At 43.5% G+C, this 144,179-nt stretch overlaps 2 protein-coding genes across 4 annotated transcripts; one reads left to right on the forward strand and one right to left on the reverse strand.

The window, feature by feature from the left end:
• Positions 1-11,946: 11,946 nt before the first annotated feature.
• On the reverse strand, positions 11,947-64,260 carry BRD8 (bromodomain containing 8). 3 transcript variants are annotated; one of them, XM_082255189.1, is made up of 22 exons: positions 64,201-64,260; positions 63,950-64,046; positions 57,432-57,501; positions 55,950-55,999; positions 48,574-48,696; positions 47,523-47,603; positions 47,366-47,430; positions 43,526-43,662; positions 43,225-43,443; positions 42,965-43,106; positions 42,497-42,673; positions 41,981-42,246; positions 38,872-39,264; positions 37,410-37,497; positions 37,293-37,333; positions 36,983-37,203; positions 36,070-36,162; positions 34,235-34,303; positions 27,244-27,421; positions 20,664-20,768; positions 12,939-12,983; positions 11,947-12,421 (listed from the first exon to the last, which is right to left on the reverse strand). In XM_082255189.1, the coding sequence occupies exons 1-22, from the start codon at positions 64,217-64,219 to the stop codon at positions 12,362-12,364; spliced, it is 2,739 nt and encodes a 912-aa protein (XP_082111315.1). In that variant the 5' UTR covers positions 64,220-64,260; the 3' UTR covers positions 11,947-12,361. The 3 variants fall into 3 exon arrangements, with proteins under 3 accessions (XP_082111315.1, XP_082111317.1, XP_082111316.1); XM_082255191.1 differs by lacking the exon at positions 43,225-43,443; XM_082255190.1 differs by lacking the exon at positions 42,497-42,673.
• A 3,169-nt stretch (positions 64,261-67,429) lies between these two features.
• On the forward strand, positions 67,430-93,016 carry NHP2 (NHP2 ribonucleoprotein). The gene is made up of 4 exons (XM_082252772.1): positions 67,430-67,677; positions 88,587-88,656; positions 90,598-90,703; positions 92,674-93,016. The coding sequence occupies exons 1-4, from the start codon at positions 67,503-67,505 to the stop codon at positions 92,797-92,799; spliced, it is 477 nt and encodes a 158-aa protein (XP_082108898.1). The 5' UTR covers positions 67,430-67,502; the 3' UTR covers positions 92,800-93,016.
• Positions 93,017-144,179: the final 51,163 nt, after the last annotated feature.

Consider the following 144,179-nt stretch of genomic DNA (forward strand, 5'->3'; position numbering starts at 1 on the left):
TGATGGTAGCATTACTCCCAGACACCATCAGCACTCATGCAGGCACCATGCATTTTTCTTTGTAGTCCTCCCCTTTGCGATGCCAAAGAGCTTTGAAGCCATCAGTCTCAGTAGTCTTCTTTTTCAGCATGGGTCCTGGCAAATTCTAGGTAGGCTTTTTGTGCATGGGCTTTGGGAGAGGCTTCCTTCGTGGATGACATACATACTCTGCAGTGTACGCCATAGTGTGTCATTGGAAACCATCGCCCCAGTTTGGCTTTTTAATTCTTTAGCTAACTGCAGTGAGTTTGTATGCCGAATTTCTTCAACCCTGTTAATTTCTGTGGACGTCTCTGTGAGATGTTTGCAGTTCCATCGTTGTTACATTTTTGTATCACTTTTGCTACAGTATTCTGACTGAGAAGTAAAACTTTACTGATCTTCTTGAAGCCGTCACCTTTTTTGTGTAAAGAAATGATTTTCTTTCTCAGTCCTTGTGACATTGACATTTCTCTTCCATGTGGTGCCATTGCTGACAGCATGAAATGGGAAGGGGTTTTCTTAGTTAAAGCATTTTTTTTTTTTTTAGGGAAACAAAGAATGCTGTATATACCGGATTTCAGTGTGCTGCTCGGTGATCACATGCCCAGCTGGCTCTCTCTTTCCTCCCAAGTGACGTTAGCGGGGAAATCTCGGCCCCGCCCCCTGCAGCTGTCAGACGGGGAGAGGAGGGAGTCAGCCAGTAATAGGATCGCCGAGCATCACACTAAAATCCGGTATATACAGCATTTTTTTTTTTTTATAAAAACACAGAGATAGAGGCACACAGGCTTAGGAGACAAACAGAATTATACAAAGTCCTGCAAGTGGCTTAACAACCACTTTAAGTAATGCCCTTTTATAATCAACTGTTTGCTGGACACCTGTTTAATAGATAATTCGACTCACCTGTAGTTGAATTCTTGTTAATTGGGATTTTGTGCTCTAAAATTTAGCTTTGCTCCTAAGACTTTCATTGGGGTGCAAAATTGCAAATTACCAAATCTTGGTTGCAATCAATGGTCCGCATTTGTGGGAGTATTTTGTAATATAGTGTCCCATAGAAACTGTTGATTCTGAAAGGAAAGTAAATGTTTTCTGACAAAGCTGTTGGGGTGTACTCGTATATGCTGAGCACTGTATAATTTTTTTTAAGCAGAGACCCTGAAGAATGAAATTGTGGGTGTTGCAATTTACTTTTTTTTTTTTGTCACACTATATTTGTGCAGTGGATTTTCAAATTTTGAATACACTTTATTATATTTTAGTGAGCACCAAACACAACATAATACCCATTTTTTTTTGGTAAAATGTAAACGAAGATGTAAAAGATTCCAAACGGTACAATAAATGATCCAGAGATTTATGATTTAAAAGCTCTTACAAGTTACCAGTTTAGAGTTACACGGGCAGTCTGGCCCTAGAATTATTGCTCTCACTCTGACACCTTACATGTGTAGTGCAATCACCGTTTGCATTTTCGTGCAGGACCTACTGTACATGTGCATGGAGGAAGAGGGGGAGGGGGGGTTGGTTTAGGGAATGCTTTAATATTTTATTTTATAATTTTTTCTGATCAACTTTATTACTATCACAAGGGATAAACAACATCCCTCGTGATAGCATGGGCCATGACAGGTCCTCTTTATGGAGAGATATTGGGGGGAATACAGAATTCTCCTCTGGTCTCCAAAGTAACTGATTAAACCAAGATGTTTGACTAGCTGCTGTGCAAACTGATAATGGCTAGTAAATATATAAAAAAATAAATAAAAAAAAAAACGTAACAAGAAGTAATAAAATCCTTAAAGGGTAACTCCACTTTCGTGGGGAAAAAAATAGCAAATAAAGAAAAGTTAACGCATACAATTAAGACACTAGACATTAAGTCATTGTAATTGAATGTTATTAAGTTACCTTTCCTTTTCAATCTGCAGACACTGTAATTTTCTGAAAATTCAATATGGCTACCTTGGGATGTTCTGTACATAGAATGTGTACTGAACTCCCCCCAGAAACTTAATTTCCTGCTTGTAAGATTGGCTCACCAATTTTTCCCTGCAACAAAAATGTCAATTTTGGTGCATTGTTCCCAATAGGAACACGTCTAAAGGGATGCAGGCCCAGCAGATTTCCTCATTAGTGAGTGCTCTGCAGCTGCATAGCTGGTTCCTAATTATGAAATTACTCCCATTAAACCCACCCAGCACAGAGGAAGAAACAGGGATTACTTCAAAATAACAAAAGGTAGGAATCTGCAACAAAGGTTGTTATAATTCTTGCAATGCACATTGATCACCTTGGGGGAATTTTTTTTTTCCTCGACAAAAGGAACAATATCAGTTCCACTCACATTGTGTAGGGAAGCAGATGTCGCATCGGTACTGGGCTCCCAGATAGGATAAGAGAGCCCGATAAAGGCGGCAGCAGAGCTGAAGGGTGGCTGTATACAGGCAGTCCCCGTGTTACAAACAAGATAGGTTCTGTTGGTTTGTTCTTAAGTTGAATTTGTATGCAAGTTGGAACAGGTACATTTTGTTAAAAATAATTTTTTGGCTGGAGTTGCATTTAAGTTTTTTGGATAGCATAGGGAAACATTAACACTCCTGTAACGTTTGATTTGCGGTCTGCACCTCTGTTCAGAAGATTTTACCTCACTTTCTGTCCCTGTGACAATTGGATTTTGAAAATATTGGGTTGTTGTGGAAACAAGAATTGGTGAGAAAGCTTCTGTGGAGACCCATTTTTCCCATGATAACTCTAAGGCCTGGTTCACTCTGGTGCAACATGCGCACCGACTTTGAGAGCACAAGTTGCGCCCCATAAAGTGCAATAGAACCATTCAAATAGGATGGACTTGAGTCGCTCCGACTTATAAAAAGGCTCTTGCTTTACTTTTGATGTGACTTCTGTTAAAGAAGTTGTAAGCAAGACATGCCGAAGTCACTCTGGGATGCCAGCTTCCAAGTCACAGCAGTGTGAACTGGGCCTTACAAGAGTGAATTTCCCTTCCAAGGGGTAATTTCTTCTCACATCCTGTTTTCTCCCCGTTTGTAAGTATGAAATGTATGCAATTCGGATGTATGCAACTTCGGGACTGCCTGTAGCTGCTCGGATCACTTTTAAATAAATAAAATAGAATCGCCGACAGACAACAAAATAAAAAAAAAAAAACTCTGGGTATAACCACCTCAGGTCTTGATTAACTAGTACATATGTTTACAGCCTGTCATTAAGTAGATATACCACGATTATGGCTGCGGCTGCAGCTTTGATCTTCACTTTTACAGTGCTGAAAAGGGGAGCTCTATCCTCGCTGCTGCCCACAGTGATTGCTAGATTCTGCGATTCCTCAGGGAGCCTGGACCCGCAGGAAAACAGCCAGGATGGTTTCACACATGTGAGGTATCACCGTGAACGTCAGAGCAAAAGCAATAATTGTTGGGCCATACTTCAGGATTGACTCTATGCTAATAACCTGTAAAAGGATTGTAAAACATTACTTATGAAGGTACCATAGTTTGTCCCCATTTCTCAGGTTAACGCACCTTTGAGTATTAGCATATTTGGTATCTATTTACTCAATGCAACATTATCTTTTATATTTTACCAAAACCACGGTCGCACCACACATGTCAGAGTGAGAACAATAATTCTAGCAAGAGAGCTCCTAGTTAACTCTAAACTGATAAGCTGTAACGGCTTTTAAAGCGTAACCTATGGAGATATTTGAGCACCATCGTTTTTGACTATAACGAGGGCGCGGGCAATTTTAAGACATGGAATGTTTGGGATCTATTTACTCAATGCAACTTTTTTTTTATATTTTAACCAAAAAATGGGTATTGTGTGTTTTTGCACTAAAATTCATTTTAGTATATTTTTTTTCTGAAAATTTGTGTTTAATAAACAAATACCCAAATATCATGTGAGATAAAAATGTGCAACTATCGCCTTTTTCTTCTAGAAGGCCTCTGCTTTAAGAAAATATATAATGTTCTGGGGGTTTAAGTAATTTTATTGCCAAAAATTAGGATTTTTACATGTATGCGAAAAATGAAGAAAATTGCTCTGGAGCCAAACTGGATAGGCCTCTATGAGATACCAGACCAGTAACGCTGCTATAATATATAACAATGACATGCTAGTTAGGAAAAAATAAAAGTCTTTAAATACAACATATGAAAAAGAAAAACTGCATATATGGTAACGAAAATTTCCAATTATCAATCTGTGCTACCACTGTTAATTCCAAAAAAAGAAATGAATGAATAATCCAAGAATAGATTGCTGGCTGAATACTATATAGTGATCTCCCAACACCTTATAACAGATTCATAAATAAATTAGTGCAGTGCAACCTTATAATTAGTGCACAAACAGTGTAATTATTGTGAAAGTCCATTACTCCATAATTCAATCTGAATTGTGATATTTCCAGTCTTTATATTCAAACAAATCAAAATCAAAACAAAATTAGATAAAAGTCGAGTGCTCCACTCAAAAAACCAGTGATCTTCCATTTCTTTTTGCTCTTGTTATTTGCTTAAAGTGGTTAAATCAACACAACAAAAACACCCCATCCCCTCGAAAACATTACGCTATGTACCCGTGTGGGTGCTATATAAAAAATATGCTAACCTGTACCTATATAGAAGCGTCTCCCGCCGCTCATGTGACTCCTCGGCTCTCTCCTTTGCCTGGCGGTCCGCTGTAGTGGGCGGGGCTGAGTACTCCCGCTGACGTCAGCCAGGAAGGAGGGGAGGAGAGAGTGCCGAGGAGTCACGTGAGCGCCAGGAGGCGCTCTGATATAGGTAAAGCTCGGCATATTTTTTATATGACACGGACACATAACACAGGGTTCATTCACATTTTTACCAATAAAATTCCATGACTATTGCATGACTTCAAGTAAATATTCATGGCCTAATGTTTCATGAAATGACTATGTATACATGTTAAATAAGAAGAAAATCCATGTTACACCCATTTTCCTGGTATTGCTACACACTGTTAGCTGAAACTGCGTTACCCCCATAAGACTGTAAAAAAGGTTACCCCACGCAGAGAACATCACGTGACATATTGCGCGAAAGTTAACTATTGTAATTTAACCAATATTATCAACTATATTCAAATATACTGGATAAAGAAAAAGATTTGATGGACGCTCCTGCTTGGGGATAAGGCTTCAGCTCAGACAGTCATGATGGATAAGGTGCAGCCGGACTGGTATGGATGGAACAGATGCACAAATGCGGCGGTTACATTGAGGGGAGCTCTTTGTTAGGCCAAAGCAACAGTCCCACGAACAGGCAGAAAAGAGAGAAAGGCGCCACTCAGTGTAGCAGATGTAAATAATTTTATTGACACATATTAAAAACTTACATGGGAGGTAAGAGTCTATCTTCATAGTTCGGTGTCCTTCCGGGTCCGCCGTGTTTCCGTCCCTGAGGCTGGCCAGCAGCCAGGAGATGACACTAGGGAATAACCAATCAGGGGACTCAGGCAGATCGAGGCAGCTGTGAAGCGCATACCTCACTGGAGGGCAGCATGAACGTGATGACGTGGGGGGGCAGTAACCGGTTTCGGAGCATGCGTGAACTGCTCCTTGAAGGAGAGGTTCACGCATGCTCCGAAAACCGGTTACCCCCCCCCCCCCCCCGCGTCATCAGGTTCGTGTGGCCCTCCAGTGAGGTATGCGCTTCACCGCTGCCTCGATCTGACTGAGTCTCCTGATTGGTTTCCCCCTAGTGTCAATCTCCCGGCTGCTGGCCAGCCTCGGGGATGGAAACACAGCGGACCCGGAAGGACACAGAGCTATGAAGATAGCATTTACACCTCCATGTAATTTCTTAATATGTGTCAATAAAATGATTTACATCTGCTACAGTGAGTGGCGCCTTTCTCTCAAATTTCCATGACTTTTCCAAAACTTTGTGGGTTAAATTTTCCACAAATTATCCAGGCCTGGAAATTGCCATTTTAAAATTCCATAACCTTTCCAGGTTTTTCATGACCATACAAACCCTGATAACATTATGTTACAGAAGGGATGGGATGTTTTTATTGTAGTTATAATAGCAGCAGGAGGGGAGGGACGGGCACCGACACAGAGCAGACAGGCAAGGAAAGGAGAGAGGAGAGGACAGAGCAGGGCTGTGGATGACGGAGGCACGTAAACTGACCAACGGTGTCAGGGCTAAGCAGCAATAATAAACCGGGGTCAGTTTACAGGGGGGGGGTGTATACCCAGGATCAGCCAGGTTTCTAGGTGATAGAAGGGGCCAAATTACAAAGCACAAGCACTGTGCTGTTATTCGTTATTCATGCTTTAAGGTAACAGGATCTGTTTTTTTTTTTTTTTTAGGGTAACAAACACTTTAGGTGAGCAGGTTTTTTCACCTGGTGTATGGTGGTGCACTGATCACTGGATGAAAAGGAGAGAAAAAAGAAATGGAAGATCACTGGTCTTCTAAAGGGAGCGCTGGACTTTTATTTTATTTGATTTGTTTGTTTGACCATAAAGACTGGAAATATCACAATTCCGATTCAATTATGGAGTAATGGACTTTAACAATAATTACACGGTTATATGTTTGTGCACTAATTATAGGGTTGCACTGCACTAATTTGTGATGTTTGGTAATGAAACTCTTACATAAATGCAAATACAAATGACGGCAGTAAGACTCTTCCACATCATAAGAAATTTCTCCACCACAATGTTCAAAAGAAATCCCCAGGTGTAAAGGTGTCACTTCCTTTCAAACTAATTTCAATAGCAGGACAGACTTCTGTGACTATCAAGATGAACTGAGGTTGGTGGTAGTTCATCTTGTTAAGCAGGTGGTTCATCTTGAGAAGCTGAAGTCTGATAGAGCACAGCCAAGGCAGAAATCTGACCTTTATAGTCCTCAGGGCTCAGGATGACTTGTCAAGTCCTAATTGATAAAAGGATTAAACCCATGATACAAAGATTTTCCACCAATTATGCTTTTCACGTGCGATAGTACACACTACAAGCAGAGGGCAATAGTGAAGCAGGCTAGGACAGACTATCTTGAGAGAGAAGGTCCAGCTGCCTGTCCTACGGAGAGTCAATTTGGAGTTTGACTATGCCAGAGTGCAATGCCTCAGTGGGCACATCTGGTGCAATTAGAATCACCAGACTACCTTCCCTCTCTATCCTCCTAGGTAGGTGGGGCAAGGGTTCGAAGAGGGAGAGGGAATGCATGAATTTGGTTGAACAAATTCCACAGTGGCAATAGCAGACCTTGTGGTAAGCAGACTATCTTTGAGCATCACAAGGATAGCCAGCTCTGAGATGGCCCTATCTTTCAAAACTTTGGCTTCAACAGCTGTTAAAAGCAGCAATGCTACAGCAACTGAAGAGCCCATGGAGCATTAGCCAGGATTCTGATCAGGTTGAAGTACCCCATTCGTCTGCGCCAGTCCAGGGCTATGTATGAGTATCACTGAATGCCCTCCATCTTAATCCTGTGATGCAGATGAGGAGTAGTTTGAGAGGAGTAAAAGGCATACCGATTCCACATGGCGACAAGAGCATTGAATCTTCTAGGGGATCCCTGAACCTAGAAACAAACCTGTCCAGTTTGCTGTAGAACCTTGAAACCAAGAGGTCTACATTTTGCTTCCCCCACCTGTGAAACAGGTTCTAGAACATACCTGGGACCCTTTCCCCCAGGTCCAGGCACTGCCGGGTGAAAATTCTGCCTGACAATTGTTCACATCTGGAATGTAAACAGTGGACAAGGCTGAAAAACAAAGTTCTACCCAGGACAGGACTGGACCCGTTCTACGTCTCTTGCCATGTCAAAACTTGGATTGATGTATGCCACTAATGTTTAATGATATATGCCACTAACTTTTATTAGGATGTTCAGCATTGAATGAACAATCAAATCACCCCAAGATATACAATGTTGATTAGGTGAGGAGAGTCCACCCTATCTAAATCCTTTACAAAGGCAGTGTTTTCCACACTACTCAGCCAGACAGGCTGGCATCCCTAATGAGTAACCTTCAAAGAGATCGAATGAAAGGACTTTCCCAGAGCAGGATTCTTGAGCCACCAAGCCAGGTACAACCTAGTCTTCGGCACAAGGTGAAGTGGTCTGTCCAAAAACTGGATTGACTAATCTAACGAAGACAGGATGTTCAGCTGTAGGGGTCTGGAGAAGGTAGATGAACGACTCCAGGAGTAAAGGGTCTGGAAGCAAAAAATTTGAAGTTTCTCCCAGGGAAGATAAACTATCTTGAGCTGTATCTTGAAGAAGATCCACATTTTCTAAGCACAGAGTTGGTTCGGCTTACTTCTGGAGGGTTCAGGAGCCAAACTGTTTAAAAGCCATGTTGTCTACAGATCCTGCCCAGACTTTTCCCTAAACAGAAAGTCGTCCAGGTATCCCACAATGGGAAATGCCCTGGGAGCTCAGCAATGCTAGCAAAAAGCTAGCACTTTGGTAAACACCTGAGGTTCAGAAGATAGGGCCACAAACTGTAAGGGCTAGGAAGAAATCATGCAGTCACACCCTTTGATGTCTACAAAGTCCAGAATGTCTCCTAGATAGAGATATTTTTTTGGGCCTGAATAAATGTGTCTTTAGTTTCAAGATGAGGAAAATGTTTTTTATTTTTAAAAACAGTGGAACTGTTCCACAAAAGGTACTGGGGGTGATAACTCCTTGCTCAAAAAGACCATCAAAGGCTGCATATATAGATCTGCTAATCTGTATGCAGACACAGACCGGTTTTTAAGACATGAACCAAGGAGGGGCTGAGGGATGAAGTCTAGCTTGGAGGTCCAGGAAACCTCATCCATCCGAGATGATAGTTGCTCAAATGCCTGCAAAGACTAACAGATGTTCCGCTTCTTTGGAAATGGAGTGCACCAGCTCATGCTGAAGATTTATCTTGGGGGAATTGGAAGCCCAGGGTTTGTGGGTGGAATGGGAGCCAGGCTTGGACTTGACTTTGCAATTTCAGGTCTAGGAATAACAAAAGATTATTCTCAGAGAACAGAGGAGTCTTCTGGCACTGAATCCTAGGCATTTTCTGCTGGGATAAATGGGTACTTTTACCCCAATGACATCCTTAAAAGGGTAACTAGCACAGCCCCAAGAAAACTCTTTTTGCATGCCGATTCCAAAGCCAAAAAACTAAAAAACTCTTCATGTTCACTGACAGGGGATTCTTGGGGGGTAATGAGAGGGGAGATCCCTGAAAACCCATCAATGCAGTAGTTTAAGGCTACTGACATGAGCTTCAATTGCTCTATAAATAAGAAATAAGCTTGACTTTCAACTGTATTTTTTTTTTGATGGCCTTAACCCATTAAGCTAGAATTTAGCAGACTAAAGACAGGTCCAGGGCAAGTTGCAAGGCAGGGTTTGTAAAAAAACAAGATTTTAGAATGAGCCTCCAATCCCTACTGGTAGATGTATAGCGGGGGAAGCCACCTTTTAACAAAAGTCCAAGCAAACATGAACAGGGCTTCTAGGAATTTGTGAAGAATGAATAGCTTGTAAAGGACAAATGCGAACAGCAGATGCACCGGAAAGGTCTCAGCAGCCTTGGGGACTCTAAAAGAGCCTAAACAAGGGGACAGACCTTGTAGAAGCTGCAGGATGATTCCTTGAGTTTTAATGAACCGCATCAATAAGAGCCAAGACGGTCTCTCGAGAATTCTGGAAGTAATGGAAGGCCCGAGACTCCTCAGGTATAGTGCTGCTTGCTATAGATTGAAGAGAGCCAGCATCGGACAGAGTCTCAGCAGTTGAAAGCCAACAGGCCCACTAACTCTGCAGGCAGATTAGATTCTGCAGGGGATTGACCTGGCATGTCTATAATCTCTGCCTTCAGAGAGCATAAAGCAAGCCTGAGAATGCACCCAGTAGTTGACAGCCCTTAGCCCCACAGTGCTAACCCCTTCTGTAGTCAACCAACAGAAAGCGAGAAGTAGCTCCAAATTCTCAGCCCACACAGCTGACTCACTATGTAAATCTTCAGTGGCATGGTGCCAACTGGGGCTATTCCATTGCTCTTAACTTGAAAAGACCTTTGGTGGCCAATTCATTATACACAGATCTGGAAAGCAATACAATGCAGAACTTAGTGCCCTGAAGGACACATTCTGTGGCTACCCTTCAATCATCCAGTCCTGGGTACAGCTTCCAGAACTAGCGCTGAAGAAACATCAAACCATAAAGGTACACATAGAGATCAGCTTAAGCAGCTTGCAGAGGAAACTTAATTAAAGAAAAGATATCTCAGTAGAAGAAAAAAGTGGCTAGCAAAAAAGTTTGACTTTTCTCAGCAGATAAAAAAGATGTCTATCCTGTACACTAACCAAAATAGATATCTTGGAGTAGAAAGGGTTATACCGAGCTGGCTTAATTTTTTTTTTTTTGCTTGCTAGTGTCTAAATCCACCTGTAGGTTTAACTGCCCATAATGTCTCCGAATTTCTTTGTCCCTCAATGAACAAGAGACAGGTTTTAAAACGAACCATCCCTAATCTCTCTAGCTGCTTATACTGAAAGTTAATTTATTCTAAAACAATACAATGTAAAAACACATGCCGTTACCTTACATTAAAACGTTTGCATGCTACCAAGATTCCGGTAAAAAAAAAAAAAAGCCGTTGTGATTTCTATGATTCTGTAGGGAAATGAAAAGACACATTTCTACAAAATGCCTATGGCATCAGAGGTTAATGAGGGTTTGTTTAAAAGTGATTTTACAGCTTGTGCAGAATATGTAAATACTGAAAGCATAACTAAACCTATTAATTTCCCCATCGGTTTCCCAAAACAGTTACATTCACGGCATGCTATGAATGAAAACTGTCACAGATGCTTGTGTTCCAAACCAAACTGTCAAGCCATGAAATGGCTGGTGTCATAACTGATCCAATGTGCAGCACTTTGGCAACTGCAGAACAAACAAAAGGCTAAAATTGTAGCTTCCTTGGCTGTAACGGATAGGATGGTTTAGTTCTGCTTTAAGTGTGCATAGTCTGAGCACAGGTTCACTTAAACAAACATGTATAGTAGAAAAATGAACACAGATCTCACTAAGATTTCTTTGGCATAAAGCCAACATAGTGCTTTTTATTTTCAACTTAAATCAACATATACATCAAGTATAAAAAAAAAAATGACTATATTACACAAAGGTTTACAGAACTCCTAAAAATGCTGACAGCTATTCAATGTGTTATTTTTGGTAAGAATGTCGAAATCAAAGCCCAACCTAAAGGGTCAGTCCACTCCACCCCAAAACAATTTAAGTTATAGGTGGAGTCTGGTTAGCCGAGTTAGCTGATGGCTTCCTAAATCTCTCTCAGGGACCCAAGTTGTGGGTATCCCTGCTATAGTTTTGGATTCTTTCCGTCATCCCTTGCATTCTCCATAACAAACTGAAAACCACACAAGAAAAGTAAGACACCGCAAGCATGCAGATCAGAAAACCCAGAGGGATTTCCATCACCACAGTCATAAGAAGTTTAGGAAACCATTCGATTTAATTCAGCATTATCCAACAAAAACTGGGTTATTCGTTTTGGGTGGATTGACCCTTCAAGCTCAAGCCCCTTTCATCTTCAGGGAGTACAATCAGCAATGTCTAGGACATGACAGTCTGGGTAATCAGAACTTACCTAAGTCATGGCCAGATACTGACAGAGGTCTAGCTATAGCTGGTTCCTCAAACTTAAGCAAAAGACAATAGAGTGTGTATCTTGTTAACTTAAAAAGATTGGCTACTTTGTGGCTGTGTTATGTTGTACAAAACATAGCAAAATAAATACCATGAATGCTGTATATGTAAAGAAACTTAAATAGTAAAGACAACACACTATCAATAGTTATCATATTTGTGGAGAACTAATCATCATGGAATGTATTTATATTTCCCAATTCTGATTCAGTCATCCTACATTCATACTATCAGCATATATCCAAAGTCTATACAGAACAAGGAGATTTTAGTAGATGTCCTATTCTACGTTTTTATTGTTCTAAATAAATATGAACTGTAATCTCATTTCAAGTGAGACCTGCATAACATCCACTTACATTATTATGATTGACTAACCATAAGAAGTCGCTGTTGTTGGCATCTGTACATATCTACACGTTATAATCAATACTGCCTGTAAAGTGCCACTTCATGGGAGGACACACAAACATGACTGTGCTCACTATAAGACCCAGATACTGGGGTTTTACACATTAACTTAAATAGACATCACATGATCCAGTCTTCATTGGTTACAACTACTACATGATATTCCATATGATTTATAGGCCGCGGTCACTTCATTTCTTCATTTTCATATCTGCTTCGATTGCACAGCGACGACCTCTAGTACCACCATCCTGTTCAGTGAAGAAGGCAAAAAGAAACAGTGCTGTGAAATGCAATGCAAGCATTCATGCATGGGAATAAAGCTTTGTAGCCGCTTCTCTTTGAAAGGCTTTGCTGTGACTCAGAAAAATCTTCTCACATACCTGAGATAATTCTAAGCTGGAACTTCTGCCTTCTCATCTTAGTGCTGCTGTATTAACCCTGTCTGTATTCATATTTCACTGTTCTGAAACGTTGCTTTAACTGAACTGCTACACTGCGAAATTAGTAGATCTTCTTTATCATGCACTGCACAGGAAGTTAACTGACTCTGCTACCTTGAGATTATTAGATTGAAGAAAATTCTACATGCATGTAAGCTTATTACAAATAAACAAAACAACAGCTTGAAGTACAGATAGAGGCACTAAGGAAGCAATGCTAGACAGAAGCAAAGCATAGTAAAGAAAGTCAAACAGCTCTAACTGAAGACTACCAAATCTTGGTACACTCATTCCATCCATCACATTGCAGCTATTCAATACTTACAAAGAGAGAGAGAAGGAAGGCAGGAGAGCCCATGGGGACACTGTCCTGTTAAAGGACAAACAGAAAAACAGGTCAGATTCCACGGAGCATCTCCAACACAAAACACGGACAAGCTGACAACACAAAAGCAGAAGAGGAGCCAGGACTTTAACATGAAGCTTAGGAGGAAAAGCAAAACTCAAATAAGGCTTAAGAAGGCTTTTAGCCGGCACTGGCTTCTCTTGCTGCTCACATAAAAATAAGATGCCACGAGAAAAAGAATTTAATTCCAATTCAGGAATAAAATTTAAAAAAAAAATTATATAAACACTGCTCAAAAACATTAAAGGAACACTTTTTAATCAGAGCATAGCATCAAGTCTCCTGGGATATTGATCAGATTGGTTAAGTAGCAGAGGGGGTTGGTAATCAGTTTCAGCTGCTTTGGTGTTAATGAAATTACCGGTGCACTAGATGGGCAACAATAAGAAAGCCCTCAAAAACAGGAATGGTTTTACAGGTGGAGGTCATTGGCATTTTTTTCCCCTACTCATCTTTTCTGACTGTTTTTCACTTGTTTTTTAGGCTAGGGTCAGTGTCACTACTCTTAGCATGAGGCAATACCTGGACCCTAAAGAGGTTGCACAGGCAGCCAAACTCCTCCAGGATGGCACATTAATACGTGCCATTGCCAGAAGTTGGAGGAGATTCCAGGACACAGACAGTTACTCTAGGAGAGCTGGACAGGGCAGTAGAAGGTCCTTAGCCCTTTAGAAGGACCGGTATCTGCTCCTTTGTGCAAGAAGAAACAGGATGAGCACTGCCAGAGCCCTACAAAATTACCTCCAGCAGGTCACTGGTGTCAATATCTCTGACCAAACAATCAGAAACAGATTTCTTATGGGTGACCTGAGGGCTTGACGTCCTCTAGTGGGCCATGTGCTCATTGCTCGGCACTGTGGAGCTTGATTGGATTTGCCATTAAAACACCAGAATTGGCAGGTCCGCCACTGAAGCACAGACGAGAGCAAGTCCACCCTGAGCACGTGGCAGAAATGAAAGGGTCTGGAAAAGCTGTGGAGAAAATCATGCTGCCTGTAACATTGTTCTGCATGACCGGTTTGGTGGTGGGTCAGTAATGGTCTGGTGAGGCATATCCATGGAGGGATGCATAGACCTCTACAGGCTAGACAATGGCACCCTGGCTGCCATTAAGTATTGGGATGAAATCCTTGGACCCAATGTCAGACCCTACGCTGGTGCAGTAGGTCCTGGGTTCCCTCTGGTGCATGACAATGCCCGGCCTCATGTGGAAAGAGTATGTAGCCAGTTCCTGGAAGATGAAGGATTGATACCATTGAATGGCCCCCACACTCGCCTGACCTAAACCCAATATAACACTTCTGGGATATTATGTTTTGGTCCATCCAACGCCGCCAGGTTGCACCTCAGTCTGTTCAGGAACACAGTGATGCCGGGTCCAGATCTGGGAGAATATTCCTCAGAACATCATCTGTCGTCTCATCAGGAGCATGCCCCGACGTTGTCAGGCTTGCATACAAGCACGTAGCCTATTGAGAACCATTTTGAGTTACTGCAATGAAATTTCAGCAAAATGGACTAGCCTGCTGCATCATTTTTTCACTTTGATTTTAGGGTGTCCTTGAATTCAGCCCTCTCTAGGTTGATCATTTTCATTTCCATCAAATTATGTGGCATCCTTTTATTCCTAACAGATTACCCAGTCCATATCAGTATTGATATCCAGCATGAGATTTTTTCCCCATTGAGATCTGATGTGTTTTCAAAGTGTTTCTTTAATTTTTTTGAGCAGTGTTTTTTGCTTCTGTATATCAAAACCTGAAGACACTTAACATGTACTTTGTAAGATTGGGTACACTGATATCTGCCACATGACAGACAGAGCAAGTCTTGTGAGAGTTTCTGTCTGCTTTAATGATGTTGGGATAACCAAATAATTTAATGATGTTGGGATAATAATAATTTAAGCAAATAGTCATTTTAGTTTCTAGAATCACACTTAGCGACACCCCCTTTGTCTACTTCACTGTTGCTCACGCTGATGGACCAATAGTACAGTACATGATTAAGGAGGGTACCAAAGTAATAATTTTGATTTCAGAGGTCTGCAGACCCAGGTTTCCATGGAGCCTTAAAAATTACACTGCTCAAACAAATTAAAGGAACACTTTGAAAACACATCAGATCACAATGGGGAATAATATCATTCTGGATATCTATACTGATATGGACTGGGTAATGTGTTCGGAATGAAAGGATGCCACATCATTTGATGGAAATGAAAATGATCAACCTACAAAGGGCTGAATTCAAAGACTTGTATGCATGCCTGACAACGTTGGGGCATGCTCCTAATGAGACGATGGATGGTGACCGGGATATTGTCTCCTAGATCTTGACCATGGCATCACTGAGCTCCTGAACAGACTGAGTTGCAAATTGGCGGTGTCGAGGTGTTCTATTGGATTTAGGTCAGGTGAGCATGGGGGCCATTCAATGGTATCAATTCCTTCATTCTCCAGGAACTGGCTGCATACTCTTACCACATGGGGCCATACGTTGTCGTGCACCAGGAGGAACCCAGGACCCACTGCACCAGCGTAGGGTCTGACAATGGGTCCAAGGATTTCATCCCGATATCTAATGGCAGTCAGGGTGCCATTGTCCAGCCTGTAGAGGTCTGTGCGTCCCTCCATGGATATGCCTCCCCAGACTATCACTGACCCATCACCAAACCAGTCATGCTGTACGATGTTACCAGGCAGCATAAATGTTTTCCACGGGTTCTCCAGACCCTTTCACGTCTGTCACATATGCTCAGGGTGAACCTGCTGTCACCTGTGAAAAGCACAGGGCGCCAGTGGTAGACCTCCCAATTTTGGTGTGCTATGGCAAATGCCAATCGAGCTCCACAGTGCCGGGCAATGAGCACAGGCCACCCTTATGAATTCTGCTTCTGATTGTTTGGTCAGGGACATTCACACCAGTGGCCTGCTGGAAGTCGAAGTAATTTTGTAGGGCAGTGCTCATCCTGTTTCTTCTTGTACAAAAGGAGCAGCTACCGGTCCTTCTAAAGGGTTAAGGACCTTCTACGGCCCTGTCCAGCTCTCCTAGAGTAACTGCCTGTGTCCTGGAATCTCATCAATGCTCTTGACTGTGCTGGGAGACACAGAAAAACTTCTGGCAATGGCACGTACTGATGTGCCATCCTGGAGGAGTTTGGCTGCCTGTGCAACCTCTTTATGGTCCAGGTATCGCCTCATGCTACCAGTAGTGACATTGACCCTAGCCAAATGCAAAACCAGAGGAAACAGTCAGAAAAGAGTAGGGAAAAAATGTCAGTGGCCTCCACCTGTAAAACCATTCCTGTTTTTGAGGTTGTCTCATTGTTGCCCATCTTGTACACCTGTTGTTAATTTCATTAACACCAAAGTAGCTGAAACTGCTTAACTACCCCCTCTGCTACCTAACTGACCAGATCAATATCCCAGGGACTTAATGGATTTGATCCTACACTATGATTACAAATTGTTCCTTTAATTTTTTTTGAGCAGTGTATTCAAACATACAAGCAGGCACCCCTAGGTACCTCCAGCTTTGGAACTTGAAAGCGAAAACAGCAATACGTAAAAAATATGCCACCATTACTTCCAAATACATTTATGGAAAAATCTATATCATTCAATATGATCAATATTCATTAAATTGGACCCTTGTAAAAGCATGTGCTTTTACATGCCACAGCTTCATCTAATTTCCCTGTTGCATCAATATTATTCTGAAAGGGTCAAGAAAACATATTTCACGATCTTTGAACATATCAACAATAAGTTGCTTCCCAGATATATGACAGTATGTGGGAGTAAATGCTCTAGACGATCAGTTTGTTTTAACAGTATTGTTTTACTCTCCTGTAAAAGGTTTGATATCTGTACAATTTGCCTATTTCCTGTATGTAAGAAACTACATAAGCTGTGCTAAACCAGTTTCTAAACTACAATAAAAAAAGTTTATTATTATTATTTTGAAGTGGCCCTAAACTTCATTTTAGATTCACTTTAATCCCTGAGGGTAAAACAAATGTTAATGCCTCAACACAATTTTGCAACTTTGACATGCGTTAGTAAAACTATATATCATAGCAACTACTTTGTCTATCCAGGTAAATTGTACCCTATTCCTTTATGGACGAACTGGGCTTTCTTTTGGTGGTAAATGGTAACGAATAGCTCAAGTTTTTTTTTTTTTTTTTTTTTTTTTAAAGGAAAACTGGCCCAAAATAGTAAAAAATATATAAACCTAAAAAAAAAAAAACCTGAGAGACAAAAAGGCATAATGAGCTAGTATGCATCGCATATTAGCTCATTATGAAATACTTACCTTAGAACGAAGCCCCTGCATCGCTGTCCGCTCACTGGTGACACGGCCGACATGTTCAGCCGTCTTACTTCTGGGTTCGTGTCATCCAGCCATCTGATTGGCCGAAGCCGCGATGAGGTCATTCCCGCGCCTGCACGGAGCCGCCGTTCACAGCACAGGGCTCTGAAGGAAAGTCATGGGCGGCCCTTACTTGAGGGCGCATGCACCAGTGATGTCACTGACTGCATGCAAAGTAAATATCTCCTAAACGGTGCATGTTTAGGAGATATTTACAGTACCTATAGGTAAGCCTTAATATAGGCTTCCCTATAGGTAAAAGTTACAGAGGAAACATTACTTCTTCATTAAAATTTGGCTGAATTGCCAATTACCATGACTTACTATCTAAAGAAGACCCCAAATTAAATTCTCCTGCTCTGACGATCACAGTGATATTACCTATGTGTATGGTATTTGTTGTTTGTACTTGTAATAGGGCCCAGGAAACAATAGTGCCCATTTTGCTTTTTTTTTCCTGCCCAAAAACAAACATATTGACACTGATACTAAGTTAAAAAAATGCTTTACAAAAAAAAAAAAAAAGAAAAGAAAATCCTACCCAAAATAGATAGACCCCTGACCTTTGACCTTGACTAACATTGACCTAGATTAAACCTTGATGTAGCTATTATATATGTATATTTTACATCTTTCTCCCCTGTATGTATCTATCTTTCTCTCCATTCAGAAGAGAAAGAAAACACAGTGGGGGGGACTGCACAGGACTTGATCACTGTGATAGCCTCGGATTGGCTATCACAGCCATTAGGTGACTGGGCGTTCCGGGTCCCAAACGTTGTTACGAGACCTAGGGCTCTCCACAAAAAACGGGTCTCTATCCTGGGAATGCGATGTGCGCCTCACTCACTCGCACAAAGACAGGAAGGAATATATTTGGCCTCACGGATAGCGACGAGCTTTGGCTGTACTTCTCCTTTAAACCAGTTCCTGTCCGCTCACCGCATATATACTGCGGGCGGCCCAGCTGCACAAAATCAAGTATATGATTGGCTGCCTGTGCAACCTCTGTCTCTGTGAAAACACAGATCTCACTTTTCCTTCAGTGCTTTCACTCCCCAGACAGTTAGAAAGCACTCCCTGAGGGCACACTTAACCCCTTTATCGCCCTGGTGTTAGCCCCTTCCTTGCCATTGTCATTTATACAGTAACAGTGCATTTTTTTTTTTTAGCACTGATCACTGTAATGGTATCATTGGTCCCCAAAAAGTGTCACTTCGTGTCAGATTTGTCCGCCGCAATGTCGCAGTCCTGCTTAAAATCGCCAATTGTCGCCATTACTAGTAAAAACAATAAAAATAAATAAAGAGTCCATAAATGTATCCTATAGTTTGTAAAGCGTTATAACTTTTGCGCAAACCAATCAATATACACTTATTAGTATTTTTTTTTTACCAAAAATATGTAACAGAATACATATCGGCCTAAAACTGATGAAAAAAAATTTGACTTTTGTTTAACTTTTTTTTATCGGATACGTTTTATAGCAGAAAGTAAGACATTTTTTTATTTTTTTTCAAAATTATGGCTCGTTTTTTGTTTATAGTGCAAAAAAATCAAAACCGCAGAAGTGATCAAATACCACCAAAAGAAAGCTCTATTTGTGGGGAAAAAAAGGCATCAATTTTTTTTTGGGTACAGCGTCGCAGGACCGTGCAATTGTCAGTTAAAGCAACTCCGTGCTTTAATACAAAAAAATGGCCTGGTCAGGAAGGGGGGGTAAAACCTTCCGGAGCTGATGCGGAAAGGCTCCTACTAGCCCAGGATCAAGTGCCGATTTGCCCCGGGCCAGTTCTTTGCCAGTCTTTGGGTCCCCGTTCAACCATGCGGACTGTGGGGAATCTGGCTGTGACTTCCTGTGGGCTCACAGCTGGCTCCCGACTGTGCTTCCTGAATTGTCCCACAGCCTCCCAGGACCTGTGGAGGTGTCCCAGGAGGTTGTGGGCTTGGACAGGAGGGGGGTGAGGAAGTGGCAACAGGTACATGTCAAAACTAGGTACCCGCTTCCTGGAAAAAAAAAAATAAAACTATTGTATGTACGTATGTATGTATATATTAGTGATCGACCGATTTCGTTTTTTTTTCTTGCCGATACCGCTATTTTGGCCATTGCATATCGGTATCGGCCGATATTTTCACACATTTAAAAACATTTTTTATTTTTATCATTAGACAGTTACTCATGTGGACGGGACAGGATATTCCCTCCTGCTCCTTGTAATGACAGCCGAGCGGCTTCTCAGCCGCATCGGTTGTCATTACAAGACAGCCGACTGTCGGCTATGGACGGCGGTACCGGGGTGATGCCTCCAGCTGCAGGCATCACTCCGGTACAAGTACTTTCCTGAAATATCGGCAACATCAGTCACCTTGGTGGCCGATTCCGATACACCGGGGAAAGTGCAGATCAGCCCTCGATATATAGGTCGATCACTAATATATATATATATATATATATATATATATATATATATATATATACACAGTATATATATTTACAATGAGGAGAAAAAAAGAGGGGAAAGGAGGATAAGCGGAGCTTCTCTTTTCAGGTGAAGTCCTGTTTAAAGCCTGAGCCTTCCTTTCCAAGTCCTCTTGTAGCTTGACCCAGGTCTTTCACTCTCTCACCTGTCTGCTCCCTATGTAGACGATTATAGGCAATAAATACCTCTCAGTCTACAAATACTGCCTTAATGAAAGAAGGGGAGAACAAGTGCTACCAATATCTAATATAGTGGTGATCAACCAAAGCCATTTATTGCAAATTTGGTAAATCCATTGATGGACGAATAAGTCCTTTATAATACTCCCCTTCACCCACAGATTTCTGAGAAGGAACCAAACTTAAAAAAAAAAAAAAAACACACTGCTCATATTTGGCATGTTACGCAAATCTGATGCTGTGGTGGCTCGGCGGCATCTAGTGCTTGCTGATAATATTTTAATATAACAATATCAGAGCCTTAAAGGAGATCCCAAACCAACTGCAAAATCATCATAGGATTTAAATAACTTATTTTCTTTATCAAGAAGCAGGTTGTGGGATAATTTGTGCATCTTTAAAGTTGAGTGGGAGGTCACATCTGATTCCACAAAATCTGATGGCTCATTACTCTAGTACAGTACCTTGTAAAGATAGCAAAAATATGGATACTTTGACAACTAATCTATCTTTAAGCTCTAACCAGTAAACATATACTATAAAAGTCCTCCAGAGAGTTAAAAGTACATATTAGAGCTGGCTCCTGCACATGTGGCAAATAGTACCTTTTCAGAGGCATCCTGCTTCCGTGTAGAATCTCGGCCCCTCAGGCTCTTTGCGCTTATCCCAGATTCGGATGTTTGCATAATCAGCTGCGTGGCCAAAAATTGCTATGAAATAAAACAAGCCAATATAATGTACAGGAAGGATCACAAATGTACAAGGCTAAAAAGGCAAAAAAAAGTTACCATAGGCTTCAAATGCATTCAACGCCAAACCCAACCTTATGCACCACTAATGAAACAATTGGATTTTTGTCTTACAGTAAAATCCTTTTCTCTTATGTTCATTGTCGGACACAGAATCTTCTTGACCATTGGGTTATGCTGCCCCTACAGGAGTAGGACACCAGACAGGAAAAAGCTTTACCATGCCTATGAGGCAGTCCCAGGGGATATACTACCATTTCCTGCTATAGGCACTCAGTTTTGTTGCAAGCAGTGTGAGAAGAAATATAACCCAACTCAATAGAGGGGTGGGTCCTGTGTCCGTCAATGAACACCAGAGAAAAGGATTTTACGGTAAGACAAAAATCCAATTTTCTTTTTCGTTCATTGACGGACAAAGTTCCACAATTATCTTGACCATTGGGATGTCCCAAAGCAGTGTCATAACATGAGGGGTGGGAAAAAACAGCAGAAATAAATTCCCAAAGGCTAAACCTAGCCAACCAGGTAACACGGAGCTCAGCCAGTAACAAATGGAGCTCACCTGAAACATACACCCTCAAAGAGGACTAGTCCTCTCAAACAGCAGCCAGCAAAACCTTGCAGCCAAAGCAGCATCCGCAGATGCCAGCACATCCACTTTGTAAAATTTTTGTGAAAGTGCCCCACGTGGCAAGAATCTCTTTGCAGAGGTCTTGTGAGGAACTGTGCAAAGGGAACCGCCTCAAAAGGTAGACACCATCAGACCCAGCACCCGTATGCTAGCCCTGAAAGATGACTGACTGCTGGACAACAGGAGTCAAATTCATCTTGCAGATTTTGGAGCTTGTCCCATGGGAGGAATACCCTGGCTGAGGCCGAGTCCAGAGCAGACCCAGATAGTCCCACTAGGTGGACGGAACCAGAGCAAATACCTGGAAATTTAATTTCCAACCGAACTACTGCAGAGTAATCTCCTGGTTGTCCAGCGCAGTTAGAGACTCTGCTTGCAGAAGATCATCCAGGTACTCCAGTACCGCAATCCTCCACTGGTGCAACAATGCCAACACCGGGCCTACAAATTGTGAAGACCCGAGGAGCAAGACCTCTCGATAATGCTCCTCACCCACCGCAAGCGGAGGAAGCGCAGATGACCGACATACAGTATTTCACAAAAGTGAGTACACCCCTCACATTTTTGGAGATATTTGATTATATCTTTTCATGTGACAAAACTGAAGAAATTACACTCTGCTGCAATGTAAAGTAGTGAGTGTACAGCTTGTATAACGGTGTAAAATTTGCTGTCCCCTCAAAATAACTCAATACACAGCCATTGATATTTAAACCACTGGCAACAAAAGTGAGTACACCCCTAAGTGGAAATGTCGAAACTGGGCTCAAAGTGTCAATATTTTGTGTGGTCACCATTATTTTCCAGCACTGCCTTAACCCTCTTGGGCATCGAGCTCACCAGAGCTTCACAGGTTGCCACTTGCGTCTTCTTCCACTCCTCCATGACTGGTGGATGTTAGAGACTCTGCGCACCTCCACCTTCCGTTTGAGGATGCCCCACAGATGCTCAATAGGGTTTAGGTCTGGAGACATTCCTGGCCAGTCCACCACCTTTACCCTCAGCTTCTTTAGCAAGGCAGTGGTCATCTTGGAGGTGTGTTTGGGGACGTTATAATGTTGGAATATTGCCCTGCGGCCCAGTCTTCGTAGGGAGGGTGATCATGCTCGGCTTCAGTATGTCACAGTACATGTTGGCATTCATGGTTCCCTCAATGAACTGTAGCTCCCCAGTGCCGGCAGCACTCATGCAGCCCCAGACCATGACACTCCCACCACCATGCTTGACTGTAGGCAAGACACACTTGTCTGTACTCCTCACCTGGTTGCCGCCACACGCTTGACACCATCTGAACCAAATAAGTTTCTCTTGGTCGGTCTCATCAGACCACAGGACATGGTTCAAAGTAATTCATGTCCTTAGTCTGCTTCATTTCAGCAAACTGTTTGTGGGCTTTCTTGTGCCTCATCTTTCTGGGATACAGCCATGCAGACCAATTTGATGCAGTGTGCGTCATATGGTCTGAGCACTGACAGGCTGACCCCCCCCACCCCTTCAACCTCTGCAGCAATTCTGGCAGCACTCATACGTCTATTTCCCAAAGACAACCTCTGGATATGACGCTGAGCACGTGCCCTCAACTTCCTTGGTCGACCATGGCAAGGCCTGTTCTGAGTGGAATTTGTCCTGTTAAACCACTGTATGGTCTTGGCCACCATGCTGCAGCTCAGTTTCAGGGTCTTGGCCATCTTTATGTAGAGCAACAATTCTTTTTTTCAGATCCTTAGAGAGTTCTTTGCCGTGAGGGGCCATATTTAACTTACAGCGACCAGTATGAGAGAGAGTGATAACATCAAATTTAACACACCTGCTTCCCATTCACACCGGAGACCTTGTAACACTAATGATTCACATGACACCAGGGAGGGAAAATTGCTAATTGGGTCCAATTTGGACATTTTCACTTAGGGGTGTACTCACTTTTGTTGCCAGTGGTTAAGATATTAATGGCTGTGTGTTGAGTTATTTTGAGGGGACAGGAAATTTACACTGCAAAGTAGGTGTTCAAAGGATCATTGACATAAGACGTAAATAAACCAAAAACACTAACAGCGCTATAAAACCAGGGACATCTGTGCACGCGCACAAATCCGTAAAACAGTCTATTCAAAGGTCCACATGGAGACTTCTGTATCTCCCCGAGTTTGTTGTTCAAGGGAAAGGTGTGAGGGACCTGGATTGAAAGCACCACACTTCCACCACCGCCAAGTGCTCCCCCCCTGTAATGGGAACTCACCAGATGACCGGTGTAAGTAAGCCCTTCACAATATCCACCTCTCTCAGGATACACGTCTCCAGAACCGAATCTCTTAGCCTTCTTATCCTAATGGTACTCCGTCCACCCAAGTAAATAAACAGAGTAGGGGCAAACAATAGTGTAATTCCGCAAAGAAAAGTTTTATTAAAACACACATAAAGAGCCCCTCAACATGTCTACTCACAGGAAGCCAAACTTAGTGAAGGCATGTAGTACGCTTAATGACCACCAATTCCAGAACTACCCCTTGCGGTGCTGAGGAAGGTGTCCGGCGTATGAAGTAAGATGTAATGGCGACCGCGCACACACGCTCTGACGCGTTTTGTCGTAAAGACTTTATCAAAGAGCATGTGTGCGTGGCGCGGTCGGCATATATTTATATAAACGCTGGCGCATGCGCCTCCGCGCTGCGCCGGACCGATTATCCAAAGCACATCCTCTGCTGACACTTCCGGTCAGACAATTGAGATCTGACTCCGCCCCTTCCGGCGCGCCAGTCATCGCACTGACGTCCGTCCGGAAGTGCATCATCATCGAGTTCCGGGTCGGCGAGCGCGATGTGTCTCTAGACACATCCGCTCCGGCGTCACGAGGAGGCGACTGTGAATACACAACATCACCTACCCTCGCCGCACTACTTCCGGATCTGGACCAACTCACAGGAAATGACATTTGTTTATGTCCACCGCACTATGCAATCTACGGCCATAGAGACAAAGTACACTGTATACATATGCAAACTACTACATTTTCATGCGGTGTCATTATGTTGCACTAGATGCCTTTACTGTACATTAATCTCATACATTAAAGGGACATATAATATAGTATAAAAACATTGCAATGCAAACTTAATGAGCATCTATATAAAATATATAGTACATAATATATATGTGTAAAGATATAAAATTATAAAACAGGCATCAACAATCTAATAGCTCCCATTGGATATCAAATTATATAAGATATATATACCCCACAGTTTTAAAATATATAGGTGCAGGAATGTAGGCACAAACCCACGGCTCTTAGATATATAATTTAAAGGCCCAAACCGGCCAATATGCCAAGAGACATACCAACATTCTACAACTGCTGACCTATTAGCTTAACATTAACAAAAGGAAATAAAGTGATAGAAGACAACTCAATCCAAAAAAGGGTACTAAAGGGACATCATGATCACACTAGGTCAATAATTTCTAATATAACACTTAATGTCCAAATTTTTGTACAGAGCGCAGGGTGAGTGAATATATGTTCGTTGAAGACCTTGGTTAGATACATATTTGTCACTCTCATTGTATATTAGGAAATTTACACTGTTATACAAGCTGTACACTCACTATTTTACATTGTAGCAAAGTGTCATTTCTTCAGTGTTGTCACATGAAAAGATAAAATATTTATAAAAATGTGAGGGGTGTACTCACTTTTGTGAGATACTGTATATCGGAATATGAAGGTAAGCGTCCTTGATATCGGTGGAGGCCAGAAGATCCCACTGATGTAGGGATGCCCCTATCGTATGAATGGACTCCATTCAGAACATCTGTACCCGCACAAGCGGTTCAGAGCTTTGAGGTTCAATATTGGACCTCGCTTTCCTTCCTGGGACCTGTAAGCATGTTTGAATGAGACCGGAATAATTACCCCTTGTAGTAGCAAGTATTGCATTGCCCCGAAGAAACCTCGCAGGCGGTCTGGGGATAAACCCAGGTAGGAAGGAAAGAACCTTTCTGGAGGATAATCCCGAAACTTGATCTTGTAGCCTGACCGAATCAGCTCGTGGACCCACTTGTCTTGAATCAGGGAGGTCCACAGGTCCAGAAGAACTCGCTCTCGGCTTACCAGACCATGTCCTATTGGAACCTCCTCCCTTCTTGAAATCGTGCTTAACGATATCATCCAGGGAGGATCCTAACAGGTGACTCCCCACAATTGAAAGATCAAATAAGGCCTTCTTGGAAGTCTGGTCCGCAGACCAGCATTTCAGCCATATCCTGTGCCGAAGGACCACTGCTGTCACGGACAGCCTCGAGACTAAGGGAGCCGCATCCAGAGAGACATCACAGACAAACTGCAACCCCTGGACCAACTGTTTTGCCAGCTCCGCAAAGGCAGGGAGAAGGTTTTCCCACCACCAGATCCTGGCGCAAAAGCTTTGCCTACTCCATTAAAGTCTGGGACACCAATGCTACGGTGAACACCGCCCTGAGGACCGAACCGGCCACAGTAAACATGTGGCAGACCAAAGTCTCTGAGACTCCTCCGGGGAAAACCGGAGACTCCTCCACTGGAATTAGGGTGGATTTATACAGCCAGGACACCTGAGAGTCCACCACAGGTGTAACTGCCAAAATAATCAAGAGACTCCTCAAGGGATACTGTCAATCGAAACACTTGGGCACCGCCATATAGCGTTTAGGACAACTCCACTGACTCGCGACAATTTTGTCACAGTAGGTGGGAAGCAGCAGCTGCATCCCCCATGTTTAAAATTTCCTGCACCAATACAATCAGTGCATGCACCAGCGCCTTTTCATGCACATATGCAGTAATAGGAGGAGTCATCCTCACTATCAGGGCACTCTAAGTGCAAAGACGCAGACACAGTGGGGTCGCTATATACTAAGCTCACCCTGAAAACATAACAAGCAGGGGAGGACGCAGACCTCAGTCCCGCAAGGCGACGCCGGCCAAAGGTCCACAAAAGAACCACCTATTAGACCCAACAAAAAAGCAAGAGGGTCGCTCTCCATAGAGGACATATTCAGACATAGCCACCTTGGGGGGGGGGGGTTTGCGGTCGCCGTGACGCAGACTTGCAGGCAGAGTACCCTCGCCCACACAATAATGGCTGCTACACTGTCACTAGAAATTTAGAGCCATCCGATTCAAGGGACGCGCCAGGCTGACCATACCATATTTCAGTGGAGGCCCAGCCGCATTTGCCTGGATTTACAGTCTGGCAGATGTCCAGGGAGAGAGTTGGGGGCTTCAGCTAAACTTACTGTGGCCCCCAACAGTGGCGCCCAAAGCGGATGCCCGTTAGCCAAAAGGACTCCGGGTCTACCTAGCACGGAGCGGAGATCGGGTCATGCTCGCTGGCCGGATTGGGGAGATAAGGATCTAGAATATCCAGTGCATTGCCCAGTCCGGCAGTTGATTTTAGTTCTCACAGGAACAGAAAGTAATAAAAGAGGAAAATTTTTTTTGTTTAAATAAGAAAAAAATTCTAGGACCGGAGATACCAGCAATGAAATAGGTCCTTACTCCTGACTAGGAGGAAAAAACTGATTGCCTATAGCAGGAAGTGGGAGTATATCCCTGGAGACTGCCCCATAGGCATGGTAAAGCTGTTTCCTGCCTAGTGTCCTACTTCTGTAGGGGGCGCATAACCCAATGGTCAAGAAGATTCTGGAGCGGTGTCCATCAATGAACGAAAAGGGAAAAAAGTAATTTTCCACAACTTGACAAGTACATTAGAATTAAACTATGCAAAGAACGAAGATTTAAAAGGCATTTTTTAATAACCATAGCCATACCTGAATCTGTTCCAAGACATCCCTCTGCATCTCCACAGCCATATGATAGACGTCATGATCAGAGCTATTATACATCACAGCATTCTGGAACATAAGCATGATGTCTCTCTGAAACTCAGCTGTGGTTCGAATTATACCAGTCTCAATATTTTTCTTTATCGTAGAAAGGTCCATAGGCCTTATAGGATACAGAAAATAAAATTATTATTTTGCATTTATCAGGTCTACTGTAGAGAACGTACAATATGGAGCAAAAAAAAAAAAAAAAACACAGACAATAAGCATTTCCTGTGCAGGGGGGTACAAGTCTACAAGGAAAGAAGAAATACTATTCTGATTTTCCTTTGTGTCGATCCCTTTAGGAGCATTTCCTCTACTCAGAGTTCTCCTATAACCTTAGTGAATGCCAAATATCATGTTTCATTTATAGTCTTTTCATACATCTAAGCCAAAATGTTACTGAAGTAGGAAGGCTTCAATGATTAAGCCCTGTGACAAAGCATCAGAATGAAGGGAGTCTGGTGGGAAATACCAGATGCTCGCCACAATAAAGTTTTAATTAACGATTATATAAGCAGTAGTGTGGCCTGTGTTTGTATTGTTTGAGCAAATTATGCAGGGGCTTATATATAATCCTGTATAATAATAATAACCATAATAATATTAGGATCAAAAGATAATTTATAAATGCAGGAAGCCTTCTTCTGTATATCCTTTGTGCCCCAGCTATGTAGTAATTGGATTTTTGTCTTATTGTAAAATCCTTTTCTCTGAAGTTCATAGACGGACGCAGTCTCTGTCCTTCATAACAGTAGGTTACACTGACCCCTACAGGAGTAGGACACTAGGCAGAAAAAAAGTTCTGACTACGCCTATGGGCATCCCCAGGAGGTATACTCCTTATCTCTGCTATAGGATGTCAGTTTTGTAACAAAGCAATGTCAGAGAAAACAATATCAACCCAACCTAAAATAGAGGGGCGGGTACTGCGTCTGTTAAAAAACTTCAGAGAAAAGGATTTTACAGTAAGACAAAAATCCAAATTTTCTCTATCGTTCATTGACGAACGCAGTCTCTGTTCTTCTTAACAGTAGGGATGTCCCAAAGCAGTTCCATAAAACATGAGGGGTGGGAACAGCAGAAAATAATTCCCCAAGGCTGAACCATAGCCAACCAGGCAACATAGGACTCATCAGAACAACAAGATGTGAAACACCTGAAAAAAACATTAAACACTCTCAAGGGAGACTAAAACACCCTCAAAACGGCAGCCTCCAAACCTTTGCGGCCAAAAGGAGGCATCTGCAGATGCCAGCACATCCACCTTATAAAACTTTGTGAAGGTATGAACAGACGACCAGGTAGCCGCCTTGCAAACCTGAGCCACAGATGCCTGATGGCAAAAGGCCCAGGAAGCGCTAAGCGCCCGAATAGAATGCGCCTTAACAGGGAAAGGAAGAACCTAACCCTTAATTGAATAAGCCTGCACAACCATCTGTCTGATCCATCTGGAAATAGTCACAGCAGACGCAGGCAGCACTTTCTTTGGTCCATCCGTGAGTACAAAGAGTGAATCTGACTTTCGAAAACACCCTGATTGCCCGAACCACATCCAAAGTATGCAGTGCAAATTCCTTAGGATGTTTAGGCTTAGGACACAAGGAGGGTAGCACAATGTCCTCATTTAAGTGGAAACTGCCTTCGGAAGGAAGGACAGATTCGGACGAAGCACCACTTTATCCCTGTGAACCACCAGATAGGGAGAATGACAGGACAACACCGCCAGTTCCGACACCCTGCGCGCAGAAGTAATAGCCACCCAGAAGGCCACCTTCTGGGTGGCTATTACTTCTGCCCGCATAAGGTAAGCAGGGGAATCTCCCAAATATTTTCAAAGGGAGGTTTCTGGAGAACCGACAGCACCAAATTAAGGTCCCAAGGTGGTAACGGAGGTCGCACCGGCGATGCCAAGTGTCGTACCCCCTGGATAAAGTTACGCACCAGGGAATGGGTGGCTAATGGCCTTTGGAAGAAAATTGGCAAGGCCAAAACCTGACCCTTGATAGTACTCAAGGCCAACTTTTGATCAACTCCCCGTTGAAGGAAAGCCAAGATCCAAGCCACTGAGTAAGAGTGGGGGGGAACCCCAAGAGACTCACACCACGCAATATACGACTTTTACGAACTATGGTGGATCTTTCTAGAAGTCGCTTTCCTTGCTTTAAGCAGAGTGGGAATCGCTGAAGCAGACAATCACCAGTCCTTCAGCACCTGGCTTTCAACAGCCAAGTCGTCAAAGCCAGCAACTGTAAAGCAGGATGGAAGATTGGCCCCTGAGACAGTAGATCCTCCCTGAGAGGAAGTCTCCAAGGAAAGTCTGTGACTAGCCTGACCAGGTCAGCGTACCAAGCTCGGCGCGGCCAGTCCGGAGCCACAAGGATGACCAGAATCCCTTCCGCCTGCAGAAGAAGTTTTGGCAGCAACTTGAGAGGGGGAAAGGCATACATCAGCTGATACGGACCCCACGGAGCCACCAGCGCGTCCGTGGCATCTGCCAGAGGGTCCCGAGTGCGGGCCACAAACCTGTGCACTTTCCTGTTGATCTGAGAAGCCAACAGATCTGCTTCTGGAGTGCCCCAAAGGAGGCACAACTGCTGGAAAACCTCTAGATGGAGAGAACATTCCCCTTGATCCAAGGTTTGCCGACTGAGGTAATCCACCTGCTAATTTTCCACTCCTGGAATGTGAATGGCGGAGAGAGCTGGAAGAAAGCATTCCGCCCACCAAAGGATGCCTGCCACCTCCAAGGACGCAAGGACACTTCTGGTGCTCCCTTGGTGATTGATATAAGCCACGGCCATGGCATTGTCCGATTGAACGCGCACTGGACAGCCCTGAAGGTACTCTGTGCAGTGGACTAGGCAAAGCCTGATCGCTCTCAGCTCCAGAACATTGATCGGTAACCTGGATTTTTCCAGGGACCAGACCCCTTGAGCAGAAAGCTTGCCGAGAACACCTCCCCACCCAAGCAGACTGGAATCCATGGTGACAACTGTCCAAAATAGGGAAAGGAAGGATTTTTCTTGTTTGAGTGTCGGGGGCCAGAAGCCACCATATCAGGGACCCCCTGGTCACCTGGCTCAACTGGATCTGGTTATCCAGAGAATTTGGATCTTTGTTCCATTTGAGAAGGATTTCCTTCTGGAGGATTCTCGTGTGGAATTGAGCGAAAGAGACCGCCTCCAAGGAAGACACCATCAGTCCCAGAACTCTCATACAAGTCCAAGGGGACAACCATTTGCTGGACAGCAATAGCTGAATTGCAGCCTGGAGTTTTTGATGTCTGTCCGGAGGAAGAAACACCCTGGCTGAGGACGAGTCCAAAGTCATACCCAGATAATCCAGTCTCATGGAAGGACCAGGGACGAATTCTGAAGGTTCAGAATCCACCCGAACTCCTCCAGAGTTCTTACGGTGACCTCGAAGTATGTTACCAGCGTCATGGGAGATTCTGCACAGAGAAGCAGATCGTCCTGGTAACCCAGGACCAATATCCCCCACTGGCGTAACAACACCAGGACTGGTGCCAACACCTTTTTGAAGACCCGAGGGGCAGAGACGAGACCAAAAGGTAACGCCAAAAAATTGATAGTGATCCTCTCCCACAGCAAAACGCAGAAACCGTTGATGTCCTGCACATATTGGGACGTGAAGGTAGGCATCTTTGAGGTCTATGGAGGCCAGGAAGTCCCCCTGATGTAGGGAAGCCACCACCATGCAAATGGATTCCATCTTGAATTTTTGAACTCGCACAAAGCAATTCAATGCCTTTAGGCCTTCCTTCCTGGGGACCGTAAACAGGTTTGAGTTAAAAACGTTCCGAAGACTGAACCATTACTCCTTGTTGTAACAGGTCCTGGAGCGCCCCAAGAGAGCCTGTAAGCAATCTGGGGACAGTCTCACGCACAGATACAACACCAGTGCGTCCACCAGCGCCTTTTCTTGCGCGGTGGCGGAGGGAGAAGTGTCATCCTCGCTGTCAGAGAAGACAGGGAGGAGGTAGTAGACCAGGCAGGGAGACCCACATCTGCAGTGGCTGAATCAGAATCTGACATCAGATGAGGCAGGGGTAGGCGGGGGGCATTTTCTGGCACTTCGCCCTTTAAAGGCCACCTCCACCCAGGACACAAAGGATTCCAGGACTGCTGACAGTGCATCTATGGATGGCTGGGATCTGGAGGGCCCTGCTGCCTCTGAGAGAGGGTCAGGTGGGGAAACGTGTTCTACAGAGTCCATGCCGCAGCAGAGGAACCCCGCAGAAAAATAAAAAAAAAACTATTTTTTTTTTTTTAACGTCCCACCGCCCTATAGCGCCCCCAAAAGGTCAGGCACAAAGCACTGAAGACCCCCAGCAAAGAATGAGAGACCCCCCCAGACTCCCACCCGCATCAGAGATACACCAGGAAGGACCAGGATGTCTGTACAGCACGTGTCTGCAGCGATCTGTGATTAGAAGGAAACCCGAGTGTCAGTACTAGAGAAAAAGGAGGGGCCGCCGGTCTACACAAACATGGCCGTCGATTTTTTTTAGCACATGGGATACATGAAAATGGTGACCCCGCCCCGCCTGCGGAGCTTCTGGGGGCCCTTTCGCCTCCTGGATGAGATCGACAGGATGGGGGGGGGCCCTGGTAGTAACAGGTGAGTCCCCCCCCCCCCCCCCGCACGATCGATCGTCCATTCGCCGCCGGCGCACCCCCCTGCCCCCACCGTCGACATGACGCCCCGTCCCAACCCCCGTGGTAGTTCAGGCGTCCCATAGCCCCAGTAAGTGAGGGGAGGAGGCGGGACAGGCGAGGGGGAAGAGGCGGGACAGGCGAGGGGGGAGGAGGGGGGGACAGGCGAGGGGGGAGGAGGGGGGGACAGGCGAGGGGGGAGGAGGGGGGGGACAGGCGAGGGGGGAGGAGGGGGGGGACAGGCGAGGGGGAGGAGGGGGGGGGACAGGCGAGGGGGAGGAGGGGGGGGGACAGGCGAGGGGGAGGAGGGGGGGGGACAGGCGAGGGGGGGGGGGGGAGAGACGGACAGGCGAGGGGGAGGAGGAGGGGGGGAGACGGACAGGCGAGGGGGAGGAGGAGGGGGGGGAGGAGGAGCGAGGGGGGACAGGCGAGGGGTCTGGAACAGGCGAGGGGGAGGAGGGGGGGAACAGGTGAGGGGGGGGACAGGCGAGGGGGGACAGGCGAGGGGGAGGAGGGGGGGACAGGCGAGGGGGAGGAGGGGGGGACAGGCGAGGAGGGGGGAACGGACAGGCGAGGAGGGGGGGGACGGACAGGCGAGGGGGGGGGGGGGCGGACAGGCGAGGGGGGGGGACGGACAGGCGAGGGGGGGGACGGACAGGCGAGGGGGGGGACAGACAGGCGAGGGGGAACAGGTGAGGGGGGGGGGGACAGGCGAGGGGTGGAGGGGTGAGGGGAGGAGGGGGGGGACAGGTGAGGGGAGGAGGGGGGGGGGACAGGCGAGGGGAGAAGGGGGGGACAGGCGAGGGGAGAAGGGGGGGACAGGCGAGGGGAGAAGGGGGGGACAGGCGAGGGGAGAAGGGGGGGACAGGCGAGGGGAGAAGGGGGGGACAGGCGAGGGGAGAAGGGGGGGACAGGCGAGGGGAGAAGGGGGGGACAGGCGAGGGGAGGAGTGCGTGACAGGACAGAGGGGAACCTGGGGGTCCGACCATCCTAAGGAGGGGCCCGCGTCTACCCCAAAAACCCGCCAGGGGAGAGGGGGGAATTTACTCACCATACCTGAACAGGCGGGCACCATCTCCTTACAGAACCCCTCTCCTCCCAAGTGGAGGGGAGGGGGGGGCTGTCGGCCAATAGGAACACTGCGGCTCGGGCCTAGACCCGGTCGTAAGTTTAGCTCGCAGGGCCAGTCCTCGTCCGGTGGGACTATGTCGCGGCGGGGCTAGGGTCTGTGCACGCGTGCTCGCTGGCTGGCTGGGGTGACCACTGGATCTATATAACCAGCCCATCGCCTAGATCTGGCTTAGTTGCTTTTAGATCTCACAGGAAAAAAATCCAGACAAAAAACCTAACTAGAAAGAAAAAAAAAAAAACTTTTGCCAGGACCAGAGATCCCAGCAAAGAACTAGGTCCTTACTCCTGACTAGGCAGAATAAAACTACATCCTATACCTCCTGGGACTGCCCATAGACGTAGTCAGAACTTTTTTCTGCCTAGTGTCCTACTCCTGTAGGAGGCAGTACAACCTCCTATTAGGAACAGAGACTGCGTCCGTCACTGAACGATAGAGAAAATACATTTTAAGATTCTGAGTTATAACCTCGTTCACACCTGAGCGATTTTATGCTTGAAGCTCTAAAAAAGCTCAACAAGTCAAATCCCATTCATTTCAAATGGCCCATGTTAACATATGAGCGTTCTGCTGTCTGAAGAAAACCGTCACTCAAAAAAAAGTACATGGGTTTTTTTTGGCAGATAAATGTTTTTGGCCCTATAGACTTCAATAGAAAGGCCTGACTTGAGTGTTTTACGAGCATTTTGTAGCTCATTTTATGCCCCAACACCAGCTCTCCACCTCAAATTTTCTCTCCCTCTCATACCCCAAATTCTTTCTTTTGGCTAAACAAAAATGCCTGAAGCAGTAAAAACGCTTGTAAAAAAACACTCAAAAAATGACAGTAAATTGCTACGCTCAGGTGTGAATGGAACCTAAAAGGAAACATAAAATAGCTACAGCAAGTCTTTTTTTTTTTTTTTTTTTCTGGTTGCAAATCTTGTCTCATCAATGCAAAGAAATAACAGGTAAATGATATTAAAAACACATTGAAAATTTCACAGAGCCTTCACCCACCGCTTATCAACCCTAGCAGTGTATGAGTAACAATCTCCCATACACCGAATTAGAATGGCATTTTAAGACAAGGGTAAAGAACAAAAGCCATATTGATTACTGTAGTCAAATAAAGACCTGAGATTACCGTTGTACGATGCTGTGATAGCCAGGAGCAATGTCATCTGTTACAGGCTGCAGGAAGACATTGGCATACCTAGAAATGAACAAATATATAATATTAATAAAAAAATAAATAAAAATCAAAGCCATTACACTTTACATAGGTTTAATGGAAGAACATTTTTCAAAGGTGTTCTTATGCTTAACATCACCAATCTAAAAGCAGCCTCTCATATCTTTAAACTGCTCAGATAGGTACAGTAGGCCAACGTACCCAATCTCATTAATCCAGAATCAGTGATAAAATAAATATATACTCTAAAATGAAATTAAACTATATTGCTTATGTTCACCTCAGCTCTTATTACTCTTAGTGTAATAGTTTTCTGAAATACCTAAGTGAGAATCTGCCTCAGGTCAAACTCCAGAGAACAGCAAAAAAAAAAAAAAAATCATTTAGGGCTCTTTCACACGGTCCGCCTCCGTAGGCGGATCCGTGTTGCTCAGCGCGGATCGATCCGCGATCCCCGCTGAGCCGGGCGGATGAAAGCTCCGTCTCCGCTCGCAGAGCGGAGAGGGAGGTGTCTCAGCACCCGCTGCCCTCTATGGGGGGATCGGATGAGAGCGGAACGCTTGTCCGCTCTCATCAGATCCGCTCCGCTCCGATTACTGAACGGATGGAAAAAATAGGGTTTCCATCCGTCCAGATTTCAGCACAGGATCGGATGCGGATGGCAGCGGGTGTTAGCGGAGGTGTCTCCGCTGACACCCGCTGCCCCATAGAGCTGCATGGAGGATCCGATCAGATCCGCCTAAAAAACTGACAGGCGGATCTGATCTGACCGCCCGTGTGAAAGAGCCCTTAAGTAGAACTCTAGCCAAAAAAGGATAAAAAATTACCCTCCATTAAAAGATAAAACAGCAAAACCGTTTTATGAGTCAAAATAATCTCAATCCGAAGATTTCCATTGCAATATTTTTTCTGCCAAGCATCATTCAACTCAATTCCTCTGAGCCCAGGACATCTTGGACCTGCCCCAGCATTAACTAGAAAACGAAAGGAGAAGCAGCACAATGATCAGCTTATCTTTCTGTCACCTAGCTTTCTACTCCTTTCAGCATGCTTCTTGTCAGATGCTTGAACTGACTGACTCCTTGTGCTTCCTTTTCCTTGCACACTCCAGCCCTGATATACACGGACTGCAATTGGCTGGTACCAGGTCAAATTCAGGTACTAACACTACTTGAATTTAAAACATATTTCATTACATATGCTAGGATTGGTAGCTCCTGTCTAAATTGGCCCTAGTATGTATGTATGCATTTATGCATGCAAGATAAGACCCTAAGCCTAGTACACACGATGAGATTATTGGACAAATGATCGTCTGTTTTTTCGTATGCTAGTCTCCATGCCGAAAACCAATAGGTTACTACAAGTAAAAAAATTCTGGTATGACAGAATAAAAATTCAAAAGTGATATAATGCATTCTTATTGTATTTTAGGACGAAAACTGTACTGATTAAACAAAAATCGTACGTGTTTGTCGCTTCAGAAAATTTCAGACGAAAGCTGTGTACTTACAATCAGATTATCGTACAATCGCTTTGAAAGCTGTATTTTTTGTATGATATTCTGATCGTGTGTACTGGCCTTTAGACTGTAAGCATCTTGAGAGAAGGGACTGCTGTGAATGTACAATATGTAGTGCTGTGTAAATTATCGGCGCTATATAAATGACTAAACGTGACAACTTGTTAGTCAAATTTTCATGTCAAGGCAAATATACACTTACAATTTTCCTGCTCAAGAAAGAGATACTGCACATTCATTTTTTTTAAACCTGGTAAATACTGACCTGTGATTAGCTGCTGCTCGCCACACCAACATTATAGCTTTTTTCCAAATCTTCTGAGCTTGAATAGCCTCTTGATCTTCACTACAGACCGAACTGGAAACACAGAAAAATGAGAAATTGATAATGCACATAATCTGCTAAAATATCTTAATTTTAAAAGAAACTACACCTAACATGCTTTTGAGCGGAGAAGAGTTAGGCCCCTTTCACACAGGCGGACCGTTCAGATCCGCCTGTCAGTTTTTTTGGCGGATCTGAACGGTCACCCCATGCATGTCTATGGGGCATTGGATGTCAGCGGAGACATGTCTGCTGACATCCGATCCGTCAAATCAGGACGGATAGAAACCCTATTTTCCATCCGTTCAGCGGATCGGATCAGATGAGAACAGACAGACAGTCCGTTCCAATCCGATTCCCCCATAGAGATGCAGGGGGACCTGACAGCTGTGTCTCCGCACACAGCGCAGAGACACAGCTGTCATCGGCGGATCGATCCCCCGCTGAGAAACGGAGTCCGTCCGATGGACCGGACTGTGTGAAAGAGCCCTTAGAACCATTTGTTACAGTTAGGGTTTTGTCCCCGGGAGATTGTCCCTCATTTGACAGGAAGCAATGAAAAATCATCCAAATAGGGACCCCAAGTGCCATAAAAACCCAGAGGTTCGAACTATATACACTCTGCTAAATAAAGTGTTATTGCTGTGTATGCTTCTGCCGGACAAAATTCTGCTTATGTCCTGTTAGGATGACAAAACATGTAGTGAGGGGAAAACTCAACAGGAACATCGACAATAAAAGCTAAAACAGGCTCTAACCCATCACCCACTGGTTTCAAACCCCTAAAAATTTTCTGGCTGTAGTTCCACTTTAACTGCCAATTTACATAATCTAGTCTGAAAACGTTACTTACAACTGAGAAGATGCTGGACTGCTGGGAATAGAATCAGCAAGAGTGTGGGACTGAAGCTGGGCATTATGAATACTAAAACCATCATCACTCTCACTGATTGGTGGCTCATTGTCCACCTCAGACAAGTACTCTTCTCCAGCCTCTTCTTCCTTGGGCTCCTCTGGACTGCCAACTTCACTTGTGACATCTTCCTCCTCCTCTTCCTCGTCTGCTTGTGAGTCCTTCAGAGATAACAGTACTTGTGTTAATACACTCCAACTTAAACCCTAAAAAGAAATACTGAGCAAACTGTAGTAGAGCATCACGATACCTTGTTGTTACTGCTGGGTGTAGGTTCTGATTTCACTGGTTCTGAAACAGGAACAGGAAATAAATAGCATGCACTATTAATCACACACTCTACTCTAAATTACATTTTACAACATACCACTTAGTAATGGATTATCTTCAGATCCTGTTCCTTTATCCTCTTCACTAGGAAATGCTTCATTATGTGAAGTTTCACACTGTGGTGTCTAAACACAACACAAACGAGCAACAATTAGTATCAAGAACAACCACTACACACACTAACTGGGATTCTGTAAAATCCAACAATGTATCTGTAAAAGGGTAAAAAAAAAAAAAAAAAAAATACCTATATATGTGAATAAAGACATCATAATCTAGCATCATTTCTGACCAAACTACCACTGCTAACTTATGTAATCCTGTAGAAAAATACTGCCACTTGTTGCTTTTAGACATCCTTTAGCAAAAACTGCAGTTAACACACAACAGATGGCTCAGTAAGGCCCCTTTCACATGGGCTTTCCGATCAGGTCTGCCTGTTAGTTTTTTCATGCAGACCTGATCGGACCCTCCATGCACCCCTGTGGAGCAGCGGATTTCAGCAGTGACATCTCCGCTGACACCCGCTGCTATCCGATCCGATCCTGTCAGTGAAACCCTATTTTCCATCCGTCTGGAGGATCAGATAGGATTAAATGAAAACGGACAGGGGGGCAGTTTTCATCCGATCTCCCATAGAAGAGAGTGGGGCTCTGACAGGTCCATCTCAGCACAGTGAGTGGAGACGGACCTGTCACCCGCCTGCTCAGCGGGGATCGATCCCTGCTGAGCAGGGCGGAAAGCCCGTGTGAAAGGACCCTAACATGACATTAACAGTGTCAAATACTGTATCTCTGACCAAGACTGGGTACAGTTGCATATGTATTTCTGAGATTTGTATCTTACAGGATAGGTACATCTTTTAGAACATGTTACACTCATATTTAGTGTGTAACATGTTCCAGTACTTCCACCTGATCGCGGGTGCAAGGCATTGCAGGCTCCTGTGGGGAAAAAAATTAATGCAAAAATATCTGCATTTGTTATTTTTTCTTAAAGTGTATGGTACTCCAACATTTTATAATTCTAATATGCATCTTTTGTACCCTGTACTAAAAAGTATCCCATTCTTTTGTGTAAAAAACATAATAATCATTCTTTCCTTTTTTCAAACTGACTATGCTAGCCATAGAAGCACATCCATTCCCATCGTGGTCAGTTTTCTGACTGCGTTGGGAGCACAGCCTGCCTGTCCTCTGACGGCCAAGACTTGTGCTGACACACCACCCTGCACAGCATTTCACTGGGAAGATCAGTGTATTGCATTTCTTTGCCTCCTGACATACCACCTGCAGTCTCCGTTGCCATGTCTTATGAAGCGGAGATCAGAAGTTGTGTAATCACTTAAAAAAAAAAAAAAAAAAAAAAAAAGGAGGGTCTCTCACATTTTGCCTTGCATGTCTATATTAAACTGAATGGGTTGCTTGACGAGGTGAAGATTCTACTTTAAAGGTGAACTTAGCCTTTACATTTACTAGTTTCTCTATTTGGAAAAATACCTCAGTTTTAACCTGGTGATCTACTTCTTCTTCTTTAATGGTCTCATTTGAAGTGGTCCCTCTCATCTCATCTTCAGGCTGTTCAAGCTGAAAGGTAGCACGAGGAGTCATTGAGGTCACCTCTGACTGGGCAGGCTGTACGTCAGACTCAGGTGGTTCTGATTTTATTTCGGGAGTCATTTCCATGATATTCATTAATGTATCTGGCTGGACACAGGTTGGATCTTTGGGCCTTGAGATAAGAGACTGCGCAATGCTGTCCGATTTTGCTGAATGATCTTGGACAGGCTGATCCCAGGGCCCAGAAAGCGTTTGTGGGTCATCATTCTCTTCACAAAATGAGAGGGCTGCCTCAACTGCAGCTACATCTAGAACCTCAGGATGGTCATCCACCTGTTACAGATATAAAACAAGTAGAGTTTTATTTTATCACAGCAATTTGTTACAATTTTTGTGAAACACTTTACCAGTACAGTCTAAAATACTTCTTAAAAAACATAAGTGAAACATGCAGAAATAATACCGGAGGACTGAATGAAAGGAATCGAACAGATTAATCCTTCCATTCTAACAGTGCAGATGGGTTTTCACCCTGCTGACTGATTAACCTAATACCTGCATCTGATTGGATGCAGGTGCCGTTTGTCCAACAATGTTATGACAGACTATTTTTTATTTTTTTTATTTTAGGAAATGATAGACTCCTTTGACAAAAGTTGAATGAACAATCGAAATGTCGGACAAATCGGTGCTGGAAGAGCCATACACTGCTCACATTTCAGCTGAGCTAGAAGTGAATGACAGGCTTTAGATTAAAGTTGGCTATAGGTAAACCCTCCCCACTGGGATATTGTACTCGCCCCGCTGTCAGAATACACTGATCAGGGGCAGCATATGGCTGATTGTGGAAAAAAAAAAAAAAAATTTCACCAAGCCAATTCAACAGGTCGATCTAAAATGATCAACTACTTCTAATGAGCAGGTATGACCACACATGGATCGAAATCCAGCCAGTCCCTGCTAAGCCATCTAAATTTCAATCCATCTAGGGCCAACTTTAATCATCTGATAAGAAATGACTCTCTGCTTTAATGACCCATAAGCCTAAACACTGAATGTAACTTTGAAATCATGTTACTTAATTTGAAGTAGCATGATATCAAAGCTGGTCAGTGTGATTTCAGGTGCGACTTGCCTGATATCTGTGTGACTTCATGCACAGATGTCTATGCACGCCGCACCTAAAATCGCAAAAAACAGTGCAGGAACTTTTTTTTTTCAAATCGGCGAGGCTATGCAAAGTTGGAGTCACTCCAATTTGAACAGTTCCATTGCCGACAATAGGGTGCGAATTGTCATGCGATTTGGAACTGTCAAATCACATGACAAGTAGCACCAGTGTGAACAGGGGCTTAAGTAAACACGTTTTTTTTCAATGCAGTTGAGAGTGATACTGCCTCAAATGTGGAAAGAGACAAGAGCTTCAACTGTTGGCTGAATAAAATTCAACCAGCATAACTTCAGCCAAGACTATAAAACCAGCTTTTAACTGGACCTTGAAAAATTTTAAGTATACTGATAAGGTCATCCTATTCCACTCCAATCCCTATATTCAATGCCTTAACACATGCATGACTGCAGAACTTGATTCTTCGGGCTCCCAAATCAATGATCCCCTTTTTCCAAGAGGTTAACCAAGCATCACTGTGATTCTGTCATTTAATTTTATTTGACCTCAGCCAAACTGCTAAATAACCTGTTAAAAAATGCACATAAGCCAATTATTTTACCTATATACAAGATACACTATATTACCAAAAGTATTGGGACGGCTGCCTTTACAAGCACATTAAGTTAAGGGCATTCCACTCTTAGTCCGTAGGGTTCAATATTGAGTTGGCCCACCCTTTGCAGCTATAACAGCTTCAACTCTTCTGGAAAGGCTGTCCACCAGGTTTAGGAGTGTGTCTATGGGAATGTTTAAACATTTTTCTAGCAGCACATTTGTGAGGTCAGGCACTGATGTTGGAGAGAAGGCCTGGCTCGCAGTCTCCACTCTAATTCATCCCATGGGTGTTCTATTGGGTTGAGGTCAGGACTCTGTGCAGGTCAGTCAAGTTCCTTCACCCTAAACTTGCTCATCCATGTCTTTATGGACCTTAGTGTGTACACTGGTCCAAATCATTTGGTGGAGGGGGTATTATGATGTGGGGTTGTTTTTTAAGGGGTTAGGCTTGGCCCCTTAGTTCCAGTGGAGGGCCAACATTAGTACGCACCAGTGCACAAAGAAAGGTCCATAAAGACATGGATGAGCAAGTTTGAGGTGGAGAAACTTGACTGGCCTGCACAGAGTCCTGACCTCAACCCGATAGAACGCCTTTGGGATGAATTCGAGAGCAGACTGCGAGCCAGGTCTTCTTGTCCAACATCAGTGCCTGACCTCACAAATACGCTTTTGGAAGAATGATCAAACAATCCCATATAGACACACTCCTTAATCTTGTGGACAGCCTTACCAGAGAAGACAAAGCCGTTATAGCTGCGAAGAGTGGGCCAACTCAATATTGAACCCTATGGACTAAGACTGGGATGCCATTAAAGTTCATGTGCATGTAAAAGCAGGCATACCAATACTTTTGATAATATAGTGCATTTGTTATTCTTCTTTTTTTTTAATGCACTGCAGCCAGAAAGGTGATCCCATTATTTACTAATGCAGTTCTACAGCGTCTAGTGTCTTGATTCCAACCTGCATTGGCAACTCACAGAGCAAAACTGGGTCACAGTGCCAAAACATCACACTTTTTTCATGGCAAAGGAATTATAGAAGGTTTATATAAAGATAGATTTAGGTTATTATAAGTAAGAGTAGACTTCAGACAACTAAAAAAGTTGTTTGCAGCCAACACTATCCCAGAATGTTTATAGAACACTGTTTCAATGGAGCTCTATATGAAACAGAGCTCTGTTTCATATAGAGCTCTATTGAACACATCCTGGCAGCAAAATACAAGTACCTTGGTACTTGGAAAAGAATAGTTCTGCCTGTGTTGCTAAAACATAACCCTATCTATTATCTTCACACACTATAATACTATCAGTCGTTTACCTTGTCTTCAATTATTGCAATAATATCACCAACAGTTTCAAAGTCCAACTCCTCCCCAGTGTAGGATACAGCAATGTCCATCTTTTCTGCTAGATCCAAGTCTCCCTTGCTCTCAGAGGACTCGTCCTTTGTTTGCATGCTTCCATCACTACTTGCTAAACATTCTTTATTGATGGAGTCTATGATCATAGAAATGTCACTGCTATCCATCGACACAGTTACAGTGTGTTGATCGGAAGTAGAGTCGGTATCCTCCTGCTGGGCCACTGTAGTGTCAAACAAGATTAATCTTACTAGCTTCCAGTAATAACTATTTCCAAAAAATGTCATATGCAATGCATAATCAAACTAAAATCATCCAAGCAAAACTTATTATTATACGCTAAAGATGCACCCACTCTGATCATGTATAAGAGACAAAAATAAGTATGGCAAGGATAGATAATTATAGTTACTTCTTCCCTTTAGTGTAAAGCAGATTATAAGACAAGCAGGAAGCCCAAGGCAAAGAGTTACCTGGGACAGCTGCAGTCATTGGCAGGGCTGACATCATAATAATGGTAGCCTGGGATTCTATAGGGGTCAGCAAAGATTTAGACGCAGATTCACTTGCAGCAGGAGCAGAGTAGGAAGCGAGAGGTGTAGCGAAGTGTGCAGGACCAGCTTCTAGAAGCCGGGAAAGAGTGGGAGCACCTAACAGATCAAGAACAGGACGGGAAAACAGAACAACACAAGAGGCCAGGGACAGAAAAACATAAAAACAAGGAAGAAAAAAGGAAAAGGAAAGAAAAGGGGTCAATGAACAGTGTGGGGAACATAAGAGTCCGGAACCAAGTGAAAGGAGAGAAGGGGATTCATAAAAAAGAAAATAAGTTGATAAAGATCTAATATGATTTATGAGACAGATTAAAAGAAAGAAATTAATATATTTAGATAGTGGATATCTGTTTCCCCACTTCCCATATCTGCAGGTGGACCACATACCCGATGCTGCTGGAGATGCAGGAATTGTGCCTGGAACAGGGTGCATCTCACCTCCATGCAGATTGGGGAGAACACCAACATCCATTAGGACACTTGATCCAGAAATATGATTAGACGCTAAAGCCATTTCCCCTTCATTGACCTGTAAGGAAACAAAAAAGATATGGCAAGAAACTTGACTATTGGAGAGTTTCCTCCCTTGGCATAACTATGGGTAGTGTTGGGGCACCCTCTGTGAGGACCAGGGAGGGGTTCCGTACCAGCCGGGGACTCGTGGGCAACAGATTGCCTTTCTTCAGGAGCTCCGATAACAGCGGGGAGGGGGGTGGAGTTGCTTTCTGTCCCGTCTTTTTCTGGGGAGAGTCATCCATCACAGGGGTCAACGGGGATTCCAAAGGGGCAGGAGGAGGAGGAGGGGTATCAGGAATGCCAATGAAGGAGGAGGAGACTGGGGTGCTTGGTAAAGACCCCAAACTTACCTGTAAAGAAAAGGATGTAATTAAACATTGAAGCTGTAAATGTAATACATGCTCAAAACCCCTATGTTTGCAGAGTTCTTACCCCCACACTTCCCTCCTCTGTGCTGCTCGGTGTCAGGTCTCCAAGGCCAAACTCTCCACCGGGAGATGAGGAGCCAACAGACGAACGTCCTATTGCAGTTGAAGATCTTCGAGGAATGTTTTTAGCTGCCTGGCGAGCTGAAATAAAACAGAAAAAGAAACACAGACCACATTAGTGAACCTGTATGCGCATTTACTGTGCATGCATGGTAGCCTCACACAGCTAGCACCTTTATAATCCAAGTCAGCAACGGCAGCTTTCCAAAAGTTTTATCCTTACAGGTTCACGAAAAGAGTAACTTAAACTTTTCTTGAAAATAAAACCCCCTGTGGGTGATCAAGTAACATTGCAAGGATTTTACCAAACTTTGTTGCAGATTCCTACCAGTTTCTGCTCTGAAGGAAAAGTGCTTCGTTAAATCATGCCCTTTGCAGGGATGAATCTGATGGGGAGCAACAAATTCATTATAAGCACCTAACGAACTTTCACAGTTCTGATGGGAAAAGTTGAAGGGTCTGCATCCCTTTAGAAGTGATGAACCCTTAGGGAGGATCTAAAAAAAAAAAATATGTGGCCGTTCATGCACAGGGTTATGTGAATGGGAAACGACAAGTACCGACAAGCTGTCTGTAGTTCTCAATTAACTACCAGGGCACTGTACAGCGCTCTAGTTGGTTCATTATATATATTATATTATTATTCAAATTAAGTAAGTAGGACCTACCACTAGGGATTGTTTGTTAACCTAATTTTTGCTTTCAATGTACTCAAAGCCAATAGAGGGCTATTATTGTTTGCTGTCATAGCTAGATGTGCCCCCATATCCACGTATTTGGGGACCTGTTATGCTCCCTTTGCCTCCCTCCCTGATTATGTATTTCAGTGAATAAGATGGTTATATGTTTAGGAAATAGTGGCAAAGAATCTTTTTAACCAATTTTTGTATGTTTAATAAAAATACTTTTATATTAAACATATCTTTAGTGTTGTTGTGCCATTAAAGTCTATTTTTCCCCATTTCGATTTAAACTAGGTAGTTCATGGTCTTTTCCGGTCAGTGTGCAACTGCCTGCTTGTACAAGGTATGGTGCCATTTTTTTACCACAAGACCCGAGTTACCTTTTAAATAAACAGACTAACTAGCCCAGAAGTGGCAATGTAGACCTTTTATTTGCTAACTGGATAAATTTTAGCATAAGAGATCTAGGACACTTCTTTGGGTCATGCATGATGTCATGCAAATGACACACACAAAAAATAAAAACATTTAATTGGACAGGGTGAGGAGATCTGTAGGATTATTGACCTTTTTATATGCCAAGTCAAGAAATAAACCATCAAATGCAGATCCACTAAAGTAAACCTTGTGATCATGGCCAAAACCATGTTTTCTTTATCTGCTACATACAGTGCATATTTAAAACCACCAATGACAACCTTGTTGAAAAGAAAGAAAAAAAAAAAAAAAAAAAAAAGTGCCATCACAGAAAAAGGCCCAGTCTTCCTGGCTTAAAGACCTTAATCCCTTCATGTCGAAGGTGAAACAGATCCTAACACTGATACCAGTCTGCAATTTTGACATGCATTCGTAAAACTGTACATTACATTACAGTAAATGGACAGGTTAAATTAAATTATAAAAAAAAAGAAAAGAGTGCAGCTGCTCCTAGTGCAGTAACCTTGATTAACCACTTTACCGCTATGTACCGGAGTACTACTGCGGCAAAGTGGCTCGTTCCCGTCTGACGACGTAGACCTACGTCGCCAGACTCCTCCCCCTGTAGGCAGCGCTCGCGTGCCGCCGGAGGCGCGCTCCCGCTGTTTTCATTCACAGCGGGAGTCGGGCCAGGGGAGGAGCAGCGGCGATCGCCGCTGCTCTGCCCCGATCGTCGCGGAATCCAGTTTGGAGATCCGCCAGCTCTGATCTCCTCAGTGACAGGGAGTCACAGATCGGAGTGTTCAGCATAGCTGGAAATCTGATCTGTCCCTGTCTCACACAGTCACCTCCCCCCCCACACGTCAGTAAGCACCAGGCATATATTAACCCCTCCCTCTCCAATAAAATTAACCCCTTCCCTGCCAGTGTCATTTTTACAGTAACAGTGCATATTTATAGCACTGATTACTGCAGTAATGTCACTGGTACCCCCAAAAGTGTCAAAAATGTCAGTCAAGGGTCCGATCTGTCCGCCGCAATGTCGCAGTCCCGCAAAAAAAAAAAAAAAACGCAGATCGCCGCCATTACTCGTTAAAAAAAAAAAAAAAAAAAAACACCAAAAATGACAGAAATCTTCTTCTTTGTTAGTAAACGCAATAACTTTTGCGCAAACCAATCAAAATACGCTTATTGCGATTTTTTTTACCAAACATGGGTAGCAGAAAACAAATTGGCCAAAAATTTAAAAAAAAAAATTGTTTTTTACATCTTTTTTGGGGGGAATTTCATATAAAAAAAATGTTAAAAATATTGTTTTTTTTTTCAAAATAAACGCTCTTTTTTTGTTTATAGCGCAAAAAGTAAAAATCGCACAGGTGATCAAATACCACCAAAAGAAAGCTCTGTTTGTGGGAAAAAAAAGGACGTAAATTTCATTTGGGTACGGCGTCGCATGACCGCGCAATTGTCAGTTAAAGCCGCACAGCGCCGAATCGCAAAAAGTGGCCCAGACGTAAGACAGCAAAATGCTCTAGTGGTAAAGTGGTTAAATACAAGTAAAATTGCACTCGCAATTGTAGGCATGTATGAGGCATGTCATCCAATGTACTGGTGTTCTGTCGAAAACTCAGACGTTATTTCCGGTGAGTGTACACCAGGAATAATTGGGGGATTTCGACCACTTGGTATTTTCACACAACAACAACAGCCTTTACATTCCGGTAGATGCTATACTTGGTGCAGATTGTTAGTTCGCCCCCTAGAAACCAAAAACATGGGAGCGACAACTAGAGGGCGGACTAACAATCTGCACTAATTATAGCATCTACTGGAGTGTACAGGCTGCCGGTGTTGTGTGAAAACACCAAGTGGTCGAAATCTCCAATTATTCCTGGTGTACACTCACTGTAAACCACGTTGTTGGAGATCTCGGCAAGTTGCAGTTTTCGGCAGAACATCGGTATCACGCTGGAAACACCTCTCTTTCCTCACTGTCCGAATGACAGTTCAGCCATTGGCTTCCAAGTTGGCAGCACCATGGATCTGCACTAACACAAATTGTCACACAAGCTCACAAGCGAGGCAGGGGAGCGTTCCTAGCCTCCTGGCAGCTGACACCATGTACAGCATCACGTGGATGGGAGGATCAGCAGCGGAATCCACGATGACTGGATACACTGTCAAGCGAGTGACAAGCTATTGCTTTAAAAAAGCATTTCGAAGAACGGAGGCTCCTTTTTTTTGTACATAGTGTCAGTCGCCAGGCGGCTAGGAACGCTCCCCTGCCTTGCAGTGAGCTTGTGGTGTAACAGCTTTTGTTAGTGCAGGTTTCCGGTGCAGCCGACAGCTGATCTGTCATTCGGACAGTGAGGAGAGGTGTTTACAGCGTGATGCAAATACATTGGATTACATGCTTCATACATTTCTACAATTGTGAGTGCAATTTTACTTGTATTTTATCCATTTGAAAAAAGGTTACTGCACAGGAGTCGTTGTGCTCTTTTCTTTTTGTGTCTTTTTCAGTTTCCGATGTCCTGCTGGTTCTGGAAGCAGCAAGGCTTTCCTGGATTCCTAATTGTTATTAATTGCTGATCTATGAACTTTGGATTGGCAAAGCAGGTCACCCTTGGCAGTGGAGCATATTACTAGTATATTGTATCTAAATAAAATTATAACTCGTTAACCTTGGTAAGCAGCATCTGTAGCCTTTCTCTTCCTCTCCGCTTCCTCTTCCTCTTGTTTCTTCTTGCTAGAAGACAAAGATTTCACTGTGGTCACTGGAGGCCAATCACAACAATTAAATATACAAGATGTATGGGGGGTAAAAAATAATAATCTTACGCCACAATATCATTCCACAGTTCTTCAAGTTTGCTGTCCATGTGGCCACTCTGAATCAGTTCGGCTTCCTTTTTCAACTTCCTAATAAGGGTGAACAGCATTATCAAGGACAGGGATATTTTAGCTCAATTTTTACCTTTACAGTTTTCTAGCACCATAATATATTGTGCTGTATAAGAAAAAAAGGAAAAGGAAACAGGTGGGAGTGTCTTACAAAAGGTTATCAATGACATTTTATAAAACAAACAAGCCTCCTTGAACAAGTCTGTTACAGAGATCATATGTTGCAATTGATCAATGAAATCTGGCGTTGAAAAGAAATACAGCTAGATAGAAAGATGCAATATAATAAACAACGTCCTACCTAAACTCTTGTACCCTTTACATTCTTTGGTGATTTGGATTCTGAAAACATTTCTGAAGACATCCTAAGTGATCCTAAATAATTTCATTTGGGCCAATAGGCAGGTGAAGGGCAAACGATTTCTATACCCAACCAGGACTGGGGCATGGCTCTACCACACAACATTATACCATTTTGTAGAACCCCTCACTAAGATAATAAACTGGTAGGTATCAAATTATGGGTCTCCATAGATGTGGTTGCACAAGTGTGCACCCCCTAAACTAATACGGTACTTTGTCGAAGCACCTTTTTATCTTTTTAAAGCACTCAATCTTTTTGGGTATGAGTCTATCAGCATGGCACATCTTGACTTGGCAATTTTTGCTCACTCATCTTTGCGCAGCTTTTTATAGATATCTCCAATTGCAATATGTTTTACAAACTCAATTTGGTGTTGCTAGCACTAGGTTTTCTGATTATCTACTGATTAGGCTGTTAAGGTCACAGGGTCCTAAGGGTTTAATCTCTACCGTCTACTCCCATTGGCTACCTCACTTAATACAAATCCCCTGGAGGTTCCCCTGGAGCTGCTTAGGCAAAAGGTTGATTCGTACATGGGTACTATCAAAAGTTTGGAAGCATAATTTCTTAGCATATGTATCTATATGAAAGGTTAAACATGTTTAAAAACATTAAAAAGAACACCTGTATTTCTCCTGTGTGTCTTTAATCAACTTTTTCAGTTCCTCAATTCTTTCTGCTGTCAGTTTTCGTACAATTACATCCTCTACAGTCTCCACAACCTCTCCTCGTTCCCCTCGTTTCCGTCTGGAAATAATGAACAACATAAGATGACCAGTAAGGCTGTGAACCTCTACCCAACATAGCTAGGGTTACATAGATACTTTTGCTACTGAGAGATTTAAATATTTGTTGCTTATAATCTTATTAGTAATACATTGATTTCAAAGTACTGAAAATGTGGATACTGCCAACAAACAGTAAAAGCCCATCAATAACTAAAAAAATGTAAAATCGCCAGGTTAGCCCTAGTTTACTCCAGTCAAGAATCCTGTGCCCATACTATAGCTACCCCAACTATCTATACAAATATTCTGAGCAAGCAGTAACATACTTTAACCTCTTCAATACAGGGCACTTTTACCTCTTTCCTGCCCAGGCCAATTTTCAGTTTTCAGCACTATCTCATTTTTTTTTTTTTACACACAGATAGCGCTTTCTTTTGGTGGTATTTAGTCACTGCTGGATTTATTTTTTTCTAAAAAAAAACAAAAATGGTATTTTTGACTTACCGTAAAATCAATTTTTCTGATGTTCATTGACGAACACAGCTTCTAGTATTCTTAACCATTGGGTTATACTGCCCCCTACAGGAGGAGGAAACTAGGCAGAAAAAAACTGCCTCTGCTATAGCCACTCAGTTTTGTTACAAGCAGTGTCAGGAGAATTATAGCTCCACAGAGGGGTGGGTGCTGTGTCTGTCAATGAACATCAGAGAAATGTATTTTACGGTAAGTCAAAAATCCCATTTTCTCCTTTGTTCATTGACGGACACAGCTTCTGGTATTCTTAACCATTGGGACGTCCCAAAGCAGTGTTAAATATGAGGGGTGGGAAGCAGCAAAAAATTCCCAAGGCTAAACATTAGCCAACCAGGCAACAAGGGCTCAACCAAACAACTGGAGCCCACCTGAATAAAACAATACACCCTCAAAGGAGGATCAGGTCCTTAACAGCAGCCTGAAAAACCTTGCGGCCAAGGGAAGCATCCGCAGATGCCAACACATCCACTTTATAAAATTTTGTAAAAGTGTGCACCAATGACCAGGTGGCCGGCCTTGCAAACCTGTTTTACTGACGCCATCCGAGCCACCGAAAAAGAGCAAGGAGGAACCCCCAAGGGATTCACATCACGCAACGTACAATAGTCGATCTCCCGAGAAGTAGATTTCCTAGCTTTGAACAGCATTGGAATCACTGATGCAGGCAATCGCCTATCCTTCAGCACCTGGCTTTTAACAGCCAAGCTGTCAAAGCCAGCGACTGTAAAGCAGGCTGGAAGATTGGCCCTTGGGACAGCAGATCCTCTCTGAGAGGAAGCCTCCAAGGAAATGTAGGCAACCAGCCACATCAGGTTGGCGTACCAGGCCCATTAGAGCCAGTCCGGGGGCCACTAAAATGACCAGAATCCCTTCTGCCTGTAGAAGTCTTGGCAGAAGCTTGAGAGAAGGAAAGGTGTAAAATCAGATGATACTGACCCCACGGGGCCACCAGCGTATTCTGTGGCGTCCACTGACGATCCCGCGGCCGGGCCATGAACCTATGTACCTTACTGTTCAGCCGAGATGCCAAGAGATCCACCTCGGGGATGCCCTAGTGGAGACACAACTGAGTAAACACTTTTGGACGAAAAGACCATTCCCCCTGGTCTAACGCCTGCCAACTGAGGTAATCCACCTGCCAATGTTCCACCCCCAGAAAGTGAACGACAGGAAGGGCTGGAACAAAACGTTCTGCCCACCTGAGAATGCCGGCTACCTCCAGAGCCGCCAGGACACTTCTAGTGCACCCTTGGAGATTGACATAAGCCACGGTCATGGCATTGTCTGATTGAATGCGCACTGGACAGTGTCTAAAGTTTGTCCGGAGGAAGAAATACTCTGGCTAAGGCCGAGTCCACAGTCAGCCCCAGATAGTCTAGTTTCATAGAAGGAACCAAGGCTGGACTTCCGAAGATTCAGAATCCAGCCGAACTCCTTCAGAGTTTGTATGGTGATCTCATGGCCTTCCGCGAGCAAAGCAGAAGACTCTGCTTGCAGAAGGAGATCGTATAAATAGCCCAGGACCGCGAACCCCCGCTGGCGTAACAATGCCAGTACCAAGGCCAACACTGTAGTGAAGACCCGGGGAGCGGAGGCCTGACCAAATGGTAACGCCCCTAACTGATAATGTTCCTCTTCCACTGCAAAGCAGGGGAAGCGTTGGTAACTGCCACATTATGGTATTTGAGGTCTATGGAGGCAAGAAAATCCCCTACTGTGCAAATGGACTCCATCCTGAACTTCAGCGCCTTGAGGTCCAGGATTGGACGCACCTTGCTCTTCTTCCTGGGAACTGTAAACAGGTTGAGTAAAAACCCCTGAAAAACGTTCTGCAATCAGAATCAGGACAATCACCCCTTGAAGCAAAGATCTTGCACCGCCCCAAAGAGGGCCTTGTAAGCAGACTGGGGACAGTCACAGGCTGAAAGGAAAGAATCTTCCCAGAGGGCGAGCACTAAACTCGATCTCGTATCCAGATCGTATGACTTCTTGGACCAACTTGTCATGTACCAGGGAAGTCCACGGGTCCGGGAACCAGAGAAGATTCCCCACCCCAGATACGGGTAAGGGTGCACCTTCATGCTGAAGGAGCCTCGTCCGCGGGTCTGGAGATGCCTGCTCTCGACTTGCCAGACCAAGTTTGCTTGGATCCATCAGGAAAAGGAGGGCCCATGTCTGCGAGGAGGGTCCTTGCCCTAAGTAGCCTGTGGAAAAATGGTACTCTTCCCATCTGTGAGACCCCTAATGATGTCATCCAGGGTAGCTCCAAACAGGCGATCCCCTTAAAAAGGAAGAAAAGCCAGGGCTTTTTATTTATTTATTTTTTAAGGAGTCTGGTCCACAGACCAGCATGTTAGTCAAGGATCACTGCCGAAACAGAGAGCTGAGCGACTAGGGGAGCCGAATCCAAAGATGCAGCACAGATAAACTGCAGCCCCTGGACCAGCTGGTCTGCCAGCTCAGCAAAGACAGGTGGGAGCAGTCCTCCCTCCAGGTCACAGCACAAAAGCTTAGCCCACTCAGAGTTTGCAACACCAGGGCAATGGTGAACACCGGCCTCAATGCCGAGCCAGCCAGGGTGAACACATTGTGGGCCACAGCCTCCGCCTTTTTTGTCAGCCGGGTCCTTCAAAGCCAGAGGTTCTTCAACCGGAAACCATGGTTGCTTTGTTTAACTTTGAACCCGGAGGGTCCACCACTGGTGGAACAGACCACTTTTTGAAAAGGGACTCTTTTATAGGGATTATGCCTTGCCAACCGCTTAGGGACCCCAAGGGGACGCTTCGGTCATCCTCACTCTTTCATGACAATTCTGTCGAAATAGGCGAGGAAAGGGATACACCTTTTGCTGCTCTGGGTGCTTTGTGAGTGTCAAGGGAACCTGCACCCCTGTCGCAGTTGCGTCCCTCATTTTTAGAGGCTCATGCACAAATACAATCAGTGTGTCCACAAGCGCCTTTTCGTGCGCGGCTGCAGATGTGGAGGAATCATCCTCAGTATTCAAGGTGCGTGGTTGCTGACCCATCAGGGTGACCAAACATCTGCGGCGGCCGAATGGTGGGGTGTGCTTTTTGCCAGCCTGTCGCCCGAAAGCCACATCCACCTGGGACAGAAGAGACTCCAGGACCACTGTCAGTGTGTGGATGGATGGTCGGGACCCAGTACCCCACAGCCTCAGGGAAGGGATCAGGCAGGGAGATGTGCTCCAAAGACTCCATTAGCCACCAGGGGGACCAACAGAATAAGTGTAAAAACACTGCTAAAGGACACCCCACCGCGCTGGCAGCACCACCCGGTAGCCAGCTACAAGCAGCAATCGACCCTCAGAAGAAAGAGAGAGGACCCCACTAGACTCACCATGCGCAGAACCAGGCCCTGCTAGTCACCAAGAGAATCTGCACTGCACGTATGCGATAAGGAAGTGAAAAATATCCAGGAATCAGCAGTAAGGGATAAGGGGGGGGGGGCTTCACTGTCATGGCCGCCTCTGTTTTCATGGCAAACCACTGCAAAATGGCCACAGTGCATTGTAGCCTATGGGCTAAAATAAAATGGCGGCACCACGAGGCTCTCGGGGACCCAGGAGGTATCCCTAGCCACAAAAATAGTGGGTAAGCCAAAATATAGTGCGATACCATTTTTTATTATTAGAATAAAATATAAAAGTAGAGACTACCTGATGACGCGATACTGACGCAAAATGCATTGTGGTCCATTGTAAACCCGGATACAGAGAGAGTCACCAACGTCATTTCCTTCCTGCTTGGAGCGCACGCCGCCACGCTACCAGGGCTGTAGAGGAGACTCCGACTGTAAACAGAGCACCAGGAACATACCAGTACAGACCCTCTAAATACATACAAAGGTTTCACCTAGTGCCAGGACAGGCACTATTTCTTGCAAGCAGCTACTTTTTACTTTTATATTTTATTTTAATAATAAAAACGGTATCACACTATATTTTGGCTTCCCCACTATTTTTCCCATATACACCTGTTTGAGATCCATAGCCTAAGGTCCTAAGGAAAGGAGGGGATACTATCCTGAGTACATCACTATTCAGTCCCATTGGAAAACCTGCCACTTTTCTGGAGTGGAGGAGTTTGGTGTAGGACTGATCCATCCTTTAAAGAGATCAAAAGCGATTTAGGTCCTGGTGACCTAAGGCCATCTGGTAAGAGGCAGAAATTGCTTATTTTATCAAGAGCACATTGGAGCACAAAATCCCTTTGAAGAATTAATTTATTACTCACGGACTGTTCCACCTGCCGCACAATAATTTTGTGTATCACACATTTTATTGTGTAATATATGTTTTACATTATTTATATTGATATTATCACTATTTAATTTTTTAACCAATAATCACAAGTGTCACCCATTTGTATTATTTTAGTAATCACAAAAAGTCACGTTTATTGTACACAGCTTATGACAAATGATTTGGATATTATTACGTTTATTTGCATTTTCTACACAATAAGGTATCATTATTTGAGTTTATACCCATCTTTATTCACTGGTTGCACTTTATTGGATAATGATATCAGCATATATATCGGGATTTGATCCAAATTGTAGAAAACCACACCGATTTTCTTCACAACCATAACGGCCACACAAACAATTCCATAAGCCCACACTATTACCAGCGCCCATTTTTCATTGTTATCACTTTAATTTTTTGGTACTTTACCATAAAAATAAAAAAGGGCAGCAGGTACTTTCATAGGGCCTTTTAATATAAAAAAACAGGCGCCTTCACTCTGAGAATTAAAGAAAACTGAGTGGCTATAGCAGAGAGAGGGAGTATACCCCCTGGGACTGCCCATGGGTGTAGCCAGAATTTATTTTTGCCTAGTGTGCTACTCCTGTAGGGGGGCAGTATAATTCAATGGTTAAGAATACCAGAAGTTGTGTTCGTCAATGAACGAAAGAGAAAATTTGTTTTTCTTAGTTTCTGTAAGTAAATTTTGTAAATAAGTAATTTTTCTCCTTCACTGATGTGCACTGATAGACACTGATGAGGCTGCACTTATAAGCACTGAATAGGTGGAACTGATATGCGGCACTGATGGGCACTAAAAGGCAGCACTGACTGGCATTGCTGGGGCTGCACTGATGATCAGTGCATGTATAGGTCTCCCCTGCGAGGAGATTATGCTAATCGGCTCTCCTCTCCTCACACTCTGTCAGTGTGAGGTAAGGAGAGTCGATAAACGTCACTTCCGTGTTTACATGTGGTCGGCTGTGATCAGACACAGCCGATCACATGGGTAAGGGGCTGCCTCATGGGCTCTTTACGGAGATCAGGGCCACTCCGTGCCCTAGGGAAACGGTGTGGACGTGTGAGATCAGTGACACTGGGACAACGTCTTCTCAGAACAAGAGGGGATCCTGTCTACCGTCATTTTACAATGCAGCGGGCGGGAGGTGGTTAACTACTTATGGACCACCGGTAACGTACCTGTAAGTTGCTGGACTTGAGTGGTTATACCAAAATAATACCTGCAGCTGCAGGCAATATCTCAGTATGTTTTTTTTTTTTTTTTTTTAGCTTGCGGTTGGCTTTCTTGTAAAAGCAATCCTAGCAGCTGTCAGGTCTATACAATGTGCGGACTGGGCAGAAAAAAGGGTTTAAGTGGAGTTTCGGCCTCAAAAATCGATTTTGGGCCATCCGCTTGCTGAGTTCAACCTGAAAAAAAAAAAATGGATACTGCCGATTTTTTTTTTGGTCACTTACCTTATTATAGAAAAAAAAAACTCACCTTCCTTCCACTTCCTCCCTCTGCGGCCGCGGCACACGCTGTTTCTTCCGGTTTGCGATGACTCCTGGGAGCTGAACGTCGTTGCTTCCAGGAGTCAATGCGCCTGCACCGGCCCCGCTCGTCACTTCCAGTGCAGGCGCGGCATTCCCTGCTAAACAGCTTCTGAGCATGCCCAAAAGCTGTGCAGGGATGCCACGCCTGCACCGGAAGTGATGAGCGGGGCTGGTGCAGTGCACTGTGGGACTCCGACGTCACAGAAGAGGACACGAAGAGGGACGCTGTGGCTTCAGCTGCCCACAACTGAGATGGCAGTGCTGGAGAAGAACTTTTCAAGGCAAGTATTTCTTCTTACAGGTAAGTGTGACCCGGGACAGTTCAGAGGCTATCCATTATGGAATGTACTAGCCCTGACTGTCCCGGGGGTATTTTTATCTAAAATTGACCCCCGAGGCCGGAACTCCACTTTAAATGTGTTATTTGAAAATAGTAACAAACTTTTCAAGTTATGTATGAGCTTTGACATTTCCAAAATAGGATAGGTGTAATCTTGAATAGGTCTTTACATACCTGTGATCTTATTATTTTAAGTCAGTTTTCAGATTAAGTTTAGATACAAGTCAATTTTTTTTTTTACAATTTACAGAATAAATCTATATACAAACCAATTCTGAAATTCCAAATATTTTCTCAACTAATTTTTTTCTTGTTTATATCAACACTCTCCTTATTTTACTAGGTCTGGGAGCGTACCCTTTAGTCCCCTATACAGTCCCAAGGTATTCACATGGGTTTTGTATGCTGTGTTTAAAGGAAAAATCTAAAAATAAGATCTCCTTGACCTCCCTAGCTGTAAGTACTATGAAATAATTAATTCTCAAAGATCACACAGGCAAGGTCAGGCAAGAACAGCCCTTAATGTCTTGCCGCAAAAGGTTTTCTTTAATGTGACACAAGAAAAATATATACTCACTTTGGGGTCTCTGTGGTCTCCAAAAGCTCCGAGTACTGCGAGGCACAATGCTACACAACACAAAATTGGGTGGAATGAATACTCAAAAACAATGTATAGATCAAACCACAATAAGACCATGGTAGTAATAAGAGTGAACTAAAAAGAAAATAGTAAATCACTTCCAACAATATACTTGACTAAAGGCCCCAATTCAGATTCATATCTTACTTCAAAACATGTTACACCACATTACTGAAAAGCACGTACAAATTGTTTTAAAATGGCACACCAATCCAATTTCTAAGCAACTGCTTTGAAACACAACACATTGTAACACATTACCATTCTCTCTTGCACACTGTGTCCTAAAAAAACATAGTACGTGAGTTTTTTTACTATGTTGGGGTGCAATGGCAACCCATTCAAATAAACATGCTGCTTAAAAACTCAATCCAAGTCTGAAAAAAAAATATACTGTAATGTGCTGCAGCTTTTACCAGTCCTTATATGCAGTGGCTGCATTTGTTTTCTTTTTCTTCTGTATTTGCACTGGGTGATGCTCTGAATAACAGCCTTGTTGTCCCTTCTGTCTATACCTCATTTCTCAATTCTATTGTGCTTATTTTTTATTTTTTTAATTCAATGGAAGTGACAAGAACAATGCATTCCTGGCAACATCAACACTTGTACCTGCTGAAAATGTTATCTTAGAAAGTGAAAATGAATGCAGCCATTACGTCAGTGATGGTAAGCTGCAATATATTACATTTTTGTTTTCAAGTTTAAATACCCTTATAGCAATACATGTTAATGCAAGGGATAATGTATGTTAATGCGGGATGGGTATTTACAATGCAGCACAGAAATCAGACATAAGCAGTTTTTCACCATAAAAAGAATAAATAAGAATAGAATACACTTTAAAACTACAATTTTTTTTAAAAAAAGTGTAAGAAACAAGAACTTTCAGTGATATTAATTGTAGCCTCTGACAAGTTTACCCCAAAAATATAATTGTTAAATTTGGTCCCTAGTTTTGCCCAATCTTACCATCTTCTTCATTGTACAGATTTTTTATTTTTTTATTTTTTTTATTGTGGGTAAGGATTGGACCCATCTACTGTCTCTGTTCCCTCTTTGGGGTGACTGACCCCTCTATTTGTCCTGGTGACCATTTTCATCAAGACAGAAAGTGAGCCAAAACTTTAGTTTTCACCAGAGTGTGGATAAATTATCCAAAGTGATCAAATGGTTTAGTAACAACTGTCCACGATCAGAAGCCCTCAAACTTTGGAGAGTTTTCTTCTTATTCCCTGTTGCATTCCAAGTACAGGAAATGAACAGAAATATTTCCAGAGGGACACAGACAGCCAAAAATTAACTGACCGTGTTTACCATTTGCTACTATATTCAAAGTTAAAAGACATTTTTCTCTTTAGCTCTCCAGTAGAAACTGCAATTGGGATAACAATTAAACTAAATTTATACACATTTACTTACCTTCTGGGAGAACCAATCAGGAGGGCGCCCTGGTTCTGCAAAGGGTTTGATGGCACGGCTTACAGACACCCTAAAACATAAAACATAAGAACATATTCTGCAACTTCTGTGCATTTATTTTTTGGAAATCAAGTTTAAAATTATAGAATTGTGATCTGATCGAATGACTTCAACAGAATCACATTAAGACAGCTATGGAGCATGCTGCATTTTTGCAGCTGAGCTTCAATTTGGAAACATTTTATTTAAAGGATATTATTCCGGATATGTGCCTGCTGTACCATGTACTTGTATGAAAAAGTAATCTATTTTCTTTGTATTGCTTCCTTTGTGTGAAATCCCTGGTGTTCCTGTCATAGATACTCTTAGATACTCTGCTTTCCTAATAAAAACTAAACGCTGATCTAATGATCAGGCTTGTACTACTTCATTCAATTACTTCCTCTGAGCCTAGCTTCTGGACCCACCCCTGCCTGACACCGGACAGTGAAAGAAGAATCAGAACAATGGATGCACTCATCTTTCTTCTCCTATGAGTATGCTTTTTGACAGTGCATCAACAGATTGGCTCCTTGTTCCTCCCACTCTCTGTAGAGGGACTGCAAGAGGCTGAGACCAGGACAAATTCCGGTACACTGCTTGCATAAAAAAAATATAGACCTGCATTCATTTGTGTCTTTTATATCTGCCTGGACTTCAGGTTTAAATGAAAACAATTGAAAAGTGGTCTATTATTCCCCAGCTGTAAGATTGGAACCAAAAATGTCTGTAAGCTCCGACAACCACGACTCAGCAATCATGTCTGAATACTTTAGATTTGTTCACATTTGTGCATTTTTTGGCGGAGCCTACATATATTTTTATAGTCAAAACATTTTATGCTCACCATGTACATTGCAATCTAACTGTACAATCGCCTTTAGCTCTACCAACAATCATATCGTAATAAGGCCTGTCTGAATGCAAATTGATTAAATAGTTCAAAGAGTTTAGGTAGGTCCTCATGCTACATGGTTTTGGTAAATCGTAAGTTGATTGGTTAGATTTTAACTATTTTTCTATCGTAGTAAATTTTTCAATGACAGATCGGCAAACTTTTATATACCCATTTATGAACAGCACTGGATTAAAAGCTTCCGGGCGGCTGGTCGCTTTGTTCTGAACTGTCATTAGACATCTGAGAACACAGACACTGTACCAAACCGATTCAAGTACCTGAGTACCATGCGAACTCTAGGATTGGTCATCACAGTGATCACATGGTTCTACTTCCGGTGCTGATCCCTCCCCCTCCCCTTTAGAACATGGGAAGGAGAGATCATATTAACCCCTTCTCTTCCTACTTTCTCTGTGCCTCATCCGTACATTACTGTACCTAGTGCTCCATTCTCAAGCTCCATTTTTAACTCCCTCAGTACCAGCATGTTTCTTCATTTCCCCAAAAATTGTTGAAAAAAATATTAGATCACCGTAAAGTGGTTAAAAAAGCAGAAGGTTTTTTATCTTCATATATTATATGCATTAAGATAAAAAGACTTTGTTGTGCAGTAGCGGGGCAGGGGCGATCCTGGGCTCAGTGTCTGAATGGACACACAAAGCAGTAGCTCTAGATCATTCCAAATCCCTCCGGTAACCACTCAAAGGGGTATCCACTCCATTGGCCGATGGTTGGTTGCTGTGTAACGCCACTGCGAACATCCGTACGCCTCCAAGCAGGATTCCATAACAGCCGCCCATGTGAATAGTTCGTATAGCATGTGAACAGTGGCGCTGGCGCGCACCTATAGGACGTCACTGCGTTTCACCGGAAACCCAGCTTCTTCAGGATGTGCTTTAAATACACCTTCCAAACCCACTTGTCAGGAATATTTAAAAGGGGACATAGGTCATTTGCACAAAAGGTCAAAAGATGAAAATACAGTCTCAAACATTCATCACCATACATTTTTGGCAAATGGACACACGCAAGCAACCACCCATACGGGCGCGCGTATCAAGATCATAAATTGAACAATAGTAACAGGAAGGAATAAGTTGCTCCAAGCTTGAACACCACTCAACATAAGGATACACAAAAGAAGAAAATAGATAAAAATAGGATAATGCAATAATTAATCTAGAAACACCTGTAAGTTGAGTTCTTTATTCAAACCATTTGGTACAAGGGTATTTAATGTATAGATCCAAAATTTCTTTTCTTTTTTTTTTTTTTTTTTTTTTTTAAGGAGGATTTTATCAAAATCATGGATCACCCCGTCTGTTGCTTATTTTTGAAGAGAATATGACCTGTAACACTGGCTTGATGAAAATGAAGGAAATGTTGTGCTAGGGGGCAATCCAGTTCTCACCAATACGAATACGTTATTGACGCTTAGTTTTGTCTATGTAAAATATTCTACATGGGCATTGAATGCTGTAGATAACTTGTGTGGCAGCACAGTTAATCAAGCTTTTAATGGTATAAACATGCAAATTACCTGCGTCAGTAAAAACCCCAGTTCGCTCAACAAATGTACATATTTGGCAATGGCCACAAGGGACCATTCCTGAAGTCCTTGGAAATAAAGCTAACCATGTACTGTCTGGAGTATGCGTGTACTCTGACTGGGTAAGCATATCCGATAGGTTTGGAGCCTGTCGCGCCACCATATGTGGAAACGCCCCTACTATTTTAGACAGCGAGGGACATTGATGTAAAATTTGCCAATGTTGGGTTAAGACCGCAAACAGGTGGCAGGGGCCTCCCCTAGTAAGGTCAACCTCTCTCTACATGAGGCTTTACCTTTGGCTTTTTTTTTTAGAACTTTATGGGTATAGCCTCTCTCTCAATCTATTATAAATTGATTGTGCTTCTTTATCAAAATCAGTCTTTTGTGTACAGTAGGAGTACCTTGAATCAGGGCTTTAGGGTGGAAGCTAGCTGCCCTTAATAGGGTGTTTGCAGCCGTAGGCTTCCGGTATGTTGGAGTCACCAATTTATTGTCATCCTTGGTGATCAGGAGGTCCAAAAAGGGAATTGCAATGAGATCAAAATGATATGCAAGTTTGAGATTACAGTCATTTAAATTCAACTCATGTATGAACTCATGCAATTCCTCTACTTGGCCCCTCCAGACCACCAGGATATCATCGATGTAGCATACCCATAGGGCCACTGACTTAGTAAAAGAATTAAATTAGTATAAAATTGTTTCTTCCCACATGCCTAAATGAAGGCAGGCATACGATGGTGCCCATGGGGCTCCCATGGCACCATCGAATTGGAAGAAATTGTTGCTGAAAGAAAAAGTTCAATAGATCTAAAATAAAAACAATTTGGTGGGCCATCTCTAGAAAGCATTTGTACAGAAAATATTGCACGGCTTTCAAGCCCCATATGTGAGGAATTGACGTATATAATAATTCAACATCGATGTCCACCAAAATCTAATCTTTATCAATAACAAAATCATCCAACCTGCCAAGCACGTCCTTGGTGTCTCTTACAAAGGATTTCAACAAGGGCACCATTGTTTTTAGTAACTCATCAACATATCTTCCTACCCTTTCAAGGAGGCTGTTAATTGTGGATACTGGATACAATTGGCCTCCCTGGGGGTGTAATTTAGGGATTACATTTAGCATTGGGATATTATATTCCTGTACCCTCAGAAAGTTAAGCTGTTTCTTGGTGAGAAGTCCCACCTCATGGGCCATATGGAACCTAAGGTTACGTTCATCCACAGATGACCTAAAGTGGGAGAACTTTAATTTAGCATAGACCTCTTGGTTACCAAGGTGTCTTTTTACTTCCTTAACATAATTTTCCTCTTGCATGATGAGCACATTACCACCCTTATGACTCTTTTTTATGATAATGTCTGGCTTGTTTTATTTCATGTAGGGTTAACCTTTCTGCTCTAGAGGAGGTTATCAGGACCTTCGACCTTTCAATGAATCTTGCTAAGGTCATATTGGACCTGCTTGAGGAATGGACATACCTATCTATTTTTTAAAGCGGGATCATTTTTTTAGATTTGATATTTAAGTCAACCTGTCTCAAAGCAAGGATGTTATTTTCGTCAGGATTCCTCATCCAGAGTCCTTTTTATCTAGTAGGGCAAAAAGGTCCTTAAGTGCCCTCTGATCCTCATCCGACAGGGATTCCTGTACTGTTTTATCCATATTTCTCTGTTCATATAAATAACTAAATAACACCTTGCATAGGAACAGGCTGACATCTTTAAATGCCTCAAATTCTTCCATATTATTTTTAGATAAAAAAAAAAAAAATAAGCCTTTATTAAGTAGACAGATATGCCTTTCCTTCAGGGGGAATGAGGAAAGATTTACAACTTTATTATCAGACTGTAGGGGTAACCTATTAGCAATTAGGTCTTTTTCTTTTGATTTTTGGTCCTGTTTCTGCAATCTACCCCTGTTTCTACTGGTCAATTTCTTTATATTCAAAGAAATTGTACTCAAAAGACTGATTTTGATAAAGAAGCACAAGCAATGTATAATAGATTCAGAGAGAGAGGCTATACCCATAAAGTTCTAAAGACAACCAAAAGGCAAAGCCTGGTGTAGAGAGAGGTCGACCTTGCCAGGGGAGGCCCGCCACGTGCCCTCCAAAAAGAAGAAGGTTTTGGACCTACAAGATTTATCATACAGTATGGAGCACAGTGGAAAAAAATAAAGGAGGTCTTAACCCAACATTGGCATATTTTACATCAATGTCCCTCGCTGTCTAAAAAGGTAGGGGCATTTCCACATATGGTGGCGAGACGGGGTCCAAACCTACCGGATATGCTTACCCAGTCAGAGTACATGCATATTTCAGACAGTACATGGTTAGCTTCATTTTCAAGGACTTCAGGAATGGTCCCTTGTGGCCATTGCCAAATATGCACATTTGTTGAGCAAACTGGGGTTTTTACTGACGCAGGTAATTCACATATTTACACCATTAAAAGCTTGATTAACTGTGCTACCACATAGGTTATCTACAGTATTCAATGACCATGAAATAAATTCTACATAGGCAAAACTACGTATTCGTATTGGGGAGCACTTAAGGGATATTAAGAAGAAAGAACCATATAGCCCCCTAGCACAACTTTTCCTTCATTTTCATCAAGCCAGTGCTACTGGCTTGAAGGTTAATGGTATATTCTCTTTGAAAAAAGTAACAGACGGGGTGATTTTGATAAAATCCTCCTTAAAAAAAGAAACATTTTGGATCTTTACATTAAATACCTTTGTACCGAACGGTTTGAATAAAGAACTCAACTTATAGGTGTTTCTAGATTACGGTAATTATTGAATTATCCTATTTTTTTCCATTTTCTCTTATTGTGGTTCCTTATGTTAAGTGGTGTTCAAGCTTGGAGCAAGTTATATCTTCCAGTTGCTATTGTTCAATTTATGGTCTTGGTATGCAAGCCCATATGGGTGGTTGCTTGCGTATAACTGCGATCGTCATGCTGCAGTGTGGGACAGCGCCACCATCCCCCTACAGTCTAAGACAGCGCCACCACCCCTCACCCAGTCACCGTACCCCTGCAGTTTGAGACAACACCACCCCTTTCTTCCAGTAACCACCCCCCTCTTCCAGTCACTGTCCCCTTGCAGCATTGGACAGCACCACCCTCCTCTCCCAGTCACGGTCCCCCTGCAGTATGTGACAACACCACCCCCCTCCCCCAGTCACTGTCCCCCTGCAGTGTGTGACAACACCACCCCCCTCCTCCAGTCACTGTCCCCCTGCACTGTGTGACAACACCACCCCCCTCCTCCAGTCACCGTCCCCCTGCACTGTGTGACAACACGACCCCCCTCCTCCAGTCACCATCCCCCTGCACTGTGTGACAACACCAACACCCCTCCTCCAGTCACCATCCCCCCCTGCACTGTGTGACAACACCACCCCCCTCCTCCAGTCACCATCCCCCTGCACTGTGTGACAACACCACCCCCCTCCTCCAGTCACCATCCCCCTGCACTGTGTGACAACACCACCACCCCTCCTCCTCCAGTCACCATCCCCCTGCACTGTGTGACAACACCACCCCCCTCCTCCAGTCACCATCCCCCTGCACTGTGTGACAACACCACCACCCCTCCTCCTCCAGTCACCATCCCCCTGCACTGTGTGACAACACCACCCCCCTCCTCCAGTCACCATCCCCCTGCACTGTGTGACAACACCACCACCCCTCCTCCAGTCACCATCCCCCCCTGCACTGTGTGACAACACCACCCCCCTCCTCCAGTCACCGTCCCCCTGCACTGTGTGACAACACCACCCCCCTCCTCCAGTCACCGTCCCCCTGCACTGTGTGACAACACCACCCCCCTCCTCCAGTCACTGCCCCCTGCACTGTGTGACAACACCACCCCCCTCCTCCAGTCACTCTCCCCTTACAGTGTGTGACAACACCACCCCCCTCCTCCTCCAGTCACTCTCCCCTTGCACTGTGTGACAACACCACCCCGTCACAACAATAACAGGTGACTCCTGTGGTCACATTGCTCACCAGTTCTGGTCGCCGCTGCGCATAACTGAGGAGGCGAGGCACAGCTTCTCCCGGATGGACCATGGTTCGGTGGGTCCCGCATTCAGCAGCTTGTGCTCTAACCAGAGAACAGAGATATGTCACCAAACACTCAGTACAGCACAGTCAGCGTCATGTCATACAACTCCTCCAAAAGAACCATACGTGTTACAATGCTAACAATATGATTTTATCATCGCTATTTATTTATCAGACATCGCCACAGTACTTACTGCCGATCCCCGCCGCCATTTTCTTGGACACAACAATACAGCCTAGAAAGGAAGCGCCGTCGCGGGTGTGATGATGCAATCAGAGCAGAGAGGAGGCTGCTGGGAGTTGTAGTATGGTGACACATAGGGGGCGGTATTGAGCAGGGTTTAGTCTTGCAGACTCTTACATATGCTCCTTTCTGGTGGATAAGTGGCTGCTGGCCCTCTATTTCTTGCTTTAGTCAGTTCTTACCATGTCCATCCTAATACTAAGTTCCAGGTACCATCTTTATTGTATGGGGCCAGTGTGTAGCAATGTAAGTATGCATGTTCTATACTTGGAAATCACTGTAGTAGTTGGCACTACTACAATATTAGCAGCTGTGTTCCAGGTTCTGGCCAAGCAGCTGCACTCCTGAATACAGAACTTGGGTGGTCGGTCACTTGGCACGGCCATCATTCACAGGGCATCTTGCATTCTTCTCAATTAATGTAAAGCACTCTCTGATTGGACAAGGTGGAGGCCTTGACATCTCCTTCCCACCTCGTCCAGCCAGAGAATAAGTTCTGTGAATGGCTCCTGTGCTGAGCGAGTGACCTCCTGTGCTCACAATGCAGCTTAGCCTTACAGGAGATGTACAGCCACTCCTGTGACCCGTTTTCAGCAGAGGGCGTGCTGAAGTCTGCTCCTGCTGACCTCACAGAAGTGGGTCCAGGCTCCGTGTCGCGACCACAGAGTCGGAATCCACTAGATCCCTGAACTGACACCCTGGTAAGCCTCTCAGCAAACTGGTGAGAGCCTGAGTCGGCTGCTCCCGCCCATCCAAAGCCCAGCGCCCAAGTCCGCGGGGAGGGAGCAGAGCAAAGAGCTTCTGACTGATAGTCAGCAGCTCGTTTCTCGGGGAGCTGTCAGAACGGAGCGATCGGTGGTGTTTGATTGCTCGCTTTTCAGTGTAGAAGAGGTGCCGGGGGACTGATGCTGCATCCACCTAGGTAGGTATGAATCAACAAAAAAGCAGAAACCCATACATCTCTTTTAACCACTTTGCTGCCCTCAACTTCCCAATCACAGCCCAAGTTTGTTTCTGTAAGATGGAGATGGGACTGACATGCAATATCCTCTATTTACTCCTGACTGTCTTAAGAGGTACTCTCTCCCTTTTGGAACCATATCCATCTGTTGCTTTTTTAGTATGATATGTATACCTCTATAAAAATGAATTATTTGAATTTGTATTTTTCATATTGAAGGCAGATTTTTTTAAAAAAATAAACATGTTATTCTTACCTGCTCTGTGCAATGGTTTTGCACAGAGCAACCCAAATTCTCCTCTTCTCAGGAGGAGTGGAGTTAGGTATAATTTCAAAGGCCAAAGGGTCGTAGGTTGGGCAACAGGCCTCCAATTTGTCTCTTTTTCCCATCTCAAAAATTTGGGATTTATGTACTTACTTTTTGTGTTTTAGATTTCAATGGTCATTAACATTTTTCTGTATTGTTTCATGAATAAACAGTTTATTTCTATCACAGCTTTGTCTACAGGAATTATAAACTGTAGTACTCTCCAGTGTTATTGGCCAACAGCTGTGGTATCCTCCTGTTAGAATTGCCAGTGGCTGTGGTACCATCCAGTGGATTGGCCAGCGGCTGAGATAACCATCAGCGTTATTGACCAATGGCTGTGGTACCCTCCAGTGGATTGGCCAGCGGCTGAGATAACCATCAGCGTTATTGACCAATGGCTGTGGTACCCTCCAGTGGATTGGCCAGCGGCTGAGATAACCATCAGCTTTTATGGCCAATGGCTGTGGTATCCTCCATTTGATTGGCCAGCGGCTGAGATAACCATCAGTGTTATTGGCCAATAGCTGTGGTATCCTCCAGTGAGAATTGCCAGTGGCTGTGGTACCCATCAGTGGCATTGGCCAATGGCTGTTGTAACCTCCTGTGGGATTGGCCATCGGCTGTGGTACCCTCTAGGGGTATTGGCCAGTGGCGGTGGTACCCTCCAGTAGATTGGTCAGCGGCTGAGATAACCATCAGTGTTTTTGGTCAACGGCTGTGGTATCCTCCAGTTATAATTTCCAGTGGCTGTGGTACCCATCAGTGGTATTGGCTAATGGCTGTGGTAACCTTCCAGTAGTATTGGTCAATGGCTGTGGTACCCTCCAGTGGGATTGACCAGTGGCTGTAGCACCCTCTAGTGGGATTGGCAGATGGCTGTGGTACCCTCCAGTGGGATTGGCCAGTGGCTGTAACACTTTCCAGTGGGATTGGCCAGTGCCTGTGGTACCCTCCAGTGGGATTGGCCAGTGCCTGTGGTACCCTCCAGTGAGATTGGCCGGTGGCTGTAACACTTTCCAGTGGGATTGGCCAGCAGCTGTGTTACATTCCAGTAAGAACTGCCAGCGGTTGTGCTACCCTCCAGTGGATTGGCCAACTGTCAGTCAGCAGCTCTTTTCCTCTGCCCCCTCCTCGCTCATTGGAGCGCTGGGCTGGGGTGGGGAGCGGTGTCGGTCCAGGCATCTGGCAGATCCTAACTTCCATTGTGGTGATGACACGGTGCTAGGACCGACTTCTATGACTTCAGACCGCTCTCTGCTGAAAACGGGTCACAGGAGTGCAGTTCCATAGGAGATGTACAGCCAAATGAGCTTTGGCTGTACATCTCCTTTAAAGGAGAATTATACAAGAAATTGATTCGTTAAACCCACAAGTGTTTTTTTTTTTTTGTAATCACTACTGTTCCTTTATACTTGCTTTTGAAAGTTATAAATGCAGCCATTTATAAATTGGATGAAAGTTTTAGCACTTAGGAAACATTTTTTAAAGATAAACAGTGCATTTTATATACAACTATATAGATCAGACCAAATGAGGCAGAAATAGGGACATTGGTCCAAATCAGGGATAGTCCCTTGAAATCAAGGACAATTGGAAGCCATGCCAGTGTAATGAATGAGATGGGTACATTATATACTTTTTAGCCATTAGCCAAGCACCTTTGTGAGTATAAGATATGTTTCATAAAAATGTATTAAAGACATCACATGATGCCACTGCACTTTCTATCTGTTCTGGTTACATCAGGCATTCCAAAACAGCCATTAGCTCAAAACTGATTCATTTTATTGCAGAATAAGATCCCTATTTATTCCAGCCACTTCTGTGTGTTCTACAGCAGCTAGCCAAAAACTCTTTCCACAGTTATTTCGTGCACAGACTCCTCCCCATCCTACACTTCCGCCGGAAATTGTGCGGTAACCGGAAGTGGAGGAGAAGAGTGTGCTGTACACGTGTGTGAGTGTGGCTCTCGGTTCTCAGGATGACCAAGGTGAAGAAAGAGAAGCGGCGGGAGGCAGAGGAGGAAGTGGAATCGGCATCGGCGCCCGAGGTCCTGGAGAGGACATATGAGGAGATGCTGACCACACTTAACCCCATCGCACAGCCGCTGGCGGGACGGAAGCTTACCAAGAGACTGTACAAGTGTATTAAGAAAGGTATGGAGCGGGCTCCGGAACAGTCTGTTCAGTATATCTCCCTGTATGATGTAGAGCTGGTTATGGCATTTTAGTGATGTTCGGGTCCTGCTAACCCAGGCACACATGGGAAAGGTCTCCAAAAATGTACTTGCATAGGGCTACTATTTCTCATTAGCTTTCATGTATTATATTTTTGCTTGAGAGGGGGCAGGGCAGAGTTGCGGATCTGTGTGTGAATGGACACGTAGAGCAGGGGTTCAGGTGCCCCCATTGTAAGCTGCTTGCTATGGAGACACTCGGCAGGAAGGAGGGGCCAGGAGTGACAGTGGGGGACCTGAGAAAAAGAGGATTGGGGCTGCTCTGTGCAAAAGACCACTGCACAGAGCAGGTAAGTATATAACGGTTTTTTTTTTCTTGCCTTTTATATCACTTTAACTACTTCCCACCGATAGGGGATTGACGGCGGTAAGGTGGTTATATTATCCTGCCACGCCGTCACAAGATAATGTGCTCTGGGCGCCCCCTGGGGGCGCTCGGAGCAGTGCTGCGGTGTGTCACTCTGACACACTGCATCTCCGATCTCGGTAAACCGTGACGTAGGCTCTTTACCACGTGACCAGCCGTGTCCAATCACAGCTGGTCACATAGTAAATAGGAAGAGCCGTTGATCGGCTTTCCTCAGTTCCTGCCTGACAGGCACGAGTAGAGGAGAGCCAGTCTGTGGCTCTCCTGACAGGGGGGGGGTCTACACTGGTAATCGGAGCATTGATTACCAGTGCAGGCCCTTGGGGCGGGGGGGGGGTGCTACTAGAACCCACAGGGATGGCAGTCAGGGCACAGGGAGCCCATCAGTGCTGCCCACCAGTGCCCATCAATGCCACCTATCAGTTCCCACCAATGCTGCATATCAGTGCCACCCCATTAGTGCCTATCAGTGCAGAAAAAAAGTTATCTATTTACAAAATTTTATAACATAAACAAACATTTTTTTTTTTTTTTTTTCAAACTTTTGGGTCCTTTCACACGGCCGCTCCGTGAGAAAGGTCCGCTGCGGGACTTTTTTTTTCTTCCACGGAGCGGATGACATTTCTGTCATCCGCTCCGTGTGCCCGCATATCATCCCATCCGTTTGCGGATGATATGCGGACATAATGTAAGTATATGGCACTGCGGATGTCAGCGGATGACACCGCTGACATCCGATTTTCCTTCCTTTCCGTTTTTTACACGGAAGAAAAAATGGGGTTCTGTTCCATTCGAAAAAACGGAACAGAACTGAAAGGAGGGAAATCGAATGTCAGCGGATGGTATTCCGCTGACATCCGCAGTGCCATTCACTTACATTATGTCCGCAAACGGATGGGATGATTTGCGGACACACGGAGCGGCCGTGTGAAAGGACCCTTTCGGTCTTTTTTTATTTGTTTAGCAAAAGAAAAAACTTGCGCTGATCAAATACCACCAAAAGAAAGCTCTATTTGTGGGAAAAAAATTACTTAAATTTGGTTTAGGTAAAGTGTTGCATGACCGCGTGATTGTCATTCAAAATGCAGCAGCGCTAAAAGCTATAAATTGGCCTGGACGGGAAGGGGGAAAAGTATTGAAGTGGTTAAGGCAAAACTTATTTTTTTCCCTTTGGGGTGGAGTAGAGAGGGATTAGAACCCATGTCAGGTTTTATGGCTGTCTGTGCCTGTTAGAGAGATTTACCCTCTCTCTGCAGGGTTGACTTACAAAAATTGGAGAGTGCAAAATCTGGGGCAGCTGTGCATGGTAACCAATCAGCTTCTAATTTCAGCTTGTTCAATTAGGCTTTGAAAATAAAACCTGGAAGCGAAATGGTTACTATGCAGAGCTGCTCCAGATTTCGCTTCGCACTCCTGTTTTGTAAATCAATCCCTTTTTGTCTTGACAGTTAACGCCAGAAAGTGAAAGAAAATCCCACATTTTAAGTTCACCAGAACTGGAATAGAGGGAAATCTTCCAATGGGGACACTAATTTTGGTGACACTTTGGAGATATTTCCTCTCCCTTTCTGTTTTGGCTATAGGACATAGATGTACATATAAGACAAAAATCTGACAGAGGTATAACCTTCCCTAACTGTATCCAAAGTGAATAGAAAAAGTAGGGTTTCCCCCTAGTTATAATGTATACTTTAAACCTGTAAGACTTAGGAACCATTCACACAATTGCCACAGAGTAACGTGTTGTGCTAAGACAGTCCATTCTTTAAAGGGGATATAAACCCAAAAGCAAACATTATACACTATAGTGTCAAAAGTATTGGGGTGCCTGCTGTTACATGCAAATTAACTTTAAAGAGGAAGTAAACCCTCCTCTACAACTTGTACCTATAGGTAAGGCTTACCTATAGGTACTGTAAATATCTCCTAAACATGTACCGTTTAGGAGATATTTACCTTACATGTTGCCAGTGACGTCACTGGCGCATGCGCTCTGAAGGAACGGCCGATCGTGCCGTTCCTTCAGAGCCCCGTGCCGTGACTGTCGGCTCTAGCGCGCGTGCGCGGGAGTGACGTCACCGCGGCTCCGGCCAATCAGATGGCCAGATGCCGCGATCCCGGAAGACGGGCGACTAGACATGTCGCCCGTCATAGAGGTGAGTGAGCGGCACGGCGGGTGCTCGTTCTGAGGTAAGTGTTGCATAATGAGCTAATATGCGATGCATACTAGCTCATTATGTCTTTCTTTTGCAGGGTGTAAAAAAAAAAAAAAAACTCAAACGAGTTTACAACCTCTTTAATGTCCAGTCTTAGTCCGTAGGATTCAATATTGAGTTGGCCCACCATTTGCAGCTATAACAGCTTCAACTCTTATGGGAAGGCTTCCACAAGGTTTAGGAGTGTGTCTATGGGAATGTTTGACCATACCCCCAGAATAGTATTTGTGAGGTTAAGCACTGATGTTGGACGAGAAGGCCTGGCTCACAATCTCCACACTTATTCATCCCAAAGATATTCTATCATGTTGGTCAGGACTCTATGCAGGCCAGTCAAGTTCCTCCACTCCAAACTCTTCAATGTCTTTATGGACCTTGTTTTGTGCACTGGTCCAAATCATTTGGTGGAGGGGGTATTATGATGTGCTCCAAACTTTGTGGGAAGAGTTTGGGGATGGCCCCTTCCTGTTCAAACATGACTGCACACCAGTGCACAAAGCAAGGACCATAAAGACATGGGTGAGCGAGTTTGAGGTGGGGAAACTTGACTGGCCTGCACAACAGAGTCCTGACCTCAACCCGATAGAACACCTTTCGAATGAATTAGAGCGGAGACTGCGAGCCAGGTCTTCTCTCCCAACATCAGTGGCTGGCCTCACAAATGGTCTTCTGGAAGAATAATTAAGTATTCCCATAGACACTCCTAAACCTTGTGGACAGTCTAAGCAGAACAGAAGAGATGAAGCTGTTATAGCTGCAAAGGGTGGGCCAAATATTGATCTCTACGGACTAGGACTGGGATGCCATTAAAGTTCATGAGAGTGTAAAGGCAGGCACCTCAAAACTTTTGTTAATATAGCGTATTGCAGCTCACCATTTCTTAGGGCTGCATTAGTTTTTTTTTTCACATAGTGATTAGAGATGAGACAAACCATGTAACCCTAGTAGGGGTCCTACGATTATGTAAAACCTGTTCTCCCAAAATGGAAAGAAAACTGCTGTAACTGATTATAAAGTGTGAGCTGGAGTTTATCTTCAATTTGTTAGTGTATTTAAATCTGACAGTACATTCAACACTTCCTGACATTCTCCTGCAGCAAGTCCCCTTCACAGTCTCCAACCATCATTTTTTTTTTTTTTTTTTTACACTGTTGGAATATTCAATGATGTACATTGCTGGGTGAAGCATTTAACTTCTTGGGCTAAGACCTTGGGAGCTGCAGCAGAGTACACATCCTGTAGAATCGGCACTTGTCATTGTCCTCCTCTCTCTTTGTGGGGGGTTAGGATATTTCTCTGGTGCCATATCAAAGTGGAAGGAAATTAGCAGCATGGCTTTTGTGGTGCTAGGCGCTGTCAGTCACCTTCCGACATGTATATCCATGTGGCCAGGCTCTGGTCACCCACAGAACGCTGGTGGTTGTCTCTTGGAGTGAACTGTATCTGGGTTTGTTTTGAGTCCCATTAAGGCTCCATGTACACGGGACGTTGTTAAAAGTCCCTTTTGAATGCTGGAATTTTTAGGACGTTTGAAACGTCTGTTCGGTCGCGTTTGTACCCGCGTTTAGCGGCGTTTGCGGGCGTTTGCGTTTAGAAGCGTTCCTAGAGGTCAAAAAAATGATTCCCCTTTAAAATGGAAAAACGCGAACGCTAAACGCGGGTCATCACGTTCAGACGCGTTCGGACACGTTTGTGCGTTTGAAACGCCGGGAAACACACGTTCGAACGCAAATAATTGCGTTCTAAAAAAAAGTCCCTGAACGCAACTGCCTGCAAATGACTGTAAACGACCCTGTGTACATGGACAGATAAGATGAAATGTAGATGGGTTCAGGGGCTTCTGAAAAAAACGCCCAACTGCTCCTAAACGGCCATTTCCAGCGTCCCGTGTACATGGACCCTAATTACAACAGTGTCAATATAATTTTGGCCAGCAGAGGGTCTTGTACACTATCATCTCTTGATCTGATACTTGGTTACGCCTCTTCCAGGATCTACTGAAGCTTCATTCTTAAAGTGGTAGTGAAGTCTCTAAAAAAAAAAAAATCCTCTGCAAGTTAATGTCATATAGTGCAAGTATGCTCTGAATACTAGCACATTATGGAAAAACTTACTTTAAAAGTATGCCCTTCAGTGGCACACCGTTACCCCTGCTGGGGCACCCAGTGTTGCTTCCAGGTTCATGCACTCAGCTGTTTAAATATGATTGGGCAAATACTGGGATATTTATGGGGTAGCTGCATTTTTTTTTTTTTTTTTTTTTAAGGTTGTCTTGAACCCCTGGGGACAAACCTTCCCTTGCTATCTGGAGATCTAGCATGCAGTTAGTCTTTCATGCGTGTTGATGGTGGCGATAATCTCGGAGCTCATATTAGAATATATCCAATTGTTTATTAGCAGCCTGAATATAGGGATAGTACAGGCCAGCTAAAGATACCGTTGTTGGAATACATGCGTCCTAATAACAGTGTCTTTCAAATGCATAACACTTCGCAGTATCTATACTGGTAAATCCAGTTGTCTTGTAGAGCTAGAAGTACCGCTTCAGCATCCAGTACTTACAGTGCATCCGGAAAGTTTTCACAGCGCTTCACTTTTTCCATGTTTTGTTATGTTAGCCCTATTCCAAAACTGATTAAATTCATTATTTTCCTTTAAAAATTTACAAACACCCCGTAATGACAACATGAAAGAAGTTTATTTGAAACATTTGCAAATTATAACAAAAAATAAAACCAAGAAAAAAAAGAAAATCCCATGTAGATAAGTATTCACAGCCTTTGCCATGACGCTCAAAATTGAGCTCAGGTGCATCCTGTTTCCACCAATCATCCTTGAGATGTTCTAAAACTTGATTGGAGTCCACCTGTGGTAAATTCAGTTGATTGGACATGATTTGGAAAGGCACACCACTGTCTATGTGGAATAAGGGAATAATAACCGCGCTAAAGGAACAGATAAATTAGAACAGCAGCAACTTCAAGTGTGACCACACCCTAATAAATATTATACATATAAGTCGCGCTAAATATATTAGATGGAGATGTGAAGTCCATAAAAGTCCAAAATAATATTATTGATAAATTCCAGGACCAAGCTCCCTTAAGGGTATGTGCTTACCAGATGAAGGTAAGGAAAAGGCAGTCTCGCTGCGTGGAAACTTGTCACCTTGACAGTAGATCCAAGCTTCTATGATCGATCAACTCAGTGGACATGGGATCATGAAAAGCAAAAAATGCCGCAATAGCGTAAAACCCAACAAACAAATTGTGACTATCACCATAGGTGTGGGTAAATGAAAATTGTGATGTGATATGACCTCCACCACAATAAATGAAATAAATAAATCATGCAAAAATATAGGGAACTTAGGGTGAATAACCCCTACCAGAGAGGTTGAGGGTTGACGCCTTAAGTGATTAATGTGTATCGGTTGGAGTAGCCTCTTACCAAACAGAAAAAATAATGACACAGTGAAGAAAACGTTGAAAAAAAGGTAATCGTGCTGAACCACCACCAGCTGAATTCGCCTCTTACCCTGGATAGATATAGATTAGCCAAAGTGCACTAAACAAATCCAGTGTAACACTCAGGATCCAGCAATTTCACACCTGTGAGAGTTGCCTCTTACCACATATGAAGTTGTATCAAGCCTGTAGGGTAAACCAAGTGGCCAAAGACCGACCCCAAATTGAATCCAAGCAAAGACCAGGAATGGGTGAGCAATGGAGGTTGCCGCCGGCCGGACGGCTCCGCTCGTCCGCACTCGTGGGTCGCAGTCAGATGACGTCAGTACGCCGTTGCCCTGACGACGTTTCGTCACAGATGACGTTATCAAAGGTGCGGACGGCGTACTGACGCCATCTATTTATAAGAAGAGAGGACTGGATGCCCGGAAGTGGGTGAAGACCGTTCCGCCATCATTGAAGAGGTAATCAGAACTATTACGATCATACATCCACCATCGGGCAAACAATTTAAAATAAGCTGTTCTACGCAGCACAAATAACACCCATAGGGTTGTCAACCCGTACAAACAATACATTGGTGCAATACATATATAATAAACAATAATGTCAATCCCATAGAGAGGGCTGGCTGCAACGCCATCTAGTGGATATTTGATATATTAAATATGAAAGGTCCATATATATGATCTTATTCACATAGACCCCATCAAGACAACAACAATATTAACCTATTGAATATAATCAAAGGTTGCTGATATATGAAATAAAGTTATTCTGACAAACCGCTCTCAATCATTGTGTATATTGGGTCAAGAACCGGAACCAACTCAAAAGATTTTTTGGCCCCACCCTACATCAATAAATGTCACATATACCAGTTATATATTGGTGTTGTCCTGTTACAATCTCAAATGAAATTTGAATGATATACATATTTAAAATTTGTAAAATTATAATAAAAACAATATATGGTCAAGTGAACTTAATCCAAAATGTACAGGTGATATCATACATCTCCATCAGATGATGAAAATATATTAATAACAATGGAAATAAGGGCTTATATGACTGAATAACCGGATCAAACTAAGCATTATTTATGAACGCATTCACTTCTATATCCACATTCAGTCCAAACGGTACATAAGTTTTGACTCGGTAAATCCAGGTCATCTCTAATTTAGAGATGCCTCTAACTAGGGGTTCACCTCTCCAGTGTGGTGTGAATTTATCTATCCCTAAAAATAAAGTATTAGCGGGATTTTTACCATGGACAAGAGCGTAGTGTTTGGACACTGAGTGTTTAGGGAATCCCTTAAGGATATTGGATATGTGTTCATTGAGTCTCACTTGTAGCGGTCGTTTAGTTCGGCCTATGTATTGTAACCCGCATGGGCACTGGAGTAAATATACAATGCCAGTGCTCATGCAGGAAACAAATGGTCTAATGGCATGAACTCTACCTGTACTGGTAGAAGTGAATTCTTTAACTGTTCTACGCTTGTTAGAGCTAAAGGAACAAACCCGACATCTATTACATTTGTAGAATCCAGTCATTTGGCTTAAAAAGGTAGGTTTAGGAGCTGGTGATTCCAAAATGTTAGGTGCCACCTTGTCTCTCAAGGTGGGAGCCCCTCTAAACACCACACATGGTCTATCTGGCAAAGTGCTGCCCAAGACAGGGTCATTCCCTAGAATGTGCCAATGGCGGCTAACAATGTTCTTAATACTCATATGCTGGCTAGAGAAAGAAGTGACAAAAGGCAGGCTGAATGATGAATCTTTAGGATCCACTTTTGGATTCCCACTCAGTAGTTGACTTCTGTCTATTTGACTAACCTCCGTCAGGGTCTCTCTAAGGAATCCCTCGTCATATCCCTTATCAAGAAATCTCCTAGTGAGGACACGAGCCTGAGTTTGGAAATCATGAAAGTCACTACAGTTGCGCCTAATGCGGAGGTATTGGCCTTTGGGTATGGCCCTCAGCCAAGGTGCATAATGGCAGCTATCGGTAGGAATATATGAATTCCTATCGGTTGCTTTAAAGTATGTGGACGTACAGAACTGTCCATCTTTGATGTTAATAGTAAGATCAAGAAAATTGATAGTAGACTGGCTGCATTCATAGTTTAACTGTATACCCCGATCATTGATGTTTAAATGATCTAGAAAGGATATCAAGTCACTGTAATGGCCATCCCAGAGGAGGAGCACGTCATCTATATACCTAGCCCAAAGGAGTATCTGCGGTCTACGATGGGCATAGATGACGCCCTCCTCCCACTGGGCCATAAACAGATTTGCAAGGGATGGGGCATATTTGGCACCCATGGCCACACCGGTGACCTGGCGATAGAATTGCCCGCTATACCAAAAATAATTATGGTGGGTTGCAAACTCCAATAACTCCATAATAAATGATATCTGGATAGCCGGCAAATCAGAATTCCTATTGAGAAACATATTAACCGCATTTAGCCCAACACTATGTGGAATGATTGTGTATAGGGAAGAGACATCAGCTGTGACCATCCAAAGATTATCAGTGGGGGTCACGTTGGTCAAAAGACCAATGACATGTCTCGTGTCTTTAATATAAGATGGTGTGTTTTGCACCAGTGGCTGCAGATAAGAGTCAATGTACTTCCCCACCCGGGACGTCACAGAGTCGATGCCACTGACAATGGGACGACCCGGGGGGGAAGTCAGACTCTTATGCAGCTTCGGTAGATAGTAAATAACCGGAGTGCGGGGGCATTTGGGGATCAAAAATGCCTTTTCTTTTTTATTGATTATATTTTGATTGAATCCTCTTTCTACAATACCCTCAAGAATCTTTTTATAGGAAACTTTGGGATCCCTAGATAGAGGGACATAGGTTAAGTTGTCACCTAAAATCCGATGCATCTCCCGGTTGTAATCGCTACGGTCAAGTACAGCGATCCCACCCCCCTTATCCGCTGGCCTAATGACCAGATCTTTATTGTCACAAAGGGAATCTAATCCCTTTTGTAGGTCGGCGGACAAAGAGGTTTTATGTGGTTTGACCCTATCCAGATCTCTAAGTAACACATCCCTAAATACCTTTAGTGATGGAGCTAAAGAACCAGGCGGGTTAAATAATGAGGCATTAGAAAGCCCTGAGTGTTGAATCTCAGAGCTAACTAAGCGATTTTCCTTAATAGGGTTACTCAATATGTATCTTTTTATATTGAGTTTTCTTACAAATTTATGGATATCCATGTACGTCTGGAACTTATCCAGACGTTTCGGAGGAGCATATTTCAAGCCTTTATCCAATAAAAGTTTCTCGGGTTCAGATAGTGCTACCTTACTCAGATTAAATATACCAGCCCCAGCTATGTTTTTACTTTTTTTAAGTTTGATGCGCCTGCCTCCTCGGTTTCCTCTTGTGGCTCGGCGGGGCGCTTGGTTCCCTGTGTGGCCCTGGGAAAACCCCACCCTGGATAGCTCTGATTGGTGGGTATCTGGGATGATGTATTATCTGACGTTATCTCCCTAAGGGGCTGAGAAGCACTTTGGTTGGGGGGAGGTAAGGTGTTGTTAGGGCCCTCATTGTCCCTTAAAGGGTAAAATCTATTTTCCACTGGGACGTTATATTGATAGTTATCATGTCTATTATCAGGCCTACCCTGCCAATAAGGCTCCCTCAAAGAGCCCCTAAAAGGCCCTGTGGGCGGATCATACCAACGTCTATCAGGTCTAGGGGGGCTCTGATCATATCTCCCATATGAGTGGCGTTGGTGGCCATAGTCAGGACCCTGATCCCTATAGTGATAGGATGGTTCAGGATAATTATAGGGCCCCTTTCTCCATTGCGGAGTGTTGGGATAACCAGATGAATGGGTGTATTCCCTTTGATGATAATTCGGAGTGTTAGGTTGATCCCTCTCCCCTTGTTGCCAATTGGTTTTATAACCCTGGTTGTTATATGTACCATTAGGTTTGGGTTGATTCTGTGGTTGTTTACCTTTTTTGGGGTTAGGTCCCCTATGGGGTGATTTGAATGAAGGGCGTCTATTTTTCTGATGTGCACCCTTTTTTTGTGGCTCCCTTATTCCACATTTTTGCTTTTGACCTTTAACTGCTGCTTTTGGATATATCCATACAAAATGGATATCTTTGAATATAGAGCCTCTAGGTCACTTAATACTGACGGGGTTTTTGAGGTACTCTCCACAGAGGAAACCGATGTAAGTGGACTCTTTATGAGGCTGAAAAACTTACTTGTATCAGAGATCCATACTCAATGGGACATAGCCTTTTTGGATACCTATATCAAAAAGACTATGGTCCCTAGAAGCCTCAGGTGGGAGGTTTGTCCTCAGCTCGGTGAAGTCGAGTTAGAGGATTGGTATAAATATTTCAATGAAGCAGGGGTGAACTTCTTGCGTTTCCTGTCAGGTAGGAAGAGTGCTAAACTTTCCAGACTCGATGACGAAATAAAAATAGTCAAAGAGAAATTGGCACCCTATAAGGAAAGTGAAGAATATAAATCTTCCTCAGCTGATCTATTAAAAAATCTTGAAAAGGAGGAGAGAGATCAGAAAATCAAGAAACGCAAGAAGTTCAATAGGGATCTCCAAGATTACCATTCTAGTGGCGTTTTTGAATGGCAGAAACGGCTAATGGCTGAATTAAATTCAGAAGAAGAGGGCATGGAGATCTCGACCGCTCAAATCAATAGAGCTGCCCCAGTTCCCCCACTAACAGTGGACACCAATAAAAAGCCACAAAAAAAGGGTGCACATCAGAAAAATAGACGCCCTTCATTCAAATCACCCCATAGGGGACCTAACCCCAAAAAAGGTAAACAACCACAGAATCAACCCAAACCTAATGGTACATATAACAACCAGGGTTATAAAACCAATTGGCAACAAGGGGAGAGGGATCAACCTAACACTCCGAATTATCATCAAAGGGAATACACCCATTCATCTGGTTATCCCAACACTCCGCAATGGAGAAAGGGGCCCTATAATTATCCTGAACCATCCTATCACTATAGGGATCAGGGTCCTGACTATGGCCACCAACGCCACTCATATGGGAGATATGATCAGAGCCCCCCTAGACCTGATAGACGTTGGTATGATCCGCCCACAGGGCCTTTTAGGGGCTCTTTGAGGGAGCCTTATTGGCAGGGTAGGCCTGATAATAGACATGATAACTATCAATATAACGTCCCAGTGGAAAATAGATTTTACCCTTTAAGGGACAATGAGGGCCCTAACAACACCTTACCTCCCCCCAACCAAAGTGCTTCTCAGCCCCTTAGGGAGATAACGTCAGATAATACATCATCCCAGATACCCACCAATCAGAGCTATCCAGGGTGGGGTTTTCCCAGGGCCACACAGGGAACCAAGCGCCCCGCCGAGCCACAAGAGGAAACCGAGGAGGCAGGCGCATCAAACTTAAAAAAAGTAAAAACATAGCTGGGGCTGGTATATTTAATCTGAGTAAGGTAGCACTATCTGAACCCGAGAAACTTTTATTGGATAAAGGCTTGAAATATGCTCCTCCGAAACGTCTGGATAAGTTCCAGACGTACATGGATATCCATAAATTTGTAAGAAAACTCAATATAAAAAGATACATATTGAGTAACCCTATTAAGGAAAATCGCTTAGTTAGCTCTGAGATTCAACACTCAGGGCTTTCTAATGCCTCATTATTTAACCCGCCTGGTTCTTTAGCTCCATCACTAAAGGTATTTAGGGATGTGTTACTTAGAGATCTGGATAGGGTCAAACCACATAAAACCTCTTTGTCCGCCGACCTACAAAAGGGATTAGATTCCCTTTGTGACAATAAAGATCTGGTCATTAGGCCAGCGGATAAGGGGGGTGGGATCGCTGTACTTGACCGTAGCGATTACAACCGGGAGATGCATCGGATTTTAGGTGACAACTTAACCTATGTCCCTCTATCTAGGGATCCCAAAGTTTCCTATAAAAAGATTCTTGAGGGTATTGTAGAAAGAGGATTCAATCAAAATATAATCAATAAAAAAGAAAAGGCATTTTTGATCCCCAAATGCCCCCGCACTCCGGTTATTTACTATCTACCGAAGCTGCATAAGAGTCTGACTTCCCCCCCGGGTCGTCCCATTGTCAGTGGCATCGACTCTGTGACGTCCCGGGTGGGGAAGTACATTGACTCTTATCTGCAGCCACTGGTGCAAAACACACCATCTTATATTAAAGACACGAGACATGTCATTGGTCTTTTGACCAACGTGACCCCCACTGATAATCTTTGGATGGTCACAGCTGATGTCTCTTCCCTATACACAATCATTCCACATAGTGTTGGGCTAAATGCGGTTAATATGTTTCTCAATAGGAATTCTGATTTGCCGGCTATCCAGATATCATTTATTATGGAGTTATTGGAGTTTGCAACCCACCATAATTATTTTTGGTATAGCGGGCAATTCTATCGCCAGGTCACCGGTGTGGCCATGGGTGCCAAATATGCCCCATCCCTTGCAAATCTGTTTATGGCCCAGTGGGAGGAGGGCGTCATCTATGCCCATCGTAGACCGCAGATACTCCTTTGGGCTAGGTATATAGATGACGTGCTCCTCCTCTGGGATGGCCATTACAGTGACTTGATATCCTTTCTAGATCATTTAAACATCAATGATCGGGGTATACAGTTAAACTATGAATGCAGCCAGTCTACTATCAATTTTCTTGATCTTACTATTAACATCAAAGATGGACAGTTCTGTACGTCCACATACTTTAAAGCAACCGATAGGAATTCATATATTCCTACCGATAGCTGCCATTATGCACCTTGGCTGAGGGCCATACCCAAAGGCCAATACCTCCGCATTAGGCGCAACTGTAGTGACTTTCATGATTTCCAAACTCAGGCTCGTGTCCTCACTAGGAGATTTCTTGATAAGGGATATGACGAGGGATTCCTTAGAGAGACCCTGACGGAGGTTAGTCAAATAGACAGAAGTCAACTACTGAGTGGGAATCCAAAAGTGGATCCTAAAGATTCATCATTCAGCCTGCCTTTTGTCACTTCTTTCTCTAGCCAGCATATGAGTATTAAGAACATTGTTAGCCGCCATTGGCACATTCTAGGGAATGACCCTGTCTTGGGCAGCACTTTGCCAGATAGACCATGTGTGGTGTTTAGAGGGGCTCCCACCTTGAGAGACAAGGTGGCACCTAACATTTTGGAATCACCAGCTCCTAAACCTACCTTTTTAAGCCAAATGACTGGATTCTACAAATGTAATAGATGTCGGGTTTGTTCCTTTAGCTCTAACAAGCGTAGAACAGTTAAAGAATTCACTTCTACCAGTACAGGTAGAGTTCATGCCATTAGACCATTTGTTTCCTGCATGAGCACTGGCATTGTATATTTACTCCAGTGCCCATGCGGGTTACAATACATAGGCCGAACTAAACGACCGCTACAAGTGAGACTCAATGAACACATATCCAATATCCTTAAGGGATTCCCTAAACACTCAGTGTCCAAACACTACGCTCTTGTCCATGGTAAAAATCCCGCTAATACTTTATTTTTAGGGATAGATAAATTCACACCACACTGGAGAGGTGAACCCCTAGTTAGAGGCATCTCTAAATTAGAGATGACCTGGATTTACCGAGTCAAAACTTATGTACCGTTTGGACTGAATGTGGATATAGAAGTGAATGCGTTCATAAATAATGCTTAGTTTGATCCGGTTATTCAGTCATATAAGCCCTTATTTCCATTGTTATTAATATATTTTCATCATCTGATGGAGATGTATGATATCACCTGTACATTTTGGATTAAGTTCACTTGACCATATATTGTTTTTATTATAATTTTACAAATTTTAAATATGTATATCATTCAAATTTCATTTGAGATTGTAACAGGACAACACCAATATATAACTGGTATATGTGACATTTATTGATGTAGGGTGGGGCCAAAAAATCTTTTGAGTTGGTTCCGGTTCTTGACCCAATATACACAATGATTGAGAGCGGTTTGTCAGAATAACTTTATTTCATATATCAGCAACCTTTGATTATATTCAATAGGTTAATATTGTTGTTGTCTTGATGGGGTCTATGTGAATAAGATCATATATATGGACCTTTCATATTTAATATATCAAATATCCACTAGATGGCGTTGCAGCCAGCCCTCTCTATGGGATTGACATTATTGTTTATTATATATGTATTGCACCAATGTATTGTTTGTACGGGTTGACAACCCTATGGGTGTTATTTGTGCTGCGTAGAACAGCTTATTTTAAATTGTTTGCCCGATGGTGGATGTATGATCGTAATAGTTCTGATTACCTCTTCAATGATGGCGGAACGGTCTTCACCCACTTCCGGGCATCCAGTCCTCTCTTCTTATAAATAGATGGCGTCAGTACGCCGTCCGCACCTTTGATAACGTCATCTGTGACGAAACGTCGTCAGGGCAACGGCGTACTGACGTCATCTGACTGCGACCCACGAGTGCGGACGAGCGGAGCCGTCCGGCCGGCGGCAACCTCCATTGCTCACCCATTCCTGGTCTTTGCTTGGATTCAATTTGGGGTCGGTCTTTGGCCACTTGGTTTACCCTACAGGCTTGATACAACTTCATATGTGGTAAGAGGCAACTCTCACAGGTGTGAAATTGCTGGATCCTGAGTGTTACACTGGATTTGTTTAGTGCACTTTGGCTAATCTATATCTATCCAGGGTAAGAGGCGAATTCAGCTGGTGGTGGTTCAGCACGATTACCTTTTTTTCAACGTTTTCTTCACTGTGTCATTATTTTTTCTGTTTGGTAAGAGGCTACTCCAACCGATACACATTAATCACTTAAGGCGTCAACCCTCAACCTCTCTGGTAGGGGTTATTCACCCTAAGTTCCCTATATTTTTGCATGATTTATTTATTTCATTTATTGTGGTGGAGGTCATATCACATCACAATTTTCATTTACCCACACCTATGGTGATAGTCACAATTTGTTTGTTGGGTTTTACGCTATTGCGGCATTTTTTGCTTTTCATGATCCCATGTCCACTGAGTTGATCGATCATAGAAGCTTGGATCTACTGTCAAGGTGACAAGTTTCCACGCAGCGAGACTGCCTTTTCCTTACCTTCATCTGGTAAGCACATACCCTTAAGGGAGCTTGGTCCTGGAATTTATCAATAATATTATTTTGGACTTTTATGGACTTCACATCTCCATCTAATATATTTAGCGCGACTTATATGTATAACACCACTGTCTATATAAGGTCCCACAGTTGCATGTGCATGTCAGAGCACAAACCAAGCCATGAAGTCCAAGGAATTGTCTGTAGTCCTCCAAGACAGGATTGTATCGAGGTTCAAGTCTGGGGAAGGATACAGAACAATTTCTGCTGCTCTAAAGGTCCCAATGAGCACAGTGGCCTCCATCATCTGTAAATTTAAGTTTGTACCACCAGGACTCTTCCTAGAGCGGGCCACCCGGCCAAACTGAGCGATCAGGGGAAAAGGGCCTTAATCAGGGAGTTGACCAAGAACCCGATGGATACTCTGATAGAGCTTTTGTGGAGCGAGGAGAACCTTCCAGAAGAACAATCTATGCAGTGCTCCACCATTTAGGCCTGTATGGTAGAGTAAAAGGCACATGACAGCCCACCTGGCGTTTGCTAAAAGGCACCTGAAGGACTCTCAGGCCATGAGAAAATGAATGCTCTGGTCTGATGAAACAAAGATTGAACTCTTTGGCCTGCGTCATGTCTTGAGGAAACCAGTCATCACTCATCATCTGGGCAATACCATCCCTAGAGTGAAGCATGGGGGTGACAGCATCATGCTGTGGGGGGATGATTTTCAGCAGCAGGAACTGGGAGACTAGTCAGGACTGAACGAAAGAATGTAGCAATGTACAGAGACAACCTTGATGAAAACCTGTTCCCGAGCGCTCTGGGCCTCATACTGGGACGAAGGTTCTTCTTCCAACCGGACAACAACCCTAAGAACACAGCTAAGATAACAAAGGAGATGCTACGGGACAACTCTGTGAATGTCCTTGAGTGGCCCAGACTTGAACACAATTGATCATCTCTGAAAAGATCTGAAAATAGCTTTGCACCTTCGCTCCCCATCCAACCTGATGGAGCTTGAGAGGTCCTGGAAAAAAGAATTTGGAGAAACTGGCCAAAAAAAGTGTGCCAAGCTTGTAGAATCATACTCAAAAAAACTTGAGGCTGTAATTGGTGCCAAAGGTGCTTCAACAAAGTATTGAGCTAAGGCTGTGAATACTTAGATACATTTTTTTTATTTTTTTTTTTTTTATTTTTAATAATTCAAAGATTTCAAACTTCTTTCACGTTGTCATTATGGTGTATTGTTTGTAGAATTTTAAAGAAAATAATGAATTGAATCCATTTTGGAATAATGCTGTAATATAACAAAATGTGGAAAAAGTGAAGTGCTGTGAATACTTTCCGGATGCACTGTATATAGGTGTTTCCAGGGGCAGCACCTCCCCGCTCCACACTCTGATTCCATTTGCTGGCCACTACATTGCTAATGTGCTGTTACAGCTTTGCATTTAGGACAGGGCTCGACAAACCCCGGGCGCCAGGTCGCGTTGGTGACTAGAATTAGCGACCTGGCGCCTGGGGTGCCCTGCAGGAGGTGTCCCTGTCCCTTTTGCGCCCCCCACCTCCTCCCCGAGTGCACGGACTACCGCGCCGTCCAAAAATTGAGGACCCGGCTTTTCGGCCTTCTTCTGTGGGATGAGAGAGGCTTCCAACGGGGAACTGGCGCCCTCTTGTGGTGGCCGGGAGTAATGACTGTTTCCACTGCCTGTTCTCGATGCCTGCCCATCTCCTTCCCAAGAGGAGGTGAGATGGAAGTTTTTGGACAGGCAGTGTGTTATTATTTAAAAAATATCATTTTTTTTTTTTTTTTTTCAAATTATCAATATCAATATGTAATTCGCTTGATTGCCCCGTCAACACAGACAGTGTTGATGCTGGAATCCACACTGCCGGGCCATTGTCTTCTCAGGACGAGGGGTGGAAAAGCTGTCCCGGCCCGGAGGAAGACAGTGAAATATTGCTAGTGACTATAGCAGCCTCTAGCGATAATCAAAGGTAAAACCCAGCAAGCTGGTTGTACCCAAGTTGATCGATTGATCAACCTGGTACATTCAGGCTGCCCATACATGGTTCGAATCTCGGATGGTTCCTGCTGAACCGGCCGAGATTTAAACCGAGTATAGCCTGCCTTACTGGGTTAACCCATATAGATCTTGCAGTGAGGGATTTTGAAAATCTTCAAGCAGTTCAAGGCAACAGATGATGAAGGAACATCTGACTATGCCTCCCTACTTTATGATTGTCGGGTGGTCATAGTGGCAAGGCATTTGGGGTCTTTGGCGGCGTTCAAAATTTAATGTGACACATCAGAGTATAGGCCCATCTATGCTAGGGCGTTCTCTGTTGACATTGGGTTAATCTGGAATTTTTGGAAATTGAAGTGTCAGCAGAGAGCTGGGATTGTACTCAGACCAGTGTTCTGCAGCTGGGGACCTTTAAGTGGCTCTACAGATAGAAACCTGTCTTTGGTTCATTAGTGCCTCCAAAGACTGGCAACCTTGTTCATTATTGGTTTATTATTATTAATATGGTTCTGTCCAAATGGCTGCAAGCGCTGACCAAATGGAAATGTTCCACCAGGACTATTCATGAGATCGATAGATCGACTTCTCATGACCAGGAATTGCCATAGATGAATCAAAATGGCAGTACATGATTGGTACTCTTTTGAAAGGAGCTCTTTTTTGATGCCTGAGTTCCTGGATTAGGCCTGCTCACAGCAATCTGGAAAAAATCTATGCGTGAAAGCAAGTCTAAAGTGTTTATTGCAAGCAGATCAAGCGTGGCAAAAACACCAGCCATTTGGGTACCACATGCTTAACAAGGCATTTAACCACCCAACACAAATACAAGGCATTTAACCTCCCAACACACTTCGCACACCACCAGCTGTAGATTATAGCAGGCAAATTTCTCTGCCCCAGCTGCTGCAGCAAAAAAATAAAAATAATACACTCCCTGACACTCACATGCCCAGCGTCTAAATTCCAGCTTGTCCCAATTGCTGCCTTTAAAGCTCCAGCCTTTACAACTCCAGCCTTTACAACTCCAGCCCTTCCATCCGGTTGATTCTGCCCATTTCTATGAATGTGCAGAATGTACTGTATCACAATGGCAGGTTCCAAGATGCTATTTCTTTTCACGTAAGGCCATTTAAAGCTCTGTACCATCACACAGAAGGCAATGTTTTGGAATCGTTGGGCAAGGCAGTCAGCCACAAGGTCCACATTACTGCTGACATGTGGTCCAGCAAGCATGGTCAGGGACAATATATTTAATTCAAAGCGCACTGGGAAACTCTGCTTGCAACTAGGAAGGATGCAGGACAGGGCTCAGTGCTGGAGCTTGTTTTGCCCCCAGGTCTCCATACAGCTGGTGGTGATGATGCTAGATCTGTCAGCTTTATCCCCCTTCCTCCTTGATGCCCTCTTCTGCAGGATTGTCCTATGAACCACCAGTACCCCCTAAGCGTTCAAGGGCCCATTCGATGAGTCAGGCTAAAAGAGGCTATGCAGTGCTTCAGCTGGTCTGTCTAGGGGACAGGAGCCACACCAGAGCAGAGATTCTCTCAGCTCTGCAGGCACAGGCCCAGAGATTGTTCATGCCATGGAAGCTTGAGCCAGGAATAGTGGTGTACGATAATGGCACTAACCTTCTAATGGCAGAGGAAGACATACAGTATGTCAAAGCTTAAGAGATGCTTTTCGATCCCCAGAAACCTTGGGAGTAGTGTGTGGCTGGGAGGAGGCAGTTCCAGAATCCTGTGACCCTGAGGACAAACTTGCGGTTTGCGGTGCATTGCTTCCCTTTTTCTTCAAAGCCTGCGAAAGTACAAGAGATATTGTTGCATCAAGGATAAGGATCATTATTGGTTGGCAACCCTTCTTAATTACCGTTACAAGGGGAAAGTCTCTGAACTCATCCTGCCCTCGCAGGGGGAGCACAGGATTACATCTATTGAGAACACCTTAAAGAGGAGTTTATGTAACTCCTTTCCAGACTCTGTTAGGTTACAGTCTCATGGAAAAGTTTGTTTTAAGGCTTCTGTTGGTCAAAGGAGGAGCGGTGGAAAAGGGGGGCCGCCTCAGTGATGCATTTCAAAATTGTTTTAATTCTCGGCGCCCAGGGCTGTCAGCTTAAGATCCCATTGGCAACGTCTGCATCATATGGTGGAAGATTATCTAGGGGCAAAAACAGACACGAAGAGCTTTCCAGTAGACGATCCACTGGGTTATTGGATCATGACAAAAGACCACTGGCTAGAACTTGCCCAGTATGCAATTGGGCTGCCATGCATCCAGCGTGTTTTCCAAACAGGCATTCAGTGCTGTCGGAGGTTTTGTAACAGATAGAAGAGCACGTCTGTCCACAGACTCTGTTGACTGGCTGACACTTGTCAAAATGAATTAGTCCTGAATTAGCAGCAGCTATCAAGCCCCTGATGCCAATATTGCTGATTTAGTGTTATTGGGATCTCAAATCTCTGAAAGACTGTCTAGGCTGCCTAGCTTTTTTGGTATTGATTTTATCTTGAAGTTGTTTTTTGGTATAGGTTTCATGGGCACAATTAACACTTTTAATTAAACCAATTCTTGCTTTCAAGAGTACCTCTAGAAACTTACAGGGTGAAGGCACTACCAACAGTCAAAGCCCATTTTCTCCACAACTGCTTGACAGGGGCATCAAATTTAAATTTTTACAGCAAGGCCAATTCTTGCTTTCATCAAGAGTACCTTAGAATGTTACGGGGTGAAGGCATCACAAACATCCAAAGACACATTTTTACCCAACTGTTTGACAGGGGCATCACATTTTTATTTCTTACAGCAATGCCAAGTCTTGCTTTCATCAAGAGTAACTCTAGAAGGTTATGGTGTGAAGGCACCACCAACACCCAAAGCCCAATTTTTCTGCACCTGTTACTTTTATCAAATTATCAATTATTGAAAAATATATATATATATATTTTTATCATCTCCCTGCCATGCCACAGCCACACAGCCGAAGGCCCCTTTCACACGGGCTGTCTGATCACGTCCGCCTGTCAGTTTCTCAGGCAGACCTGATCGGACCTTCAGTCTCCTCTATGGACCGGTAATCTGCCTCCATCTGATCCTGTCCGCCAAAAACAGATGGATGGTGGTTCTATTTTCTATCCATCCCGTGGATCGGATCAGATGGCATCTGATGGAAACAGACAGACGGTCTGTTTCCATCCGATTGCCCTATAGAGGAGAGCGGGGTTCTAGTCGTATTTGTGTCAATTTAATATCATTTTTTTTTTTTTTTGGAAATAAAGCTTGGTTGTTTAAAAAAAAAAAAAAAAACTGGCTCCTAACTTTTTTAGCTGGCTCCTAGATTTCAGGCAAATTTGTCAAGCCCTGATTTAGGACCTTCATAAAGTAAAATAATGTGCATTTTTATTAACTGAAGAGCTCTTGCCATAGTTCACTTTTGAAATACACCTGAAATAGGTGCCTACTTCACCAAAAAAAAAAAAGGGGGAATATTCGGATCTGAATGCACAGTGGTAAAGGGCATAAAATTCAGGTGCAACTTTGATGAGCATTAACAGGTTGACATCCATTTAATTTCTTTTTTCTCTGTTTTTTAGCTGTCAAACATAAGAATATTCGGAGAGGTGTAAAAGAGGTGCAGAAATTCATCAATAAGGGAGAAAAGGGGTAAGTTTAGTCATTTAGTCACTCACATAGGAGGAGATTTACTAAACCTGGAGAGTGCAAAATCTGCTGAAGCTGTGCATATAAACCCAATCGGCTTTAAGGTTTTAGGCCAGGTTCACACTGGTATGACATGACTGTTGTACCACTGTCGATCCGACTTTGCCCTCTGACATCGGTCCTATTTCCATCCGACTTGAATAAACAGGATACGATTTTGCTCCGACTTTGAGATAGTCCAAGTTGTCCTTTGACCAATCAAAACAATTCCAGTGTGACTTAAAATTGCTTTTCCTGCTGCAATCATCATGTTAGATGGCACAAGTCGGATGATTAGGAGGAGGATCCGACTTTAATGATATTGAATAGGCTGAAAACGTCTGACCAAGGTAGTGAACGAACATTTTTCAAAGTCGCACCAACTTGTGTTGGACCAGTAAAGTTGGCTTTTGTAGGGATCCATTGATTTGTACAGGTCATGCGACATGTGCTCCCAAAGTCGAAGCGTATGTCGCACCAATGTAAAACGGGCCTTAATATCGAAGCCTGGTTGAACAAGCTCGAGTTAGATGCTGATTGATTTCCATGCACAGCTGCACCAGATTGAGTGTTCCAGTTTTAATAAATCTTCCTCATAATGTCCATTGAGTTGCCTTTTTCTGCAGATCGCTATACATATATGGTGTAAACAAGACCCACAGAAAACAGTTGTGTTCTCTTCGCCCTGCTAACCCTATACATGTGTGGTGGTGTGCAGAAAAATGCAACTTCCATGGATTTGGTGTGAGCAAGCCCTCAAAGTTGGATGCATTTGCCTGAAAGTTGCCATATTCAAGGTCCACTGAAGAACCTATTTATTCTTATTTGTTGCCTATTAGTTCGCTGCCTTTTGCATTTCGTTCTTTTACTGGGGCTTGTCATATTTTACCCGCTCTTCTATTTGTTGAAAGTAAATATAGTCTTTTACACTGGATACCCTAAAACTATTTTTTTTTTTAATTTAAATTGAATGTGCATATTTGGAATCTCTCATGGGGAACTCTTGGAAAGTGTCTTTCTCTGAGTAAAATGGGTGGAGTCAATCTGTAGCCGCCCTCTATTTGCTATTTGTATCGCTGTCACCAATTTCAAGAGTTGTGGGAGAATTCCCTTGCAGTACCTGCAAGTATACGGCCATTTTATGCTTTTAAGGGGACCTTTTTTTATTCCACACCAAGGCCCCTTTCACACATACAGTCCATTCAGTTCATCAGTTTTTCATCCGTTTTTTTCTACATCCACTACCAATGCTAAAATGGATGAAAAACAGACCGTTTGTCTGTTTACATCAGTTTTTCGTCCGATCCATGTTTTTGACGGATGAAAAATAGGGCATTCATCCATTCCAAAAAACAGACATTGACGGAAGCAGATAAAAGCGGATGTTAACGGATGATTATCCGTTGTCATTCGTTTTTACATAGAGATGCATTGATGTCCGTTTTTCATCCGTCAGCGGAAACTGGCCTAACTTTCAAAAGCCAGCTTGACTCCAGAGCAAATGGCATTGAAATTACAGGTTCAGGACATTGTAAATATAGGTTTTTCTCCAAGGAAACAGTTTGGAACTGTGCTCTGACATCTAATATATTGATTTGAATCATTTGTAACATGCAAGTAGCTTATGTTTTTGTTCTACCTTTTATTGATAGTTATTGGTTTATTCATGATTTTCTAGAGCTATGTTTGATACTTTGTCGCCATTTGCTATATTTTATTGACCCTTAAAACAGTGCTGGGTTGAAGTAAGTTAGAATAGTGGAGCCTAAACAGGACCCTAAATGCCAGTCATCAGAACATGGTTGTCTTACCCTGAAATTTGAAAATTTCCCATTAATCTGATCATTCAGAGGGTTTTTGTATTTTAATTTTTTTAATTCTTTGTAATAATGTGTTTTATTTCAGAATCGTTGTGCTTGCTGGAGACACCCTTCCCATTGAAGTTTATTGCCATGTTCCTGTCATGTGTGAGGATCGTGGAATTCCATACGCATACATCCCTTCCAAATCTGTGAGTAACCAACTTATATTATTTAGCAGATACATTAATTAGCTTGAATTTAGTTTAGGAAACTTTTTGAATACCTCACTATGGGAGGAGTTTTGTGTGTTTTGGCTTTCACTGTCACGAGATTTAAAATCCTTTCCAGTTATTGTGTTTTTATTTACCCCTATTTTCTGCTGTTAAACTTTAAGGGCTTGCTCACACCAGGAATCCATTCCTGTGTGATTTGAGTGCAGTTTGTTTTCAGCTCGTTCATTTGAATGGGCTGAAATTGCACTGCATCGCACCAAAAGCGTATGCACAATTTTAAAAACGCACCGCAACCGGTTTTTGTGGTACTTCGGTACCACACGATCCAGTATAGGCAAATGCACTTTGTTTGCTTTCTGCATTTGGGGTGATTGTTAATTTTAGACTGACATCCACTGCAGATTGCAGACACAGCGCGTTTAGAAAGTGGCTTGGGAAATTTAGGTTTCCCACACCCTGTTCTTGGTAATGGTTCACTACATACAGTGCATCATTACAGTCAACATACATCATACATACATACATCATACAGGTTACCTACAGTGGGAGGATGGAGATGAGGGTATTTGAGGGCTGGGTAAAGGGTCAAAAAATTACCTTGCGTAAGAACAGTTAAAAATATGAAATCTGCTGCTGTCCACCTTTCATTGATTAACTCTTCATTCTTAAGATTCTTCTTCCTCTTGTGATAGTAAAGGGAGGGCTATCATGTGTAAAAAAAAAAAAAAAAAAAAAAAAAAAAAAGTAATGCTGTTTACATTTGTGATTGCTATTGCAGCCATCACAAGGCTCAGATCCATGGCATTAACCACTTCAATACAGGGCACTTTCACCCCCTACCTGCCTAGGCCAATTTTCAGTTTTCAACATCTGTCAGTGTGTGGCAAGGAGAGCCGATCATCGGCTCCTCCTCGAAGGGGAGCCCAGGACAAGTAATCGGGGCACTGATCATCAGTGCCCCGATTAAAGTAAAACCAGAGCAGTGTCCATTAGTGATTAGGGGTGCGCTTCATGGCACTGAGGCACTGACTGGCATCACTAATTGGCACTGTTTGGTGTCATTGACAGTGTGAGGCAAGGCGCGCCGATAAACTGCACTTCCGCATTTACATGTGACCAGCTGTGATTGGACACAGCCGATCACATGGGTACCAAGATCGGGGTCGCGGCCGCGATTGCTGTGCGCGTTCTGGGGCACCATCATATGACGATGTCTCAGAACGAGAGCCGCACCGCTCCGCCGTCATTTGACAGTGGGTGGGCAGGCAATTGGTTAAAGGATCTGGTACTGAAGGCTTGTGTTTGATACCACAGCATACCTTCAGAGATCTAGCAGTGTCCATGCCTAAACAGGTCTGGGCTGTTTGGTGGCAAAGGTGGAACCTACTCATTATTAGGTGGGTGGTCATAATGTTATGGCTGGATCAGTGTATGTTTGTTGGGTACTAAAAATGTTCTGTTGCCAGGCCATCCATTTCAACAAAATTCTTCCCGTAGCATACTGTTTATACATTTTAAAGGGTAAGTTCACCTTTTCATGATGCCCTGTTGTATAGTGTTCCATACACTGCAATACCCAGCTCTGGAGTGAGCATCCATCATACAGCTCACAATGGCAAGCGCTCATTGGCCAGTATGACAACGTGACCACCCTGACCAATGAGAAGCTCTGCTTTCTTCTGGAACTTTTTTTTCCTGAAGAATAAGCTTCAGATACACTTCTCGTTGGTCAGCATGGTCACAGCTAATGTGTTTTGATATCTGTTTTTGCACATTATTTATGCATCGTGGTGTTTTTTTTTTTTTTTTTTTTTTTTTTTGGGGCAAAAATTGTAATGCATGAAACATGATCTGAAATGCTCAAAACTTATGTTATCTTCATGCATGTTTTAACAAGAAATGGAAATAGGGCAGTAATTTACCAACCATATTCTTGTTGCTTACAGGATTTAGGTGCTGCAGCTGGCTCCAAGCGACCTACTTGTGTTATAATGATTAAACCAAACAGTGAATATGAAGACTCATACAATGACTGTATTCAAGATGTACAAGCCTTACCATTACCTTATTAAATGACCATTATAACTTTCTGGAGGAAGAGTAAAAAATTACCTTTTATTTTGTATTGTACAGTTTGAGCTTCTGTTTCTGCTAGAAGTGACATTTCTGGTGTTTTTATATATACTTCAATACTTTGTCTAAGTTGACTGGTTTGTATGTAGTATATTATGATCGACATGAACCTTTGTTGACTGCAACAAATTAAACTGCCCACTGTGTATGGGCCTAAACACACACTTTTTTTTTTTTTTTTTTTTGCTTGTTTTCATTAAATATAGTAAGAACATGGATGTGAATTGAAAGCCCATTAAAAACAGGAGCACCCCTAAAAAAAAAAAAATAAAAAAAGAAAAAATGCACGGTTAACATTTGTAATGTTGTAGGGAATATTTAGAAAAATTAGGGTTGCCCAGCAGCACCCTGAAAAATCAACTTCTCCCCCTTTTTTTTTTTTTTTTTTTTTTAAGTCCCCCTGGAAAACGAAAATTTCTGGTATGCGAGGGTGCCTAGGCCAGTGTTTCTCAACCAGGTTTAACCCAGAGTTTGCTAGGGGTTACTTGAGCAATCAGCAATTTCTGCCTCTCTGACAAGTTCTGACTGACACCGTTGATCTTTTTAGCGATCGGTAAGGGGGTAATTCTTTACAATGACTACAAGTGTAAGGGGCATTCTTCCCATTGATCATCACACTAATGTATCATGAGTTGTAGATAGCCATTATTATTCCTCTGTGTTAAAAGGGTTGAGAAAAGGCTCGCCTAGGCCCTTCTGAGCAGGCCGCCTCATAGCGGTATACCTGGCGTAAGATCTAAGGCACTGCTGCCTCAGACTGATGTCACTACTGTTCTGCCCACTGTTCTCACCCTGACCTAAAGTAACTGTGCTGTATGGCTCACTCCATACAGAGACAAGATCAGAACAAGTCAGGGTAAGTAAATATTAGGGAAAGATCAGCTTTAGGTAGACCACAGGCAATATTAGTGACTAATCTTTTGCCTTCTGTCTGCTTTTTTGGACACTTCCAGAAGAGTTCAGTTTCGCTTTCAATTTTTCAAGAAGTCTTGTTAGGCTTTTCAACTGCATCATAACATTTATCTCTTTTAAACCACTATTAAAGCGGTTCTAAAGGCAGAAGTTTTTTTACCTTAATTCATTAGGGTAAAATACCTTCTGGGTGCTGCACCCCACCCCCCCAACCCCCACTTCATATTTACCTGTGCTCCATCTTGATCCAGCGATGTGCATGAGAGCAGTGGCTCTCCCGTGTCTCTCTCTCTCTCTCTCTCTCTCTCTCTCTCTCTCTCTCTCTCTCTCTCTCTCCTCATTGGCTCACACAACAAACTGATGCTGCAGCATAGAGGTGGGTATGTATGGCTTCTTGGTTTTTTTTTTTTTTTTTTTTTTTTTTAAACCTTTTTTTTTCCTTTATTGCCCATCTTGATTTTTGACTATCACCAGCTCTCTGCAGGCTGATGATTGCTCAGTGGTCTGATCGCTTAGTTCTAGATCAGAGGTGGCAAGGCACAGCTGCAACTGGGATCAGTGCTGCAGTCCTCTGTGAGGTATGATTTTTTTTTTTTTTTTTTTTTATGTGCCATAATACTCTTAAGGGCAGGTTTGTTTGGCGAGAGCCCAGTCTGGTGTAACACTCCTTCTCCCCCCCAGACTTACAATGCTGCTGTCTGCTGTGACCCTTTTTCTCCTTCATCCAGAGTGGGGGCACACTAATACAGGCTGTGTGTTACTGGCCAGATCATCAGGTGAAAACCGAGGGGAAAAAAAACAAATGCAGCCACCACATCTAATGACTGGTTAGCTGCAATATATTACATTTTGGGTTTAATACCGCTTCAAATCTACCAACTGCTGGAATGTGTAAATAGTAGGCACATACAAGGGGATATCTTCCAGAGTGCCCTTGGAGCCTTGAAAACCCAAGGTGCAGATTTCAACCTTAGCCCCAATGTAGAGCTTTGGGCCTGCCCCTTCCTGTCTTTTGTGCTTTATTCTAAGCTGCCCCGTCAACCTACAGTTCTCTGTGGTCTTTGGAAGTCAAGATTTGTACAGAGTACCCTGGATCTTGGGAAAATATAGAAAGATTATGTGCTGTCAGATAAGGGTTAAATTGTGATTGGTTTACTTTAAAATAGCATTCACATTCCAAAATCATGTAAATGAGGGAAATGGCTGGAACAGCCAGTGCAACAACCAATATTAAACAATCTGAAAATAGTTGACTGTTCAGTCTGTCACATGAGCAAGTGTATGCACTGTGCAGAGAATCTTTCTTTCTCTTACGTCCTCCGACAGTCGCCGCCTCTTCATATTCGTCACATATGGGGGTATTAGACTTTGCTCCGAAGGAGTAGCTAGGCAACAGAATATGTTAACAATAAAGCTTTAACATATCCCACCCTCAAGGGGTGGTCCCCTCAGTCAATACCCTCCTACTTCCTGCAACCATATCTCAGTTTTAATGTCTAGCTTGTCAGGAGTGGCTGGCTCTCTCTGTGCTGGGACTTTTTGTCCCAGACTCTTTCTTCTTTTTGATATTTTGTTTGAGTTTTCTCTCTACCTTTACTTAGCTGTTATTTTTGTCAGCATTAGTTAGTTCTTCGGACGAAGAGGATCATGCGGACTGGGTCTCGGGCTGATCCCCCTGGTCGCAGGTCGTGGGTCAGTGGCTTCCCAGTCTGCCATCGAGCGTTCAGCCAGGTAACGCTCCTGGCACGGTGAACGACCCATCCCTGTTCGGTGCAGGGATGATTGGTGAGGTGGCTACCTCACCGGACGCTGTGCGGTTTCTGAACCGCCATTGTGTGCGTCTTGAATTGCGACTCTCCCTGCCTCATGTGCAGCGGCTTGTTCGCCTGTGCGGGTTCCCCACGCCATGTGAGGTAAGTGTATCTATGTGGGGACCTGTCTGTCTGGGGGGGGTCTCAGTCTGGGACTGTGTAACCTGCCTTTAATCACACTGCTTGTCTCCCTATATCTCGGCTGCATGCTGTGGGCTGCAAGGGGGGGGGGAGCTGTATGACACTGAGTATGTCAGGCTGGGCAGTGTGAGGAGCTGTGTGCTGTGGGGCATGTTTTTAATGGCATGTTGGGGCATATACAGCGATCGCTGCGGCGATCTAACATGTATCCATATAATGGGATAATATTGTGTGTGATTTTATGCACTGTGGAGCGGCGATTTCGGCGCCAAACGGCGCCATTTTACCGGCGCCCGCTCCGGCCGCATGGTTTACATGCACGGCGGCCATTTTCTTGTAGCCTCCATAGGCTTACATAGAGCGCCCTGGCAGCATCACTTCCTCTCTCCTGGAAGCACCGATCGAGGCAGCAGCAGCAGCGGAGTCTCCTCAGGTTTTATCCTTCTATTCCTGTGTTCCATTGCCTGTATTCAGTCTGTATATTCCCTGTGGGGGTCTCATTGTGCCTGAGTGTGGTGCGGTGGGCTGCGCTTGCCGCGCTTGCTGTAAGGGGGCAGTTAACCCTTGGTTGTCTGGCATACAGGGGCGATGGATTCTCAGGAGGGCAAGTTTCCCACAGTATTGGTGGAAAGCCAGGGGACCGCTGTTTCCCCCCCAGGGGGGGATTTGGCCACTATTGTGGCTGGCCTTGCTGCACAGGTGCAAATGCTGGTGGCTGCTCAATCTACTAAACGGCCCAGAGTTGCTCTGTCCTCTGATTCTGAGGGTGAAGGTGATGGGGCTGTTCTGGCGGGGACCCCCCTATCGGGGTCCCGCTCCTCTCTTGATCTAGTGGGGTCTGAGGTAGAGGCTGAAGTTGAGGGGGTTGATAATTCTCCCCCTGGCTCGCCTGAAGAGCTTGCAATCATGGATGAGTTGATTGCTTCCATTAAGCAGACGCTACGTTTGCAGGACGAGGTGTGTCCCCCAGCTGCCTTGGCGGCTTATGGGACGCAGAGAAAACGCAGGACGCCGCAGGTTTTTCCCTGCAATGCTGATTTTCAGCGCGCTGTTAAGGACCAATGGCGCGATTTGCGCAAGCCTTTTGCGGTACCAAGTAAATTTAAGCTGCGTTATCCTTTCTCGCCTGCCACTGATGAACGGTGGTGTGTGCCTCCGCCTGTGGATCATGCTATTGCGGTTTTGAACAAAGCCACTGCGATCCCTGCAGAGGGATCCCCTGTTTTCCGTGATGCCACGGATAGGAGACTGGAGTCTCTTGCCCGTCATACTTATTCTGTTACGGGTTCTATGCTTAAGGCTCTGTTTGCTTCTCTCATGGCGGCCCAGGCGATCGCAAGTTGGACGCAGATGCTTAGGCGCGTCCTAGTGGCCGATTCGGCCTCGGCGGCGACCCTGGATATGGTGGATCAGATCCACCAGGGTGTCATGTATCTGTGTGATGCGGACCTGGACCTGATTCCGTTGGCCGCGCGTGTGCACAGCGTGGCGGTGTTGTCTCGCCGCCTGGTTTGGTTGAAATGTTGGTCGGTGGACCAATCTTCACGTAAAACCTTAGCCAATCTGCCTTATGATGGGTCTCGCCTTTTTGGGGAGTCCCTGGATGTGTTGATTAAGGGGATTACCGGGGGTAAGAGCACTCTCTTGCCCCATTTCCCCAAGGCTAAGGGGGCTTCTGGGAAGAAGCATGCTCATTTTCGGCCCCCTCAGGGGTCCTTTCGTGCCTTTCGGCCGCACTACAAGGGCAAACCGTTCAAGGGCCAGGGCTCTCAGAAGAAACCCTGGTCTGGGAAACAGAAGTCCGGCCAATCCGGACCTGCGGCCCATAACAGTTCGGCCTGAAGGGGCGCCCTCACCCAGTTTTGGGGTGGGGGGACGCTTGCTCGGTTTTCTTCAGCCCTGGTTGGCCCGTGTGCGGGACAGATGGGTTCTGGAAATCGTTCGATCTGGTTACAAGATCGAGTTTCTCTCTCGGCCAGAGAGCAGATTTTTTCCCTCAAATCTACAACTGTCTCCAGAGCGCCTGCGGGATCTGCACCTGGCGGTGCGGGACCTGAGGGCTCAGGGAGTGGTGGTTCCGGTGCCTCATCGGGACAGATTTCGGGGGTTTTATTCCAATCTGTTCACCGTGCCCAGAAAGGAGGGCAAGGTTCGTCCAATTCTGGACTTGAAAGCTCTGAACCGCTCTGTGCGGGTTCGCAAGTTCCGCATGGAATCCCTGCGCTCGGTGGTGGCTGCCCTGGTTCCGGGGGAATTCATGGCCTCCATCGATTTGAAGGATGCGTATCTTCACATCCCCATATTCGAGGGTCATCAGAGATACCTTCGATTTGCCATTGCGGAGGATCACTACCAGTTCGTGGCGTTGCCCTTTGGGCTCGCCTCGGCTCCGCGGGTCTTCACCAAGGTGCTTGCACCGGTTCTGGCATTATTGAGAGCCCAGGGCATTTCTGTCCTGGGGTATCTGGACGACATTCTGATTCGGTCTGCGACCAGTCAGGGTCTGGAGAAGGACCTGTCTGTCACGATGCAAACTCTGCAGGAGTTCGGTTGGACGATAAATGTTCCAAAGTCGACACTGAGTCCGTCGGTTCGTCTTCCCTATCTGGGTATGATACTGGACTCGGTGCAGGCGAAGGTCTTCCTGCCGGAAGACAAACTCAGGACTCTTCAGGAGGAAGTCAGGTCCCTCAGGGACGTTCCGTACTCGTCTCTGCGGACGTGTATGAGATGTCTGGGATTGATGGTCTCGGCTTTCGAGGCGATTCCTTTCGCGCAGTTTCGCACGCGGGGTCTCCAGGCGGAGATCTTGTCCAAGTGGGACGGGCGACCTCAATCTCTGGATCTTCAGATCTCGTTGAGTCATCGCACCAGGGAAAACCTTCTGTGGTGGCTCCAGTCCCCGTTGGTGTCCGGGGGCAAGTCGTTTCGTCCGATCTCGTGGACGATAATCACCACGGATGCCAGCCTGTCGGGCTGGGGTGGTGTTCTGGGCGTTCTGTCCGCCCAGGGGACCTGGTCGGAGGGGGAGTCTTCCCTCCGGATCAACATTCTGGAATTGCGTGCGATAAGGCTCTGTCTTCATCGCTGGACGGACCGGCTGCAGGGCTGCCCGGTTCGGGTGCAGACGGACAATGCCACAGCGGTGGCCTACATCAACCACCAAGGGGGCACCAGGAGTGCCCGAGCGGCTCGAGAAGTGGCCGACATTCTGTCTTGGGCCGAGACTCATGTCCCGGCGATAACGGCGGTTCACATTCCGGGAGTGGAGAACTGGCAGGCGGACTATCTGAGTCGCCAGACCCTGGATCAGGGGGAATGGTCTCTCCACCCGGCTGTCTTCCAGATGTTGTGCGCGAAGTGGGGTCTTCCAGATGTGGACCTGTTCGCGTCTCGCCTCAACTACAAGGTGAAGAGGTTCGTGGCAAGGACGCGCGACCCTCGGGCAGACGCGTCGGACGCGTTAGTGGCCCCGTGGCATCAGTACAGGCTGATGTACGCGTTTCCACCGATTCAGTTGCTGTCCCGGTTCCTTCGCAGGTTACACTCGGAACGCAGCACGGTGATTCTTGTGGCACCGGACTGGCCTCGCCGGTCCTGGTACGCAGACCTCGTGAATCTGGCGGTCGACGCCCCCTGGCGTCTGCCTCTTCGGGACGATCTACTGTCTCAAGGACCGATTTACCATCCTGCTTTACAGTCGCTGGCTTTGACGGCCTGGCTGTTGAGACCGAGGTCCTGAAGGAGAAGGGTCTCTCTCCAGAGGTTGTTCATACCTTGATCAACGCGAGGAAGTCTTCCTCGGGAAAGGTTTATTACCGTACTTGGAAGGCCTATTTTGCCTGGTGTGAGTCCAGGGGGTTTTCACCCCGCACGTACTCGGTTTCCCGTGTGCTGTCTTTCCTTCAGACGGGTGTCGATCAGCGTTTGGCGCTGGCTACGATAAAGGGTCAGGTGTCTGCGCTGGCCGTTCTGTTTCAACGTCCCGTGGCTTCCAACTCCTTGGTTGGCACTTTTATTCAGGGTGTGCGGCATCTGGTTCCTCCTAGGAGGGATCCTTTGCCCCCTTGGGACTTGAATCTAGTCCTGTCTGTGTTACAACGTGCTCCTTTTGAACAGATCAGGGAGATCTCGTTGTCTATGTTGTCCAAAAAGGTCGCCTTTTTGGTGGCGATCACTTCGGCTCGCAGAGTGTCGGAACTGGCGGCTTTGTCCTGCAAGTCTCCGTACCTGGTTGTTCATTTGGATAAGGTGGTCTTGCGACCTAATCCTTCTTTTCTGCCGAAACGAGTTTCGGAATTCCATCTTAACGAGGATATTGTTTTGCCTTCGTTGTGCACGAAGCCTAAACATCCAAAGGAGGTGAGATTGCATTCTCTGGATGTTGTTCGGGCGATTAGGGTTTACCTTAAATCGACTGAGTCTTTTCGAAAGACGGACTCCTTGTTTGTTCTTCCAGAGGGTCCTCGGAAGGGCATGGCGGCTTCCGCCTCTACCATTGCCAAATGGATCAGGCAGACCATTGAACAGGCCTATGCCTTGCAGGGGAAGGTTCCCCCTGTGCCTGTGAAGGCGCACTCTACTAGATCTCTGAGTACGTCTTGGGCCTGTCGTCATGGGGCTTCTGTAGCCCAGGTGTGTAAGGCGGCGACTTGGTCGACCGTACACACTTTCACAAAATTCTACAAAGTAGATGTTCAGGCATCGGCGGATGCTTCCTTTGGCCGCAAGGTTCTTAGTGCGGCTGTTCCCTAGGGTCCCTTGTTGGGGACTCCTGGCTGTTGGGATAAGTTTTGTATCCCCTGGTTTTTTGTCTTTTCCTGGGTTGTTGCTCCTGTTGAGCACTTATTTTTGCTGTTGCCCAGCTGGTTTCCTTCCTTTGGTAAGGTTCCTTTCTTTGATGTGGAGACTGCGTTGCCTTTCGGCGCGGATGCGTTTCCCACCCCTCATGTTTGCACTGCTTTGGGACGTCCCCATATGTGACGAATATGAAGAGGCGGCGACTGTCGGAGGACGTAAGAGAAAACGGAATTTTTGTAAAATCTTACCTGTAAAATTCCTTTCTCTGAGTCCTCCGACAGTCGCCGCCCCCGCCCCTCTTTTGGGGTTTGAATGTATACTCTACTGCTATTCCACTAAAACTGAGATATGGTTGCAGGAAGTAGGAGGGTATTGACTGAGGGGACCACCCCTTGAGGGTGGGATATGTTAAAGCTTTATTGTTAACATATTCTGTTGCCTAGCTACTCCTTCGGAGCAAAGTCTAATACCCCCATATGTGACGAATATGAAGAGGCGGCGACTGTCGGAGGACTCAGAGAAAGGAATTTTACAGGTAAGATTTTACAAAAATTCCGTTTTTCATCTACACTAGCTTAAGAGAGGTTTGAATAAAATTGCTCTCCCTGTCATGTGCATGAATGAGAGAGATCTGCTCCCATGAATTCTAAACCAATTTCTCTGCTAAAGTTATACCACGAAGAACGATCCCGGTTTTTCTATACATGTTTACCTATGTAACTTTGCCATTAGGATGGCCAATACTGTACATGACCTGAAATATGGAAGTGATTCAACTGATTAGTTCAACACAGGGCACTTAACACCCATTTCTTGCCCAGGCCAATTTTCAGCTTTCAGTGCTCTCACACTTTAAATAAATGACAATTGCGTGGTCATGCAAAACTGTACTCTAATGAAATTTTTACTTTTTTATTTTTAGGCCAGGTAGAGCATTTTTTTGGTGATGTTAAACCACCACTAGGGTTTTTTTTTTTTTTTGCTAAATAAACGAAAAAAAAGCCAAAAATTTTGAAGGGAAAAAAAAAATTGGTTATAAAATTTTGCAAATAAGTAACTTTTTTTTCTTCTTTTATTGATGTGCGATGATGAAGCGGCACTGATGATCAGAGCACTGACGATCAGTGCCCTGATTATATGTGTAAATGCTGTACTCACTGTACCCTGTCAGATTGGCTCTCCTTTCCTCACACATTGTATCTGTGTAAAGACAGGAGAGCTGATAACCGACAATACTGTTTACATGTGACCAGCTGTGTTGGACACAGCTGATCACATTGTAAAGGGCTGCTGTGATTGGCCCTTAAAAACAACCACTTTCTGATGCCTATTCCAGGGGTTGGGAAGTGCGTTCTTGGGAGGATGTCCAGGCACGCCCTCCCAGAACTGGAGAACCGTGCTGTAGCCATATATCGGTTAAAGCGCAGGGGGCAAGTGATGTATTAAGAAAATTAAGTTTGCTCTGCAAGTGACAGAAGCTGATGAAATATCTGTCATTTAGTAGATCTTCCCCTTTCTCCATAAAAATCTAACTACATGTGTACTAATATTATGTAAATTTTTTTTATTCCAAACCTACTTGCTAAATTCTAATATAATGAAATATAAAAGATGCTTTCATTTTTTTTTTTTTATCAATGCAGCATTCCAAAAAAAAAATCCCACTGTAAAGTTCTTTATTATTTTTTTTTTTTTTTTTTAATGGGGTGACAAGTGTCTTCCAATCGTCTGCACTGTCACCCTATCACATGTGCCCCTGGGGAAAATTACAAGTGCCCATAGTGATCCACACGAAGCAGGCATGGTCCACTTTTGTCACTATCAAAACAATGATGTGTAGCCAGCACTGGAGGGAAATGCATGTAGACAGAATAGGATGGAGAATATTGAAAAGCACTGAGATGCAACAAAGAGTGAGCAAATTCATAAAAACATGCTGACGCACAAAAAGCAAGACAAATGTTTATAATGGTGCTATAGTAAGTTCTTCTCAGTTTGGGTTTAGATCACATATGTTGATCTAAAAATAAATTCATGGTAAATCTGGCAAGGAATGGGTTTCATGCGATGGGCAATTTGCTCTTATGCCAGTGTTCTCTTCACATGTTTAGTAACCAGAACCAAGCAAGGTGGTTGAACCATATATTAACATTTGATCCTGAAAGCAAATCCCCAAAATGTGTCCTAGATTTAAGGCTTCAGAACAGCTGTAAAGAACTACTAATCTAGATGTTCTCGGAAAGAGCTGCCAGCCTGTTCTTTAATTGATAGTTGGTAGGTATCCTTGGTGGGTGGTGGTTGCACTACTATGTCATTTTCATTAATCCTTTAACAGCTGACAGCTAAGTTTATACTGGCAGCTGCAGGCAGAGATACTGAGTAACAAGCATAAGGATCAAAGACCATGTCATCAGTCCCATTATGCCTTTTCTTTCTGCAAGGCTGTGTGTAGTAAGGGCTATCCTCGGTTTGCATTATAATCGTATATGTTCTTGGGTACATGCCTGGGATACAAAGTAATCATCAATGACTGCCAAAGAAAGGCAGTCTGCAAGTTTAGTGTGTTATCTACTGCAAAGAGTTTGTATAAATCCAACATTTAAATTGTTGAACATTTCAGAAGTGAATGTATGGAAATTGAAATAATGCACTGCATGGCAAACGTGCTGACAGTTCTACCTGATTAATGCTTGCAAACCATGATTGTAGGCTTTATTCACAATCACATTGTAACAATATCGGCTGGTTTACTAAAGGTGTTGAAAATCTTCACACAATTTGTGTGAATATTCACTTGAATTACCCATCATGTGCAGATGAAATAAGTAAACAGGAATTCGCTTTTCACATGATTGGATAACTGAAGTGAATATTCACATAATCTGTTAAGACTCCCAACTCCTTTAGTAAATCAGCCTCGATGTGTTTTGGTTAAAGTGGAAGGCAAGTCAAAACTAAACTTAAACCTGCTCCCACCCCATTCTAAGCCTACTCTAACTACCCTGTAAAAGGAAAGATTCTTATCTATTCTGAAGTCGGTCTGGTCACATGATCACTTCAGTGAAAAGGAGAGATTGCCGATAAAGCCTGGAGAGTCTGGGCAATGACATCATCCATAGGCTTACTATGGGGCATCTGTTGTCGGCTGTCCCTCCTCTACACTGAAGCTAGCGCTGGTTTTTCTATTCATATGTAAACCTATTTAATATAGTCAATATAAAGTGCCCAGTGCAGTCCGTGACAACTATAGTGCAATAGTGTCTTTCTGAAGATAAATAAATGTCCTCAATTCAATGTAAACAATTCATAAGTGCCAAAAGGTGCTTCTGTGCTCCACTCTGTAGAAAGTGCTCCCCCTTTGATTCCTTACTCACTTATTACTTATTTAGCAGCGCTGACTCACACACATTTTCATTTAAAGGCACATGCACCTTATATGTCAGCAGCAGCAGCTTTACATTTATTCACATTCACGTCTAGCACTTTACATACCCATAAGCGCAAAGTCTTCCCTTTTGAATTTTATTTAATATAGTGCTACAAAATTAATGACTGAAAAAAAATATGCAAACTCAAAAATGCCCTAAATTTATTTGTAGGTAATGTTACCATGCTTTGTTCAGAAACATTATTTCTTTATTGTACAATATGGAACACAGAGTATATTCATTAGCCATTACAACAGGGTTATGCTGCCACCTTCAGGTGATTGGAAACTGGCAAGCAAAAAATATGCAGATAGACCCCTCTTAGGCATTACTCCTCCCCATTAGGCAAGTCTTCAGTTTTTTGGTAGTGTCTGAAGGTTATGGTTATGTCATGCAGTTATACATAAAAATAGCTAGCATCTCAATGTTTTCAATTGGGACTAGATGTCTGGCTTTATCCAGGTCCCTTTTCTTCTGGCTATATTCATCACTCAGAGGAATGGTACCCAGACCAGAAGACAAAGGGACGGCCTGTAACGTTGCCAGTTGGCAATGAACCCCGTGTTATGGAACTCTGAGCAATGAGCACTGGGGAGCCGCAGTGGGTGACACAGGAGCCATCACCGGAGAGCCTTTTCTTGGCAGAGGTGCAGGGTGAGCCGAGACAGGGGATTGGCGGCAGCAGAGTTGCAGGCAAGCATAGAGAAGACCTGAGGCGGTCCCCTTGGCAGAGGAGGGACATCCTGCGTAGATCAGCTAAGCTCGGCGAGGCTCAAGGGGAAGTTGGCAAAGCGGTGTTCGGCCATAATCGGAGGGTTTCAGCTGGACTCGGTGGAGTCCAGTAAAAGCCAAGGGCTGGCCGGCAGTAGCTGAAGAGAGGCAGAAGCAGTATTAGCAGGATACCTTGGACTTTGAATGGAAAATAAAAGGGAGGAGACAAAATTATACACCATTGCAATACCTTTCAAGAAGGAGGAAAAACGCAAGTAGCGGAGACTGAATGAAAGAAGAGCTGCCCCCAATATTGGAGCGGTGAGTCGCACCCAACCCCCCCCCCCCTCAATTTTTTTTTCTTGTTTTTTTTTGTGATCTTTTTGTTCTTCCACTCTGAACTGTTACTTGCTCCTGTCACTTGATATTGTGCAAAGGGCTGACACAAAGTGGACACTCTCCTAGAAGGAGACAAATTTATTACAGTGGCAGGGGAAACCTGAGACTATATAACTGAAAAACCACATAAATAAGGATACACTTAGGATGAGGGGTAAATCAGGAAGAGGTAGCGGTACAGCGAAGTCACCTAGTGTCAGTGATAGCCCTGGGACTGGAAGGAAATGCATAACTCAGGAGGGGAACGTGGACAGGTCTTCCTCTGAAAGCCAACTGGGGGCACGGGGGAAACAAACGGAGTAATACACAAGAAAGGACTAGTGGAGAAGAATACATCTAACCAGTCTAAAAAAGACGTGGACGTTGAAAATGACCCTGATGCTCAACTGCCTACTAAATTGGAAATGGCAAACATGTTTGCTAAACTAGAACTCTCCTTGAAGACAGTTATGGCAGTGATACACAATGATATTGGTCAGTTACTGACATGAGTGCAGGGTACAGAAAAGAGGTTAAACATTGTCGAGAGGTGCGGGAATTAAAAGAAGAGATGAATAGGTTACAAATCAAACAAAGGAATTTGGCATATAAACTTGAAGTTCAGGAAAATCAAGATAGAAGAAAAAACTTGAGAATAAGAGGCCTACCAGAAATACCGCAAGGAGAAGATCTAGTAGAAATAATGAAAAAAACATTTAATGCAATGTTAGGAAGGTTAACAACAGAAGCCTCAAGATAGAAAGACGTTCCAAGAGACATAATAGTAAGATTTCAAAATCACGAAGAAAAGGAACAAATATGGGGAAAGATGAGAAGTGTGCCACCACAAAAGTATGAAGAAGCAAACCTGCAGAGCTATGCGGATATCTCACTAAGCACACTGGAAAGGAGGACCTTTAAAACCGCTTTTGGAACTAATGAGAGAACATTGCATCCAATATAAATAATTCGGGATTCCCAGCATGCCTTGTGGGCCAGAAAAATGGATGTTAGCAAAATTACGATTCCCAGAGGAATTACTGTACAAGATTTTTGTAAAAAATTAGAACTGCCAATGATAGAACTGCCTGGTTGGCCAAGTAGAAGAAGAGAAGGCCTATCATTTATTGTGGAACAATGGCAAGAGGTCCCAAAGAAGAATAAGAGTTAATGGATTAAGGGCATTCATTCTAAGAAAGAGCAGATATATTTATAAAAGAGAACGCAGGGTAGAATATATATTTTACCACAGGAATAGGTGACCACTTATTAACCACTTGCCAACTGCTCACAGTAATTCTACTGCGGCAGTGTGGCTCTCCTGGGCCCATGTGATTCTGGCGGCGTGCACGCGCCGCAGGAGCCCTGCTCCCGCTGTGTTTAGACACAGCAGGAGTCGGGCTGGGGGAGGAGAGGCGGCGATTGCCGCCTCCTTCCCCTGATCGTCGTGGAAACGGTGAGAAGACCCGCCAAAGCAGGTGGGTCTTCTCAGTGACAGACAGGAGGAGACCACAGGTTTCAGCATAGCTGGACCTGCGATCTCTGTCACAGAACCACCACACACACACGTCAGTAAGAATGAGGCATACATTTAACCCCTTGATCACCAACAGTGTTAACCCCTTCCCTGACAGTGTCATTATTACAGTAACAGTGCATATTTTTAGTCCCCCCAAAAGTATCAAAAATTTCAGTTAGGGGTCCGATCTGTCCGCCGCAATTACGCAGTCCTGCAAAAAATTGCAGATCGCCGCCAGTACTAGTAGAAAAAAAAAAAGACAAATCTTTCTCGTAGTTAGTAAACGCAATCACTTTTGCGCAAACCAAACAAAATACGCTTATTGCGATTTTTTTTTTTTTTTTTTTTTTACCAAAAATATGTAGCAGAAAACAAATTGGCCTAAAATATTAAAAGATTTTAAATTTTACATTTTTTTTTTGAGAATGTCATGTGAAAAATATTGTTTTTTTTTTTTTTTTTTTCAAAATTGTCACTTTTTTTTTGTCTATAGCGCAAAAAATAAAAATCGCACAGGTGATCAAATGCCACCAAAAGAAAGCTCTATTGGTGGGGAAAAAGGACGTAAATCGACACTGGAGGCTGTGGGGGAAGGGCACAGTGATCCAATCAGACGTTGGAGCAGGTACCTTTCAAAACCAGGTACCCCCCCAACAAAATAAAAGGCAGATTAATAAAAAGGAAGAAGTAGGATGCAAACAAGTGGAACTTGTTCTTTTGGGTGAAGTTCTGCTTTAAGGATGCTTAGGATGCTTAGAGAATTTTCTTAAAGCTTAATTTGCCTAGGTAGGGGCAGCTTTACAGTTGATGATTGTGGCTACAAGTGACTCAAAATGCCTTGAGGTCTGGGCTCGTCACATGACGAGAGAAAGAGACCTTTCTAGTGGAGATACCGATTCAAGCAGAATACTGGAAGATTTCCCTCTCATGCAGTCAGCTTCTCAGTGGAGTTACCCTGCAAGTGACATGTAGAATGTTTACCTTTTCATGGGAACGTTTGTTTGGCCTGCTCTGGATTATTACATCCAGAAGAAATTGGGGGGCGGGGCGGGGGGGGGGGGGGATAAGCATGCGGTTCATAAAACCTGCCGCTCCTTCTACTTCACAACCAATTCTTTTTGCCATCCTTGGTCTCTAGGTCAAAACCTCAATCCTGGATTCATAAGAGATCATGGACAGCCAGGAAACAAGCTCCTTTTTTTAATGAAGGGGCATCACCACTAATTCCTGTTGGGGAAATTTGCAGGCCTCTGCAGATTTATGGCAGTTGGAAGTTGCAGACAAATGGGTCCACAATTGTGGCACGCTGCAATTTAGAAGCTTCCCTCTTTTACATTTAATACATTCAAATGTTTCTTTGAATCCACAAAAAAGATTTCCTGGTATGCAGACTGTAGATCATCTTTTATCTCCAGGAGTGACCATTCTGGTGTGGAGTTTTGGGCAATCTTTTGGTCCAGGGAACTTGTTCACTGCAGAAGACATCATTTGCCCATCAATTTTCTGGAGCTGAGGATGATTCATCTTGTCCTTCTGCATTGGCTGTTGCAGTTAAAGGGTTCAGCCAGACAACTGCACAGCCGGGGCATACATAAATCATCAAGGAAGCACCAGAAGTTGGTGCGACCCAGGGAATCCCAGAAGTTGATCTCCTCCCATCTTGGACAGAACTTCATGTTTCTGCACTGTGCACCATACATTTTCCAGGTGTGGAAAATTAACAAGTGAATTTCCTCACCCATCAACAACTGTCTCTTGGGCAGTGAAAGAGAAGAAAAGCAGGCGCTGCTGAGTGTAGCAACAATTTATTACTTGACAATTAAAAGTAGTAACTCACATCGTAGTATTCTTTTAGTCCATGTTCCATAGTGTATCCGCTTCCTGTACTCAATCTTCCGTGTGCCGACTGGCCCGCAGCCGGGTTATGACGATGCAGGACGCATCACAGAGGAGCTGGTTCAAGCGGAGGCCGCGGTGGACCGCAAGCTCTCCGGAAGTGACATAACGCGTTTCGGAGCATGCGCACTTGGCTCCTTCATCAGACGTCTGATGAAGGAGCCAAGTGCGCATCCCCCGAAACGCACTTCTGTCACAAGCGCCTAACATCCCTCTCCTCTGGTCTCTTGGGCAGTGGGCTCTGCATCTTGTTGTGTTCAAGGAACTCCGTTGATGGTGGAACAACCCAGATGTGAATCTTCTGGCATCGAGAGTAAGTGTGAAGCTGGACAGGTTAATCTCCAGGGCCAGGGATCTTAAAGCGTTTGCGGTGGATGCTCTGGTGACACAGATTCTATATTTGTTCCACTGTTTGTGACTCCATTGACTCTGTGGGATCTCAGACTGGTACTTTCTATATTACAGAAATCTCTATTTGAACTCATCCAGTATCTTTCTTTTTATCTAGTTGCCATTACTTCGGCTCATAAAGCTTCAGAGGTAGCTTCCTTTTTCTGTAAAGAACTGTTGATGGTGCTCCATCAGGACAAGGTGGTTCATCAGCCTCATCCATCTTTCTTACCTAAGGTGGTTTCTTCATTCCACCTTGATCAGGACATGGCGTTGGCATCTTCTTGTCCAAAGCCACAGATGCCAGGAAACAAGGCTCTTTACACTTTGTGCTATCAGGAATTATCTGAAGTTGACTGCTACAATTTAGCAGATTCCATTTTTGTGCTTCCTTAAGGATGGGTTACGCAGCTTCCAAGTCAACCTCTTGATGGATTCATCAGCCTATTTCTCAAGCTTACTGTTTAAAAGGAAAAGTTCCACCTTTGTTGCACCTTCTACCAGGAGTGTCCGTGCTTTCTGGATAATTCATCATCAAGCTTCAGGAGCTCATATTTGTAATGCTGCTTTGTAATGCTGCTACCAGGTCTTCAGGTCATATTTTTACAAAAGTTTATCAGATGGATGTTAAAGCTGCTGCGAGTGCTACTTGTGGTCGGCATGTTTTGCAGACTGTGTGAGATTTTAACCTGTTCTGGTTTAGTTATTTGGGAGTCTTAACCATGAGCCAAACTATTTTTTGCTCTAACACTAGTAGCACACTAGAGGCGCTACACTCCTTATTTGAGATTATTGTGTTTCCAAATGTATGTGTTGGATATTTATACAGCCCCCTCTTTATTTCTGTTGAATATAGTGTCTGATGGTACAGCAGCGAATGCTTGGTGGAAAGAGTAAAACCGAGTAGTGGAACTTTTGCTACATTGGAGCCAGGGGTAAGTGTAAGCTTAAGTAAAGACAAATCACATTCTAGTGGACTACTAGTCCTACAAAGGTGCTCTGGTTTTCTAGTTGAGCAGCTGTTCCCTCGTTGAGAATAGGGGAGTGAGATATATTCTTTCAGGTTCACTTACACAAGTGACAGCCCTTGTTTTATTGCTTGTCAGAGAGCATTTAACAGGTGGCTGTTTGAACCCTGTAAAGTTTGCAGTACTGTTCCGCAACCACATGTGGCACAACCCCATTCATGTGAGTGGGTCAAGTTCAACAGCGGTACTGCTCATGAGACGTAACACAGGGTATAGTTTTTCCACGGCCACAGCATGTGTGCAACCCCACCGGCCACTGTGTTAGATTAAGGGGGCAGTAAAACTGCAGTACAACTACCTAATACTATCACCCTCCCCCCTCCCCCAGCTGTATGTTCAAACAAACCTTTACTTTCTCCCTCCCCAGACAAAAGGAGAAGTCAACCCTCACTATGCAAGCAAAGCTACACAATACTTTTTTTTCCAGAGTCAAGCTTTTGACATTCGAAAAGAAAACTGTATGAGTACATAATAAACACACAATAAATATATACATTGCTCACCACATGTTACAATCTGGTTGTACAATCTATAGATCTACCAATAACTATGAAGTACAAGGGCCTGCCTGATTAATTGCATAGGTTAACTAGGTGCTCATATTACCACGTTTTGCTAAATCCAAAGTTGATTGGACAACAATTGTATGCTCAGGTTGTATGTATATGAACGTGTTGCCCATTTTTCTTTGCAAAATCGCTCAAGCTCTGTCAGATTGGATGGAGAGCGTCTGTAAGCAGTAATTTTTAAGTCTTGCCACAGATTCTCAATTGGATTTAGGTCTGGACTTTGACTGGTCCATTCTAACACATGAATATAACTTTGATCTAAAACATTACATTGTAGCTCTAGCTGTATGTTTAGGGTCATTGTCCTGCTGGAAGGTGAACCTCCGCCCCAGTCTCAAGTCTTTTGCAGACTCTTAACAGGTTTTCTACTAAGATTGCCCTGTATTTGGCTCCATCCATCTTCCCATCAACTCTGACCAGGTTCCTTGTCCCTACTGAAGAAGAGTCTCCGCACAACATGATGCTGCCACCACCATGTTTCACGGTGGCGATGGTGCATGTTCAGACTGATGTGCAGTGCTAGTTTTCCGCCACACATGGTGTTTTGCTTTTAAGTTCATTTTGGTCTCATCTGATCAGAGCACCTTCTTCTACATGTTTGCTGTGTCCCCCACATGGCTTCTCGTAAACTGCAAATGGGACTTCCTATGGCTTTCGTTCAGCAATGGCTTTCTTCTTGCCACTGTTCCATAAAGGCCAGATTTGTTGAGTGCCCCACTAATAGTTGTCCTGTGGATCTCTGCAGCTCCTCCAGACTTACAATGGGCCTTTTGGCTGCTTTTCTGATTAATGATCTCCTTTCCTGGCCTGTAGGTTTAGGGAGATGGCCATGTCTTGGTAGGTTTGCAGCTGTGCCAAACTCTTTCCATTTTCCGATGATGGATTGAACAGTCCTCCGTGAGATGTTTAAAGCTTTTATAATCCAACCCTGCTTTAAACTTTCCCACAACATTATCCCTGACCTGTCTGGTGTGTTCCTTGGCCTTCATGGTGCTGTTTGTTCACTAAGGTTCTCTAACACACCTCTGAGGGCTTCACAGAACAGCTGTATTTACACTAAGATTAATTTACACACAGGTGGACTCTATTTACTAATTAGGGGACTTCTGAAGGCAGTTTGTTCCACTAGATTTTTGTTAGGGGTATCAGAGTCGGGGGCTGTATACAAATGCAGGCCACACTTTTCAGATATTTATTTGTAAAAATTAAAAAAAAAAAACATAATTTTTCTTCCAGTTCACAATTATGTGCCACTTTGTGTTTGGTCTATCACATCAAATCCCAATAAAATAATTTTTTTTTGGTTGTAGCATGACAAAATGTGGAAAATTTCAAGGGGTAGGAATACTTTTTCAAACACTGTATATTGTAAACATTGCAAGTTTAGGAGAAATTCACTGTACCTACAGGTGAGCCCTATTATAGGCTTACCTGTAAGTACAAGTTAAAAAGTGGAGTTTACCTTCACTTTAAGGCTTGCTTGTGGTCTCCCTGTGCTCTCCACTCCATGTCCTACTGCTCAAGGGACTATTTTGAGAAGTAGTTACAAAGGGAAGAGTGTCCTCACATTCCTATAGTGTTCTAGACCAGTGTTTCTCAACCTTTTTTCAGTCATGGCACCCTTTAAAATTATGGACAATCTCAAGGCACCTCTAAAATTATGGACAGCCTTCAGGCACCCATTCTAAAATGTAAAAAAACGATTCAAATAGTTTTACATACTGCATCAAGATCCGCACATGTAGGACGCCAAACATTAGAGGTGATTTATTCTTCCAAATCAAATACACGTTTGCACACTGGTACTGACTAGTATTCCTGTGTTTCTCTTCTTCCTCTGTTTTTCTCCATCAGTCAGGAAATGTAACCGCAGTGCTGATTGAGGGGGGCAGGGGAGAATCAAACAAGGATGCTGTGCAGATGACCTACAACCTCCTTTTCAACTGATGTTGTCATTGGTTGTGGGGACGCCGGCGACTGAGAGGTTGTAATGGTGCATAATGAAAGCCTGTGGCTTTGCGTAACTAAAAGGCAGGCTTGATCCACCTGCTGGCTTGTATATGCTTTTTATGCAATTTTTAGGCAAATTGCCAAGGCTCCCCTGAAGAAACCTCTAGTCACCCCAGGGTGTCTGGTCACCCTAGTTGAAAAAGGCTGTTCTAGAGTATCCCAATGCCTCCTTAAGCCCACCCAAGATAATTTACAATAAACATGAAAAAAGGCAACCCCTTGACCAGTGTTTTTCAACCGGGTTTCCGCGGGAGGTTCCCAGAGGTTCTGTTACAATCTGCAGTTCATCACAAGCAGATGAATGCCAGATCACTTCCCCAAACATCTGACAGGCTGTGGAGGAAAACTGACAACACTGTCCTGCCCCTGTTACGGGCAGCCCTCCCCTCCCATCCATCCCAGAAGCCTATGTGACATCACACGGGAGGGACAAAAATAGGCACGCAAGGTACGATTGTAATCCAGCAGCTTTCCTGAGCTACTCTGCATGAGGTTCACCGTAAACCACTACAGATGCCAGTATTGTACTTTTCTTTCCTGCCTCCCTCTACTATACTTTTCTTTCCTGCCCCCCCTTCTGATGTAGATATCTGATATCAGCAGTGACGGGACAAGGTCATCCAGAACCCAGGGCAAGGATGCCAAACTGCGCCCCCCCTTCCCTTAGGTTTAGGGTCAAGGCTCCCCCGATCCCTGCAATAAACCATTGCGCCCAGGGCAACCGGCCCTCCTGCCCACCCCTTGTCCCCGCCCTGGATATCAGTATAGGGGTGCCAGGATAGAATAGTACAGGGGGGGGGCAGGAGAGAATAGTACAGGTGGGCAAGGAGATACAGGGGAGCCAGGGGTGAATAGTACAGGGGGGCAGGAGAGAATAGGGCTCATCAATTTCTCTCCTGGCCCCCCTATACTATTCTCTCCTGCCCCCCTGTACTATACTTTTCTCTCATGCCCCCCTATCTGAGATAGATATCTGATATCAGTATGGGGGGCCAGGCGAGAATAAGAAAAATAAATCGGAGGGCACATTATCTGCTTTCTAGCAATACAAGGAAGCAAATAAGAAATGTAAATACGAAATCAAAATGGCTAAAATCAACTTTGAGAGAAAAATAGCGGAGGACAGTAAAAAGAACCCAAAGAAATTCTTTAAATATATCAACAGCAAAAAAACTAGGGCAGAGCATGTTGCACACATAATTAATGATGATGGGAGGATGGTCACAGAGGTCACTGAAAAGGCAACCGTGCTTAATGCGTTTTTCTCCTCGGTCTTTACACCCGAAAAGGAGGAGTACATTGATCACGACTGTATGGTTAGCAGTACTTCACAGGACTTGCCGCTATGGCTAACAAAGGGCGAAATCAGGGAAAGGCTGGATAAAATTATCACAAATAAATCACCAGGCCCGGATGGCGTACATCCGAGAGTACTCAACTTAGTAAAAATATATCTAGACCACTGTTCCTGATCTTTGCTGACAGTATTATGACAGGAAATGTACCAGGTGACTGGAGGAAAGCTAACGTGATACCAATATTCAAAAAAGGGCAGAGGCATGTACCGGGAAATTATAGGCTGGATAGCCTGACATCAATAGTATGTAAACTTCTGGAGGGGATGATAAAGGACTATATCCAAGAGTTTGTCAAAGACAACAACATCATCAGCAGTAATCTGCACGGGTTTACAGGAGGGCGTTCTTGTCAAACCAATCTGTTAACATTCTACGAGGAGGTGAGCTGTGAGCTAGATAGGGGGAGACCAGTGGATGTGGTGTACCTGGATTTTGCCAAGGCGTTTGATACAGTTCCCCACAAGCACTTAATTTATAAAATAAGGTCTGCAGGCATCGACCACAAGGTGTGCTCTTGGATACGAAACTGGTTAAAGGGGCGTGTCCAAAGGGTGGTAATAAATAACGCATACTCAGACTGGTCTATGGTGGTGTGTGGGGTTCCCTAAGGCTCAGTCCTGGGACCAACCTTGTTCAATTTATTCATAAATAGCATTGAGGACGGAATCAGTAGCTCGATTTCAGTTTTTGCAAATGACACAAAATTGGGCAGGGCAATAACTTCACAACATGAGGCAGATATCTTACAGAATGACCTGAACAAAATAACAGAGTGGGCAACTACATGGCAAAGGAGATTTAATGTGGAGAAGTGTAAGGTTTTGCACTTGGGGACTAAAAACATAAAAGCACAATACACCTTAGGGGGGGAACCTTTGGGGGAATCAAAAATGGAGAAAGATCTGGGAGTCTTGGTAGAGGATAGACTTGGCAATAGCATGCAATGTCAAGCTGCAGCTGCCAAGGCCAGCAGGATATTGGCATGCATAAGTAAGGGGATGTATTCCAGAGATAAAACTATAATCCTACCACTTTATAAAACTCTGGTCTGACCGCATCTGGAGTATTCTGTCCAGTTCTGGTCGCCAGTCCTCAGAAGTGTTGGAGCTGGAGAGAGTCCAGAGAAAGGCAACTAAACTAATTAGGGGATTGGAGGACCTTAACTATGAAGAGCATTTACAACCGCTTCATTTATTCTCCCTGGAGAAAAGATGCTTGAGAGGGGACATGATAGCAATTTACAAATACCTCAATAGTGATCTCAACATAGAAAAAAAGCTATTCAGTCGCAAGGATTGCGTGAGGACACGAGGCCATACAATGCGATTAGAGGAGAAGCGTTTTAACCTCAGGCAACGCAGGGGGTTCTTTACTGTTAGGGCTACAAGATTGTGGAATTCTCTACCACAAAAGGTAGTTACTGCGGGAAGTATGGCTACTTTCAAAAGACTCTTGGACGTACATCTCAAGGATCAGAACATTAAGGGGTATGAGAGATGATTACGGCCACACACACCTACACAGGTTGAACTGGATGGACTATTGTCTTTATTCAACCTCAACTACTATGTAACTATGAAATAGTACGGGGGGCAGGAGAGGATAGAAAAGGGAGGCCAGGTGAGAAAAGAACAGGGGGGCCAGGAAGGAATAGTACAGGGGGCCAGGAGAGAATAGTATAGGGGGGGGGGGGAGAAAAAGAGAACCGTATAGGGGGCCAGGAAAGAAATGGATAGGGCTTATCAATTAAACTTCTCTCCTGGGCCCCCTACTGTTCTCTCCTGGCCTCCCTATACTATTCACTCCTGGCTCCCTGTATAATTCTCTCCTGCCCCGCTGGACTATTCTATACTGGCCCCCTGTACTATTCTCTCCTATCCCACCCCCATACTTTTTTTTCTCCTAGCCACCATGTACCATTCTCTCCTGCCCCCCTTATACTATTCTCTCCTGCCCCCTCTGTACTATTCTCTCCTGGCCCCCGTGTACTGTTTTCTCCTGGTCCCCCATGCTATTCTCTCCTGGCTCCCCTGGTAATGTTCCCTCATGGCCCCCCTGTACTATACAGTTACCTCCTGCCCCCCCCCCCCCCCAATGCTATACAGTTCTCTCCTAGCCCCCCTTTACTATAAAGTTCCTTCTGACCCCCCTGTGCTGTGCTCTTCTTCCCCCCTGTACTGTGCTGTGCTTTTCCCCTCCCTCATGCACTGTTCCCTCCTGAATTCCCTGTGCTCTTTCCTGATGACCCCCTGTACACTGCTTATCTTAGGTTTGACCCAGAATTATGAATCTGTGCAAAAAAAGCAAGCACAAGTTTCACATTAAGGAGGTTAGTTTAAATATTTATTCTATTGCTTAATGCTATTATTAAGAATATTTTTTGTTATATCTACAGCTCTCTGATCACACCGATGTTCCGTGAGCTTTTGATATAAAAACTATTTCAGGGGTTCCCCGAGCTCTCAGTCCTTTCGCCAGGGGTTCCTCAAAGGTAAAAAGGTTGAGAAACACTGCCCTAGACAGTTTTTGAGCCAAAGTAGTGAATGTTACTGTATGCCTGGCTGCTGCTACACAGAGGGAAAAGATCCAAAAAAGTACATCTCCTGCACATAGGTGTTATGCTTGAGGGAAAAAGGTGTATTTACTCATTAGCGACATAGCCTAGGGCAGTGATGGGGAACCTTGGCACCCCAGATGTTTTGGGACTACATTTTCCATGATGCTCAACTACACTGCAGAGTGCATGAGCATCATGGGAAATGTAGTTCCAGAACATCTGGGGTGCCAAGGTTTGCCATCACTTGCCTAGGGTCTTGCTGCCTTCTCAGGACCATGGGTATCCAAATGTATTGAAAGACAATGAAAACAAGAAAAAGGCGCACTGATCTAGTGCAGTTCCATTATAAACATTTATTGAGAAAAAGTAACTCACATAATACTCACAAACGCAAGGTTTGTACACGCATGTCAAAACAGTTAGAAAACAAGTAGCCTCCAGGAGTGTTGAAATGCTCCAGTAAAGCAAGGAGACCAAAAGGCGTCCGTAAAGGCTTGGCCGACGCATTTCAAGGGAGATACTGATTCCTCAGAGCCATAAGAGCAAATGACCCACCATGCATTTATAGATGTGTAGACTCAGTCTATACCGACCTCATTGGTAAACCTCACCCCCCAATCAGCAATGGGGGTGTGTGCGTCTCTCTAAGAACCACCCAGTTCTACATAAAGATAGCACCAGTTGCTACATGAAATGTATACAGTATAAAACAAAGGTAATATAGATTGAATACATATATACAGTCAGGGCAGCTGTTAGAAATCACGGGGCCCCGTACAGTCTATCTGATGGGGCCCCCAAAAGCCCGCCCCTTACCCCACCCATGACCCCGCCCACCTGCCTTAAAAAAATGCAGCTTTGTCTTCCAGGGATAGTTATCTTCGAAACAAAGTCGGAAGCTGACGGTCAGGCCCCCCTGATAAGTAACTTTACAGGAGGCCCGATGGTACCCCCTTTATTGGCAGCCCTGGGTGGACCCAATCAGACCCTCAATTTACCTCTATGGAGCAGCGGATGTAAACCTACTTGTGTCTGTTTACACTTGCCTACCTCTGATCTGGTCCGATAAAAAAACCCTAAGGGGGTCTGTCCTGCTCCATCTAGGTGGTCGGGTGTAAATAGACAATGGAGTCCATTTACACCCCACTGCCCATAGAGTAGAGTGGGCTCTGTCCATGTCTGCTCTGCATAAACTGAGTGGACATGGACCTGTCATCTGCCCACTCTGCTCTGATCAGTAGAGAGATCCTCCGCTGAACAAAGCGGAGTCCATCCAATGTGATAGGGGCCTAACGCAGGCCATAGATAATGCGATTTTATTTCCTGCAACCATAGTCAGGAGAAAACAATGATTCTGCCACCTGGTCCCCTTTAGGAGAACACAATGATTACTTGCTAGCTGCTAGCAATAATTGCATGTGAAATCTGACAGGCTGGTTGTATGCAAGTCTATCAAGTGGATCAACTTGGGTACAATCAGCCTGTCCATAGATGGTTTGAATCTCGGCTGGTTCCTGCAGCACCTGCCGGGGATTCGAACCATATATGGCCGGCTGGACCATTTTGGTCTTTCATTAAGCATTGTTGTCATGGATAAATGGATCTCTCTTCTTTCTTTCTTTTGTTTGTATTTGTCTGAGCTGCGCCTCGGTGCACTGCCCTGTTTTGCAAGCTTTGTTTTACCACTTACTAAGTCCCGGTTCACATTATTGCGGCTGCGGAGATCGCATGTAATTTGGAGCGCACTGCTCCTTCATTACATGTGATCTGATGTGCAGATGCGAATTCAGCCATACACTTTGTATGGCTGAATTCGCACTGTATCCGCACCAAACTCGCACATGACCCTTTTTTTCAGCAGCATCAGGATCGGATCGCACAGTGGTTCACACTTGTGCGATCCGATTCTGTGCGTACTGTCAGATCGCACTGCGATATGCGATCAAACTGGGGGTGTCGTTAACATTTAATTGACACCCCCTGCGTATCGCATATGGCAGTGTGAACTGCCAGATGCGCGGATGCGATGCGGGAACAGGCTGCAAATTCGCAGCCTTCCTGCATCGCACAAGTGTGAACCGAGCCTGAGTGTTTGTTGTTGCTGCAATGTCTACAAAAGTTTAATAAACATACCCTTTAAAAAAAAAAAAAAAAAATCTATGCATTTCACTGTTCTTTCTTCAATGATGATCTTCATTATCATCATGATAATCACACAGTACGTGGCTCAAAGCACCTGTACTGTGTGAGTGTGACTGTCATCATGATGATAATGATGACCATATTTGGCTGCTCCCTGCTATATAAATATATATAATATAATATATATATTAAAATAGGCAATATACCAGGGTATGGGGAAAGGTGTGTGCTGTGTCATGTCATGAGACTGTACCTTTCCTGTGTGACTTATGCCAGATCCCTCTGTGTCTGCACTGCTGGACAAGCTGCTGAGTGGAGATCACACAAGGACTCATCTGTGTGCCTGCCCTGCACGGATCGTTTCCAGTTCCAGGCTCCAGCTAGCTGCCCCTAGCCTGCCAGCACTCTTCTGCCTGGTTCCCTCAGCACTTACTGGCTAAAGGAGTCAGGCAGTGTGCAGGCCAGCAGCGGGGACTTACAGAGCCGGGACTTCCTCACATTACAAGAAAGTGTGTGCAAGTCCGTGGGGACGCCCGAAAATGAAAAAAATAGTCCCCAGAGGCTGCAGCGATCACCCGGCTCTAGAGGTGAACAGATGGGGCCCCCCCTCAGCCCAGCAGGGAATATGAATACCCAGGACTCTGGCAGGGAACAGTATATTATGTACACTAACTGACTGTACACAGTCACATTCTACATGAAGTCTGAAGCTGCCGGCCGGGCCCCCCTGATAAGTGACAGGGCCAGGGCCCCCTACAGAAGGACCGGTGGTCCCCCCCTATCAGCGGCCCTGTATACAGTACAGACCAAAAGTTTGGACACACCTTCTCATTCAAAGAGTTTTCTTTATTTTCATGACTATGAAAATTGTAGTCACGCTTCAAGAGGTAGTCACCTGAAATGGTCTTCCAACAGTCTTGAAGGAGTTCCCAGAGATGCTTAGCACTTGTTGGCCCTTTTGCCTTCACTCTGCGATCCAGCTCACCCCAAACCATCTGGATTGGGTTCAGGTCCGGTGACTGTGGAGGCCAGGTCATCTGGCGCAGCACCCCATCACTCTCCTTCTTGGTCAAATAGCCCTTACACAGCCTGGAGGGGTCATTGTCCTGTTGAAAAATAAATGATGGTCCAACTAAACGCAAACCGGATGGAATAGCATGCTGCTGCAAGATGCTGTGGTAGCCATGCTGGTTCAGTATGCCTTCAATTTTGAATAAATCCCCAACAGAGTAACCAGCAAAGCACCCCCAGCACCCCCACACCTCCTCCTCCATGCTTCACGGTGGGAACCAGGCATGTAGAGTCCATCCGTTCACCTTTTCTGCGTCGCACAAAGACACGGTGGTTGGAACCAAAGATCTCAAATTTGGACTCATCAGACCAAAGCACAGATTTCCACTGGTCTAATGTCCATTCCTTGTGTCCTTTAGCCCAAACAAGTCTCTTCTGCTTGTTGCCTTTCTTTAGCAGTGGTTTCCTAGCAGATATTCTACCATGAAGGCCTGATTCACACAGTCTCCTCTAACAGTTGTTCTAGAGATGTGTCTGCTGCTAGAACTCCGTGTGCCATTGACCTGGTCTCTAATCTGAGCTGCTGTTAACCTGCGATTTCTGAGGCTGGTGACTCGGATGAACTTATCCTCCGCAGCAGAGGTGACTCTTGGTCTTCCTTTCCTGGGGCGGTACGAATGCAAGCCAGTTTCTTTGTAGCGCTTGATGGTTTTTGTGACTACACTTGGGGACACTTTCAAAGTTTTCCCAATTTTTTAGACTGACTGACCTTAATTTCTTAAAAGTAATGATGGCCACTCGTTTTCCTGTACTTCGATATTTGTATTATGGCAAGAAAAAAAGCAGCTAACGGTCTATTCAGTAGGACTATCAGCTGTGTATCCACCTGTCTTCTGCACAACACAACTGATGGTCCCAACCCCATTTATAAGGCAAGAAATCACACTTATTAAACCTGACAGGGCACACCTGTGAAGTGAAAACCATTCCAGGTGACTACCGCTTGAAGTGTGACTCTACAATTTTCATAGTCCTGAAAATAAAGAAAACTCTTTGAATGAGAAGGTGTGTCCAAACTTTTGGTCTGTACTGTATATATATATATATATATATATATATATACGCACATACACACATACACATACGCACACACATATGAAGATAGACATATAGAGGAGGCCTATTGTAAATACTGGTCCTTATATGAAAGAGACACCTCTAAATTATCGAATGAAGTAGTTACTCGGAACGATAGTGAAAGAGCTCAAATAAGGTTTTGTATGAGATTTATCAACAAAGCCCCTGTGATATAAAAAAAATTCTTAAGAAGAATTGGGAATTACTAAAACAAGACTTTATCCTTAGGAATGGTCTGCCCTCGCATCTCAATTTGATCTTTAGGAAACCTAGGGACCATAGGAGTATGGTAGCCCCAAGCAGGGTGAAAAAAGTAAAGAAAAGCGTATTAAGTAGCCCTGGACCACCGTTTTCTACCAAAAAGGTAGCTACAGGTGTGAAGTTAGCAATTGTGGTACATATGTGTCCATGTGTCACCGCATTGCGACAATGGCAAGGTGCATGTCATCTTCAGTAGCTCAAGTTTGTAAGGCCACTACCTAGTCTCTTGGTTCATACTTTTACAAAGCTTTACCTGGTGGATGTTATAGCCACTGGGAATGTTACCTTTGATGTGTTTTGCAGACTGCTGCATGAGGTTCTACTGATTTAGCTGTTTAGAGCCTGCTGCCGTGTTGCCCTCCCCTCTTATTCAGTGCTTTAGGACATCCCTATCATAATAATTAATGAAGATTCTCTGTATTCCCTAATGTATAATAAAGAAAATTGGATTCTTAGTTTACCTGTAAAATCCTTTTCTAAGAGTACATCATGAGACGCAGAGATCCCATCTCTCTGTCTTGTGGTTTATGGCTTGCTACAAATAATGAAACCTTGTCTAACAGGAAGGGGCGATACCTAGGAGGGGACTTCGTGACTTTTTTTTTTGCCAGTGTCCAATGACCTGAAGGTGGCAGCATAAGACTACCATAATGGCTAATGAAATGTTAGGTTTTCTCTGATGTACCCCAAGAAAAGGATTTTACAGGTAAACCAAAAATCCAAATTTTAGTTTCTTTATAAAGGGAAAATTTGCTCAATAAAATCTGCAGTTTTGCAAGAGATGACTAAATAAAAAAAAAAAAAAAAACCTTATGGCTGAATCACTCTGGTTTAACAAAGTCGACTTCAGATAATTTAGGCCACTTTTTGTGTTAGGCTCCATGTACACGGGACGTTGTTAAAAGTCCCTTTGAATGCTGGAATTTTTAGGACGTTTGAAACGTCCGTTCAGTCACGTTTGTACCCGCGTTTAGCGGGCGTTTAGCAGCGTTTGTGGGCGTTTGCGTTTAGAAGCGTTCCTAGAGGTCATAAAAATTATTCCCCTTTAAAATGGAAAAACGCGAACGCTAAACGCGGGTCATCGCGTTCAGACGCGTTTGGACGCGTTCAGACGCGTTCGGACGCGTTCGGACGCGTTTGTGTGTTTGAAACGCCGGGAAACACACGTTCGAACGCAAATAATTGCTTTCTAAAAACAGTCCCTGAACGCAACTGCCTGCAAATGACTGTAAACGACCTGGTGTACATGGACAGCTAAGATAAAATGTAGATGGGTTCAGGGGCTTCTGAAAAAAACGCCCAACTGCTCCTAAACGGCCATTTCCAGCGTCCCGTGTACATGGAGCCTAAGCATGCCACAACAACGCTCCTCCTTTTGATTCTCCATGAGCCCTGGTGCCATTTCTGAGGAAGCCTGGCCACTGTATGGGCAAATAAGAAATCATGAGCACATAGCCCTTGAACATCTTTACCTAGGCAGCACTTTTCTAAATGAGAATGATTAACTTAGACAGCCATTCTTATTTAAAATCCAACTTAACATTCAGTTTAAATCATAGGTGTCCAACCTTTTGGCTTCTCTGGGCCACATTGAGGGTAGAGAAATTTTCTCGGGCCGCATATAAAATATATACTATAGTTAAGATATATAAGTAATAAAATGTCACTGCGCCCTTCCCGCGCCGCCGCACCCCCCGCACTAATTTAACACAACTAGAGGATGATCAAATTAAATGGAATCAGTATACTTCTTCTGAGAGATATTAAAGTATTAACCACTTAAGCCCCGGAAGATTTTACCCCCATTCCGACCAGGGGGTATTTTGCGATTCGGCACTGCGTGACTTTAATGGACTGTTGCGCGGTCGTGCGACGCTGTACCTAAACGAATTTGGCGTCCTTTTTTTCCCACAAACAGAGCTTTCTTTTGGTGGTATTTGATCACCTGTGCGATTTTTTGATCACGCGCTATAAACAAAAAAAGAGCGTCAATTTTGCAAAAATAACAATATTTTTCACATTTTTTTATATGAAATTCCCCCCAAAAAAAATGTAAAAATCAAAAATTTTTAACATTTTCGGCCAATTTGTTTTATGCTACCTATGTTTGGTAAAAAAAATCGCAAAAAGCGTATTTTGATTGGTTTGCGCAAAAGTTATCGCGTTTACTAACAAAGGGAAAGATTTTTGTCATTTTTGTTGGTTTTTTTTTTAACGCGTAATGGCGGCGATCTGCGATTTTTTTTGCGGTACTGTGACATTGCGGCGGACAGATCGGACCCTTGACTGACATTTTTGACACTTTTGGGGTTACCAGTGACATTTCTACAGTAATCAGTGCCGGCGGACATCGGGTCCGCTGGTCACACGCGCGGGGGGGGGGTCCGTGACCACGCGGGAGCGGGAGCGCGCCCCTGGGGGCGCGTGCTCGCTCCCTAGACCCTCACAAGCAAGCAACGTAGCCCTACGTTAGTTTGCCTGTGAGGGGCTGACCGCCGACGTAGATAGTCGTGCGGCGGTCGGCAAGTGGTTAAAGGAACACTCTAACCACCATGACCACTTCAGTGATTTGAAGTGGTCATAGTGGTAGGAGTCAGAAACACTGCACATGCTCGCCTCCCCCCCTCCTCCCCCCGAGGCAGCCTCTGCCTACCGTTAGTTGGAAGCTGCTGTGGCCATGCCCCCGACCCGACTTCCTCCCCAGCAAGAAAAAAAACTGTCAGGGGGCAGTGGGCCGCATTGCCTGGGGTTCCGGGCCGCAGGTTGGACATGGCTGGTTTAAATCAACTATAGTATATTCAAGGTCCATCAACACAAAAGATGTTGAAAGTCTTGGTGTGTTTTTCGTCTCAGCCATTGAAAAGCCTATCCTATTCCAGCTTGCTGTAGAGAAGGACCCCTGCTTTATGAATTGAAGAAGTATCCATGTATCCAACATAGGCCTAAAGCTTTGCAATCAGTAAATCTCATTGCCCCTGCTGATTGCACAGCTATAGCTCTGCCTCAGCAGGGTTTGTGTTGGACATCTGCAGAGAGACTTCTGGTTCCATTAAGCCTGTATCCACACCTTAGCAGAGCATTTTTGAAGCATTTTACAGGCGTTTTATAAGCTTTGTGCAAGCATTTTTGTACATGTATCAGGCTTCAGACATTTGTTACCTGTGCTGGGAAGGGGGAGGACAGCAGTTCTTCAGATTCAAAAATGCGCATATTGCACATTTATAGTCGCTCTCATTAACGTTTAAGGGGCCAAAAACTCCTGATTAAGCTAAAAATAAAAAAGCTTCTTTTTTTTTGAGCGTAGGGCGACAGTGTACAAGTTCTAACAGGGGCAATAAAAAGAAAAGGATTCTGCATGTTGAGCATTACCAGGCATAGGGAAATAAGCGGAAAAATGTTCAGGCTGCATTCACATTGGACATTTTAAAGGCTTTGGTTCAGTCGCTAAATACTATTCTTAACATTAAATATAACAGTAAATATTGAACAAACTTTAAACAATATGTTCTGGATGTAATGCAGTTGCAGAACAACAGGGGGTGGAAGCGCACCTGTCAACATAAGACCTAAACTGCATCAGTAGATGCCGAGCTCTTTGGCATAATTGATATACATGCTTGTTACTGTCAGCGTCCCCAAATAAGAAGCCTCATCCAGAACAATGATATGTAGACATTTTTAGTACATACTTGTGATGTCATGACAGCGCAGGTAGCAAATTTATGAAGGTAACTGCATCAGTGGAAGAAGGCTGTCCTGTTATAATTTTGAAATGATACTGATGACTCTAATATCTCACTTCTTGAGTATTTTTATTTATTTATTACAGGTACTTATTTAGCACCGTCAATTTACACAGCGCTTTACACATATTAATTATAAATTCACATCAGTCCCTGCCCTCAAGGAGGTTACAATCTAAGGTCCCTAACTCACATGCATGCATACATACACATACTAGGGCTAATTTAGACAGAAGCTAATTAACCACTTTGCGGCCACGCTATAGTAGTCCAGTTCTGGGAGGACGTCATATGACATCCTCCCATGATCATGCCCGCTATGCCCAAACAAAATTTACGTCTCTTTTTTTCCCACAAATAGAGTTTTCTTTTGGTGTTATTTGATCACCTCTGTGGTTTTTATTTTTTGCAATATAAATGAAAAAAAGCAAACATTTTTTGAGAAAAAAATTACATTTTCTACTTTTTCTTATAAAAAAAAATCCAATAAACTAAATTTTTGTCATACATTCAGGCCAAAATGTATATTGCTCACCCGTGCCATGGGTATATGTGGAATTACACCCCAAAATACATTCTGCTGCTTCTCCGGGTACAGGGATACCACGTGTGAGACTTTTTGGCAGTCTAGTCTCGTAAAGGAACCCGAAAACCAATCACCACCTTCAGGCTTTCTAAGGGCGTAAATTGTTGATTTCACTCCTCACTACCTATCACAGTTTCGGAGGCCATGAAATGGCAAGACAGCACAAACCCCCCCAAATGACCCCTTTTCAGGAAGTAGACACCCTAAGCTATTTGCTGAGAGGCATGTTGAGTCCATGGAATATATTATATTTTGCCACAAGTATCGAGAAAATGCCAATTTATTTTTTTTTTTTACACAAAATTGTCACTTAAATGAGCTAGGCTCCCAAAAAGTCTCACGTGCGGTATCCCTGTACTCAGGAGAAGCAGAAAAATGTATTATGGGGTGTCATTTCACATATAGCCATGGCATGTTTGAGCAATATATCATTTAAATGACAACTTTGTGTAAAAAAAAAAAAAACTTTGGGCATTTCCCGATACGTGTGGCAAAATGTAATATATTCCAAGGACTCAACATGCCTCTCAGCAAATAGCTTGGAGTATCTACTTTCCAAAATGGGGTTATTTGGGGGGTTGGCTATCCAGACATTCCAGGGCCTCTGAAACTGTTATGCTTTTAGAAAATCTGAAGGCGGTGATTGAATTTCGGGGTCCCGTACACAGCTAGGCTCCCAAAAAGTCTCTCACATGTGGTATCCCTGTACTCAGGAGAAGCAGCAGAATGTATTTTGGGGTGTCATTCTATATATACCCATGGCATGTGTGAGCAATATATAATTTAGTGACAACTTTGTGTAAAAAAATTAAATATTAATTTTCCCGGAACTTGTGGCAAAATATAAAATATTCCATGGACTCAACATGCCTCTTAGCAAATAGCTTGGAGTGTCTACTTTCTAAAAAGGGGTCATTTGGGGGTGTTTGAATTGTCCTGGCATTTTATGCCCAATATTAGAAGCTTATGCCACACATCACCCACTCTTCTAACCACTTGAAGACCAAGCCTTTGCTGACACTTTTTGTTTATATGAAAAAATGATTTTTTTTTACTAGAAAATTATTTTGAACCCCCAAACATTATATATTTTTTAAAGCAGAGGCCCTACAGAACAAAATGGTGGTTGTTTCAATTTTTTTTGTCACACGGTATTTGCGCAGAGATTTTCCAAACGCAATTTTTTTTGGAAAAAAAACCCACTTTTTTAAAATTGAATGCACAAATACACTATTTATTGCCCAATTGTTTGGTAAAATATAAAAGATGATCTGATACCGAGTACATAGATGCCAAACATGATATTCTTTAAAATTGCGCACTTCCGTGCAGCAGCAACAAATTACTTACATTTTTAAAAGCCTTTACAGGTTACCACTTTAGATTTACAGAGTAATACAGAAGAATTACTAAATTACTGCCCTTGATCTGACATTCACCGTGATACCTCACATGCATGGCGCAATTGCTGTTTCCATATGACACCAGACCGATGTTTGCATTTGCCTTTGCGCGTAAACGCAGGGGGACAGGGGTGCTTGAATTTTTTTTTATTTTTTATTGTGCCTTTTTATTTTGACCCCTTCCCTTTCTTTTTTCTTTTTCTTTTTTTTTATCATTTTTATTGTTATCACAGGGAATTTAAATTTCCCCTATGACAGCAATAAGTAGGGACAGCTACTTTTTTTTCAAAAAATTGGGGTCTATTGGACTCTAGCTCTCACCTCTGCCTATAAAGCATCTGACCACACCAAGATTGGTGTTTTAAGATGCTTTCTCAATTTCCCAATGGCACTGTTTTTATCTGGCGAAATCAAAGTCATGAAATGCTTGTAGTTTCTGGTATTTTAGGCCAAAGAGATCATTGGAGCCATTCAGCTCTATGGTCAGCTGACAGAACCACCAGCTGCAGTCTCAGGTTACCCAATGGGACAGGAGAGCCCGAAAAAAACGTGGAATGTGGAGGGGGGGGGGGGTCCCCTCCCCTCCCACCACTGCTTGTAAAAGCAGTCTAGCGGGTAATTTTCTGCTCGGATTGCTTTTACATGAAAGCTGACCACTGGCTGCTGGCTGTAAAAAAAACGATAGAAAGTGTGTGATATTCCCACCATTCACCATCCCAGCATCCACTCGCTTCTAATGATGGGCATACATGCAATTTTCTTTTTTTTCCTTCAGCCGATGGGCTAAAGGAAAAAAGAGAACATAGCAGATTCCTCCATTCGCATCGATTGATGTGGAGGAAGAAATCTCTGCCAAGAAAAGTGTTAAAAATATGGCGAAGCATAGGGGAGATCCACCCTCTGTGTCCACCCCATCCCCTATGCTTCACCATATATGCTCTTCAACTGCTGTGGTGAAATCACCTCCTAAAGCACTACAATCGTTGATTACATATATGGGGAGAGCAAACGCTGTTGCTGTCAAAATAAACAAATCAGTGCTGCAGCTGATGGGCGTACCAGCAAAGCAAACAATGGTTAACAATAAAACACAGTAACAATAAACCATTACAGTATAACAGTATAATATAAAGTACAGTAAAAGTAGAAAGAGTAGAAATGTAGAGTAACAACAGAAAGTTAACTCAATAAAACGACAACTGTCTGACTTTTTTATTTTTAGAAACAAAAATTTTTGTAACTTTTTTTTTACACTTTTTTGGTAACCGTAAAACAACTGCTAATACTCTACTAGTGTGTGGTAGCAACGGAAACAGTTCTCGATGCAGAGACCAGGTTGGCCAGGAGGGACAAAATGGAGGGACGCCTAAATCTGCGTTTTCTGCAGCCAAGACATCTTCTTTGGGGTGTATGGGTACTAGAGTGGACATCCGGAAAATGCAAATTATAAGATTGATCCACAGCATCACAGCAGAGACCTCCATCTCTGAAACTATTTGCAAGAAAAAAGGGGGAGGTTGTGGGACTTTAATTGAGGTCAATGCTGTTTGAAAGAATCCATCCAAAAAAAGATGATATATAATTTATTTATTTCTACATGATGAAATACAAACATGCAGCATATGTCATAAAAATGGGACACAGTAATCAAAAATGAGAAAGATAACCAATAGGGACACGAGCATGGATCAAAAAATAAAAACACATATATCAAATCATGCATATATCTAAATTATATTCAAATAATTATATATAGGCAGATAAAAACTATATCATACAACGGCACATATATATCAGTTACAAAATGCATGATTAAAATACAAGTAAAAAAAAAACATATGAGAGTGTATAGGTTCTATATATAACCAATAGATCGTCCTTTTTCCCATACATATTTCATGATTCGTGTCCTGATCAGTATGGACAATACATAGCTCTACGCGTTTCGTGGAAATCGCATCCACTCTTCAGGAGCTTTTTAAAGATAATCTATAAGTAAAAACTGATTAGTTAACTGAGCATATATCTAACCTAATTGTGAAAAAATACACCAATAAATTAGAAAATTCATTTCAAAAAGTCTGGGAGTCTAATACTTACATATGGGTAGGTAGAAAATGTTATCTTAAAAGATTGGCAAGCAACAACCAGGTCTTTACTAAGAAGAGTCTGGGATTTGATAGTATAGATTGAGTAGTAATCCATTGTTAGGATGCACGGTGTGGGTATACGCCTGATCCGGGGCTGAGGCGGGTAGGCGCCAAAACGGTCCAATAGGAGATAGATAGGGAGGGATGAACAATCCCAAAGAAGACGATGGATATTTGGTCAAAAATATCAACAAAATATAAGACCACATGTGCTGTGCAAGAAAAAATTATATATAAAAAATACATCCAAATATATTGAACAAATATTATATGTGTGTAGTCTTGAAAGGACTAAGTCAAAGATATTGAAGATACGTAAGAAAGACCAGTTGAGGGGAGTAAAGACACCAAAAGTCACATATGAACCGAATCAAGTGAGAGAGTGCAAGATAGAAAAACCAGCAAAGAAAAGGGAATTCGGACAACCGCGAAAATATGGATAAGATGTGACAATACCAAGGCTAGGGGGGTAACCACAACCAAAGGAAAAAAGAAGCAAACATATTAAACCCATCGTGCAGCAGTAAAGAATAACAAATGTATGGTGCGTGTAAAAGAAATCTTACCAATTGTATTGTGGAAAAAAAACACAAAATATGCTAACCAAAAGGCATGTCAGGTGAGGATGAGACATAAAGAGGATATAGTGAATGTGTACATCAATTTATAGATCGTAGAGGACCGGGGCGGATCACCTCCAGCGCCATACAGATGCTGAAGGAAGAGGCTGAGCAGAGTGAGCCTGGTATCCGGCATTTGCCGGAAACCGGTCACTCCAGAGACTCTCCCAACGGCTTAGATGGAAAAACACCCACGCATCCAATGAACCGTATAAACAGGCCATGGATTGGGTGGAATGGTATGACGCCGATGCTCGACGTGACAAACCCCGCCCCCCGCCCATGCGAGTGGAGCAGGGGGTTGAGCAGCAGATCGAGCATCGCAGCCCCGGAACAAGAAGCCCACACTTGGCACATCCATCCTACATAGGGGCAATGGCACGGACTCCATATGTTGAAAGAGAGTTTGACCCTCACTGGTTCTCTAATGCATAATGTTGAATAGAGAGAGTTTAGTTCCACTTTAATCTCTTAAGGACCGCCCATCGCAGTTTTACTTCGGCAGGCTGGCCCTCCTGCACGAACCGACATAGCTCTACTTCGGTCGCGTGCCTGAAGCTAGCGGGCTCCGATGCACGGGGTCGGCAACTCCAATTGCCGCCGGCCACCCACGATTGCTCCCCGCTGAGAGAGAAGGACTGTCAGCTATTGTAAACACAGCTGACCGTTCTTCTCTCTAGAATGATCACAGATTTTTTAACATTTTTTTTCTGTTTTATAGCAGAACATAGAAAATATTGTTTTTTTTAAATTTTGAGTCTTATTTCATTTATATTGCAAGAAAAAAAAGAAAAACAGTGGTGACCAAATACCACCAAAAGAAAGCTATATTTATGTGAAAAAAAATATAAATTTTGTTTAGGTACAGCGTTGAATGACCATGCACTGGCCAATTAAAGTAGCGCAGTGGCAAATAGCAAAAAATTGCCTGGTCATGAAGGGGTAAAATCTTCCGGAGCTCAAGCGGTTAAATTATGCACAGACTGAACTGATTCCATATGTCAGGGTCCCAAAGTATAGTTGGCTTTTACTTACTAAGTCGCAGTCAAGGCCCAGCACTAGCCAAAACTTTTTATTTTGTTTGGATAGAGAAGGAAAGAGTTTGAATATCAATGTCAAGACAAATGATGAGTAAAACAAATTGAAACCAAAAAAAAAAAAAACACATTTAGTAGAATGAGAGAGGGTTGGACATCTGACAATGTTTTTTTTTTTTTTTTTTTGGGAAATTCTTTATTTTTCCGTTTGAGAGTCACATCTCATTGGAAGACAAATTACAACTGATATGTAGTCATTAGAAAAGCCCTGGTTTAATCCATTGGTAATACAAATATGAATAACATCATGTAGGTAAACTCCAGCTGATAGGGTTGGACATCTGACAATGTTTTTACTGCTGTCTGTGCTTTCCTGTTCCACTGACGTCTCCATCTCCCATTTTCTTGTATGGGTGTCAGGCAAGAGACTACAATGAAGGCAGAATTCTGTGAATACCATATCATTTTTAAAAGGGTTAGCTCATGTAGACAACCTATGTGATGGAACCTTGAGACTAAAGAAACAATTTCAAAGAACTTTTGTTGCAAAAAAACAATACCCTCTGGGACATTGCAAGGATTTTTACCAAACTTTGTTACAGATTCCTACCTTTTGTTATTTTGAAGAAATAGATGTTTGTTTGTCTGAGTCCATGTGCAAGGTGAATGTATATGGACCCCTGCACCTGGGGGTAATGGGAGCCGGCAAATGTAAACCAGTTGTGCGTTAGTATAAATTGTAACAGCTGGATAATGAAGTCATTAAAGCCCCACTGTGCATGTTCCTCTTCTCTTAGAAACATGCGTACCATAATTAAGGCCTTTGTCGTGTGGAATACTTGAGTATAGGGCTTCCACCTCGAGGGTGACCAAATACGCCCCCTCGAGTATTGTTATTTGTTTTAGTAAGTCCAATGTATCTTTTATAAATCACGGTAGTCTTGTTACGTGTGATGTTAAGTAAAAGTCTACATATTTGCTGGCGTTTTCAGTTAGAGATCCTATCCCTGAAATTATAGGTCTACCCGGTGGTTTAGAAGCATTTTTGTGGATCTTTGGCAATACATAGAAAGTTGCCTCACGGGGAAATTAAACATTAAGAAAGTCGTAAGTACTTTGGTCAATGAGGCCTTGTAAAAAGGCCCCATTGATCATTTCCTTGAATTCGATTTTATATTGTGTCACCCTATTAGGAGAGATTTTACAATACCACTTCTTGTTTGAGAGTATAATAAAACACATCCTTTCGTAATGTATTTGAGTCATGACCACTACATTGCCTCTTTTGTTGGACTGTTTGATAATGATTCCAGGTTTTGTTTTTCAATGTAGTTAAGGCTAATTGTTGTGATGTAGTAAGGTTACTGACACTTTGCGGTCATTCTGGCTACCAGAGCGGGGACAGCATTGCCCCAGTGTGAGGACCGTTGAGAGCAATCATCTCCGGGAAGGAAAATAAAAGTTGTGGCATAATTACCATAACCAGGAACCAACTATTAACAGGTAAATTGGATAGGGATATCCTTAGAAACACACTCAACTCTGCATATAATGTTTACACACTATGGCCATATTGGTTATTTATCTTTTTTATCTTTATCCATCCCAGATTTCACAATCACTGGCCTGGCTGGGGCTTTCTTGTATTAGGACACCTATTTTGCAGTTGCAAATGTGATATAAAGACCTACTAACGTACAAAGTACCAATACCTATTAAACAACTCCAACTTAATAAGACAACACCATATCCATTTATCCTGGCACCAATAAAAGTAAGGGTAAGAATTTGTTTATATGGGATAGTTATATGGTACCCGCACCCCATATGTGGTAATAGCTAATAACTAGTCAATACTTTTTAACTTTTTATTCACCAAATCACCTGGTAAAAAACATGTGTCCATATATGATACAATATTACATTATCACTTTTAGATGTACCCCCCCCCCCCCCTCCACACGTTTGGGTTGTATGTGATCGTCCACCCGCTCAGTTGAAGTATCCTATACATTTGTATCCTTGCAATAATAGGACTGTTATTACTGGTAGGTAGAGTGTTAACTGATGAAGTGAAGATAGAACTTATCTAGATGAAAAGTATTATGTATAAGATTATAATATTTTTCTTTATTTTTTGTTTATCCCCTATAGAAAATTGACTAAATTTGTTTGACACATTCCTGAAGAAGCACGAAAGCGTGACACATGTAGAATTCAGTGTCACTTACTGAATCCATCCCACCGCTGTTGGATACCTACTCCCATCTTCATTAACACCCCACCCTTTGGGGTTGGAGTCAAGGGTTTGATACTCTGCAGATTCAGGGTTACTTATATTTTAGCAAAAGTTTTGTATGTCATTGAATAGGCTGCTGTATTTACATTTTATTGTTGGGATTTTTCTACATATTTTGTAATAATCAATTTAAATAAAGAATTAATTTTACAATACATATTGTTAGTCATGATGTGTCATTTAAGTCCATTCTTTGCTTTTTTCTAAAACGTTCACAAAAATAAAAACTGCAGAGGTAATCAAATACCACCAAAAGGAAAGCTCTATTTGTGGGGAAAAAAGGACATCAATTTTATTTGGGTACAGCCTGGCACGACCGTGCAATTGTCAGTTAAAATAATGCAGTGCCGTATTGCAAAAAAATGGCCTGGTCATTAAGGGTGTAAAACCTTCCGGTCCAGAAGTGGTTAAGTATAGAACCAGCTATTCATCCAAGCCTATAGTACAAATAGTTGTGTTTTATTTTTGTCATTAGGGAGAATCCTAGAGCTGAGAGCTACTTGTCTCTCTGCACTTGTGGATGTAGATTTATCATGTTTTGTTAGACTGATCCCAAGGAATCATGTGTCCTTTCTTGTTATATTCTCCCAGAATTCTTTATTCCCTAAAATACCATCATCTATTACTTCAGCTGTGAGGATTAATTCTCTGCTTTGCCACATGCCTGTATTTAACATTGTTGAGATTCACCAGTTTGCATAACGTTTCCAAAAAGCTTAATGCAATAATGAGAGGGGGTTTCCATCAAAGATAGAAATCAAAGGTCTCATTCATATATTTTTGCTGCTTAGTAAATATTAACACAGCAGAGTCTTCTTAAAGCAGAAATATAAATACTGTATATATGTGTATATATATATATATATATATATATATATATACATACACACACACACCTTTTTTTTTTATATATGTGAAACTTTTAGTAAACTTGAAGGGCTTTGGGACACAACAATAAACTAGCAAACTGAAGGCACTGAGGACATTCATGGTACGTATGAACTCACAATGAGAAAGTATTATAAAAATACGAAAGTTTATTATATATACATGAGTAAAAAACATCCCCTTGAATGGCATTCAACCTGGGGGATCACTGATTATACAACCCTCTCGAGTCAAGCTCCTGAAGAAGCGGAGTATCCGCGAAACATGTAGAGTACGATTTGATCTTGTATGGGGATCCCCCCTTTTAGGGGAGACACCACAGCCAACACCCAATCCATAAGAGGTGGTGTTGTACGTTGTTTTGTCCTTTTTCTGGATCCACCTTGCAGTGGACTATGTACAATTGGAGGGCAACACACAAAAAAATTATTGTATAAAAAAACATCACAGAAATCCAGACATGGTCCACTGCAAGGTGGATCCAGAACTAGGACAATACAACGTACAACACCACCTCTTATGAATTGGGTGTCGGCAGTGGTGTCTCCCCTAAAAGGGGATCCCCAGACAAGATCCAGTTGTACTCGTGGATACACCACTTCTTCAGGAGCTTGATTCAAGAGAGTTGTATAATCAGTGATCACTCAGATGGAATGCCCTTCAGGGGGATGTTTTTTTGCTTATGTATATATAATAAACTTTTGTATTTTTATAATGTTTTCTCATTGTGAGTTCATACGGTACCATGAAAGTCCTCAGTGCCTTCAGTTTGCTAGTTTATTGTTGTGTCCAATTTTAGGAAGAAGGTACCTAGGCAATTATTAAATACCTTGTGTAGCACACACTATATATGTTTCAAGGGCTTTCAGACCAAGTCAAGGGCAAAAACAAACACATTACTTTAAGGTGAGCTAAAAAGAACAAACCACTCAGTGAGAAATACAGTAGAGTCTTCCTAAACCGAAATTAAATTAAAAAAAAAATTATAAAAACCACTGGCAGGTAGGGTTTTTAAAGTAGAAGACCCTGACCCTATCAGTCTCTTCTGCTATAAACCCTTCTCCTGCCGGTCAGCGGTAGTGCATAGTGCATACTGAGTCATGCATGCACAGCTCAGTGTACATTTATGGCACGGCTTTTTGCTGTGATGATGTGACTGCTGTGTACATGTGCAGGACTGATATCATTGCTGCCCAGCCTTTTAAGCGGCCAAACAGCAAACCCGAAAGGAAGACCAGTAGAGGATGAAAGTGCCCAGGAACAGCAGGAGCACTGACAGAGTACCGCTGGAGGTCATTGTTTGGAAAGTATGTCTTCCATAATGTTGTAATATGCAGTGCATACTAGCACATTATGGCATAAACTTCCTGGGGGCTGGTGTATTTAAAAAATGTATAAATGAATCTTGCTTTAACCACTTTAGCCCCAGCCCTATTTCGGACACTTTTTGTTCACAAGTTAAAACCAGTATTTTTTCCTAGAAAACTACTTAGAACCCCCAAACATTATATATATTTTTTTAGCAAAGACTCTGGAGAATAAAATGTCGGTCATTGCAAAATTTTTTGTCACGCGGTATTTGCGCAGCGGTCTTTAAAACGCCATTTTTTTGGAAAAAATTTGAAAAATCACATTTCACTGCATTTAAAAAATACTAAACAGTAAAGTTAGCCCATTTTTTTTGTATATTGTGAAAGATGATGTCACGCCGAGTAAATAGATACCAAACATGTTACGGTTTAAAATTGCGCCCCCCCGTGGGATGGCGACAAACTACGGTCAATAGAGATCTCAATCTGCGACGCTTTAAATTTATTTAACGGTTACCAGTTTAGAGTTAGAGTGTAGCTCTTTTTTTTTAATTATTGCCCACGCTCTGGCGATCGCGGCGATACCTCACATGTGTGGTTTGAACTGCGATTTCATTTGCGGCTCGACTTGCGTATACGTTTTTTTTTGTGCGCGAGCTAATGGTGATGGGGACGGCTAAATTTTTTTTTTTTTTTTTTCCTATTTATTTTTTCTTTTTTTTTAAACTTTATTACAGGTTTTTAAAAAAAAAAAAAATCTGATCACTTTTATTGCCGTCACAAGCAATGTAAACATCCCTGGTGACAGCAATATGTCGTGACAGGTACACTTTATGGAGGGATCGAGGGTCTAAAAGACCCTAGACCCCTCCACTACACTTCCCTGTATGCAAAACGCCGAAAACGGCATTTTTGCATACAGCCGTTTTTCAAATCTGCCGCCTTTTGCAGCACAGTAACCCGGACGTGACGTCATGGACGCCGCCTCCGGGTTACGTCATCGGAGACCCGATCGATGCCGTTTCCGGCATTCATCGGGACTCCATCCAGCCGGCGGACGTGCCGGCTGGGTGCTCGGGGCTCCCGGTGGGACGGTAGCCCCGAGCAAAGCCGCGGGAGGGGGGGGACGTCCCCTCCCGCCCCCCCGGGTAACGATCGAGCGGCTCCCGAGCCGCATCGATCGTTACCGACGGAAAGCCGACCGTCGGCTTCAAACAACGGTACCGGGATGATGCCTCTAGCTAGAGGCATCATCCCGGTATAACCACTCAAAGTCAGCCGACGTAGAGGTTACGTGACTGGTAGTAAAGTGGTTAACCACTTTACTACCAGTCACGTAACCTCTACGTCGGCTGACTTTGAGTGGTTATACCGGGATGATGCCTCTAGCTAGAGGCATCATCCCGGTACCGTTGTTTGAAGCCGACGGTCGGCTTTCCGTCGGTAACGATCGATGCGGCTCGGGAGCCGCTCGATCGTTACCCGGGGGGGCGGGAGGGGACGTCCCCCCCCTCCCGCCGCCTTCCGCGGCTTTGCTCGGGGCTACCGTCCCACCGGGAGCCCCGAGCACCCAGCCGGCACGTCCGCCGGCTGGATGGAGTCCCGATGAATGCCGGAAACGGCATCGATCGGGTCTCCGATGACGTAACCCGGAGGCGGCGTCCATGACGTCACGTCCGGGTTACTGTGCTGCAAAAGGCGGCAGATTTGAAAAACGGCTGTATGCAAAAATGCCGTTTTCGGCGTTTTGCATACAGGGAAGTGTAGTGGAGGGGTCTAGGGTCTTTTAGACCCTCGATCCCTCCATAAAGTGTACCTGTCACGACATATTGCTGTCACCAGGGATGTTTACATTGCTTGTGACGGCAATAAAAGTGATCAGATTTTTTTTTTTTTTAAAAACCTGTAATAAAGTTTAAAAAAAAAGAAAAAATAAATAGGAAAAAAAAAAAAAAAAATTTAGCCGTCCCCGTCACCATTAGCTCGCGCACAAAAAAAAACGTATACGCAAGTCGAGCCGCAAATGAAATCGCAGTTCAAACCACACATGTGAGGTATCGCCGCGATCGCCAGAGCGTGGGCAATAATTAAAAAAAAAGAGCTACACTCTAACTCTAAACTGGTAACCGTTAAATAAATTTAAAGCGTCGCAGATTGAGATCTCTATTGACCGTAGTTTGTCGCCATCCCACGGGGGGGCGCAATTTTAAACCGTAACATGTTTGGTATCTATTTACTCGGCGTGACATCATCTTTCACAATATACAAAAAAAATGGGCTAACTTTACTGTTTAGTATTTTTTAAATGCAGTGAAATGTGATTTTTCAAATTTTTTCCAAAAAAATGGCGTTTTAAAGACCGCTGCGCAAATACCGCGTGACAAAAAATTTTGCAATGACCGACATTTTATTCTCCAGAGTCTTTGCTAAAAAAATATATATAATGTTTGGGGGTTCTAAGTAGTTTTCTAGGAAAAAATACTGGTTTTAACTTGTGAACAAAAAGTGTCCGAAATAGGGCTGGGGCTAAAGTTTAAAGGGTAACTCCACCTTTTGCACCATGTTACACTTGTACTTAGGTGCTAACATGTAACATGATATAAATGGGACCCCCCTCCACCAAACCACCACTAATGATAGATGCAATATTTTGCATTCTCCCATGGGAAAATAAATTATAAAAGCACATATTTTTTTTCTCGCCAAATATACTACATGACCAAAAGTTTTGGGACGCCTGCCTTTACACGCACATGAATTTTGATGGCATCCCAGTCTTAGTCCATAGGGTTCAATATTGAGTTGGCCCACTCTTTGCAGCTATAACAGCTTCAACTCTTCTGCGAAGGCTGTCCACAAGGTTTAGGAGTGTGTCTATGGGAATGGTTTGGCCATTCTTCCAGAAGCGCATTTGTGAGGTCAGGCATTGATGTTGGAGAGAAGGCCTGGCTCGCAGTCTCTGCTCTAATTCATGCCAAATGTGTTCTATCGGGTTGAGGTCAGGACTCTGTGCAGGCCAGTCAAGTCCCTCTACCTCAAACTTGCTCATCCATGTATTTATGGACCTTGCTTTGTGCATTGGTGAACAATCATGTTGGAACGGGAAGGGGCCATCCTACGGACTAAGACTGGGATGCAATTAAAGTTCATGTGCGTGTAAAGGTAAGTGTCCCAATACTTTTGACAATATAGCGCATATGTAAATTTTTTTTTTTTACTAAAATGTGGACTCCAAACTAGAAGAAACTTGTCTCTTTGTTTTCATTAAGAGTCTGATTCATGAGTACTGAGGTTGACATATAGAGGCAATAAATATTACAGTGGCAGCAAAACACCAAATTACGATACTACAGGATACTGAAAGTTAAATCCTTAATTATTAGAGCTTGATTCTACAGCTCAGGCAGTGATACATATTTTACAGAAGTATAGATGTTCAGGGGAGGATGGGCCATGGCACGTCTGTTTGATCATAAAGTCAGGAAACAACACTCTCATGTAATTAAATGTTTGGTAGATTAGAGGAGAGTGTGTATTTTTCCTGTTCTGGTAACCTGGAGTTCCTGAAAAAATACGTTTAAAGAGGCATATACAGAGGTTTGTATTTGAAAAAAAAAAAAAAAAAATCAATATAATGTTGCCACTAATAGGTAACTGTTATTTACTAACCAAAGCTGGAAAAAATAACCGGATGAAATCTGGTTATAGGATGAGCAACACTTTTTCTTTCCTTTACACTCATCTTAGTCTAGGTCTGTGTCCAATTCAATAATTATTATGGATTTAAACTAGTTTTTAATATAGGTTATTATTCAATATATATATATATATATATATATATATATATATATATATATATATATATATATAATGCACCTTAAAGTCTATTTATACCCAAAACCTTTTTTGGGCTTTGACTAGAACCTTTGTCAGGTTTTTATTGCTGTCCGTATCCCCGTTTGGGAGATTCAAACCTGCACCCATTGCCAGTGTATCTTGAAATTAAAATTAGGCTAATTCCAAAAAATTATGAGCTACCAGAATCACAGAAACAGAGGGGAATTCTTTCAATGTGCCCATGACAACTGTGTAAGAGGGGATTTCTTTCACATTGGAAAGATAGTCTCGTTGTCTGTTGAGTCTACAGGACAGGAAGTGAAAGGAAATGTCCCTAATAGGACACGGGTGGCAAAAAAAAAAAAAAAAAAACTGTTGGGTTTTAACCATTCCCTAATCTATTTAAAGTAAAAACAGTTTGCCTTTAGCTAAGTAGTAAACTATTTGCTTCAATCCCTGTATATCTATACTGGCTGTCATTGAACCAAAGAAAACAGAACAATCTAATCAAGGGTTTGCGTTGGTGATTCATGGTCTTCAAACAAAATAACTCTGGTCAAGTACTGAGTGAATTTTTTTTTTTATTGCTGTTGTGTCAGTGTTTAAAAAATTTGCCTTCACTTTATCTCCTAGTAAAAATGCTGTTGCTGGGAGAAGAAATGGGGTGACATTTAGACAAAGACCTGACAAAAGTTCTAATCATATTCCAAACTATTGAAAACGCAAAGCTTAACTCCAGGTTCACTTTCTGAAAAAACAAGGAAAAAAGTATGGAACTTTAAAGGCAGCTATTTATAACCCCGTGGAGAAAAAGAACTCAAAACCTTGAGTTCTTTCTCTCCATGGGGTTATGAGTGGCTGCCTTTAAAGTCCCCTACTTTTTTCCAATTGTACATAGGGTTGTGGAGCCACAACTTATTGAGTCCTGTCTAACACTCTTTTCTTGGACAACAATCCAGGTTCACTTTCACTTAAAAGAATTTGTTTGGGCCAAGCTATATCATGTTAAAGTGCCTTTTATTGATATAGACCAGCAGTTACCAACCAGTGGTCCGTGGACCACTGATGGTCCTCTAGAAAATGTTGGTGGTCCCCAGGGGTTCTGCCGCAAATCAACATTGTAAAGAATGTATACCACCCAATGTGGTTTCCAGTGTTGTTCTCAATGCACGCTGACTGTCAATACTGTCAGCACTCATTGATACCCAATGCCTCCTCTGTAGTTTTGGCTCCTGTGAACTCAGAGGGAGGCGCAAGGAGCATTGCAGAGAGTATGAGGTGAAGGAGGAGTGGACCATGAATGACAATGAATGACAGCATGAAGGAAGCACGGAGCTCGAGCACATGGCTGAATAAGAAGGTAAGATCAAATGAGGCAGCAGTGTGATACAGAGTGCAGGGGGGGGGGGGCAGAAAGCTGGAGCATTATTCGTTAAAGGCAGCACTGTGATCCAAGGGGAGGGGGCAGAGAGTTGAAGCATTGTGTGTATAAGGCATGTAAAATCCATGTTGTGAGTTTAGTGGTCAGCAGGATTTAAAATTGTGAGCTTAGTGGTCACGGAAGTCCGAAAGGTTGGCGACCACTGATATACACCATTAAGTTCTATTCCAACAGCAAGAGAACACACAAATGTATTTGACTATCTACTTACTATAATGCCTATCTCCATATTAGTGTACAGGTGGTCCCCGGGTTACAGACATCTGACTTACAAACGACTCCTACTTACAAATGGATTGAGACAACAGGAAGTGAGAGGAAATCTACCCCTAGGAAGGGAAATTTACCCCTGAGGTGTCTCCACTGAAGCTTTATCATCAATCCTTGTTTCCTTAACAATCCAAAATTTTCAAAATCCAATTGTCACAGGCTCTCTCAGCACTAGTGGAATGAAGGATAGTCCCACTTCTGTGGTTAAGTGGGGTTTACCCATGATATCTGCATTATAAGGTACCTTGGCTTATTGGGATTATTTGGATTGCCTGCCTCATATGGACAGCCAACTATGATAAGGCAGATTTATCATCGCTACAGAATTTGGGAGTGATGTCTCTGGTGTCTGCCTTTCAACGCATGTGTTTGGTCTGGTCTCTGGTGCAGTGAGAATATCGATCTTTCTGGTCTCACTGGCCCTGAGGAAGCCTTGCTGCGAAACGCGTCAGCTTGCTGGGGACCCTTAGACCGTGCAATTATAGAGACCATTACCATCTACTGGTACAGAAGTATCGGCACTCCCAATGGGAGTATATTTCTACACATGCGTTTTTTCTTGTGTGTTTTTATCATATGTTTGTTATGCGATTTTATCATTTTTTTTTGACTCAATAAACAAGTTTTGTTTTATGAAATAATCGTGTTAAAGTTGTGATATTCTCTTTCCCACCAGCCTATCCAAAGCCCCATCTTTTTTTCTTTTTGATGTGATTTATGTGATTAGGGGTGCGGGCCATCTATCACGGTAAATTTTTGGCTTCCAATTGTCACAGGGACAGAAAGTGAGGTAAAATATTCTAACAGGGGCACAGAAAGCAATACAAACATTGCAGGGGTGTTAACCCTTCCCTATACTATCCAAAAAACGTAAAAATAATTTTTTTGGCTGGAGCTACACTTAAAAAATGTACCTGTTCTGACTTACAAACAAATTCAATTTAGGAACAAACCTATTTTGTTTGCAACCTGGGGACCGCCTGTACTCTTAAAAGAGGCAATATTATTGATCTTCATGTTAAATATTTTTACATGAATGGCATCACAGCTTTACATTGCTTACAAAATTCATGTATTGGGGTTTTGCATGTTTGTGGGTGTGATACAGAGTTCCATTTTGTTATTTAGAAATTATTATATCATACCTTCTAGCCAGGCATTTCGAATTTGGTGTATTATTTATTTTTTTAATTTAACCACTTAAGCCCCGGAGAATTTGGCTGCTCAAACTCCAGGGCCTATTTTGCGATTCTGCACTGCGTGACTTTAACGGACAGTTGCGCGGTCCTGCGACGCTGTAACCAAATGAAATTGATGTCCTTTTTTTCCCCCACAAACAGGGCTTTCTTTTGGTGGTATTTGATCACCTGTGCGATTTTTACTTTTTGCGCTATAAACAAAAAAAGAGCGACAATTTTGAAAAAATAATATTTTTCACATTTTTTTATATGAAATTCCCCTCAAAAAAAAATCTAAAAATCAAAATTTTTTAACATTGTAGGCCAATTTGCTTTCTGCTACATATTTGTGGTGAAAAAAAAATCACAATAAGAGTATTTTGATTGGTTTGCGCAAAAGTTATTGCGTTTACTAACTACGGCAAAGATTTGTTATTTTTGAAATATGTAATTTTTATTGTTTTTTTTTTAAACTAGTAATGGCGGCGATGTGCGATTTTTTTGCGGGACTGCGACTTTGCGGCGGACAATCGGATTTGGGGTACCATTGACATTACTACAGTAATCAGTGCTATTCATATGCACGGTTACTGTAAAAATGACCACTGGCAGGGAAGGGGTTAACTTTATTAGATATCCAGGGGTTAAGTGTGTCCCTAGGGGCATGCTTCTAACTGTCAAGGGGCGTGGCTTTTGATGTAACCACAGAGACATACGATCCTACATAGCAGGATCGTATGATCTCTGCTGTTACAGCAGGGAGAATGACAGACGGCTTTGTTTACATTAGCCACCTGCCTTTCTCCCTCTCCAGCGGGAGATTGCGAGTGACCAGCGGACATCGGAGCCGCCGGTCACTCACGCGGGGATCCCTGTGAACGAGCGGGGGCACGCCTCCGGCGGTGCGCGCTCGCCCCCTATTGGCTGGTGGGCGAGTGACATACCGATACGTCACTTTGCCCAGGAGGGGCTGACCGCCGCCGTATATGTACTTGCGGCGGTCGGCCAGTGGTTAAAGTGATACGAAACACACACTATTTAATTTTTCATTGTCCCTTCTATTTCTGCATGTGGATGATGGCACTGTTATTATTTTATTAGAAAAACAAACAAACATCTAAGTATCTTTTTATTATCAATATACAACTGTCACACGACCCAGATCTTTCCCAGCCTGTCTACATAAGTAGGAGGAGCTTCTAGTCCTCTGCTGCTGGTCACATGTTCAAAATAAAAAACAGCCGTTGGAATACAAATTAAAAATAAAATAATGAATATCAAACAGTTTTAAATTGTCATACAAGTATATATTTGAAATAAAATCTTTACTTTTTTTGTGGAAATAACATGGTGTGGGTGGATTTCTTCCAGTCACTGGCTGTGTCACGTCCTCTCCAGCTTGTGTCTTAAAAAAGGAGGGAGGTAAAGCCTCCATTAATCTACACGTAATACCCCCCCATTGTGTTTAGCTGGTTAGGGGGCATGGTGGAGGAGAGAGGGAGTGGACTGTCATTTACCAGAGTGTATACGCCTACATCTGTGACTCTATAGTCACATGGGCTGTTCATATGTGATAGGGAGGAAATTCTCAGCATAGAAACTCATTGAAAACTGAGCAGGTGTAGAGTTGCCACCACAGCTGCAAAATCCCTAGCTGAGTTTGGGACATGAACAGAAGGGGGAGATAGAGAGCAGCAGAATCAACCAGTTTTCTTACAGAATACAGAAAACAAATCTTATATTGACTGAGTATGAACAGCATGTAATACACTATTTATTAATATTTTTTTATGTTATGGTTTAGTGACACTAAGTATTTTCACTGACAGTCTGCTAATACTGTTTTCAGCACTTAGGACATAAAAACGGAATATTCTTCTATAAATTCTAAACTCAGATTGGACTGTTAGGTTGAAGAAATCTGCCTCACAGCTTTCCAGCTCAACTCCAGGAAAATAGTAAAATTCCAAGATGATATAACGGAATTTTTGTAAAATCTTACCTGTAAAATTCCTTTCTCTGAGTCCTCCGACAGTCGCCGCCTCTTCATATTCGTCACATATGGGGTATTAGACTTTGCTCCGAAGGAGTAGCTAGGCAACAGAATATGTTAACAATAAAGCTTTAACATATCCCACCCTCAAGGGGTGGTCCCCTCAGTCAATACCCTCCTACTTCCTGCAACCATATCTCAGTTTTAGTGGAATAGCAGTAGAGTACACAATCAAACCCCAAAAGAGGGGCGGGGGCGGCGACTGTCGGAGGACTCAGAGAAAGGAATTTTACAGGTAAGATTTTACAAAAATTCCGTTTTCTCTTACGTCCTCCGACAGTCGCCGCCTCTTCATATTTGTCACATATGGGGACGTCCCAAAGCAGTGCAAACATGAGGGGTGGGAAACGCATTCGCGCCGAAAGGCAACGCAGTCTCCGCATCAAAGAAGGAACCTTACCAAAGGAAGGAACCAGCTGGGCAACAGCAAAAAACAAGTGCTCAA

Source organism: Pelophylax lessonae, assembly GCF_965119305.1.
Source record: "Pelophylax lessonae genome assembly, chromosome: 4".
Taxonomy (NCBI): domain Eukaryota; kingdom Metazoa; phylum Chordata; class Amphibia; order Anura; family Ranidae; genus Pelophylax; species Pelophylax lessonae.

Coding starts and splice junctions, on each gene's coding strand:
- BRD8 (XM_082255189.1), bottom strand. Junction 48,697..55,949: donor GAGACCACAGAGACCCCAAA/GTGAGTATATAT, acceptor CATTATTTCCAG/ACGGAAACGAGGGGAACGAG. Junction 47,431..47,522: donor CTGTGGAATGATATTGTGGC/GTAAGATTATTA, acceptor TTTGTCTTCTAG/CAAGAAGAAACAAGAGGAAG.
- NHP2 (XM_082252772.1), top strand. CDS start 67,503: ATGACCAAGGTGAAGAAAGAGAAGCGGCGGGAGGCAGAGGAGGAAGTG. Junction 67,678..88,586: donor GTACAAGTGTATTAAGAAAG/GTATGGAGCGGG, acceptor TCTGTTTTTTAG/CTGTCAAACATAAGAATATT. Junction 90,704..92,673: donor CATACATCCCTTCCAAATCT/GTGAGTAACCAA, acceptor TGTTGCTTACAG/GATTTAGGTGCTGCAGCTGG.